Source organism: Micromys minutus (genome assembly GCF_963924665.1).
Source record: "Micromys minutus genome assembly, chromosome: X".
Classification (NCBI taxonomy): Eukaryota; Metazoa; Chordata; class Mammalia; order Rodentia; family Muridae; genus Micromys; species Micromys minutus.
In genome coordinates this window covers 12,993,007-13,137,185 of record NC_137970.1, presented here as the reverse complement: position 1 = coordinate 13,137,185, position 144,179 = coordinate 12,993,007, and the positions used below count along the sequence as shown (strand labels likewise).

General features: G+C 38.2%; 1 protein-coding gene and 1 pseudogene across 4 annotated transcripts; both read left to right on the top strand.

Annotated features, from left to right (window-relative positions):
• Positions 1–32,149: 32,149 nt before the first annotated feature.
• On the top strand, positions 32,150–95,556 carry OTC (ornithine transcarbamylase; the record flags this gene model as incomplete). Of its 3 annotated transcripts, XM_080910948.1 has the most annotated exons (10): positions 32,150–32,226; positions 45,764–45,902; positions 47,616–47,697; positions 58,042–58,129; positions 75,668–75,821; positions 78,248–78,370; positions 83,984–84,037; positions 84,124–84,273; positions 87,253–87,390; positions 95,497–95,556. In XM_080910948.1, the coding sequence occupies 10 exons, from the start codon at positions 32,150–32,152 to the stop codon at positions 95,554–95,556; spliced, it is 1,065 nt and encodes a 354-aa protein (XP_080767074.1). The 3 variants fall into 3 exon arrangements, with proteins under 3 accessions (XP_080767074.1, XP_080767075.1, XP_080767076.1); XM_080910949.1 differs by lacking the exon at positions 78,248–78,370; XM_080910950.1 differs by lacking the exon at positions 87,253–87,390.
• On the top strand, positions 32,287–33,049 carry LOC308415764 (single-stranded DNA-binding protein, mitochondrial-like; annotated as a pseudogene). Its single transcript has 2 exons — positions 32,287–32,303; positions 32,624–33,049. The product of its transcript is annotated as a single-stranded DNA-binding protein, mitochondrial-like (transcript).
• Positions 95,557–144,179: the final 48,623 nt, after the last annotated feature.

Sequence of the window (144,179 nt, the reverse complement as noted above, 5' to 3'; positions counted from 1 at the left end):
ATGGACTGTGTTTTCTTCCTGGATTTCATTTCTTCCTTGCCAGAATTGAATAAAACCTTCCAGGGTTTGCATTTTGAGTTACACTGCAATGCAGCTACCTTCACTATTTCTCAGGTTGTAGGAACATAAACAGGTATGTCCATACTTCAAAAACCCCATTGTGAGATCCCTAAACAGCCAAACTCACTGAGAACTCCTAATGATATATATGATTTCTGAAAGGTTTTAAGAATTAAATAAAATATTATAAGATACAGTACAAATGGACACACTGAATTGGACAACCAAGAGAGAAAAGGAAAAGGACCCAAGAGCAGGCACACGAAACAGAGACCCATTTGTTCACACACTCAGGATCCCAGAAAAACACTGCCCTGGAAGCCATAATCCATATGAAAAGGACCTGTTGCAGGTCCTGGACATACTTCTTCAGCCTCTGTGCACTCTTACAGGATACATCTAGCAGTTCTTTTATTATTCAGGATAGTTTTAGCTATCCTAGGTTTTCTATAGTTTTTATGAAGTTAAAAATTGTCTTTTTAAAATCTGTGAAGAACTGCATTGGAATTTTGGGCAATGAATTGAATCTCTAGGTTGCTTTTGGTAGGGTAGTCATTTTTGCTATATTGATCCTATCAATCCATGAGCTTGGGAGATCTTTCCATCTTCTGAGATCTTCTTCAATTTTTTAATGTCTTAATTTTTTATCATATAAATCTTTCACTTACTTACCTAGAGTTAACTCCAAGATAGGTTATATTATTTGAGGATATTTTTTAAAATGATGTTTCCCTGATTTCTTTCTCAGTCAGTTTGTCATCTATGTATAGGATAGCTACTAAATTTTGTGAGTTAATTTTGTTTCCAGCTACTTTGCTGAAAGTGTTGATCAGAAGTCGGAGTTTCTTTGTAGAACTTTTAGGGTCACTTATGTATACTATCGTATCACTTGCAAATAAAGATTGCTTGACCTCATCATTTCCAATTTGTATCTCCTTGATATCTTTCAGGTGCCTTATTGCACTAGGTAAGACTTCAAGTACTATATTGAGTAGGAATGAAGACATAATAAATAGGTAAGAGGACAACCTTGTCTTCTTCCTGATTTTAGTGAATTGCTTTGAGTTTCTCTTCCTTTATATTGACTATAGGCTTACTATATTAACTATATATAGACTGCCTATATTATATTGAAATATGTCCCTTGTATCCCTTGTCTCTCTGGAACTTTTATCATGAAGGGTTGTTTTGATTATTATGTGCCTTAAGGACTTTCTTTTCTTGTCCAATCTATTTGGTGTTCTGTATGCTTCTTGTACATTTAAAGGCATCTCCTTCTTTAGGTGACAAATTTTTCTTCTATGATTTTGATGAAAGTATTTTTTTTTTTGTAATTTTGTCCTGGGTTTCTTCCCCTTCCTCTATTTCTATTATTTTTAGAGTTGAGCTTTTTATGGTGTCCCAGGTTTCCTAGACATTTGGAGCCAGGGTTTGTTTGGTTTTTTTTTTTTTAATTTGTTTTTTAATTTAACATTTTATTTGATCAAGGTATTCATTTCTTCAATTATGTGTTAAATGTCTTAAATTCTCTTGTATTCTATTGGTAAGACTTGCCTCTAAGGTACCTGAGTTTCTAAAGGTTTCATTTCTATGTTTCCTTCTACTTGGGGTTTCTTTATTGGTTTTATCTCTACTTTTAGGCCCTATACTGTTTTATTAATTTTCTCCTCTGTGTTTTCATAGATTTCTTCAAAGAATTTATTTATGTCTTCTTTAAGAAACACTATAATGTTTAAAGGCTATTTTAAGGTCTTATTTTTGTGCATCAGCGATGTTGTGATACTCTAATTCTACTATGGTAAGTTTACTGAGTTCTACATGAGTCTCATTATTCTGTCACTTATTGATTTTGTTTTTACTCCAGCATCTGGGATTGGGAAGATGCTACACCAGCTTCTATCTTTCTTGGGTGAGTTTGTTTCTTGATTTCTGTTGCCCTTTCTGGTTCTTAGGGAAGTGTAGTTGCTTCAAGTTTCTCTCTGTTTAGTTTGATGTTGGCTAGTGGTTTGCTGTATATTGCTTTTACTGTGTTTAGGTATGGGCCTTGAATTCCTCAGCTTTCCATGACTATTATTACCATGAAAGAGTGTTGAATTTTGTCAAATTCTTTCTCAGCATTTAATGAGATGATCATGTGGTGTATTTTTCCTTTGAGTTTGTTTATATAGTGGATTGTATTGATGGATTTCCGTATATTGGATCATCCCTGCATCCCTTGGATGAAACCTACTTAATTATGATGGATGATTGTTTTGGTGTGTTTTTGGATTCTGTTTGTGAGAATTTTATTGAGTATTTTTGCATTGATATTCATAAGTAGAATTAATCTTATACTTCCTTTATTATTCTTTCACATTCCTGGAATTAAAACATCATTGGGTTGTAGGTGCTTTTGCATCCTTTGTAATTTTACCAGGATGGAAAGAAAAAAGAATAATCTTAGGAAGATAGGGATGCAATTTAAATGTTTATTAAGCACTTGATTCTAATTGGTTAGTGAGGCAAGTTGAACTCCAGCTGTTGTCTACCTGACTGTGTATCTTATCAAAATAGTTTTCAGTTTTTTCATGAGACTATATTTGGTTCTTGTTTCTTTAACATACTATCCCTAATGTCACCAGTTTTTCAAAAAGATCCTAGTTCTATGGCCAAGGTCTTTGTAGATCTATTTTGAGTCTCAGTCTTATTTCTGGTAGCATGGGACTGGGAGGAAGAACTAGACCTACCTTCTACCTCACCAAGGAAACTTGTCTTTGCAACAGATCAGAAAACCACAGAAAATCACAACCAATCAAAGTGTGAAGTTGTGAAACCTAGCACTTAAGGCTCAGGGAATATTGCGAAAGAGAACAGAAAGACTGTAAGAACCCAAGGATCAGGGGAGTTACTAGGAGAATGTGTCACCTAGTACTGTGAGAAAGTAATGTCAGAAGCTACACACATAGACTCTTACCAGCATGACTGACTAGCCATGCGTTGAACAAGGACAAGAATAGATAGGCCAAAGTAGATGGGGGAAAGCTCAGAATGCCTCAACCCTTGATAAAGACCTTCAGGCAATTAGAGAGTGCTTAGAGCAGAAGAAATGGTCATCTCAAAAGAAAAGCACACCAATTAATTATCCAGCACCAAATGGTCAGTCCTGAAAACATACATACAAATAACATTATACAGACTGAGCAGGTTATGCTTAGGGATATATATGTATAAATATAACACAAGTGTATGTAACAATAATTAATGAAAAGGGGGTCTATGAATGTGCCAGAAATCAAGAAGAGGTACATTGGAGGGTTTGGATAGGGAAAGGAAAAGTAACTTAATTATAATTTCAAAAATAAATGAAATAATTTTAATAAAAGAAAGATAAGGCAGCTAGGATTTAGTGAGCTACCACCCCAGACAGAAAATCTTGCACTTTTTTTTATTTGATATAATATTTATCCTTAATTTGAATATAAATAATTTGGTGATTTTTTAATGCAAATTCTGATTCCACACATCTAAATTAGGCTCAATGTACCTGGGAGTTCAAGAAGTCCCTAAGAATTGATTCTGGTTCATACACCATACTTATCATTAGCTATGAGAAGACATATGAAATAGTTTGTAGAAACCAGAAAAGAAAAGACTGTTTTGATAAATTGATTATATACATGAACAGAGGAAAGATATACTATGAAGAAGAATATGTATGGAACATCTAAGATCTATTAGAAAAGGGTAAAAAGATAAGAACTTTTAAAGTGGATAAGAGATATTGCTTTTATAGAGGTAAAAAAAAAATTCCAAGTAACAAATAAAATTTTGAAAGGAGGTTCAACTGTACTTGAAATAAGAGAAAAGCAAACACATAATAATGAGATAAAATGATAAATTCAGAAAGTTGGTATTGAGTCTAGTATTAACAATACAAATGATATTAGGTGCTTTTGAGATCTCACGTAGGTAGTAATCTTTGCAGGGGGGGGGTTATTGATGAAGTTATTATAACCACTTGGGAAAATAGTCCACAGAACTAAGGAAAATTGCAAAGATAATGTGTGTCCAAAGAGGCATAAATGAAGAGCCTCATCATGGTATTTATCCTAGTAAGGATGTGAAAATAACAGCGAGGTTGAGATAAGAGTCTTGCAAAGGTCATTGTGTTAAGGCTTAGATATCAGCTTTAACTATTATCAGGAGGTCGTGGAAACTTTATGAATGTAACTCTATGAAGCTAGTTTATTTGTTATGTGTCATTGTGTTGGGGGGGGGTCCTTGGTCTCTTTCTGATCTTTAGAGCAGTTTCCTCTGCCACATGCTCCTGCTTCTGTGGTAGGAACCACCATGCCTTGCCACAGTTCACATGTCAACTAGACATAGATCGAAGCATCTGAAACTATTAGTGAAAACGTTTCTTTCATATAAGCTTCTTATCTCGGATATTTTGACACAGTAACAGAAAACTGACTAACACATAACCATTTCTGCATCAGTAGAAGAATATGAATAGACTTTATTTACATAGCAGAATATTAAATAGTTAAAAAGATCTAACTCCTCGCTCGTGAGCAGGAAGAACTGCAAAAATGTAATGTAAATAAAAACAAATTACAAAGCAATATGCATTATAAAAATTATAATATGATATATAAAATTATCTAGATGGCTGGGGAGATAACTCAGTGCTTGAGAGCACTTGCTGCTTTCTTAGAGGACAAGAGTTCTCTTACTTACGATTACCTCTGCTGTGATGAGACACAGCCCGAGCAAGGTGGGAAGGAAAGTTTTATTTGGCTTATACTTCCATGTCACTGTTCATCACTGAAGGAAGTTAGGACAGGAACTCACACAGGGCAGGAACCTGGAGGCAGGAGCTAATGCAGAGGCCATGGAGGAATGCTGCTTACCGGCTTGCTCCCATGGCTTACTCAATCTGCTTTCTTATAGAACCCAGGACCACCAGCCCACAATGAGCTGGGCTCTCCCACATTAATCACTAATTAAGAAAATGCCTTATAGGCATATTTCTGCCTATAGACAAATCTTATGAAAGCATTTTTACAATTATGGCTTCTCCCTCTCAGAGGACTCTAGCTAGTATCAAGTTGCTTTAAAACTATTCAGCTTTAGTTTTAGAACAGAACAACGTTCAGTTTTCAGTACCCACAAAGCAACTTACAGCCATTTGTAATTCAACTTCAGGAAGTCCAGCACCCTTTTCTAGCCTCTGTGGACACCAGGCAAGCACACCGTGAATATACATACATACATACACACAGGCAAAATAGTTATATACATAAAATACATAAAAATATGCCTTTCACACACACACACACACACACACACACACACACACACACACACACACACCACCCAAAGTAATCATGTGATTCACTCTGGAAAAAGAAGGCTGAGCAGTGAAACTTCACGCATATCTATAAAATTGAAGATTAGCGAGCAATCTGAAGCAAATATGGCCAAATGTTATTAACTTTTTAATTAAAAAGAAGGTAACGTGTTATTCTCTATAGTTTAATATGCATCTGAAATGTTTTATGACTTCAGGGGGCAGAAGAGCTGGCCCTTCCTCCTCACTGGCTGTAGCAGTCTGGAGAGCAGGCCTTACACCTCAACACAGTGGCCCTGTTGGCAAAGGGGCAGCCCCCAAGGATGTGAGCACAGAAGAGTTGGCCTTGCTCCTCACAGGCTGCAGCACTTGGGAAAGTGGACCCCGCCCCTTGACTGAGTAGCACAGTGGAGCTTGATCTGGAGGTGTCAGTGTGACCCAGAGAGATTGCTCTGCCTCATGCTAATACAGGCATTGCATGGCCAGAGCAGCATTGGAGAGCTCACCCTAGTGGTGCAAAGAAGAGAGATCCCAAAGGCTGATCAGCTCCACTGCCATCCAGTCCTAGATCCAAGGATCTGAGTTGGCTCACCCTAAAATGAATATCATCTGTTAAATGTTAGAATGCTTGAAAGGGCCAGTTCTGCTGATCCAAAGCTACAGAATCTCCATGACATTGTGCAGCAACAGTGTGACTCTGAGAAATTCTAGTGAGGATCCAATTTTAATGGTGTAACAAAAGCCAGAGATCTCAAACCAGACCAATGACTCACTGCAAGTGAAGATGTGTAGAATACACACACACACACACACACACACACACATACACACACAAACACACACACTGGGACACACTGGGACATACTGTATCTTTCACAATGAGATATTTGTGCTTTGTCTTTATGTGCTTTTTATTTTGGGCAGCGGGAGGTTGCAAGGGTGAAGGGGAGATATGGAGGCACAGGGAGATGATTAACATTGGGGTACATGATGTAAAACTCACAAAGAACCGATAAAATGCTTTTAAAAAGAAATATTTTGTCTCTTTAAATAGATTTCATTGAGACATAATTACATGAAATAAATAAACTTTTATTTATTTAATAGAATAATTATAAAAATAATATATTAATTATAAATATCTAAAATACATTCACTATATTCTTGGATATTCTTGTATGGGTCTCCTCCCAGTGGATATTCACTGTGCATGGTCTTGCTATAAACAAAGACGTTCTTATCCAAGTATGTTATGAGATCATTGATCCCTGACCATTTCTTTTCTTCCCCATTTGCCTTCCAATTAACTTGCTTTTTTTCTCAAAGACAGTTTCAGTTTTACATCCAGAGAGAGAGAGAGAGAGAGAGAGAGAGAGAGAGAGAGAGAGAGAGAGAGAGAGAGAGAGAGAGAGAAAGAGAGAGAGAGAGAGCTTGTATCATACAAAAGCTAAGAATCACTAATGAGATAGGGAATTTTTGTAAAATAATGCCAAAGTTTGTTGGGTACCTTTAATCCCAGCACTTACAAAGCAGAGTTAGGTGAATCTCTGTGAGTTTGAGGTCAGCCTGGTCTACATAGTGAATTCCAGAACAACCAGGGCCATGTAGAGATAGATAGATAGATAGATAGATAGATAGATAGATAGATAGATAGATAGACAGATACATAGACAGACAGACAGGGAGATAGAGACAGGCAGAGAAAGAGACAGATGAGAAAGAAAAAAATTTCAAGTATGTGAAAACCTATTTACCATTAAAAATGTAACCCAAGTTGCACATCTGTTACATATGTACAGGGAGGCCTGGGGCCAGCCTTTATATGTTCTTTGGTTGATGGTTCAGTCTCTTAGAACCCCAAGGGTTCAGGTTGGTCTTCCTGTGGAGTTTCTATCCCCTTCAGGGACTGAAATCCTTCCTCCTATTCTTCCATAACAGTCCCCAAGGTCCATCAACTGACTGTGGGTGTCGGCATCTTTCTGAATCAACCGCTGGGTGGAATCTCTTACCATGCTAGGGTAGCCATTCTAGGCTCCTGTCTGCAAGCATAACAAAGTATCATCAATAGTGTCAGGGACTGGTGCTTGCCCATGGGATGGGTCTCAAATTGGGTTGGTTATTGATTGGCTGTTCCCTTAGTCTGTGCTCCATACCCCTTGCCTACATTTCTCGTAGACAGGATACATTTTGGGTTGGAAGTTTTGTTGGTGGTTTCATGTCTCTATCACTCCACTGGGGTTCCTGTCTAACTACAGGAGGTGGCTTTTTCAGGTTCCCTATCGTCAAAAGTATTAAGTCACAGCTAAGGTCATCCCCACTGATTCTTGGTCACCACCCTTTTCCCAGGTCTTTGTCACATCCTGGAGATGCCTCCCCACCTCCCCACCCCAGTGAGTTGCAGGTTTCCATTAATTTACATGGCCATATGGGCCTCTGTCCTGTACCTCCCCACACCTTATTCTGAACCCCATTCTCCTCCCCCCTCCTTCCTTTCTAGTTTTCTCTGTCTATCTGCCTCTTATGATCAGTTTACTCCCCCTTCCAAGTAAGATTCAAGCATTCTTGTTTGTGCCTTCCTGCTTGGTTAGATTCTTTTGGTCTGTGGAGTGTAGCCTCTCTGCACAAATGGAGCAGATGTGCAGCTTGGTCTTTGTGGGGTCCCAAACAACTGGAATGGGGCTGTCCCAAAAGCTGTTTGTTACCTGTACATGGGGTATGTTCTTCTAGCTGGAGTGCCTTGTGTGGCCTCAGTGGGAGACGAAGCACCTAACTTCACAGAGACTTGAAGTGCCAGGGTGGGGAGATACCCTGGGGCCCCTGCCTACTCAGAGGAGAAGGGGAAGGGGGATAAGGAATGTAGGAGGGGGTGACTGAGAGGGCGGCAGTGAGCAGGAAGTGAAAATAATAATAAAATAAAAATATCTATATTAAGAAAAAATTATGAAACAGTGAAAAAAGTGAAATCTGGATTATTACAGTACCTTTTAAAATTCCTTTCTTCCAGATTCATATTTTTTAAGATTTATAGAGAAGCGAGACTGATTTTTTTAAATAGAAACTAAACCGTGTCATTTCATATTTAAAATTTTCTAAACACTTTTATTTTGTACACACATACCCAGGACTTAATTCTATTTCAAATGAATTACGTCACTAGTCTGCCTCTGGATGTATATTGAGGAATCTATTTTGTTACAGATTTCCTGGGTTTGTACTTTTCGTGAATGCTTATTTGCTCGGTTTCAAATCAGCAAAGGAAGCAACAACAAAAATGTAACCCAAAGCAGCCTGGCATGGTTCACAGTCAGGTTTACCACTCGGGACGCATAAGCAGGCAGATCTACAGGGAGAGTTACAGGACAGCCAGGGCTACACAGAGAGACCTTGTCTCAAAAACAAACAAACAAACAAACCAAGGAAACAAAACCAAACAATGAAGTTGATGGTTTTTTGTTTTGGTTTTTGTTGCTCTTTGTTTTTGTTTTTGTTTGGTTTGTTTTTGCCTGTTAAGTCAGCAAACTAGGCTCGGTGCTGCAAGTCCAGCACTAGGGAGGCAAAGGCAGGTGGATCTATGTGGGTTCAAGAGCAGCCTGGTCTACATAGTGAGTTACAGGCCAGCCTGGGCTACACATTGAGATCCTATCTTAATAAACAAAAGAAAGGGAAAAAAATCTCTGCATCAGGATTAGGGCTAGTGAATCTAACTTTTTTGACCTCTCCAAAACAGAATTTGACAATCAAATCACAGTTAGTTTTGAATTTATATAATTCTTACCAAGCATAATTACTTCTTTAGAATAACTTCCTCTAAATTGTTTCACACACACACACATACACATATATCATATGATATATATTTATATATGTGAATTAAAACTAGTCTAGCTATGTAAGACAGTGAAATTTTACTCAGTTGTGAAGTAACAAAAGTAATGTATTATATTATGTGAGGTGTCCGAATATCTAAAGGACAAATGTCTCACATTTTCCCTCTAATGGAGATTCTAACTTTTAGTGCGCATGTATTTAAAATACGGAGTGCTGAGAAGGGCATAGACTATGACACTAGATGGGAGACCAAGTGGGGGCAAGAAGTGTTGAGAATGAGGGACAAGGGATCAAAAGATCACATGAGACAAGACAGTGGAAAGGACACTGTTGGACACGGGCAACACTAAGAGGACCATAGGAAAGAAGAGTGTGGAGTGGAGAAACAAGGATTTTTAACAAAGTGTCTTTGTTAGCAAATAATGTTTTTAATAATATATATTTAAAAGCATATCATTGGTAGAATAAAATTACAGATGTCTAAAACAAAACCAAAGTAGTTCAGGTTCTTTTCCTTTTTTTTTTTTTTTTTTTTTTTTTTTTTTTTTTTTTTTTTTGGTTGGTGGATGTTGTGGTCCCAGGAATGAATCCTAGAGCCTGGTACAGACTAGGAAAGCGCTCTGTCTCTGAGATTCTCCACGGCCTTCATTTTTCCTTTCATGGGGGGGGGGGTCTTACCAGGTCAGCCAAGCAAGCCTTGAATTTGCAATCTTCCTACCACAGCCTCCCAAGTAACTGAGGTGATAGGCTTGCACCACCTGGCGTGACTTAATAAATATGTCCTAGGAACTATTAAATCACGTTCTAGAGATTAGTGATCTGTAAGTGATTCCATTAGAAAATATTGGCCCATGATTCAGTCCTAGTTTTATTAGACACGGATGACTGAGCCTCTTCCATTATACCATGCTCTAATAAAACGGTGCAATTTTGCAGTACCTGGAGCATTATTTTCTTATGGGCATAACTTATGCATCCAAATGAGACATTTACTGTCATTTAGTAGGTCACACAGCCTAGCATTGCTCTGATTGCTAAGAATTTTTAACTTTATTTTTAAACAGGTGCTAGAATATTAGATATGTTCTGAAACATTACAAAAAAGTGTAGGCATATCACAGTGGTTCTCAAGCTGTGGCTTGTGACCCTCTTGGGGGGGGAGTCAATTGACCCTTTCACAGGGGTCACCTAAGACCATTAGAAAACACAGATGTTTACATTACCATTCATAACAGTAGCAAAATTACAGTTATGAAGTAGCAACATAAATGATTGGGGGTCACCACAACATGAGGAACTGTATTAAAGGGTCACAGCATTAGGAATGGTAGAAGCACTGGGCTAGGGAATACTTAGTCCTCCCATTTAAACAGTATTTTCAAAATAGATGTACTTGATTTAAAGTTTAGAGGACAAGATGACCTTGAAGAATAATTTGAAACTGAAGCCAATGGACACTTAAAACGCTGCCAAGAAGAATCGAATAAGGAATTGTCGCTGTTATATTATATATTTTATATATATATATATATATAATGTAAGGTGAGCAAGCCAGAGGAGGCAAATCAGTAAACAGTTTCTCTATGGTCTCTCCTTCAGTTCCTGCCTCCAAATTCTTGCCATGAATTTCCTCAGTGACAAAATGTTAGAAGGATTAATAAGCCAAATCAACCCTTTCCTTTCCACTCTGTTTTTGAGCATGGTATTTATAACAGAGATGGACAGAAAAGTAGTTTCATAAGCATAGCTAAATGTTTCGTTCTTTGCTCCCTTCAACCAAGGTAGACTTGAGCACGCCCAGGGGAGTCATCCTTCTGCCATGTTCATCTAAGAGAACAAGCCTGATAGAAGCCAGACTTTGCATTCATGCTTTGTTGTTATTTTCTGCCTCATTCTCCCAGGCGAGGTTGTTTCTTCCCTACCTCTTATTCTTCATCCGTTTAACCAGCATCCAAACTTGCAAGATTGTGGGCTTTCAAAATGAGAGGCTGTGAGCAAATCGTACAGTGCCTGGCTTTCAGCAAGCTCTTTCCATGTCGCTTACCTTGCTGCATGGCTTTCATTGCCATGACTTGTGTTTTCTAAAACCACACGGCTTGTACAAGCGTCCATCATTAAATGGAGGCAGCCCTGCAGTTAAACTTGGTGCATCTAGATGGAGCTAGATGAATAGCTTTCTCATGCTGCAGCATTCCAAATATAGCACAGCTTTTCTTTTTGAGAGCAAAGAACACTGGAGGGCTAGCATCTGGGAAAGAAAAAAAAAAAAAAAAAAAAAGACCCATGTGCGCTTTGAGCAGCTCCATAGAATCAGGGAGGGGGAACCTAAAGGCTGTTAGACATTTCAAAATAAATGTCCCAACTATTGACCAACTCTATGTTTGTGACCACAAACCCCCTCTTGTATCAGCTATTAGTCATTGTCGTTTGTGACTGGAAATTCAGCTTTTAAACTTTCTAAATGTCAATTGAACTCTTTTTGTCTGTGATTTTGTTTGAGTGATACTTTTATTAGCATATATTCAGTGAAATGGCCGGTTTCATCCAAGTACATGTCACACTTTGACCATATTCATGTCCCATGATTCTCTCTGGTCCCCTTCCTCTCCTACTGGTCAATGATGGCTTTTGCCCAACAGGGTCCCTCAGATATATTCAGTTTCATTTATAACGATTTACTTGAAATTTTACCTTTCATGTTAATTCTGAGGTCTTGTTTCTTCCTGCTCCTCTTCCTAGGATGCTAAGTTTGTTGTGTTTCTTTATGGCAATATTAACCAGAAAAGGATGCACTTGCATGAATAATTTTAGATAATTTTAGAAAAAAATCCTAAGAAATCATTCAGTTTGAAGGTGGTTAGAACAAACAGAAAGCAATGGTGTTAGGACTCAGAGTTAATATCAGTGGGGTTGTTACTGCTGTGTGGCCCAAAGCAATGAAGGAAGAGAGCATTTGTTAGAACCCAAATGGAGAGATCCAGGGTGGGACAACCTTGAGGAAAACAGTGCATTTGTATTAAGAATAGGACAAACCAAGGTGTCAACATAAGAGTGGAAGAATCTGTTAGAATGTATAGCTTGACTTAACTCTATCACTCCATTCTCCTTCTATGACTCCAGTGGCTAACCCCAACCAGAAGCTGGAAGACATGGCAATCCACTGATATAGGGCATGTGCATGTGTGTTATAGGCACTGTGATAGCCAGATTCAATGAGAAGGCTCAAAAAAAAAAAAAAAAAAAAAAGAAAAGAAAAAAAGAAAAAAGAAAAAGAAAGAGACAGGGATCTAGAACGGTAACGTAGCAGGACTGAACTGGATAAGACACCAGTGCCAGATGCAGAAATTGCTTTCAACATACTGCTAATGTCACTGCCCCTTTATATTTTGCCCAAGAGCAAAGTCCTGAGTGAGAACATCCATTTGGGTGAGGTCAGTACCCCTGCCTCCATCTTTGCTGAGGAATAGAGACAAAATCAAACACCATCGACTGCCCTAGTGGGAACCCATGTGCTTTCTTCTTTAAATACTCATTTTTTAATAAAAAAGCTCATATAACTGGAGATTTTTAGATATTAAAAATAAGCGCAGGGATAGGGCTACAACTTAGTTATAAAGTGATTCTTACCTATGTATGGGTGCCGGGTTCAATCCTCAGTACAAGTAAATAAATGAAATTCAGAAAGAATGTTCTGTCCCTTCTTTAAAAAGAAGCTGTCACTACTAAATGACCTCTGAAGTCTTTATTAATCTACGGCAGTAGGCTGGGGTTTGTATCTGCAGTTTCACATTGTCTCTCTCATTTCCTTCCTTCCTCCATTTCCTGTGCTCAAGAATGTCCCTTCCACCTTTATCGTTCTAGATCTTTATACAATAAGGCAGGGAGGGCTAAGTTACATATTTATGTTAAGAGTTCAAACGGTGGGCAGTTGAAAAACATATAGGAGCTTATTCAGCCCTTGGGACTGCTGATTTCTAAAGGTCAACGATCATGACTTTCAATCATGAGGCATTTATAAAATGTTTACATACTTAACATGCAGTGTGACATTTGTAAGAGTCAGAGTAGTTTATTTCAGAAATATAGAGGAGTAATAGATAAGACAATCTTAAGACTCCTCCATGTGGTGTGTCTTCCGGTGCACCTTCCCAGGACCATCAACCGTCTTAACTTAGGCAAAGTCTGTATACGTTCATCTCAAGACCTTGTTGCCACCAACTCTTAAACTGATTTCCCCCTTTCCCAGTTGTCTGGAGCCATTAGCCACTACACATGAAGGTGCACGGAGAAGTGCCTCAGCTCTCTCTCTAAGAAAAATGCCCGGTGAGAAGCTTTGTTCACTGGATTCCTTGCCTTATGCAGACCTGGACTTGGAATAGCTGCCCAACCTACAATGAATTTCAAGGTGTTAGATCCACACCGACTTCAAAATGCAGTTTTCAGCATCCTTGTACTCTTCTTGCACACTTCTCAGCATGCACACTTCTCTGCACATATACATTTTCCCACATACAGTTCCTAGGTTTTTTTTTTTTTTTCATTTTCAAAATAAAATAGAAACCTAGAAATGTGTCGGCTCCCTGGCTTTTGACTTTGTTAGTACCACTTCCCCTAAGGATCATGTCAAATCTGACAACAGATAGGGAAGTGAAGTGTATGTGTGGGGGGGGGGGGTAGAAGAAGTGAGGTGGGGGGACGGTGGAAGGGGAAAAACTAGCTTTGCAGGACAACTCCCTTAGGTAAAATACTAGCTCCAAGCAAGGTAACAACCGTTTCATTAGGCAAGGTAGGAGAGATTTCTTAATCTGGCAAGGGAGACTGAATGAGAATTAAGAATTCAGCCTTCACAGGGCCCACTAAAATCCTCTCATATATTTCCATGTCAATTTCTCAGTTTTCAAATGAAATCAGTTAATACCGCAAAATGCACCTCTAAAATCTGTTAGGGTTGTGAATGCCACCAATATTATAATTCATCAGCACACTGGATCAAAGCCTGAATTGTGTTTGACCATCTCTGTTCTACTGAGCCAGATGTCTTTTTTTATTTTATGATATAAAGCTATTTATTATAATGAGCAGCCACCCCATTAGCTGTCGTTGGATTCCTTGGGCCCTTTATACTGTTCTCTCTGAATCGGATACATGGTGGGCATTGCAGGTGACCATTGGCATCTGATCAGCTAGTTTGTTGCTGTGTTTCTGAAGAGGGCTGTTAGTGCCTGTCAACCAATTCTGATTTTTGTCAAGTTTTTCTGCAGCTTAGTTTATGATGGTAATTTCTGAATCAGTCAGAGTTCTTGGAAGGAAAAAAAAAAAAAAAAACAAGGTTTAGTAAGGAAACATAAGGTAAGGCAGAATTATCAGAAATTCTGAACAGAAGTGCCCAAGGGAGAGTAGTAAACTGGGAAGGAAGGAAGGCAACAGCAACAGAAGAGCAGGTCTGAATATAGTTGCTGCCTTTAGCATAGTCTATAGTGTTAGCATGTTACCTGGCAACAGCCAGGCGTTCCTGACTCACTATGAAAGGGGCTGCTTGCCCCCTCCTCTCTCTCTTGCCTTCTTACTCTGACCTCCTGTCCAGCTCCTCCTCTCTCCCCATTCCCCTCCCACCTCTCTCTCTACTTGCTCATCGTTGGCCTCTACTCCTCTACTCTCTCTGTCTTTCTCTCTACTACCTTCTCAACTCCCCTCCCCATGCCATGAAGAAGCTCCATTCTGTACTCTACTGTCTTGTGGTTGGTCCCACAGCAGGAAGGGATGCCTCAGCATGGACCCCGCAGAGGTGCCCCCTTCCCCCACACCTTACCACATTTCCATCAAACATATTCTTTCTCTCCTTACCATTTTATAAAACACAACAACAGGTACCATTGGTCTTGGTGGCCAAGGCAAGGCCAGGCTGAGAACATGACAAAATCAGTACCACTCTTTGTTTACAATACTACAAATCTCATCTCAACAGTACAGTTTCTTCAGTGGTCCAAGTTTCAGAGCCCTAGGTGGGAGCATCCACTGGATCCTCTGCATATAACTTGACTTGTTTCCCTTTGGGATATAGAGAAGCACTAAGATTATACAGTAAGACCTATGATGGGACCTGGATGTGAGGGTTTGCTGTTATAGATTAAAAACTCCTCCTTTTTTCCAGTCCATGGTGGAAGAACTTTTATTGGGAACTCCAAAATTATTTTTGATTTCTTACATTTTCCCCATCTTTGTTACTTTGGAGAATGTCACTGTACTTTTCTAGTGTTCCTAGAGAACAGGATTGAATTAAAATATTTAGGGTCCATCTTTATGAAACACTATAATTGCATAAATCTCCCGACTGTACTCTGCAAGGTGCTGTGCTCATATTAAGAATAGAAGAAATACACTATGTAAGATTTTCCTTTTTATACAATAGATTGTTTTAAAGGATGATGTTAAGCCAGCTCCTCTTTGAATATGAGACTTTTATATGCTAGATTTTATTCATTTATTGAATTTCGCTATAATATTAAGAAGCATTTTTCCTTACTTGCTTCTTGACACATTCTTGCTGATTTTAGTAGTTGCCTTAAATAGGCTACCTCCTCTCTATCTATATAAAATGCATGTAAAAATCAAGGTGAATCTAACCAAAGTCAACAATAAAGGAAGTTGGCATTTCAGGAGGCCTTAAGGTCTTATCAAGGTTGAGAAATCAGTTTTACTTTAAATCTCTTATCTGTCTAATGATTCCACCGCTTTGATTAACTAAAGGTAAAATTGGTATTGACGAAAAGAGAGAGCACAATCAGACAAGCAGATAAGCAAATAATTGAACACAAATAACTTTTAATTATACTTACTTAATAGAGTTAAGGAACAATGTCAGGTGCCACCTTCACTTTAGCAAAACAAAAGGCAGCAGCTGGATGAAAACAAGAAAACAGCCAAGTGTTTAGAAGATTTCTGGTTAGTTTCAAGATTGTGAATTATATCAAAAGTATATCAATTTGGTTCCTGTGTAGCCCTAAAATATGAGTGAAAGACATGTTCAACCCCTTCAGTAAAAACAGAGTTCTTTTTTCTCTTTTCATCCTTTCATGTTGTGATTGTTGGAAAAATATGAGGAGAGTGGGAGGGGGGTATGCTCCATGGAGGTGTGGCGAGGCAAGGGAGCAAGGGAGATGCCCCTGGGGGACTCATGTTGGGAATCTCTTTCTCCTGAGGGACCAGCCATACTACAGTATAGTACAGAATAAAGTTTATTCAGGTCATGGAGAGGGGAGTTAAGAAGGTGGGGAGGGGAGAGAGGGAGAGAGAGAGAGAGAGAGAGAGAGAGAGAGAGAGAGAGAGAGAGAGAGAGAGAGAGAGAGAGAGAGAAAGGAAGGGTATGGGAGGGAAGGGGACTGAAGGAGAGGAGTAGAGAAGTAGAGGGCAGCCATGAGCACTTGTAGAGAGAGGGGGAAGGGAATGGGGAGAGGAGGGGTAAGATGGAAGAGCAAGAGCAGGAGAGCAAAGAGCAGAAACACAAGAGAGAAGAGGGGACAAGCAGCCCCTTTTATAGTGCCAGGTAACTGTAGTGTGGGGTATACTTGGCTGTTGTCAGGTAACTGTGGGGTGGGGCTTACAGAATCCCAACAGTGATCATTTGTAGACTCCTGTGAAAGTCCCCAGGTTCCTTCAAACCCAGAACTAGATGGGCTTCCAGGCAGTTTCATCAGGCAAGTTAAAAGTGCTGTTATACTTTAAATAAAAGCGGGACAACTAGTAAATAGCTTTTGTTTAAGTATATCATATGGTTTCTTTTAAACTAAATGATGTACTTAAACCGAGATTGTCTGCATTAATTATCCTACCTGTCCAAGGTACATATAAGGAAAAAAACACATGGTAGTGAGATCTGTCTTAGCTTGTGATTTATCACTTTAACAATATACATTTAACAGAAAAGGAACATGCAATCTAATTTTAAAACCTTTTTTATTCTAATATCATAAGTCTGATAAGCTCCAGTGTTAGACACTAAGACCAAGCTGCAGTACCCATTCAACTGTGTGATCCCAAAGGGAAACAACTAGCCGTTTAAGTCATGCTATGTTGCTAAGCTACTTCTTTTCTATTGGATGCATGCATGTATATGGACATAATCCCATTATAGTTGAGGAACATTTGAAAGCTAACCAATACATGCAAAAGAGATGTGAACAGAACGTTTATTAATTACAGAAAGGGACTCCGGGTTAGGTGATTCAGTGACATTATCAGAAACTAAAGGTAATCTCAATAAATTACTGTCTTCTGATCTTGTTTGGGGGAAACCTACTTTAGAAAATGACTTTAGAAAATGACTGAAATGTTTTCATGTTTCTTATTGCTTTGAATAAACAGGCTTTAATTGAAAATATTAACTGGAAGAAATAGGGTTATGGGCATAGCAGTGAAACAATTTTTCGAACCATGTTTAATATACTTCTACTTTACACCCGAGGACAAGAAAACAGTGGTCTAGGCATTATAGGGTGCTTTGTAATTTTGAAGCACTTCACACATTAATTACATTACTCTTTTCCTATCTCAAATGCCATAGGTTGATTAGAATGGCAGGTCTATGTAAGAACAATAAGAGACTAGCAACTGGCGGTGTTGGGCTGTAGATGTCCTAAGTGGGAAAAACAGTCTTGCTTTTTATATTTATTATGGAAGAAAAAGAATGTTGAGATGATATCACTTCTCACTGAGAAATGTTGAATTTGTTTCTTCTTCATTTTTAATTAGTTCATAGGATGGGAATTTGATTTACAATGACCTTTTGAGGGAAGAAACTGAGACTTTAGAGAGACTGAATAATTCATGCACAGTAAAACTTTCTCTAGCCTCTAACTGGCTCCAAAACTTTTGGGTCTCTTTATAGTGATTCCCATGTAGCCTGATATGAATATTTTCTTTATGGCAGTTTACTGGGTAACAATCCAGGGTGACGAAATATCCATGAACTATTTGATTCCCTAGAAGAAAATTTCTAGCTGAACTTCACTGAAAAACTGTGAAGGATTAAAATCAATGATGGTGGATATCTAAATCCAGTAAGCAAACCTTGACCAAACTCTACACACATTTTATATTGGACACAAAAACGTTTTCATGAAGTCTATCTTCAAGATATGTCTAGGTTTCATTTGACATACAACAGAATCTTTGATAGTGGAACCACCTTAAAAAAAGATGGCTGCACCAAACCACCATCTTAAGACAAGGCAATACTACTGTTTGTTTAGCAGATATTGACCCAAGACAACCAGAGCAGAGGAAGAAGAGTTCACAAGTAGGCTTTAGTATCAACCAGAAAGGTCACTACAGGATTGTCAAGAACTAGAATTGGGAAAGATTGCATTCACCAAGCAACTGCCTTTGAGGGTATTCAAGGCCAGGTGACCTGCCTGCCCTCCAAGAGTGAATATTGTCATGGAAATTATTACCCAAACAGTGCTTTTATACTAAGCCCTTGTCAACAGAGAACAACGCCAATGTTCTCACAGGGCCTCCATTACCATGGCCCTGAAAGTGTCTGTTAGTCACTTAGCTGTTAGATGAACTTTAAACCTTCATGATTTCCTTGTTTGCTTAATGCCGGATAGCCTTTGGTGTGCTAATAAATCTCCTTTAAGCACAGCTTGATCTCTGAACTTCTAAGGGGTGGGATAGGAATCAGCCTATGAGAAAGGAGATGGCTGGAGAATTCTGAGTGGGATCATGAGCAAACAAAAGATATCCTTGGAAGAGAATTGGCCCTTTTCATCTCATCTGCCTCAGATACAAACTTGGATGCTGACCATACTTACTTGTTCCTTTTCAATCTCATTAATTGTGCTGTGCATTTCATAATCTTGTTTGCTTTACCAGATCACAAAATAAAAAGCATCCGGAAATAGTTGAGATTTTTCGGTTGCTATCTAAACGCAGAAAAATTCATAGCTCTGCTCCAAATGAAGAACTACCAGGGTAAGTGATAAGGAGAGATTCACTTCAATGGTAATGTGCTCTACAAAAATATTAGAATTCACTCCCTTGATCAAATTGTTCAGAACTTTGGTCTTCCAATGTCTCAGTTGAAAGTGTATGGTGAGAAAGGGAGGTGGAGAAAATCTTTACTGATTTCACAGTTTTCCCTAGGGCCTGCCTATTTGAACAAATATTTAGCAATGACGTAAAAAGAAAACATCCCTGAGTCAATATTTTTAGTCAAAGTCCCATTACCATCTGTTAATTGAACAGTAATTTTCAGACTTTCTATAAATCAGAAGCTCTTTGCATGACATATTTATGCTTGAAAAGAAAAATATAGCCAGATGATAGGTAATTTGGTTTTTCACTACCTTCATTCAATTTCATTTTCTATTGCCAGTTCGCATGCACATCCAAGCTATATACAGCTTATGATGTACTGCCAAGGTACGCAGAACTACTGGATTCTCCATCATGTGGTTATGACCTAGGACAAAGAATTGAACAAATTATATTTACTTACTTACTTATTCATTTATTTATGATTTATGAACTCTTCTGAGAATTAAAAAAAGATACATCCAATAAAGGTCTTGTTCCAAGAATACCCACACAAAGGTGCTAGTACATATATGCACACAAGCAGTAGGTATGTATGCTAAGAAAACAAACAAGTCAATTTTTCACAGCAGTCAAAAGATTTAACTTGTATTTCACAAAAAGGAGATATAATAGATGACAACTAATCACAGGAAAATTTTCTTGACATAATTAGTTTTTAGAGGAATGCAAAATATTACCAGTTAGAAAGAAAATCACGAAAAACTGGTACAATACCACATTCTGACAAGAATGTGTAGTGGCTATACCTTTGTTATATTCCTCATGTTGCTACAAAATTGTGAATTATCCTAGAAATCAGACAGTTTCTTCAAAAATTAAGCCTATATCTACTGTGTGGTGAAGGCACTCTTTGGTGTTTACTTTAGACAAATAATACTTATATTCTTTGCAAAATCTATATATAAATGTTTACAAAAGAGCTTTTGACAAGCTCCTTAAACAAGGGATAAATGATATGTTCCTTAACGGAAGAAACTGGAAAATAAATTGATATATCTACCCAATGAGATACTACTTAACAATAAAAAGAAACACAGTAGTGAGTGTACAATAATATAGGTAAATGATAAATCTCTAAGATGTTATGCTGAGTGAAAGCTGGTCTCAAAAAATATTTATGTGTATATGTATATATACTGTATAGTTTTGTTTGCATTATGTCATGAAAAAAAAAGCAAAACTGTAAGGAAGAGAGAAAAGAATAGAATTTTGTGGCTTAAGAAAGAAAAGAATATGATTATATTCTGTTGCATATGACTACATGTTCATTTAAAATGGTAGTTTTCTCTTTGTAGACTGTTCTATGTCCAATTGTAGTGGTGATTATCCAATCTGTACTATTCACACAATAATAGTGGAGTGTTTCAATAGTCTACTCTCAAGTTTAGATAGGTCTTAAAACAGTGAACAAAGTTAAGTTTATGATATACTAATTTACAACTTTTAAACAATAAAACACACTAAGCTGAAGAGATGGCTCAGTGGTTAAGAGTACATACTACTCTTAAAAGGGAACTAAATTTGGTTCCCAGTACCCACATTAATGCAGTGGGTTCACAGTCTTTATCTCCAGCTCCAGAGAATCTAAGGCTACCTTCTTTGAGTGTCTGCATCCCTACACACACACACACACACACACACACACACACACACACACACACACACACACACGCACACATAATTAAAAATTAAATAAGTCTTTAAAGATCAAATATATTCATTTAAAAATGTATGTGCATTGTTTTCCATTTGCAAATGAGGTAACTTTGCTCAATGAAGGCTATTTAACCAATAAATATGGATCTGAACCAGACTTCACATCTCTTGGAAAGATTTTGCTATTTCTATGTTGTTATATGAAAAATAAACTTACAAACTCTAAGATAATTTTATGTTGTTGGTATATGACTACAAGTGTAAAATTAAAAAAAAATAAATACAAGTTAAAAATCACTTTAAATAGTAAATACATTTATTAGTTTACATTGCAAGGGGGAACAGTGGTAGAAAGGATCTTGAGGTTTGCTAGTGTTGAAATTTAATAAGATCATGAACGAGTGAGATTCATGCCCTCTTCTAAGACTGCTTGCTAATCACAACCTCATTCTAAGGTTGCTTCTCCATCCTGCTCATGTGATGTGCATATATTCTTTCAGAAAGTAAAACAAGCCCTTCTTGTTTAATTCCAGCTTAAGGTATATCACCTTCAACAATTTCAGAAAACTTTTAGGATCTAGATATATATTGCATTCGAAAGCTGTTTTGTAAGACGTTTTAAAGATTTATTCTTATGTAAGTATGTGGGGAGGTGTCTGTGTTTGTGTGAGTGTGTGTGAATGTGTGTGTGCATATGTGTGTGTGTGTGTGTGTGTGTGTGTGTGTTTTCCTGCAGATGCCAGAAGAGAGTGTTGGATTTCCTGAAGCTGAACTTAGGGGCAGCTTCACCCAAAGGCAGTTCTGGGAACTGAAACTGGGTACTCTGGAAAAACAGGGACTATTCCTAGTAACTGAGCCATCTGTCTGGATTTGATTTTTTAAAACTCATGAAGGTTACAAAGAACAAGCTATAAAATTATCCTTGCAGGAACTGGACAGATGACTCAATGACTAAGAACACTGGCTGTTCTTTCAGAGGTCCGGAGTTCAATTCCCAGCAGCAACATGGTGGCTTATAACCATCTATAATGAGATCTTGTGGCCTCTTTTGGTGTGCAGGCATATATGCAGGCACAATACTGTATACATATTAGATAAAAACATTTAAAAATTATTTATGCAATAAGTAACACTGTGTAGTAAATCAAAACCTATCAATGCGGTAATGTAACTTCTTGTACAGCTAAAATTTGTAATCTTTTAAAAATTATTTATTTTATTTTATGTATATGGGTGTTTTGCCTGTACATCTCTATAGCATGTAAGTGCCTGGTGGTTTTGGATATCAGAAGAGGTCATTAGTTCCCCAGGAATTGGAGTTACAAATGGTTGTGGGCAATCATGTGGGTGATGGGATCTGAACCTGGATTCTCTCTAAGAGCAGCAAGTGAACTTAACCACTGAGGCATCTCTACAGGCATCACCTGTAACCGTGAGTTTTTGCTACATAGCTCTGGCTCTTGAAGGATCTCGTGTGTGCACTCCCTCAGGAGCTATTTTTGGACCCACAAACGAAAGACAACCCTCCCCACCCCCCCCCACACATTAGCAGCACATACTAAGCTCCACAGAAGAGAGAAGTAGGTCGAATGAATGAACAAATGCTTTAAAAATATTTAAAAAGTCTTGCTAGGGCACATTTTTGGCATTTTTGAATGTGGGCTACACAGGATTTCTGGGATTGTGAGCCTGGTATGACAAAAATGAGAGCCTAGAAATAGGTTTACACAGTAAATAGAAAGGAATTTGATTAAAGTTAGTTACGTAGATGTATAATATTCAGGCATTTGAACTTTAAAAAAAATAGATTGAAATCAGGGGCTAGGAAGCCTAACCTATATTAGACAGTAGAAGCTTAGGCCTTGAGAAATAAAGAGAAAGGGGCATACTACAAAATGTACCCACAGAGATATTAATCTCCATAGCAGGGATGATTTGAGTATAAATAGATGTATAAAATATTGAAGCTTTTGATCTTAAATTATAGATTGAAAAACAGGAGATGGTGAAGAAGTCGCAATGGCTAATATTTGTTTAGATTGCTTTAATTGCTTTGACTTGTTTTAATTATCAAAATGCATGTGGTTATGAGTTTAGTGGTTATATTAAAATTCCTCTGGGAGAGAGGTCAAGATACTCCTTTAATGATTTCTGGTTACTGGACCAAGGGCATGCTATTTTGGAAGGGATGCTCTATATTTGTGTTGACAGGAAAGGAGAAAAGGCTCTGGACCACTTCCAGAGTGATATGGACCAGATATGACAGGAGAAGACCTCCTGAGAATCTTGAAAATTTGAGAAAATCAAACAAGACAGTCAAATTGATATGCTGATTCCTCAACATGGGAATGGTCCAATAACCGGCTTAGACATAAAAATGTCTCTAGCCAAAACTTCAGCTAAAATGAGACAATAATTTTTGTTGGTTATGGAATCCTTAAGATTTGCTGTGCCCTCCTTCATATGGCATGAATGAAGACTTATTATAATTGGTTATTGATAAAATTAACTCATACAAAAGACAGTTGTCTTTCAAACAAGGAGCAAAATTTTATTCCTTAACTGATCTGTGCTCCCTGAGCAATGCATACGAATATCTTAATAGTACTAAAATTTTGGTTGTGAGATTCATGTTACAGAATGTACAGCTTCGATAAGATTCATCCTCAAAGATGCTGAACTGACCTGATGTTACAGCCCCCTGCCTCCAAAGACTTGCTTCCAGAACAGCTTCAGGAATTGCTACTGATTACAAATGATCTTGCCTCATCCAACCTTTCAGATGGATCCAGTCAGAACGTCAGTCAAGTCCTGAGCCTTCTAAGCACAGAGAGACTGGATAGCAGATGCTAACGCTAGCTTTTAGTCTCACCAATCTTCTAATTTACCCACCCCATTCAAAGCCCTTTAAATAATTTCTCATTGCCCCTATTCAGCAGGAAAAAACCATGGAGAGTCATCAGCCCAAATCCTTGGGTTGGGGTGTCTGGTTATGGTTATTTTACAAAACATAGATTGGTTGTCATTTTAAGGGGACAATTTGGGAGTGGTCATAATTTTGAACAGGGGGGAAATAGATGGGATGAATTACTAAATTTATTCTTGAACAAAGCATTGTATAGTCATAATCTTACATCAATAAAAATCTTTGTGATGGATTTAAAATTGAAGTCATGTCTCACATTGGTACAGAATTTATATATTGATATAGAATTAAGGTTTTCATTGGCATAAACCTGTATATTGATACATTATTTAAAATTATATTGTAACTTTTAGATAGGTATTGTGCCTATGCAACTCATTTAAGAACACATACACGGTATGTACTCACTAATATGTGGATATTAGCTCCTCAAAAAGTACAGAATACCCAAGATACAGTCCATGGAACTCAAAAAGGTCAGCAAGCTGAAGGTTCCAAGTGAGGATGCCTCAGTCCCACTTGGGACAGAGAAGAAAGCAACTACAAGGTGGGAGGGACAGACCTGAGAGGAAAAGGGGATGGGGTGGGGTGGGGGCGAGATGGTCTGGTATTGGGTGGGGTAAAAGGACTGAAGCCCTGAGGGCCAGCAGAAAGAATAGAAACAGGCAACCTCGGGAGATAGGATGTTAGGAGGACTCTCTAGAATGTACCAGAGACCTGGGAGGTAAGAGACCTTCAAGACTCACAGGGAAGGACCCTAGATGTAATGCCCTATAGTGGGGAGAAGGAACTTGTAGAGCTCACCTCCAGCAGAAAGACAGAGGGCATCAAGTGAGGGATGGGGTTGCTATCCCACAGTCAAAACTCTGACCCATAAATTTTCCTTTCTGAAAAAAAGAAAGAAAACAAAAACAAAAACAAACTGAAGAGATGAAAATGGAGAAGAGCCTGAGGAAAAGAAGGTCCAAGAACAGGCCCAAAGTGGGATCCAGCTCAAGGGGAGTCCCCAAGGCCTGACACCATTACTGAGGCTATGGAGCACTCACAAAAAGGGACCTATCATGGCTGCCCTCTGAAAGACCCAACAAGAAGCTGAAAGAGTCAGATGCAGATATTTGCACCCAACCAGCCAACAGAAGCTGCTGACCCCTGTGGTTGAATTAGGGAAAAGCTGGAAGAAGCTGAGGAGGAGGGCGACCCTGTAAAAGGACCAGCAGTCTCAACTCACCTGGATCCCTGAGTTCTCTCAGACACTGGACCACCACCCAGGCAGCAGACACCAGCTGATATGAGGCCCCCAACACATATACAGCAGAGGACTGCTGGTCTAGGTTTAGTCAGTGAAGATGAACTTATTCCTCAAGAGACTGGAGGCCCCATGGAGTTTAGAGGTCTGGCAGGGTGGGTGGTGGTGTGGGGACATCCTTGTGGGGATGGGGCGGGGGGGTATGGGATGTGGAACAGTAGGAGGGTAGACCGATAGGAGAATAATATCTCGAGTGTAAAAATAAAAAAAAAATAAAAAAAATGATATTTAGAAGCTTAAAACAAAACAACACCACCACCAACAAAACCACAAGATTTTGACCCAGTCCTTCTAATAGCTGTGATTGCAAACGGTTTAAGAATGATTAAGTAACACAAGCTAAGGGTCAGATAGTAAACTCATGGCTAGGTTAGATTCTAATTTAATTATATATTTTACTCTTACAAAGACTAATTGGAGCTAGCTTACAGGTTCAAAGGTTTAGTCTAATTATAATAAAGTGTTTTCAATTTACTCAAATAGAAATATCTAAGAGTAGCTAAAGTTTAACAGTTCAAATATACTTTGCATATATAGTAAATAGTAACTATATAGTCTTCAAAATATATCAGAAGTCCACAGAATCTGACATTTAATCATTTCGTTATTATTAGAAATTTTGAGTAGAGACATGTCTGCTCCTGACAGTCACAGTTCAAAGAAAATATTGAGCATCTTTACCTCCAGGCAAGGTTGCTTATTATGGCAATGTAGCCATGGGGCAGGAATTGCCTATGTCATCTGCAGACAAACTACTGTTCAAAAAGACAAACAGATGTGGGATAGCCAATTACTAATCTCTGCCAAGAAAGTATAAGCTAGTCTTTTATATTCTTACATCATTGCTGGGTCTGTCAGATGGTTCTGTGCCAAAAGGCTGAAGACAGACGCTCTAATGTTATAAGAAATTAGGGGAATGTCCAGGCAGTCATCTGTTTCTACAGTTGTTTAATTTTAGAAGCTATGTTTGGTGCTTCCTATATACTCAGATGATATTTTATTCATTCTCCGATTTCTGATGTGGTTGAAGACTATTTATAGTCCCATAAGCAAACTTAAGTTGGTTAACATTAAAAGATATGACATAGAATTAAAAACATGGTTTTCAGATTATATTATGGGTTAAAATCAAAACATAATTCAGGTATAGAACTGTAAATTCTTTAAGTTAGGAATAATGGTGGAATACTTTATCTAGATTGACAAAACTAATGGACTGGGCACTTTTAGTGTATATCATAGCTCATTTTTTACATGACTGCTATATTTATGTTCAATATATATTAGAAAGTGTCTTAGGGTTTAGTACTGTGAACAGACACCATGACCACGACAACTCTTATAAAGAACAACATTTAATTGGGGCTGGCTTACAGGTTCAGACGTTCAGTCCATTATCATAGAGGCAGGGACATGGCAGCATCCAGGCAGACATGGTGCAGGAAGAGCTGAGAGTTCTACATCTTCATATGAAGGCTGCTAATGGATGACTTCCTTCCAGGCAGCTAAGAGCAGGGTCTTAAAGCCCACACCCACAGTGACACACCTACTGCAACAAGGCCACTCCTCCAACTAGTGCCACACTCCCTGGACCAAGAATATACAAACTGTCACAGAATGAAAGGTTAATTTTAGTGAACAAAAATGGGGGGAAATGGTATTTTTGTGCTAATTGTGCTATCCAAAAAAAAAAAAAAAAAAAAAAAAAAAAACTTGCTTGCAATGTACTGCACGCAAGCTAAAGGAAACCTGCCCCCAGCTGAATTTGATTGGTAATAAAGAATTGCCATACAGCCAATGGCTGGGCAAAGAGAGATGGGTCGGGTCCCTTAGAATTTCAAGGGCTAAGACTCAGGAGGAGGAAAGGAGAGAATAGCAATGACAGAAGAGAGACAAACTGAAGAGATTTAGAGCTGCAGAAGGGGAGACAATCCAAAATGTAGGAGGAAAGGGAAAGCAGCCCTGGAAAGGATGCCCAAAATTGTTCTGGACAGCAAAGACCAATGGGCTTCACAGAAAATTACAGGGCTGTAAAGTTCAAATTAGGTTTAGTAGGTGTTGAGGCAGGAGTACTGGTAGGAAGGGCATGCTAGCAGCGGGAGACTTAGAAGTGCTCAACCACTGAGCTAGTAAGGCCTGTTAAAAATAAGCTAATGTGTTGTGTGTGTGTCTTTCATTCTCCGGTCCACATTGGTTCTCTTTTCAGTGAATGGATTTAACTAGGGAAACACAATGGCAATTTCACAGAAATATTTCAGGTTCATACCTAAGGCTCATAAATGCCAGCAAAGTGAAATACCTGGAATTAATATTTGAGTATTTGGAATTTTAGACTCAAGCATCATAGTACAAATTTGAAAACTTGGCATCTTACAAACTTCTCGATCTCCCTACCCTTAACAGCTGATAGGTTTTCCTCATAAAATGAGTTTTATTCTCTAAATCTATGTTCCACCAATCTTCTTGTTTTCTATTTTATTACAGCCTCTCCGTATGTTCAGCTCCTTCTTACCCCACAATATCCTCTTTATTTTTTGCCTCCACTTTTCTGCTTCCTGCATGTCTCAAAAGACAGTACCAGATTCAGGACACAATGAAGATGATCTATGTTCCCCTGTCTAGACAGCTTTCAAACCTTAACCGCCATTTTTAAATTACAGATTAAATTATAACCTCCCTCATCTGGTTTTCAAGGCTCTTGGCAATGTGGCTTCAATAATACCTGAGACAAAGGGAAGGAATTAGCTGTAGGCAGCAGTACGCCACTAATACCTGATCAAAGCAGCTCGTAGGAACAATTTTATTTGCTCCATTTTTCTAAACTCTGTAGTTATTGAAGAGTCATACCCATAGCTTCCAGTTGGCTGTTTTAGTAATATCCATATGACCCAAATAAGAATGCAGAATGAATTAGAACATCTTTCTGTAAGGACCTAGTTACTAAGTATTTCCAAGTGGTTTCAAGCCAGCTTGTATTAATTATGAGACCAAGTACGGTGGGTATGGGAGACTAAGATGGTGTCACCAATAATGATAGAATGGCTTATGCTCTGAACTTTAAAGGAAGACAATATGTTAAAATGTTGGAAATGTAGACTTGGGGTAAGGTTGAATTCCCCAAAAAGCTAACACCAAGAAAGAGATTTGTATTTGTTTGGGTTTCTACTCCTGAGATGAAACACTATGACCAAAAGCAAGTTGCAGAGGTGGGGATTACTTGGTTTATTCTACCACATCACCGTTCATCATTAAAGAAGTCAGGACAGGAACTTAAGCAGGGCAGGAATCTGGAGACTAGAGGTGATACAATGGGAAGGAAACAAGCGAGTAAGCAGCCAATGAGGGGTGCTGCTTACTCGCTTGTTTCCTTCCCATGGCTTGCTCAGCCTTCTTTCTTATAACATAACCACCAGCCCAGGGATAGTACCCTCCCCAATGGGCTGGGCCCTCCCCCATCACAAACTAATTAAGAATCGTTCTAACAGTGGTTCTAAACCTTCCTAATGCTGTTGTCTTTAATACAGTTCCTCATGTTGTGGTGACCCCCAACCATAACATTATTTTTATGACTATTTCACAATGATAAGTTTACTACTGTTACGAATCATAATCCACAGGTTAAGAACCACTGTTCTACAAGCTTTCCTACAACCGGATAGTATGGAGGTGATTTTTAAATTGACGTTTCTCCCTCTCAGATGGCTTCAGTTTGTGGCACGTTGCCATAAATCTAGCCAGCACGTGATCTCAGAAAGCAGGAGCAGGATAGAAAGGAAAATGAGACAGGAAAGCCACTGACACTGGATATATTGATAGACAACTTACTAGGTACTATGGAGGAAATTAGATGAATTCCAGTGAAGGCTGCTAAGAGGCAGTGTTGGGCATACTTTACAGCTATTTATACAAGGGCCAGGGAGGTAAAAACGGGAAATTGCATCTCAAGCAGAAAGTTTGAATTATAAAGTAAGGCTTATTTCTAAGTGTGCTGAATGGGACACCAGGGGAAACCCTTTCATGTGCTACCAGTTTCTTCCTTGGAGTCTGCATCAAGATCCCTTGATTTGCTGTAAGTTCTCTAGTTCTCTGCAGTCCTGGGAAGCCCCCAGTTCTTGTAACTCACCAAAGATCAATAAGAGCTCCTCTAGGAAACCCACCGAATACCACACTGTAGTCAGGCCAAGCAAGGGAAGTGGGTGTCTCAAGTGCCTTGAAGTGAAAAACTAAGTGACAAGCCACCTGGGCTCAGTTATAGTATAAGTCCAGAGACAGAGTATATGTCCTAAGCTGGTGTCCTTAGGTAATTTCAAATCATGGAAAATACACAGACAGTGATGCTTCTTCCCTGCTTATCACTATATTTCTCAGAGACCACACATAACAGGGATTTAGCATGACTGTTCTCTCTCTCTCTCTCTCTCTCTCTCTCTCTCTCTCTCTCTCTCTCTCTCTCTCACACACACACACACACACACACACACAGAGAGAGAGAGAGAGAGAGAGAGAGAGAGAGAGAGAGAGAGAGAGAGGAGTAGTAGTAGAAACACATGAGTGTCAGAAAAATAAAGGTCGGGAGCCAAAGAAGGGATCAATCAGTGCACATGGATGAGTTCTGAGGATGAACTCTGTGATGATAAATCTTGATTATCAACTTGATGGAATTCTGAACCACAATGGGAATAAATGTCTGGGTCTGTCAGATGTTCTGTCTAAATTAGGTTATTTGAAGCAGAAAACCCATCCTGCATATGAGCAATAAAAACTTCAAGGACCTGAGTCCTCGTCTAAATGAAAAGGAGATGAGCTAAGCACTGCCTTAATCTTTCTCTGCTTTCCAACTGTGGGTACAATGAAACCAGCTACTTCAGGCTCTCCTACTTGGTACATTCACCCTCTACCTCCTTTCTTGTGGCTTTCACAAACAATTGTTTCAGCCTCGAGTGCTTTTTCCAGACCATACACTATTTTTCACCATAATGAAGCTTCTTATCAATTTGTAAGAGAAAGCAATCCTTTTATTCCTTAAATTGCCCCCTTTTTTGGTGTTTCCTGGCAACAGGAAGACAAGTAACTAGTACAAACACAAAAGCTGCAAGGTAAAGAGCTCCATGAACAGTTGTATCAGCAGAGGTGGGCTACTTGAGATGTACTTCTCCATTCCACCAAAATAGCTTACCTTTTGAGATTCAGTGAAATAACCATGGGCACCCTTCAAACTGGGATGCAGCTCCTTTATCCCATCCTCTGTGCTTGCATTAGTCTCTCTTAGCACCCTCTGATGTTGGACTTCTACCTCCTTAAAATTAGAAGGGCTGGTGAGTTGTTTTTTTAAAATGCTGTTCACATTTCCTAGCATAAAACTACAAACAAACCTTGCCCTTTTGCCCAAACATTGCTTCTATGCATTGTCTGGTTAAGTACAAATTACTAACAATATGGTGGTGAACCTGAGAGCTTTCTCTTAGTGTGTGCTCTTCAGAATCTGTAAAAGCAGACACTTTTCCTCCTTGTAGTATGAGAATAGTTTCAGTCCTGAGACATGTACAGCTGGCCTGCCTTTCCACCTCACTGGAGCTTTACCGTCCTTTCCAACAAGCATCTAGCTGTTCTCCTACTCAGCACATTCATCCTATGCCTCCTTTCTGGCAGATTTTACAAACAATTGCTTCTGCCTGGAGTGCTCTCTCCAGAACATATGATTTAGCCGAGGTTTGGAAATTTGATTTTCTTTCGGTTCACCCAAACCCTTCTAAATAAGTAGAAGGCAAATATGTCAAGATTTATTTCCCTGGCAATATCAATGATGATCTCATAACCATCTCTGCTCCTGAAGCAGCCATTTCTGACTTTCAGATGACATTTACTGGTGGTATTCTATAAACATCTTAGCAAGTACATACCAGGGTTTGCTAAGACACAGGAATTGACAACAGGCAGCGCCTGCCTCTCCTTTCCCTCCTCCCCTGTCTTCCATCCTTCTTGGCTTAAAGGTTTTCCTCTTCTGTGTTGTGCAGGACAACTTTATCTGGACCTTTCATATGGGCTTGGACTAGGAATATTATTTACAAATGCAATCACCCTTGTTGAAATCTTAAGCTCTGCAAAGTTGAGATCATTTCCTCTCTTGAAATTCTAGTCTCCCCTGATGTCTAACGCAGATGAGAATTTAAATCCAGTCCATTTCAAGCTGTGTCTAAGTGAACAAATGTGAAACAGTGGCCCTTGGTGACACGAGGAGTTTCTGAGGTGCTGGGGGAGTGGGGGTCCACTGGTACTTGATGGAAACTCACATTAGAATCATTAAGTGCCTACGGACTTACCAAATGCCTATTATGTGCAAGACATAAAGAGAGCCCCTGGACTGAGATCTTTTCATTATACCTCTACACCTCTCTAACTGGCTGCCATGGAAACCCTACTTTGAGTCCATCCCTTTCTATTTGGTTGTGTGGAATGGATGGCAGTGCTAGGTAGGAGAGTGAAATCAGCAGGAATACACAGGGCTGTCAGAGCTCCATCTGGGATTTTGTACTGTCAATTTACATCTTCTGAATGAGTTATTTCAGTGTACCTTCCTAACAGCCCCAACACGGCAGTGCCTCGCATATATTACATGCTCAATGGGTACTTGTCCGCTGATTTTTAATCCAAGCAAGTGACAGCATAAATACATTATGAAAAATAAAGAAGCTGGTCTCTGAAAGAATTAGGAGTCTTTCTTTAAAAAAACAACCCCAGAGTTAGGCTTAAAGTTCAAGTGCCCCTGCACCCTGCCCTGCTCTATCTCTAACTAGGCTGATCTGATAAGGTAGTGGAAGGGTGCTCGGACCTTTGCTCCCTCTCTGCAACTGAAAGCATTCTTAGCTTGCCTGTGGCCCCCACTGCCTGCCTGCCTGTGGAGCTCTGTAGACCATAGATTCCTCCTCGACTCTAGCAAAAGAAGATGCTGTCTAATTTGAGAATCCTGCTCAACAATGCAGCTCGTATAAAGGGTCACACTTCCGTGGTTCGACATTTTCGGTAAGTGACAGAGACTGGGATCTGGTCACAGTGATACTTGGAATTATGTTCTGCAGGGGAATGCCTCTTTCAGCAAAGCAAGTGTAGCCCTGCAGTTATCAGCTGCACGAGAACGGCTGTCTCTAATTCTAGCTAGGCTTTCACCTCTCCCTCATTCTGTAGTTGAAGTTTACCATGCTACCCAGGGCAGGTGCCGCAGACTAAATGCTCTTAACATCCCCCATTTGTGTACATTCTAAATGAGCTACTGGCTGAAGCCGACCTGCAAAACAACCTCCCTGGATTACTAAGGGAAGGTTCTCACTTTTAAGAAATGTATCTGTGGCTTGTGCATCAGGAAAAGCCTAAAGATTAGATTGTAAAAAAAAAAAAAAAAAATCGAAGCCATGTTTTGAAGACCTGTGTTACTGGTCTCTCATCAGTTTGTAAGAGATGAATCTGAAGTAGCCAGTTCTTGAACAATCTCTGAATCGTGTTCAGTTACTTGGGCGAGTAGGTCAGGACCCTGTCATGAGACAGGTGGAAGGAAAAAACCCAGTCACTATATTTCCTCTAGCAACAATAAGATGTGGTGATCAGGGGACACTGAAGTATACCAAATGGGTGAAGTCAGTCAAAAGAGGACATGGCACAGAATACCAGTATTTCAACCAGGCTCAGAGATGTGGCATATCAGTATATGAAAAGGGGGGCTCATATATTTGTGGAAGGCAAAGTGGACTATGGCAAATACATGGATAGAAACAATATGAGACGGCAAGCAACAGCAATCATGGCTGATAGCATTATGTTTCTGAGTGACCAGACAGGAGAAAAGGCATAAAGCAAATGATTCTTCTCTGATCATTGTTTGGTACAGTCTCCTTTGCAAATATGCATAGTCTATAGTTTCAAGATAAAAATTAAATTTTATATATATAAAAAAATAAATGTATCTGTGATGGTGATCCTGGACTTACTTGTTCTCAACGACCTGATAGACCTAAATTCACTGAACCTAGATGGGGTCTTTAGCACCCCTTCTTTGGTGAGTATAAGGCTCTCAGATGCAAACAAAATATTGTTCATGACATTGTAAGTTGATGCCATGTTATTAGGCTTATCTGAGATCTCCAGTCATGATTATCCATTCTCTTGTTTTCTAGGCAGGATAACTAGAGCCCAGAGAGACTGTGGGATCTATCCATTAGCACCAGTCACATCATATAAATAAACTTTAAAGATCACTTAAAAAAAAAAACCCCAGGCTTTAACAAACTATAGAAATGATTCTCAAGGTATTGTCTCACCCTGAAGTTTTAGAATCTACAGACCTGGGTTCCAGACTCAGCATTACTAATTGGCTACAGAACCCTGAGCAAGTCACTAACTTTTTCTACAGTGTTTCTTCACCTACACAATGGGTAGGGGTATAATAAATGCTCCACATTATAGAGTGATTCAGTCATTCATTCATGGCATACTTATCAAGTACCTATCTTGTTTCATTTACTATGCTTTATGTTAAAATGCAATGGTAGATAAGGCACACTGGCTAGTTTTATATCAACTTGAGACAAGGTAGAGTCCTTGGAGAGGAGGGTGTCTCAATTGAGAAAATGCCTCCAAAAAACTGAGCTATAGGCAAGCCTTGAGGGCATTTTCTTAATTAGCGATTGATGGGAAGTGCCCACCCCATTGTGGGTGGTCCCACCCCAGGGCTTGTTATTCTATTTATTATAAGAAAACAGGTTGAACAAGCCATTGGGAACAAGCCAGTAAGTATCACTCTTCCATGGCCTTTACATCAGCTCCCATCTCCAGGTTCCCGCCTTGTTTGAGTTCCGGTCCTGATTTCCTTCAATGATGGATGGCAATGTAAAATTGTGATCCAAAGAAAGCCTAGCTTATCCAAGTTGCTTTGGCCAAGGTGTTTCTTACAGCATTAGGAACCCTAACTAGGACAAAAGATACTTCATTCCTCCAGCCACATGAAGTCACACTCCAGTGATAGTCAATCCAGTAATAATAATTTGTGCAAAACCTGGAATATAATAGATGAGTGCTCCCTGTTTTTCATTCCATCTCACTGAGTAACATCAGATAAAAGGGTGATTACAATTTACTCCATAGTTTTTAACTGAATTGAAGATACTATGGTGAATAAATAACCAATTTTAAAGCTTAGCCATATATCCCTTTTAGCATATATATATATACACACACATGATTTTTTGTCATTATAGCACATTAAATTTTACAAGTAAAACCTCTGTCAAATAGTTGCCATTTTTGATCACTACTAATATTTTCTTGGTGTATACCAGCCTCAGCACTGATATTCCCCCCTTGATATCTGCTAGCCAGATTGCATTTCTAAAAACCCTAGTTAGCCACTTCTAAAACTAAATAGGATCTGGAGGAAAATCCAGGGAAACCAGCCCAAATCTGTATTTAGCTTTTTGAAAATATGAGATCCAACTAGACTTTTGAGAAACTCAATAGTATGGGCCCATTTAAAACTAACATAACACAATGCAATGGTTTGTGTCTTTAACTTGAGGGAGTGGAGCAGCAGCTGGTAGAAGGTTACTAAAGCACAGCTCGAGATGTGTCAGAACTATCTCATTGGGAACTCTTGCCAGTTCGCTCTGCTTTCTGGCCACCGTGATGTGAGCTACTTCTATTTGATGCATCTTTTCCAACAGAAAGAACTGAAATTCCTGAAAGTCTGAAGAAGATGATTTTCTCTCTTAAGTTGTTTATTTTGTTTATTTCATTGCAATGACGCAGGAGCTATGGATTGACACAGAAATGGTTTGCATAGGGTATTCTCAAGTAGCGTGTGTATTCGGCATCCCTTCTGCCTTATTTAGGCATATTGTCTGCCACATAGATTTACTCCAAGCTTCTGGTCTCCGTCACGACCCTCAGACTTTGACAGGGCTCCTTCATAACAAAGAAAAGCTCCTTGTCATACTGTTAACACTTTTGCTTTACCCAAATTTGACTTTTCTCTCCTTTCCGTCTCTGGAGGAAAGTAGAGGATCCCTGTGACACAACATCCCATCTGAATTTACCATTAGAGAAATGTGTGCTTAAGATTTGGCAGTGCCACAAGAGCTGAGATTGAGAAGTTTGGAAGTGAATAGTCATGTCTCGTTACGTGTCTAATACAGTAACAGCTGAAATGAGGCTGAAGCCATCCACACAGACACTTGGATCAATCGGTTTTAGCCAATTATTATTTTTCTTTCTCCTCTTTTTCTTTTTGCACAAAATCAATACGATCAAACACCAGAGATGGTGAAAATAGCAAATCAGCAGGCACGCCTGCCATCTTAGCATGTGCTTGTGGAGGCTGGCTGAGTTGGGATAATAGCGTTCTGTGATTTGTTGCCTGTTAGGAAAACTACTTATAGCTTTTAAAGAAACCACTAAAAATCCCTTTCTTTGTCAGAGAAGACCAATTTATAAGTTCACTTCAATTTCATCTTCCAAATAGAAATTTCTTCAGAGAATATTGAGCTAAGCCAGCCAATTCTGTGGAGGTTATAGATTGGAGCCGGAGGTGACTGGTTTTCGGGTATTTCATTCCAGACCTCCATAAAGGCTCACATAACTCATTATGCTTCCTTCATCCCCCGCCCCCACAGACACTCAAGTGAAGTGATCGCAGACTGTGCCCAGAGAGACAGGAAGAGAGACAGAACTGAATGATCTTTGTGTTTTAATGTCAAAAATTAAAATGCCTAAAACGTTTTTTTTTTTTTTTTCTATTCTGACTTCAGAAAACAATACAAGGCATGGGCCAAAGGGGAATGGAGATACAGGATCTCCTTTGGCAAACTGCTTTTGGGGGGTTTTGTTGTTGTTGTTGTTGTTGTTTGTTGTTCGTTTCTAGCCTACCATTTTGCAATTTAACTAAAATAATGGAAGCCATATATTTTCAGTATTCTCGTGTTTTAGTAAAGAGATATTTTCAAGCTTTGAATAATACTTCCACACAAAGCTAGTCCTGCTCTCTACAGTCTTCAGTTCTCAAAGTCTCTCCACAATTTGGCATATTGATGTTCTAAAATGTTTCAGAAAGAGTCACTGAGTTATCAACACTGATTTTTAGTGAATATGGGTAGATAGCACCAATAGGGAAGGTTTCAAATAATTTTTGTTAAGAAGTTATTATAACTGCTAGGGCAAAAAGTTTGTGAATTCAGAGCAGGACTTGAGGATTTCTGTTCACACCAGCAGAATCCATTCAAGGGTTTTGTGAAAACAAAGTCTCTTGACTTCTTTCTAATGTGCCTTTTAAAGAAAGTGAATGGGATTTAAGTAGATAGTGCAAATTCTCATGTTCATTAACTTCATGGATGCTTTGGGGGGGGGAAGCTTAAAGAGCCATTGACTTAGTTTAGCTTTTCAGCTAAGAAAGTGAGGTCAGAGCTGACAGATGACCTTCTCAAGGTCATAGTTTATTACTGTGTCTGAGCTTAGCTAGAACTGCAGCCCAAATACTTTAAAAAAGTAGTTTTCCTACTTTGGCCCTTTGATCCCTCCAAACTAATGAGAACAGGTAACCTTTTTTTTAGAAAGCCAAAATATGTAAATATAAACAAAAATAAAGAAACACATCCTAACTTTCACATTACTGCAACATCAAGAAGCAGCAGGAGCTCAGCCATTATGACCCATTGACTCTCTTTCCGGTCTGCAGAAGCTGAAGTCTTCATGGCCAATTCTCCATAGGGACCAGGGGGTCATTTACCATTTAAGTGTTTCCTGCTCTGGAAAAGTCAGTTTCTAACTGCACACATTTTACTCAAATCATGCAGTTTCTCTTCCAATACCAGAGAACACAGCCAAGTCTTCCCCAGCTCCTAAATAACTTGTCAGGAGTGGGGAATGCGGACTGGAGTGATGAAAGGCTTTAATGTGCCAGTAGCTCGTCCGCTTCTTCTACTTAGGTATATAGGTAAAACTAACCTGTAACCTTCACTTGGCATCTTACTATTCAGTGATTTGGTGAGGCTAAGAAGCCTCTGCATTGATATTTTTTTCGAATGATATAATGTAAGGAACTAATTTTGCTTTTCTCGAAGGCTGTAGCTCTAATTAGACTGCAAATTGGCTTTTAAATCTTACTTGATTTTCGCTTTGATTTTGGCGCATACTATTTGTATATATTTACAAGGTAAAATATATTTAGATTCATGCATATATTGGGTAAATCGCAACTCCACATAATTAGTACCCACATCACCTTGATATCTGTGAAGGGAGACCTGTACATGATTCTCATTGGCTCTAGGATTGTATTTGTTCTGCTATATGTGAACAGAAGAATGTTAGTATGTGACTTGTAGAGGTAACTCACTGGTAGGGGGCTTTTCTGGCATATGAAAAGCCCCGAGGTACCCAGTGTTTCAATAAGAGAAAATAAAATAAGATAAAATGTATTTCTAAGAAAGAAAGAATAGTAAGGTAACTCAGATCTGATTTGAGAGGTGACTCTTTTTTTTAATTTTATTTTCTTCTTTATGTAATTTAGTACAGGAAAGGTAAATACTTCATGGAAAAAATAAAAAGTGGTTTGTGTGGTGCTGGAGGAGGACTCAGTGGGTGAGAGCCTGTATTGTTCTTGCAGGTCTTGCTTGAATTTGGATCCTAGCACCTATATCTGGCACAGTTTACAAACTTCTATAACTCTGTCTCCAGGGGGTTCCAGGGCCCATAGCTTGAGCAGGCACCAGCTCCTCCATGCATGTATACCTCTCTACCACTCACACAAACAAAAATAAAATTAATCTCCTTTTAAAAAAGTGATTTAAGCCTTGCTTTGGTTTCCATGAGCTAAAGTGGGCTGGGTCTGATTGGAAATGGGACTTAGTAACTTTAGGCCAGCGCCTTTAACAGGACAATGTTTTCTAAGGAACAGGAGAAAAGAGGTTTGTGTCAGAGGCATCTTCATATAGTCCAGTTGTGGAGCTCTTGTGCTTTTCTGTAAGTTTTCTGAGCTTAGGAAAGAGGTGTGGCAATTTCATTTTGTAGCCAAGGCAAGTTCTATGAGTTGATAATAAACAGGATAGGAGTTAAACTGAGGCCATTGTGTTTGCTTTCCTTCTAATGATACACTTTCCTGGTTAGTTCTTGATATCTATGAAAAACAACTTTTTCCCAAGCTAACATTTCCTGCCCCACCTCCTGGATAGAATTCAGAACCGTAATGACCACTCTAATGAATTTTGAATGGTATAAACAGTAGACTCTCTTTATCAGTTGACTACATTTACTCTTTTTTCTTCCAAGTAAGTCAAGCCCTCATATATTGGTGTCTTAAAATGTAACATACCTACTTATCTACTCTTTTTGGCACTGAGAATTATGGCAACTTATTTTGTCAAAAAGGAGCTTGTGGGTCATTATTACCATGCATAAAATTCAGCCATCTTGATGCTGTGGCCATACATGGATCCCATCTGTTTCTCCCATCATTTTTCCTAGGTCTAGGCACTTACAGAGATATGTGTAGGATGTACAATAATAGTGCTCTCATTTCTGAATGCATGCCCATTCATTGTTCTCAGCAGAACAAATGTTGTCACAGAGTAGCTGAGTGAGTCCTAGGGGGGGGGGTTTCAGCTTTAGCAATATCCTAGGCCACAATTAATTATTCTGCATGCCTCACAAGTCTTTGAATTGAATCTACTTGAAACTGTAGAACAAACAATTGGCAATAGGATTGGTGATTGAGCCTCTGTGTGAAAGACACTAATTATACAGCCGGAGAGCAACTCAGTGAGGAATAATGTATTACCATAAATGCAGAAAACAGTTGAAAGGAAAAAACGAAATTGACTATGAGGAAGTGGTCCTGACTACATACATGATACTAAGGGAATTCTGAGAAATAATAAACAACCTTGAATGTGCAAAGAACAAACCATTAGAAGTTAATCTGTTCTTAGAAAAAAAAACATGAGAATTCACCAAATAATAGAAATGATGCTTGCTCTCTTTTGAAAGATGAATGATAAGAAACCAAGCACAGTGTAAACTATTCTTTGTAGATGTTATGAAGAAAGGTATTTCAAGGTTCTATCTATCTATCTATCTATCTATCTATCTATCTATCTATCTATCTATCTAACTTTCTATCTCTCTATCTCTCTCTCTCTCTCTCTCTCTCTCTATATATATATATATATATATATATATATATTCCAGAGTATTAATTCCAGTATATTAAAGATACATCTGCTATGGTGCTTTTGGGATTCTTTGAACATCTATAGTGGAAAATAAGTGAGCTTTTAATGCTTTGGCAATGATTTTTTAGAAGTCACATCATAATAGTGATTTTCCCACTAATTATCAAGGTTAGTTTTGTCTTGTTTCAGACTTAACAGTTATTTATAATCTAACACTACCATGCAGAGGCAGAAAATGACATCTCATCTTTTATAAAGCACTAGAGGATCTTATACTGAGTTAACTCAGCCAGCCGCAGAAGGGCAGGTACTACATAATTTCACACACACACACACATCAATTCTGAAATAGTCTGTGCTTGGTGAATCAGGGACTGCTGCCATGGTTATGAGAGGCTGAAGAATGCAGAATATGGATATGAAGTTTGAGTTATTGTGATGGTTTATACATGCTTGGCCCAGGGAGTGGCACTATTAGGAGGTGTGGCTTTGTTGGAGTAGGTGTGTCACTGGGGGTGTGGGCTTAAGACCCTCACCCTAGCCACCTGTAAGTCAGTCTTCCAGTGAAGATTTAGCCTTCAGATGAAGATGTAGAACTCTCAGTTCCTCTTGCACCATGCCAGCCTGGATGCTGCCATCTTCCCACCTTGAAGACAATGGACTGAACCTCTGAACCTATAAGCCAGCCTGAGTTAAATGTTGTTCTTTATAAGACTTGCCTTGGTCATGGTGTCTGTTCACAGCAGTAAAACTCTGGGATAGTTATGCTACCCAAAAAAGTTCTGAACTTTCTGTATGGTGCAGTAGTTGTAATTATTAAGACGGTATTTTCTACTGCAACATTTATGGAGAGTAGATTTTCTTCCTGCAAAACAAAGCCAAAAAAATGACACAAGGAGCTTTCAGTGGGGAAAGTGTATCCGCTCCTGGTTGTTGCTAGTACATTCTCTGGGCAATGGGTCAGGGCAACATTATCACCTGCAGCTGTTGAGAATCTAGCATGTGTTGTAGAGAGAATATGCTGTCCTTCACACTCAGTGGGAAGAATTCATAGTTTCTGTTGTATATAAATTAAACATTAAAGGCTTTGACCAAAAGATAGTCGAACATGATGTTTATTTGCCCCTTGTACTTTTGTACTCAAATCTTCTGTCAGTGGAGAAACATCAATATCAGCATCTTACAATGAGTCTCAGTGGTAGGGCACTGACCCTAAGCCTGAACATGAGCTTTTGACTTTTGACATATTCGAGAACAAATATGAGGAGATCTGGAAGACTTTCAACCTTTTCTTTCTTTCCTTCCTTCCTTCCTTCCTTCCTTCCTTTTTTTTTCTTTCTTTCTTTCTTTCTTTCTTTCTTTCTTCCTTCCTTCCTTCCTTCCTTCCTTCCTTCCTTCCTTTCCTTTCCTTTCCTTCCTTCCTTCCTTCCTTCCTTCCTTCCTTCCTTCTCTCTCTCTCTCTCTCTCTCTCTCTCTCTCTCTCTCTCTCTCTCTCTCTCTGTGTGTGTGTGTGTCTCTTTCTCCCTTCCTCCTTCAGTCTGTCCATCTGTCTGCCTGTTTCTCTGTCCTTTTTTATCCTGTCTTTCTTAAAAAGGAGTAATAAGATCTAGAAGTTAGAAGTTTTAAATCACTAAAAGGCATTGGTCCTCAGGGTTTTGCTTTTTGTTTTGTTTTGTTTTGTTTTGTCACAGAAATTAGGAATAAAATTTAAGGTCTTTGAAAAAAATACTCTTTTCATTTCATGAAACTCAACCAGAACTATACAATACAAAGTCTATAGTTTTCATTATTATTATTATTACTATTATTACTACTACTACTATTATTATTATTATTGTAGAGGTTAAAAGAGGGTGCCAGATGCTCTGGAACTGGAGTTAGAGATGTTTGTGAAGTACCATGTTGGTGCTAGGGATTGAATCTGGGTCTCCTAGAAGATCATCCAGCTGAGCCACCACTGCATCTCTCATCTATAGCTTTGATGTTGTTTGTTTTACTGAGACTGTAAATTCAGTGAATGCTCAGAGGTTAGAGAATCCTTCAGAGGATGGTAGGAAGAACAAGGATAGTGAATCCTTTAAGGAGACAAGTTTGAAAATCCAAATTTTGTGGATTCCAAAAATAACCAGATTCCTGAGCTTGAAGACTAGGCCCAAACTGAAGCCTTAAAATGAGCCCATGGGTTTCTGTTTGTTCCTGTTGTTAATGGATGTTAATCCAGCAGCTAAAGTGATATTTCCTATATTTCCTGAAACACAGGCAGTGGAGTTTTCCAACCTAACATTTCTTCCTTTAAAAATAACATTGGAGGAAGTCTCAAACCATATAATGGTAATGTGTTATCACACATGAAGTCTAAAGAGTTTATCACCTGCCATCATACATTGTTTATATTCCAGGAGAAAATGTTTTTTTTAAAACTTCCCTAATTGTGACATGATAAAGATTAAGCTACGTCTACAGATTTAGAAAACTTATTTTACAGAACCCCAGAAGAACACTGCAGTTGGCCTTAGAAATGCACAATTAGTCAAAAACTTAATTTTCAACAGCACCAGTGCATATATATGCCAAGTGTTTCTTAATGTGACTAATAATAATTGGTATCATCAGAATCTATAAATAAACAAGGTCTCAAATGGAGGGACTGAGACACCAACACAACCACAAAACCTCTGACCTACACTTAGTCCAGTCTGCAGAGAATACTGGGACTTGAGTCTAACATAAATCATCATCATAGAGACCAGAGAGATTTATCCCACAACTGATGGGAGCAGGTGCAGAGTCCCACAGCCAAATAATAGGTAGGGCTCTTGGGGAGTCCTGCAGAGGAAAGGGAGGAAGGATTAGAGGAGCCAGAATGTTCAGGGGCATCACAAGAACATGGCCCACAGAATCAACTGACAGGACCCAAGTGGACTCACAGAGATCAGGGAGCCTGTTTGGGTCTGACCTAGGTCCTCTGCACAAGTGTTATGGTTGTATAACTTGATGTTCTTGTGGGACTCCTGACAGGGGGGAAGTGAGGTTGTCTCTGACTCTTTTGTCTGCCATTGAGACCCTTTCCTCCTATTTGGTTGCCTTGTCCAGCCTTGGTGTGAGAACGCGTGCCTGGTCTTACTGTCGTTTGTTCTGCCATATTTGGTTGATGCCCTGGGAGACCTGCTCTTTCCTAAGTAAGGGGAAGTGCAGAGAGCATGTATCTGAAGGAAAAGGGAGATGAGAAGAGAAAATGGGGGAGGGCAGGAAGGGGAAACTGCATTTGGAATGTAATATATGAGAGAAAAATAATAAAATATGAAAAATTATCTAATATTCTCCATAAATATTATGAATCAAAGTTATCTGGTGTGTGATTTACAAGCATGGAGGTATTGTACAGAGTTTTATATGCTTTTATCTAGGATTCTAGAGGAAGAAAGGAACAGTCTGTTCTAGAAATTTCGTAGCAAAATGTTTTCTATATTTATAATTATTTTAAGTATTTTGTTATTCTTAGTCTAAATATTTTACTTTTAATTTTTACTATGCTTTGTAATATACATAATATGCCACTATGCTAACTCTTGAATGCTTACAGAAAATACTAAGCCCAATTGAAGCCATGGCAAAACAGTTCTTTTGTGTAAATAAAGTGTATTTTACAGATTTATGTTTAAAAAATTTATAAATATTTCTAAAATGCCCTTGTGTCTGTATGTGTACCACACAATTTTAGAAGCCTGTGAAGGTCAGGACATCAGATTCTGTGGTACTGGAGTTACAGGTAGTATGACCTACCATATGTATCCTGGGAGCCAACCCTGAGTTCTCTACAAGAACAGTGAACACAAATGACCACTCAGTCATCTCTCGGGCCCCACACTGAAAGTTACCCAAAATTTTGGAGATGACTGCTTTAAAACAAGTGCCTCATGCAGAGTGTATTATTTATGTATTTGATAAAGTTGAAGAGTCTTACATCACTGAAATAGGAATGTTGGCCAAAATATTGTTCCACACAAAAACTGAAAAGATGAATTTCTTTCTATATGTAGTGAAATACATCATTAGTAACTCATATCAAAACAGCCAACTGATTAGAAACTCCCCCACAAACTGTCAATTCATGTGGAATTACTCTTATTAATTCAAAATTCTGAAAGGTATAGTCCTACCATGTGTTCTAAAAATATGTACACATTTATTGAACTTAGAAAAACAAGCCAGTTCTGCTAGACAGTTATTTAGTGAAATTTGTCCAAGTTATCATAGATTATAGATTGGAATTAACAACTTGAGTGAATTTGTGATTGTCATACCTATGATCACATCATGTTGCCAAAATGTATACATAAGTTTCAACAGAATATATACCCAAATTGTTTTCTTATGATTGAATTCAAGTATGATCATCTTGTAGCATTTCTGTATGCTCCTTGTAAAATCTAATGGGCAGTAGATATGCTAAATCAATTTTCCCACAGTTTCTCAGTCTTTCTAATTGATATTCATCCCACCCAGTGTGATTTGAATCAGTTGTCATTAAATACAGATAGCAGCATGACACTGGGAACAATTTAATACAAGCTGGTCATTTCATACTCTGATCCTCAAATGAACAGGATGCTAAGAAGGTCTATTCCTGTTTGTACCGAGGCTAAGCCAATACTGACATTGTTCTCAGTGAGTCAACCTAGAAGTCAGAATCCCCCACACAGACTTGCAAAGCAGTTTTATTTAAAAAAATCAGTTAAATGATATATACATTATCGCTTACATATTATAAAATGGGCTACAGAAACCAAGCCAAGAGGATGGAGATTAACAAGGAATTTTTTTTAAATATGAAACTCCAGCCATTTTGACAGACATTATACACAAAAGCCAAGATAAGGAAACAGCCTAAGTATTCATCAACAGATGGGTGGATTGTGATGTACAGCATACATACACATACACATACTATTCTTCCTGTAAATATTCAAGAAATTCTTGCATTTGAGGCAACACAGTCTAACCGTGAGTACTATATAGTAAGTGAAATAAGTCATGAAAGGAGAGACATATACTTCAGGATCTGACTTGTATATGAAATAGGAAAAAGTTGAACTTAGAGATTGAGAGTAGAACAGTGGTTATTATGCTGAGATGGAAGAATGAGAGATGTTCGTCAAAGGGTACTAAGTTACTTAGGCAGGAAGAAGAAAATAATAGTTACTAACTAGTTCACTGTTTTGATGGCAGATTCAAAGAGGAGTCTTTAGTAAAATGGACCTTAATCTTGTCAGCTAGGGGGGGTGTGCGGGTGATAAGCAAAAGAACTTGTAGAAGGGTATTGTTTCTCATCATGACAAGTGATGTCCTAGATAGGGAAGAAGATTCCATTGGGGTGGTGGTGGCTGGATAAACATAAAACCTTTAATAACCTAGGAATTGGTTTTATCTTCATCAAAAACTGTTCTGGAAGAGTCCCTCTAGAAGACGTCCATAAATACAACATAAACAGTCACCCTCAAACACCTACACCAAAATGAGAAAACTAGAAACCAATTAGATTTGCTCTCAAATTGACCTCACCTTGAGGAACTGCAGGAAAAGAAACAGAGCGAACAAGTCTTAGGCTTGTCTTCCACCAGTAAAGGAGGTCAATCTGAATCAGATATGAGCTGAAGGCAAAAGGTGTCAATTTGCAAAGAATTTGTCAAGCTAAGAAATCATTACCATTGTTATATTATTATTGTTTATTATTTTACTCTCATTCCTGGAATACAAAAAAAAAAATAGCCAGAGAACTTTAAAACCTCTTTCTGCATGACACAAGAAAATCTCCAGGGCCAGCTGTGGTTTCATCCAGTGTCGAAAGGAGTACAAGTCTTCACAAAGCTATATGACAGTAGTAGGGGTAAATGACACACTTTTCTGTTGTGCATTACAAAGCTCTTGCACCGATTTCAATAACAGCAGGTAAGCTCTACATAATGGATATTATGCTGAGCATGGGTTCACATGATGTAAATAACTACACTCTTTTTGTTGATGAGAAACAGCTAGAGAGAGGTTGGGTAACATGCTTGAGGCTGTGTGGTTTAATAAGCAGCAAAGTTGTCCAGCAAGCTAATTCAAGTGTGTCTGAATTTGATTTCTTTCCACAAAGTCCTTTTTTTCTCTCAAGCATAACAATTACTGCATATGTAAAATGGAAACCAGAGCTACATTAATTTTATTAACGTTTTGCAGAGAGACATACTGCACCATGTAATCTGCTATGCTTGGATTCCAAGGATAGGACAATGGACCACCCCACAGCATTGTTTGTTCTTTTTTAATACACACAGTCCTCTTCTGACTTCTCCCTTCTTTTGTAGGTGTGGGAAACCAGTCCAGAGTCAAGTACAGCTGAAAGGCCGTGACCTCCTCACCCTAAAGCACTTCACAGGAGAGGAGATTCAGTACATGCTATGGCTCTCTGCAGATCTGAAATTCAGGATCAAGCAGAAAGGAGAGGTATGTGATATTTGCCTTTTCTTCTCTTCCATTACAAACCAATGGCCCCTTTTGATGAAGCTTTCCTAAAGCAGAAGGAAAAGAGGGTAGATTAAAATTCCTGAATGGTAGCTAAGTAATGAAACCTCACAGGCAAAGTAGTCACTTGGCACTGAGTGTCCAGGCCTGTAAACATGCATGAAAGGCAGTTATTCTATGACAAGTCCTTGCAATTTTTCTTTTAGATGAATGCTTAAATTCATACCTAACTAGATCTGAAACTGAGATATCATTTGTCTAGAAAGATTTTATTCTTATATATACCTTTACTCTGTGTTTTTTATCAGCTAAAAGTTAAAGATAATATGTTGTTTTAGCAACACACTTCTGTTCTGGATAATTATATATATATATATATATATATATATATATATATATGCTCATCATTAGGATGATATTCATAATGATGAAATTATGTTTAAAAACATTCCAATTATAAAGAGACAAGTAAATTCTAGTCAAATAGGGGATGAAATTGAATGTGGTGCTTAACCATGGGCATTGTTCTGCATTTTGAGCAATTTATGTTTCTAAATGCTAATGCAATGATTTCATTTAGAATGCTTAATTGTGAAAGCAGATTTGTATTCCGAATGTGTTCAAATGTTGTTTGTTTCTTTGTTTGTTTGCTTATGAGACTTGGTCTCAGCAGTTTTGGGTGACCTGGAACTTGATATGTAAATCAGGGTAGCCTCAAACTCACAGAGATCCACCTGTCTCTGTCTCCCCAGTGCTCAGATGTGTCATTTTGCATGGCTCAAAGTATTTGTTAGTTACCTTTTAAGATTTGGTCTGACTTTCTTACCTAGTTGGCTAGCTCTCTAAGTTCCAAAGAGACCAAGAGACACTCCGACTTCTATGGGCTGATGTTTTCATAGAACACCTGAAATGGGGGGAAAGGCATCCTTAGGTCACAGACCATTGCCCCTTAATGCTTTGCTGATTGGAGAACAGAAGAAGAGAATGCATCCTAGGCAGAAGTCCAATAATACAAGAGGACAGAGGAACAGCTCCACCCAATGCTTAAGCTCCCAGAGTGATTTCAAATGACTTTAGGAACAGAGCCTTTATGTTCTCTCATGAGGGAGACTAAGGAACATGAAGCTAAAAACTAGGGATCATCAGTGTACTAAGTGGGACTCTTAGTGTACCATGTTGGACAGAGCAGGATCTTGCTAACTGAGAAAGTTCTTCTGAATCAAACACCTTCATCACTGAAATTTTTATGAGGATTTTTATATAGTTCAATAAGATAATAATTCCAGTGTGAATTATTATACTTTGGAACAAGCTCCCAAATTGAACCCACTAATCAGTAATACTGTATCTCAAGCATAGTGACACTCACCTGTAACTCTAGGTCTTAAGAGGTGGTGATAAAAATGATCAGGAGTTCGAAGCCTGCCTCTACTACACAGGAAGTTCAGGGCTAGCCTGGGCTACATGAGAAACCTGTATCCAAAAATCATATTTCATATTTCTAATCTATGCTAATAATTTGTGTATAGTGAATAAGACACACCTTTAAACTCAGTTTTAAACAATGTCATGACCACTTATTCAGAAGTAGTAGATACTTGATATGTGTTTTTATTAGCATGTTGAAATATAATTCTTGATGTTGGCTAATAAGTGTACTTTGCATTTTAACCATCCTTTGTATTTGGTTTTCAGTATTTGCCTTTATTACAAGGGAAATCTTTAGGCATGATTTTTGAGAAAAGAAGTACTCGAACAAGACTGTCCACAGAAACAGGTGAGTCTACTGACAAGCTAACACTTGTGTTTAAGAGCTAGCCAGAGGGTGGAGACTTGGAGGGCTGAACCTGCTGGGGAGGTTTGTGTGCCTCTGTAGCAAACACAGAGAGCAGGTGTTTCACTGGAAACAACAGTACAGAGGTGTCTTTCAATACATGTAAAAAATTATACGCAGAAAGGTCAGTTTCATCTGTAGGAACAAACTGTCTAGAAACTTCAGACACTTCTTCATATTGATGGCAAAATGTAAGAAGACACAAATCCTGAGGCCCTAAACACATGGGGGAAATATGACTACTTTTATTTACGAGCTTTTTTCCTTTGTGTCTGTACTATTATATGGTGGGAATAGAACCTCTTCTGCATTAGGCAGCCCTTATGTTTCTCAGAGTTTATGTTGTACATATTGGGTCTCATCTCTCCAGTTACACCTAAGTCCTGGTAGATATTAGAATGTCTCAATAGCTAAGGATCAGCTGTTGTGCTTGTCCATCAAGGTACTACCACTCAATGTTTACCCTGGGGCCTCCTGGGACTTCTGCATTTCTATTGGTTCTGCAGTTTGATGCAGGCTTTGTTTCACCCTGATTGCAAGACCTTGTGAAGATTCTCTTTTTTCAGCTCCTGATAGCACGCCACACTTCACTCTGCTCATCTGGAACAGAGATACCAGAAGACCATCTTTACCTAAGTGTCCCTTTCTCAAGGACAGTGCAAGGAAAATCTAGAACATTTATTGCCTATAGGAGTTCTGCCTTAAAAGCAGAAAAAAAGATGTTTTTAGCTCTAGAGTTCCTCAAACGCCTATGAGGGCTCCGTGTTCCCCATCCCTTGGAAGTTGGTCTGGGGTACACAAAGAATGCACGGTGACAATGGTTCACCTAGTTCTACGACTGTTACGTCTTTTCTTGTGCTCTCCTCATTTCCATTCCAGGTTCAAGAATTAGAGATCACGTGAGGATAAGACTAGCTGGAAGCAAGCCTGCTCTGACTTCCAAATCTATTACTATCATTTTTGCCTAGACCCCAGGCAGGCGGAACAGAAGTGGTTGTCATTTACTAAAGCAATTATCTCCACAATAAGTTTCAAAGAGCTGATTTTCAGCCACAAATTACCCATTTTCTTTTTCCCCGTACTTCTCCACCAGACCTCCAGTAAATCAGCAGTGTGACCCAAGTGTGCAGAAAGAAGTGCACAAAAACATATTAGCAGATTCTTCAGTCCTCAGACGCCTCACTCTGCCTTAAAAGCACCAGAGAGCACCGTCTCAGGCTGACATGTTAACTAGTACTCTATTACTTGTGATTTGGTCTGATAGTAACAATGAAGTTCATCAAACAGAAAGCCAAAAACAAAACAAAACAAGACAAGACAAGATAGTGAATTTTACAAGGACGAAGTGACCTCAAAGTTCACTCATAAAAACAGCACCAAGGTTTGGCGCTCAAGACCATGCTTCTTATTAAAATAGTTCCTTTGCCCCTTGAGAGGAGGAAATGGGAAGAGGGAAAATATGTAAGATATCACCTTATCTTAGAAGTTCTATGAAGGAAACAGATGGCTCTGTTTTTCTCTTTAAATCTGTCTCCTGTAAGACATCTCTTTGGCATCTGAGCAATAGTGGGGAGAAATGAAGTAACCTGTCAGTAATTCTTAAACTCTTCCGACACTGATCTTCCATGAATCTAGCAGAATTTTATCTTTTAAAAAACACAACCATTGTTATTTTAAGAAAGATAGTCTTTTTTCCAAGCTCCCAAAAGAATTAGTATATAGGAACTTTATTTTTTTAAATTTTATTGGTGATTTTGTTTATTAACATTTCAAATGTTATTCCTTTTCCCAGTTTTCCCTTGGCAAACCCCCTATCCTGCCCCAACCCCCTGCTTCTATGAGAGTGCTCCCCCACCTACCCACTCCCACCTCACCGACCTAGCATTCCCCTACACTGAAGCATCAAGCCTTCACAGGACCAAGGGCCTCCCTTCCCTTTGAGGCCAGATAAGACCATCCTCTGCTACATCTGCAGCTGGAGCCACGGGTCATCCATGTAGATTCTTTGGTTGGTGGTTTAGTCCCTGTGAGCTCTGAGGGGGTCTGGTTGTTGTTCTTCCTATGGGGTTGCAAACCCCTTCAGCTCCTTCAGTCCTTCTCCTGACTCCTCCATTGGGGACTCTGTGCTCAGTCCAATGATTGGCCAAACCTCTGAGGAGGCATCCATATCAGGCTCCTGTCACCATGCACTTCTTGGCATCAGCAATAGTGACTGGGTTTGGTGGCTGAATACAAGCTGGATCCCCAGACAGGGTGGTCTCTGGATGGCTTTTCCTTCAGTCTCTGCTCCACTCTTTGTCTCTGTATTTCCTTTAGACAGGAGAAATTATGGATTAAAAATTTTATACAGGTGGGTGGCCACATCTCTCAACCAGGGGCCATGCCTAAATGAATATGTCTTGGTTGTTCTACAGTTATCTCTGTTTAAATATTATGCTTGATATTGAAATATCCTTGAACAATTTCCTTTATAATGGTGTATTAAATCTGCCAGCAATGGCAAGAATGAGTCTCTAATGCAATTTTTGATAACGACTCTGTGACAAGTGCATATTAATTATACGGCTCTCCTCACTCCAGCCTCACTCAAATGCTATGAAAGTGAGAGGAAAGAAAGCATGTTGAACTAGGTTTAGGAAATGGTCCAAGTACAGAGAGCTAACATATGGCAGACATGTGATTGGATGCTATTATTAAGTGTATTTTTAAAAATAGCTAGTTCAGTAGAAGCATGAGATAGTCCCAGTTTATTCTAGTGAAACTGTTGCCACGAATGGCACTAAGCATTTTGTTAGATGACAATTGTTTGTAAAGAAGCACTCTAAAACAAAATTGCAAACTCTATCAGCAAATGCATGGGGACAGGACTATTTGGCCTTTAAAATTTATGCTTCACGGAGTAGTTGTCATTATCTTCTGTAAATCCCTATGGATCTAATTGGACTTGGAAAGCTGCCAGCTAAACTCAGTAACAGACCAATGAGAGGGAAAAGCTGACGACAATGCTTACAAAAATGACAAAGCCCAATGGAAGCCACGACAAAACTGTTCTGCTGTTTAAATGTGCATCACTGGGGGAATAGACATGGGGATCTTGCTTGTGCACCTTTTCACAGCACTTGCACCCCCACTTTCCTATATGCTTAGCAATGGTGGTCCTTGGGTAGACTTTGGAAACAGATACAACATATGTCCTTGGCATTTGGAAGAAAAAATACATTGTATCTAATCGTCTATTACCAGGACGGAATTGTACATCCCCTGGGATGGGCCAATTCTTATAGTTTAGTCCTTGAGGATTCCATCTGAAGCCTGAGATCCAGGGATCCAGCAATATCTCTACTTATCTCAGGAACTGGAACAAGGTTATCCACTCACACTGATTATTTATGAAACATGTATATTAAAGTCTAATAAACTTATAGGGAAGCAAACACATCCATGAGTATATGATAGTTATGTGGATTCTTATCAATAAATACATTACTGTTACAAACATCCAAGAAAGTGGATGTTAACAGCACTCAGAAGCCCTTTGCATCTATCCAGCTTTATCATCAAGCTGCTACACATCCATCCAAGGATAACCATTATTTAGGTTTCTACTACCACAGATGAGCTCTGCCTGTTTTCAACCTTTATATTGAAAGAACCATTCAGCATGGGCTCTTTTGTGTTTGTTTCTTTGCTTTGCATTATGTTGGTAAGATACTATCTCTGTCTCTGTGTGGAGTTGTAGATCATTCATTCCACATCCCTCAGTGTATGCCTCCCTGGCAAACTAGGCAATTCTCCTGTGTATCTACTGGCAATTGTACTCTTTTATTGTCAATGAATTGGGTAGATAGACAGATGATACTTTTAAAAATCTTAGTAAATGCAGTAGCTGATAGTAAAATGCACAGGGAATTAAAAGCAATGGTTCTTTTCATTATTTAATATGGACATGTTACTTTCAAGGTGAAATTGAAGATGGTACTTCAGCAGCTGCTTTAAATTCATTAATTTTACATAGACACAAATACAGAAAGTGGGATGCTATTCTGAAGCTATGATGGCAAATCATAGAGAGGTTAATGATGACCTCAGTCCCACTAGCAAGAGATATCAGATCCCTCCTCCTTACACTGAATGAATTCTTACTTACATCCATGTTCTGAAGTGCACAGAAATATGCAAAGAAAACAAGGAGCAGCCTAAGATTGATTTCATTTTCTCAAACCAAAATTGAGAAATTAACAGGAGAAAAACAGTTGAATAAAAATAGCTGGTATGAAAGCAAGAAAAAATGCAAGAGGTAGAAGGGTTCATCTGAATGAAGGGTAATGGGAGGGTAGAGAGCTATCTTTCTGTTCTTTCTGCCATGGCTGTTCATGGAGGTTTCAAATCCTTTAATACCCTTTGAATTATCATGACCCAGGCCTGAGAAACTAGCAAATAGTTGACTTAGCCTTTGGATATGGGTCTGAGTTTCTTTCTGACCAATTTTTAAAAGAGAGAGAGAGAGAAAAAAATCGCTTCTCAGAAGTGATCACTATCCAACCCTTAGCATTTCACATCAAGCTTGACACAGTTAGAGCCATTTGGGATGAAGGGATTCTCAATTAAGAAAATGCCTCTATAATATTTTCCGGTAGGCTATGCTGTAGGGCTTCTTCTTGATTAGTGATTGATGCCAAAGGGCCCAGTCCAGTGGGATTGGTACCATCCCTTGGCTGGTAGGTGGTCTTGGGTTCTATAAGAAAGCAGGCTGAGTAAGCCATAAGGAGCAAGCCAGTAAGCAGCACTCCTCCATAGCCTCTGCATTAGCTCCTGACTCCAGGTTTCTGTCCTGCTTCAGTTTTTTTCCCCTGAATTCCCTCAGCAATGGAAAATGACCTGACAGGTCCAAGATGAAATAACCCTTTTCCTTCCCTAGTTGTTTATGGTCATTGGTTTTATCACAATAGAAACCCTAAGACAGGGGCACACCTTTGGTTTTTCTCATGAACTAATACAGTCTTAAAAATGCTTTCTCCAACCTGTTCTTCCCACTTCTGTCACTCATGTTCATGCTAGATATGAATCTACTTTGTAAAACCAGGAGGGAAATGGAAGAATATCAGATTAGTCCCAAGTTGCTGCCACAGAATGACTTTCACCTGATAGTTTATAGTGTGGATCGGACATGACAAAAAGTCTTAAACTTCTTTTGTGTGTATATGTGTATATTTCCCATGTGCTCAAATGTCTGTGTATGAATGGATGCATGAATGTACATGTGCAAGGCACAAGACAACCTAGGGTGTCATTACTCATTCACTATTTACCTTTTCTTATTTGTTTATTCTTATGAGACCAACCATCTTACTGGACTGGACCTTGCAAGACAGGCTAGGCTGATTGGCCATTAAGCCTTGAGAATCTGCCTGTATCAGCTGCCCAGCACTGGCACATACTGCCAAGTCAAGATTTTTTAACATGGGTTCTGGGGATTATATTGAGGTCTTCATGCTCACTGGAAAGAAGTTTAACAAACAAGCATGTCTTCAAGAGTTGTTGGGTTTCCTTTGCCCGCATCACAGTTCCACCCTTCAGTAGTGCTCATCATTTGGCCTGGCATATGGTAGAAGTGTATAATAAATATTTTCTTGATGGGAATTCAGTATTCAACTTTGTTTATGTTAACTTTACATGTTTATATACAAATGTAGTGCTTAGGAATGGTCATCATTTGTAACCATCACTGATTTCACAGAAGTAGTTGACTTAACAGATTTGAAACTTCTGTTCTTTCCATCAACACTATGGAACTTTTTAATGAAGATGAAAAGAGCAAGAGCTATTAGGTTGGGAATGGTCCCTCTCTCCAGAGTCAATGTCCTTTGTTCATCCATCAATGCATTCAACAAATAGTCCTGATACACTTAAAATCTGACGTCTTTATATTAAATGTTGTGACTTGATTAACAGTAAACAAAGCATGGGATACCCTTTGCCCTCATGGAACTTACTTTATAGGATATAGAGAGACAACTAATAATAGACCTAATACGACAGAGTATGTTGAATAAAGACACCTACTTTCAGCACAGAGATTTAATGGGTCTAATGATGAAACAGAAAAGTTTGTACCATTAATAGAATTCAGGCTTTTACCCTGGATGAAACAGAAAAATCACCTGGGATTTCTGGGAAAAGGAGAACCACAGTTTAAGTTGCATTTCATAAGTTACCCTGACTGCTCTATTGAAAATAGACTGCGTGGGTAAGGGGCACGGAAACACGACAAGTGTGTCAGTGTGGTGAGAGCTGGAGATGGGGCAGGGGAGGCTAGAATCAGTGTGGCAGTCATGAGCAACCTAGGAGGGACAGATTCTAAATATGTTTTTGAAAGGAGATCTGAAGAGACTAAATTTGCTTGGCAAAAGATAGATGTTAAGAACGACTTCAAGATCTCTGCCTGAGCAATGATGAAAGCTGCAGGTGGAATGTGCTGAAAGGGAATAAACAAATGTTCATTATTGCTTGTATTGAGATCAAGATCTCTCTTAGACATACAGATGTTGTAAAAGAACTTGAATATGAGTCTGAAGTTTGCAAATAAGACCAAGAATACAGATGTTTAGGTGTCATCATCATAGAGATAGCTTTCAGAGCCATGGAACTTGATATAATGACTGCAGATTATGAGAAGAGGACTGAGAATTGACCCTGGAATGTTCCAATGTTTACAAGTCATGAAAAATAGTAGAAACCAGAAGTCATGGGTGTTTAAATAAGGTACTACATTCACTTTCAAGTATCAAGACCAAGGAGGAAAATTACCAATGTAAATATAAAACCAAGAAAGTGTGATATCCTGGGGGTTATAGAACTATCCAGAAGAGACTGGTGCTCTGCTTTGTTGAAGAGATTGAGAAATAAGAGGGGTAAAAAGACTGAAGAACGAGGAGGTCACAGTCATGTTGATGAAAGGAGTTATGCATCAGCGATGGCCAGCAAAGCTTTATAGAGCTGAAATGAGAAGAGAGAAAGGGGCTGATTGGAAAGGAGCGAAGAATCAAAGTTATGAAGAATTAAAGTTATTCTTGAAAGTGAATGTGGTGCCAAGGAAAAGTGTTTTTATTAACTATTGAGTATAGTTCTTAGAGATTAAGACACGAGATAAAGAATTGATAATGTCCATGAACACTCAAAAGGGGTTGACTTCAAGTGTGTGAATGGAAGCAAGCATGAGACAAAGATGACATGTAGGCTGTTAAGCATTTTGAGTAAAGTTCTAAAGAATGTGGGTGATTTGGACGTGTCAATAAGACAGTAGGAAGAGACATGGAAACAGAGATGAGACGTTTATCTATGCTTATTGATAAATAAAGCAGAGCACGTGGATACCGATGGTGGCGAGTGGAAGTTCTCTGATGGCTATAATATGCTCACTGAAGTAGAAAATAGGCCCAGTTGTTGAATATGGAGGCTACTTACAAAGTCCTTGTATATCAGTCACACAACCACTTTCTTACTACTTCAGCTGCAGTCATTCTAGTCTGAGTTCTGAACTCTCATCCAACCTTGACAAATGTCTCTCTTAACTGGTCTCCTTGATGCTGGCCCTTTATTTATATATCCCATTAAAATCAAAGCCTAATTGTGTACTCATCTATTCCAACCTTCAATAGATCTCCACTTCTCTCAGGCAAAAATCAGGTTTTGCCTTTTCTTTTCACCTTCTACTTCTCACACACTCTGTGTTTTCCACGCCCACCTTCTTTCTATATCTTATGTCAGCCAGTTGTGACCATTGCACAAAACAGGTAACTAGTCTGCCCCCATATGTTTCTCATGGTTCACACTCACATATTCCTCAACCTTCACACAAACGCTCCTCACTCAACATGGTTTCAGTGACCATGACACTCAAAATGCCAATTCCAGTCTTATATTTCCTGATACCCTTTCTTACTCAAATTGTATAATTTTTACCAGTATATAACCTGGAATATATTTAGCTTACTCACTCCCTTTATAGTCAGTCTTTCACCACTAGAATATGTTACAGAAAAGCAAGGAATTATAGTTTATGAAATTTCTACAATAGCATCTACTAGACTGTTTCCCAGGGGAAAATCAAGGGGGATAGGTGTGTAAAGTGCCAGCAAGTGCTCTGATTTGTATTGTAAGATTCAGGACACACTGACCTCTAGTACAGGACGGACATAGTGACATAAAGGATGGTTATTGTAGCTTTTAATGCTTATTTTTTATAATAGAAGTTTTCAAGTAAATACAAATGTGGAGTGACCAGTACTTCTTATGTCAATGTTAACAATTGTTAGCATATTGTTTGCCTTAGTTTCTCTACTTCCTCTCACTGCTAAAGTATTTTTAGTGAAATGAAAACAATGACATTTAATTCCCTAAAACGTCCCTTAGTATTATGCAAGCATACAGACTATTTTCCTCAGTAGCTGCAATATCATTAACAAAACGATCTCTTAATAATATTTAATAACACTCTGTCCTGATTTGGGTTTCTATTGTTGTATAAACACTATGTAAAAACATCTTTGGGAGGAAATGGCTTATTTCATATTAATTAGAACTGTCAGGTCAAAATTCATCATGAAAGGAATTCAGGGCAGACACTCAAGGCAGGAACCCAGAGGAAGGAGCAGATACAGAGAAACGGAAGTGTGCTGCTTATTTTCTTCCTCCTAGCTTACCCATCCTGCTTTCTCATAGAACTTAGGATCACTACCCCAGGGATGGCACCACCCACAGTGGGCTGAGTCCTCTTGCATCAATCACTAATAAAAGAATCCTACAGGCCTGCCTAAAACCCAATCTTATAAAGACATTTTCTCAATTGAAGTTCATTCTTCACAGATGGTGCTGGTTTGTGTCAAACCGATTGAAAAAAAAATCTAATCAGAACATATTAAATAATCAAATATTATTATTCAAATTGTGTTAATACAACAGTGAAGAGTGTCATAAAATTTTGAGTCAAACTTCCATTTTTTAGCCAAACTTCCATTTGTAGGTTCAGAATTCCTCACCCAGTTCAATGGGTGATTAATGATTTTCTTCACACAAAATAAATCCCCCAAGCAGATGGGATTAGCAAGTTATGACAGTTATATATTTCTAGAACATAAATTTGACATATTGCAACATAAAGGGTAAAGTATATTTGCAAAATACTTCAGACAAGTATTTATTTTGAAATTATGCTTCTTTTGCCTTTTATTTATATACTGGAACAATTCTGCACATGACTCTATCTCAGGTGGCATAACACAGTTCTGGTCAGCCATCACCATCTCCTACAAATTTGCCTCAGATTCTATATCAAATGCCTCTGCCAGTTGTCCTCACCGAGTTTAACTGTGGCTTGAGACAGACTCCTATGTATCTAGTTCTCTTCACCCTATCAACAGATGTGTTGTGTGTGCTCAGGCATCTGTAATGCACTAAACATGCAAAGACAGTGGGAAAGCAGGGAGGTAATGCCCTGGTTGGCACTTAGCTTTCTCTTCCTTCCTTAGAAGATGAAGAAGGCCAGTAACCTGTTATCTCTTAGTGACTTTAAGCTACTATCTTAGCACTTGCTTTATTATTATTTTTTTTAGTTTTCCCATACTTTAAAACTTAAAGTATTATTTATGAGTAGAAAAATGAAGATATGAAATATGCCCTTTAATGTTGACAAATGCACACATCTGTGTGACCTGGAAGCTCTATGAAGATGTAAAATATTTCAATTATATTCTCCCATGCTGCAGCGACAGCCATTTTAATTCGTTCTAATTTCAATACTTATTCCTAGACATTTTCCAACACTAAATATTTACTCTCTCATTTAGCATGATGTTTCTGAAGGTTCGTTCTTTTTTTATTACTGATTATACCCCAGTATAATCCAAGGTATCCCATATAGCTTCAGTTTATTTCTCTGTCCTCCTTGAAGGATATATTTCTATAATTTGAGAGTTTAAAAGTAGGTAGAGTTCCCCGGGGAGAGCAATGTCCCATTATTGCCACTTCTTGGGGGGAAAAATGAGGGAGTGATATAAGCGTGCACACAAAAGTATGTTAAGTATATTTTTGCACACAATTCTATATTCACCTATCTATTTATCATTTTGTTATGCGTGGGGAATTTTCTACCAGAGAGGTTGAAGAGATCTGAGGTGAATATTTTTCAATTGAGATGGGTGATGCTAGTGCCAATGCCTCATAACTTTGGTTTGCCTCTTAATTAGTTTTGTTTTCTCCAGAAATTGACTGTCTCTTTCTTATTTGTAGGCTTTGCTCTTCTGGGAGGACACCCTTCTTTTCTTACCACACAAGACATTCACTTGGGTGTGAATGAAAGTCTCACGGACACAGCTCGGTTTGTAGAACTTTTCTTCTTTCCAAGTTTATTTCAAACTCTGATGGGCTACTCTAAAAAAGAAGATGATGCTTCCACGTAAATAATGCTTTCCCCTCTCAATGTCTTTTGTACCTTCTCCCCTTCAGACTAATGCTCAAAATGCCTCTCTTTCATTCTGTAGCCCCTTTCTACAAGTGCCTTAGCTTGCTCCCATTGCTATGAGAAAGACCAAAGTCAAAACAATTTGTGGAGAAATTGGTTATTTTATCTTTTTTTTACCACTTTATTTTTTTTAAAGAGGGATACATATACAGATTTTTAAAGGCATTTTGGCATAACACTATATGAATATTTTTTGTCAGTACTTAATTCATTTAGAGGTTTGATAGCATGCAGTGAAATCCTACTAGTTACCATAAGCATGAAGTACATGTAGGACAGAACGTAACATGGAAACAGATTTATTGGTGAGTATAGATTAAACATAATGATCTGTGAATACCAAAAATTTCCTCAAGGCTATATTCTTAGCTCTTGGATTATTAATGATTTAAGGTCCAGGTGTACCACACTCTGAGAGGGTGCTATACACTTATTTTTTTCCCTAAGAAGGAATGAGGCTTTCATTTTTTTGTTTTGTTTTCTTTTGTTTTTGGCCTTTGTTTTTCTTGAGCTTCACACAGTCTGTGAGATGTTTCTGGGGTGTTCAGAGCTTTCTCAGGTTAGTATCCAATTATCAGTGACTGTATATTATGTGGGTTATTTTATCTTAAAGTCCATGTAAGACCATTTTAAGATGAAATTAACGTTTTTCTAACCAAGTGAAGAAAGCCAGGGGAGGAACTCAAGACAAGCCAGGATGCAGGAACTGAAGCAGAGGCTATAGAAGAATGCTGTTTCATAGCTTGCTCAACCTGCTATCTTAAACCACCCAGGACCACCTGCCTAGGAGTAACATCACTCAAACCGAGGGGGTCCTCTTCTACTGATTGGCAATCAAGAAAATTTCCCCAGAGGCAATCTGATGGAAGCATTTTCTCAGTTGAGGTTCCTCTTCCCATTAGACTCTAACTTCTATCAAGTTGATTTAAAAAAACCTAATAAGATCAATATTTAAGTTTTTATTTCTTAGCAATTTATTTTTTATTTTACGTGTATGGATGACCTTCTTCTGTTTGTATGACTGTGCAAAATTCAAATGCTTGGTGCACTCTGAGACCAGAAGTAAGCATTAGATACCCCAGGATTGGCATTTCTGAGGGTGGTGAGCTGTCGTTTGAGATGGAATTGAACCTGGAAAAACAAGCAGTGAAACGAACCACTGAACTATCAGTCCATACATTTAGCAATTTTATAGAGGATTATTATGAAATCCCTAACTTAATATAATTAAAAATGCTATCCAGATGACTCTTCCACGTGACAATCAAGGAAATGAGAGTATAAGGAAAATGCCACGTTCAATGAGTCATAGCTCCTCTGTATCAACACTATGGATAGTTAACACTTATTGGATACTAACTGTGGGCAAGTGTTCTAACTTATGAACCCTAGTAACAATACAAACAGATTGACACACGAAAATGAGACAACATAATCACGTGCACACATGATAGCTGGTAAAGCACACAGTCTCCAAGTTCGAGGTCTTAATATAGCACGGTTTGCTAAAAAATAATTACAGACCTTTAAAATACATACTCATTGAGAAGCTAGCACAGAACGGCTCTACTCCATTCAATATGTACTCTTCACCATGCACACTAGCCAGCAGCCAAAACCTAGGAGAAGTGATCACGAGAAGGCTGTATTTATTTCCAAGCCACCTTCCAGAAATGGACCACAATCAATGGCAACAACACTACATTGGCCAATACTAGTAGGTCACACTCAGCTAGAGGAAAGCTGGGGCAGCAAAATGACTTTAACTCCTATATAATGTTGAAACATTAAAACATTGGTCTTCTGACTTCCTGTGTAATAATCTTATGACTGTATCACCTTTAGCTCATAAATCCAAAAAATGTCTTTGTTAAATGTTTTATAATAGTAGAGAAGCCTAACTTTCCCTCTTAACAACTTACGACACAAAGCAACTCTTTCCAGATAAATGTCTGCCTTTTTTTTTCTTTTGATAGCTCCTTTGGTATACTAGCTAGAGACTTTGCCTTGGTTGACTTGCTAAAGAGATGTCAACAACTTATCTTCAAGCCTTTTATGTTTGAAGATGTTACATTATTTCATATAAAGCAATGAGTGTACTAAAATGCAATTTCATTGTTCTCTGGACAGTAGGGACACAGAGAATAACGGAACACATATTAGAACATATTTTCAAGTATGCTGCTACTAACTGAGATTATATTTGCCTAGTAATTCTGATTCCACAAAAGTAAAGCAGACTTAATTCATAAGCAAATAACTAAAGCAAACAAAAGGAAAATGACAAAGCTACCCTTAGGAGAACGGTTTTGATGGAGTGGCACCAGAAAGCATCATGTGAGCAGCAGTGAATAACTAGTGTATGAACTAAAGGTTGCAACAGAACCAAGCTGACTGAGTATCCAAGAGAAGGTCAAGCAGTATAGGCTGGCAGCTAGAACAAGAATAGGGTCCAGGAATGAATGGACACTTAAGGATGCTCAAAGCAAGAGTCAAATATCTAACTATAGTTGAGAGCTGGGAATGAATATTAACATGTGCTTTTCTTTGCCTACTCTCCAAGCAATGCCCACAGCTTGTGAGGATTTAGAGAAGCTCCACACATATCCTGAACAAAGCAATCTATTCACAAGCCCCCACAGAACTGTGACCTCTTGCGTTCTTATAATGATTTCTATTGTTGTGTTTGGAAGAATAAGGATAAAATTGGATCCATATAATTCTTTCTGATCACTAAATGGTTAAATAAAAATAGTAGTTACTTCCTCAATGATATGTCTTCAAGGACATTTACCACAGACCCTCTTGTGGTAAAGTTTTGTCAAACTTTGGTGAAATAAACATTATTGGCCCAGTTTTTAGACAAAGAAGCTGTGACACACAGAAGTAATGAAACTTGGTTGCTACGTTGGCATTTACACGTTTTGATTACCCACGATGCTCTTCTATCCGTGGAAAGAAATGTCACAGAAACTCCTGACTTGTTGGGGCTCCCTGAGACATTGCTGAGGTTTGGTCTTAACTGACTTGCTATATTAGCCCTCACAGGTCTTGACACAGGCATACCTATGGCTATGATTGATTTTAACAATAAAAAACCAAATACAATCAGCAATGGAACCGACGCATGCAGTAGAGTTCAGGAGAAACTGTGAGCAAATTTCCAAACCTGTTCCTGTAGAGTCATACTGGATATACTTAATTCCTTGAACGAGGTCATGTGACACCATATATGAACTGTTAACAAAAAGAGGCCCACAGTAGACTCACTTGTCAAGTTTTACTGAAGACTGGTCATATTAGCACACTCTACCTGACATGCAACCAAATTCATGCCCCATCCCCCCAAGAGAAAGCATGTGTTTACTTCAAGTCATGTTGTTAATAAAAACATTTTAGGCACAGTGTTCTCAGTTCCTGGGAATAGTGGAAACTCACCCAAATGAAGTTCCCAGATGTTCTTTCAAGAACCAGCCTTAGTTTAGATCTTTTAAAGGGTACCAGGTTGCTTTGCTTTGTTAATAAAAAGTTTTCCAACATTGTTTCCTAAGTTAAATGAAGGACTTCTAATACGTAAGATCCACTTTCGGGAGGAGGGGATGGTGTCATCTGTTTCTTCTATTTGTGTGTGTGTGTGTGTGTGTGTGTGTGTGTGTGTGTGTGTATGGTGTTCGTGTGGTTATTTCTGCTCTTGGAAAAGGAACAGGTTAGCTATTGGGAAAATTGCATTAAAAGTCTTAGCCTCAAGTACATATATTTACATAAACACCTTGGGTGACCCTGGGAGCTGGAGAAGTATGTATTTGCTCAGTGGTTTAAAAAAAGAAACTCCACAGGCTCCCTGTGAGAGAATTGTGGAAGGCCATACCTCAAGGGCAGATGCAATTAGAGGAAAAAGAGAATACATGTATTCCAAATATAAGAAGAAACTGGGCTGGGGGGGGGGGTTGCCACAAAAGAGCAGCAGTTATTGTAGAAATGTGACTTTCTTCTGTGTATCCCATGACTTCTTAATCTGCCAAACTATCTCACAAACAAGGTATTTGGAGATTCAGAAATTCAATAAACCCAAATTGAAAAAGACAAAGGAAACGCACTGCCTTCCAGAGAAGCAATTGAACAGGTGGAGGAGGGAAGTGAATCTTAATGGCATCTACTCTGCAATGTGCACTGAGCAGCCCTTAGCAGTTGGATCCTTTGCCTTTTGTAGAAGTTAACTTTGGAGGATGCAACGGCAAGAGAACAATGCGCGGCTGACACTGATTGATGGCAACTGCTTTTCCAATCTACCTGCCTGGCTGCTTTGGGGACCTGGGACAATAACATGTGCCTGTGTATTGGTGGAAGATGAAAGTGGGGTGAGGATTCAATAAGATGTAGCCACTGAAAGCAAAGCTGGCCGTTCTCTTGGTAGCTGTTAGATGCAGTTTCCAGAATATCACTTATTCTCTTAAATTATTTAATTATTCAAAAACGGTTGTTATATGCCAGTTTTTTTTAAAACTAATCATTGTTTCACCATTGAGAATCAAATGCTGATTGTGCCAAACAAGATCTTGTGTGGGGTGGGACTAAACACTATTGCTCTGTTAAAGAAGTAAATAAGTGTAGGTTGAACGCGATGTTAGGATCGAGATACATATAAGTGTACATAAATATGTGTATCCTCAATCTTACTTACTACTAAGGGGAGAAAAATTAAATGAAGCCATATGTACTGAGTGCCTATAGTCTGTCTGGGTTACCTAGAAAGACTGCTTCAGAAAATCAAATCAAAACAAAAATCAACCAGGGAATGAAAAATAAAAAACTGGATAATAACTATCTAAACACTCCAAGATATATCTTATGGAATGTCAGTGAAATGTATTCATCCATCTGGTATCTCATCAGCCTGTCTAGGCCTATTGAATAGCAACTCTGATTTTCTTCCTTGTCATTTCCTTATCTCCCTAGAACACAACTTTCTTCTCATTACTGCTGTGAGTTTGCCTCTTTCAAATATGTCATCTGAGTAGAGTTTCACCTTGTGGCCTTCTGTGACTGGCCTAGTTCATTGGGCATAATGTCTTCCAGGCATAGGTATAGCTTCTGCAAATGGTAAGACTTCCTCTCACTGAAGGAAGACTGACACTTCATTTTATTCATCTACCACATTTTCATTGTCCACCCATATGTTGGTCTGGTGGCTTCCCCATCTCAATTCTTATGACCAGTGCTGCCAGGAACGTGAAAATATGAATGTCTTTCAGTCTTAATTTCAGAATTGTCAGCATCACAGGCTAGGATATGCACCATTTTTAATATGCTGAGGACATGCCTTATTCACGCCCTGATTCCTATACCTATTTACACTCCAACCCAGGACACAAGGCTTTGTTGGGGTTACCAGCTTCACCTCCACTTATCATTTGTCTTTTTGATGCCATCCATTCTAACAGGTGTGGCATGATAGCTTAGGGTGGCTTTGGCTTGCATTTCCCTTGGGATCACTGGTGGACATGCTCATTGGACATACATGTTGAACAGCATATAGATTCTTTGCAGAAATGCTCATTCAAGTTTCCATTTTGAAATTAGGATTTGTCTCTGTATTGAGTTGTAAAACTTCCTTAAATAATTGGCATTTTGACCCCCATACTCAGGTACATGCTTTCCGAACACCTTTTCTTCTTCTTCTTCTTCTTCTTCTTCTTCTTCTTCTTCTTCTTCTTCTTCTTCTTCTTCTTCTTCTTCTTCTTCTTCTTCTTCTTCTTCTTCTTCTTCTCCTCCTCCTCCTCCTCCTCCTCCTCCTCCTCCTCCTCCTCCTCTTCCTCCTCTTCCTCCTCCTCCTCTTCCTCCTCTTCCTCCTCTTCTTCCTCCTCCTCCTCCTTCTCCTCCTCCTCCTTCTTCTTCTTCTTCTTCTTCTTCTTTTTACCCAAATTGCCTTTTTGCTCTTCTGAATGGTTTTTTCATGCAGCTTCCCTGTTACATATGTTTTCCACATTGAAAAAAAATTATATTTAGGGCCAAGCAAGATCTTAAAAATTAGTCCATAATAGGAAAGTACCCCAAGGAAGATTTTACAATTGATGAAAAATATTCTACTTCTTTTCTTCTTGATTTCTAATGATATAAACCCATTAATAGTATACAAGATAATGATGTATTATTACACAAGATGTTGAGGACAAATCTCCCTTAACTAAGCCTGAGTTGAATACTGTCTAGTCTGAAGGTGGGTCAGTGAAGACAATGGGACTAAGCTGCCCAGTGGTATTTTGAGGAAACTGGTATGCTGACGATTCTCAACCTCACATACAGGTTCAATGACTTTTTAGGAGGCAAGAACGGTTTGCAAGGTTTCTATTGGAGGCTGTAACATAAGCATACTTAATTACTTCTCCAGAAAAGTAGATCCCAGGGTGTTTATTGTGGACTTTGCAAAGCACAAACCTCCATTCCATCCTCCTAGAAGGAAGGGGGAACATGTGTGTGCTTAGCAGCTCCAGAAAACTCTCCTAGACTCCACATTTTCAGATAGCAGCCCAAGGCCACCCCTGAGAACAGGCCTCCAAAAGATATCCATTTCAAAACATAAGCTCTTTCCTGCGCAACCTAGCTTTTCTTTTTTTTTTTTTATTAGATATTTTATTATTTACACTTCAAATGTTATCCCTTTTCCCGGTTTCCCCTCTGCAAAAACCCCTCCCTCCTCCTCCTCTTCCTGCTGGGTGCTCCTCCACTCACCCAGGCACTCACTCCCACCTCACTGCCCTGGCATTCCCCTACACTGGGGAATCAAGCTTTCGCAGGACCCAGGGCTTCTCCTCCTATTGATGCCAGACAAGGTCATCCTCTGCTACATATACAGCTGGAGCCATGGGTCCCTCCATGTGTACTCTTTGGATAGTGGTTTAGTTACTGGGAACTCGGGGGGGGGGGGGGGTTGCTTGGTTGATATTACTGTTCATACTATGGGGTTGCAAAACCCTTCAATTCCTTCAGTCCTTTCTCTAACTCTTCCATTGGGGTCCCCATGCTCAGTCCCACGATTGACTGTGAGTATCCTTATCTGGATTGGCCAGGCTCTGGCAGAACCTTTCAGGGGACATCTCTGTCAGACTCCTGTCAGCAAGCACTTCTTACCATCAGTAATAGTGTCAAGCTTTTCAGCCTTGCTGCTCAGGAAACAGTAAGAGGAAGTTTGGTTGTATACAAATGACACCACTGAGAGCTTTGTAATCCTTCTAAACAAATGCTCTGTTTTCATTTCTGTTCAAAGCAGGCTGAGGCCCTAGAGTACATACAGGCTATCTCTACAGTGTTCACTGATAAAGGGGTGGATTCTCGGTGACAAAGTGAAACCCAATTTAAAAACTGGTCAGAGAACTTGAATTTATCCTATACTGCGCAAGGGCAGCCTTAAACTTTTAGTCATTTTCTTAAGGGAGCATGAACCACTGAAATACTGGGACCCCACAGAATAAGATCAGCTCTTCTGCATGCTTCTGTCTCTTTAAAATATTCCTTAGTAACTCTCTCCCAGCCCTTAATGTATCAGAAAATACAAAGCATGCCTGTCTACATCCCCTGAAATGTGCTTCAGATTTGGAGATATTTTCAGATTCTCCAGTGTCCTACTGGAGTTATGAATTGGATAGTCTATTTTTTCCCTTGCTCTGAAATTGTACTTTTAATTGTCACACCAGGAGTGACACCCCATTCGGACTCTTCGGAATTTGAAAATCAGATGGAACTGAGCAACAGTGGTAGGCATTATCTCTCCAGTTCTAGGCTTTGTTTTTCTTCTGTAATGACAGCTGCTCGTGCCTAATGTGCTAAGTGCAGGACTGAAAGGTGCTTAATGGCTTCACAGTCATTTTCACTTTAATACAGTACTTAGTAATATGGCTTCAGGAGGCATATGTACGAGAGGCTCCATATAAAACCCAAATAGTGTGACATTGTTCAACTCTAATTAGTCTCACTCCGGATGTAATTTACTTATGGTGGTGACTGTTAGAGTGGCTGGCTGTTGAGACACTAAGCCAGCAGAAACCACCGTTTTCGTTTTCTGGAGCTACCATGAGGGATTGCCATACACTCAGACAAGGACGTTCTTTAGTCTCTCACAGTTCTAGAGGACACGATACCCAGAACCATGCCACACCAGCATCCTGGTTCCCTTCCCAGTGTCTCCCAGCAGTTCTTCGAATTTCTTGACTTGTAGCTGTATTACTTGTATTACTTCAAAGTTAGCTTGCATTTCACCTTTTTTTTTTTTTGCCTCTCTGTGTGTCTATGTATCTCCTCCCTTCAACAGGAGCAGGAGCCCTTGGCTTTAATTCCCCTACTTTATCACTTCACCTTAACTAATATAGTCTCCAAAGGCCCTACTTTCTTTTCGTTTGTTTTTTTTCATTAATCAATTTATTTATTCACTTTACCCCCTCCTCCCATTCCCCCCATCAGCTCCTTCCCCCATGTTCCCTTCCCCTCTTTCTTCCGAGAATGTGACAGCTCACCCCTGAGTACCAATCCACCCTGGCATCTCAAGTCACTGCAGGAGTAGGCACATCCTCTCACACTGAGCAAAGATTCTGTTTTCAACAAGGTCACCTTCTGAGTTTCTGAGTGACCAGATGTATGGAGTGAGCACCAGCCAAGCCACTTTGACCATGTGTACACTTATCCTTGCAGCATCATGGAACTGTTTCTTAGCAATGCCATGCTGATATTTCAAACAGTGAGCTTTAGGGAGGGATTTGAGCATAGGAAACAATTAAGAGAGGAGTCAATCATCTTATTGAAAGAAATGCTGCCAAAAGATGGAATGTTACTGTAAAAGTATTTGTGCTAGTGACATTAACATCACAGAGGTAACATTTTTTAGCCTTTTTTGTAAGACATTTTAAAAAATCACACTTAACAAGAAATCTGTGCCTAACCAGATGCTAACAGATTGTAATGACTGCTATGATGTTTCTCAAGCAGCTGTATAGCCTTGGTCAAATGGTCACAAAAACTAAGTTCTTTAAGCTTGAATCCTGCAAATGTCTCCTAAAGAAAGTATAGGGTAAGGAGCAAGGCCTTTGAAGCAGGGTCAGTTTTGAGTTCAATTCACAGCTCCCCCACATAGTAGCCCTTGTGGGTTGGGTCAGTTATTTCTGATTTTCAGTTTCCTGAGTTAATAGAGGCAATATGAGTTTCACTAAAGGAAATAAGTTCATGTTGTAATGGACATGGGTACAAAAGGAGTTCATGTAAGGTTGACTGAAGCGAGTCATAGTTTAATTCAATCTCAGGTCACTTGTATGACTCAACTCCAGCCACTTCTGTGGTTCCCTAGACAGCATTCACAGACTCAAACTCTTTAATTACTAAGGGACCTTATGAGGAGGTCATTCTAAATACCATTTTATATCTTGACCTCACTGTGAGCATCATAATTTGTGGTGATCCTGATTGTCCCCTAAACTGTTCCTGTCTCTTAATAACCACACACACACACTTACACACACACACACACACACACACACACACACACACACACCAAACATGAGAACAGTATTATGAAACTTTCCAACAAAATTCTGACATCATAGGTGTTAGAATGTGGCTGATGTTCTTAAAGTCAAATTGGGTCGGCATATGATCAGGTACATTTCAGCCTGATTGCCAGCCATCTTTGCCATGGTCACACTGAAAGATAAATTCCCTGTTACTTAAGTCTTGATTCTTCACTTGGCCAACAAAAAATTCCTAATAAGTTGTATCCTGTATCTTTGATCTATACAGAGTCTCCATCAGACCTCCCAAGGATCATGTGAGACTTGATTATTTGGTTGTTTTGTTTTTTAAGGCTGTTTAATTCTCAAATCTGGAAACCAGTTTCCAGTTTTATGTGGAAGTAAAACCTATCAAAGAACAACAGAATCTATGTGCTGTTAGATCAACCACCTTTGGCAAGTTTCTCCCATACCACCCTTTGAAAATGTTCAGAGTTCTACATGGATATGCTAATCATTAAGATACTAATTTTTACATATATATTTGTGTATGTATTTTATGTGTAGAGTATTTTGTATGTATGTCTGAACATAAGAGAAAGGTATCTGCTTCCATTATAAATGGTTGTTAGACACATTGTGAGTGCCAGGGGACAAACCTAGATTCTCTGAAATAGAGTTTTTAACCACCGAGTCATCCTTCAAGCCCCAAGGCACTCTTCAGATACTGAACAACCTTCTTCCATTTTCTTAATGTCATCTGGATTTTCTGAGCAGCAACTTATACAACTTAAGAGATGTCTTTCAAACTGACTGGAAATTGGTCCTATCAATATGAATAATATTAATATTAATAATAGCCATCTTTGCCCTGGTCATATTGAAAAACACTTTTTCCTGTACTCACTTAGCCATCAGAAAATCTTAATATTCTATTTTAACATATTTATAAAACTCATGGATTTTAAAATATTTGAAAGTTTTAATACACACAGTTGTTATCTGTATGTGCACACACCCCCTCATACTTGGCAAATGTGGTATGTGTTCCAGTTGGCTCAGTTTAAAACAAATTCTGTCTGTCTTTGATGACAAGATATTACAGAATCATCTCATTTCTTTAACAGGGCCAAAATTTTGCTATTATTGTAAAAAGCTCCATGCCTCTTTTGATTAGTTTTAAAATCATATTTGAGAGATATTTTCTTAATGCCTATGGTAAGTGAGCACCGTTTCACTGGGCTATATCCTTAGCCTGCCCTGTCCCCCTCCCCTTTGAGGTAGTTTTTGTTTGTATTGCCTTGAGATCACTGTGCACACCAGATTAACACTGAACTTTCAGCCAACTTCCTGCCTCAGCATATTTTGTGCTAATATGCTGGTGTTACAGGCATGAACCACCACCGGAAGCAGAAGTGTTTCTTTTGTTGGATAATATAGTAATTTTTGGATTATTACAGTAACACTCCCTTAGATTATAACCAATGTGAAGATGTTAATGGAAATGGAAACACCACCATTAAGAAAAGAGTCAGCGTTAACATTCCTTGTCCTTTAGCATCTTCACATTGAAAGAATTCAACCATTCTTCCGTTTTACTGTGCAGAAAGGAACACATGAGGTTTGACATATCAAACATCCACACAAAATAAGATGAATAAATATTTTAAGCTGTCCATATTCTTTTGAAAAATTCCAACATTAGCTATTAAATACCTATGGCACACTGCTGTTCCCTGGACATTTGAAATAAGGAAATATAGATTGTGCCAATGTTGTTTTGCTAGAATTGTTGGCAGAAGCCTGAGAGCATCTGAGAACTTTCAGTAATCTGAAAACCAAGCCGAAAGCCATTTCTATTCAAAAGAAATGAAAAGAGACCAAAACGACAAATCATTCCAGAGCTAGGAAGTATTTTTAACTTGTCAGCCTTTCCTTTGCAACAAGTGTAATCAAGCTCTTAAGATGTTTAGAGCTCTGGTTTTAAATGATGAGCTGCAGGAAGCCTCCAGCTCTAGCTGCAAGCTTGTCATTGGTTTAAATGAGAGAGCTTGTTTATACTTTCAAATGGTCTTTATTAACCTAAAAGCATATAAAGAGTGAACTCTCTGTTTCTGGAAGCTTTAAGCTTGAAGAAACCAATGATACAGAAAATAATATGCACTAATCAAATAAGCAGTTTTAATATCTTTGTCCCTCCCCCAAGTGTTTCTAATGCAAAAAGCATTCTGAGAACTGCTTCTACCAGTTGGCCCACATCGTAGCCATGTGGCTAAAGGAGGGATGAGTGGTACTTTGGATAAAGTTTGACATGCTTCCTTTGTATGGTGCATGAATGTCTAAGGAACTATTTGTGAATACAGCAATATCCCTTACTCTGTCATTTGCTTACAGTGCAATCTATTAACTATGTTATGTTATCAAACATTTAGCATTCCTTTAAATATAATTCAGAATGCATTCTAAGTCACTTACTCTCAAAACATGGTTACCAAAGCAAAACATAAGCAACCCTTAGGTGCTTGTTAGAAATGAGAAGGTCAGTGTCCAACCAGACCTTCTGAATTAAGCATCTAGCTGACGATGCTTTGCAAGCCCTCCTAGTGACTCCTCTGTGCATTTAGAGTTTGCATTTCTTTAACAATTTGCATGTGAAGGCTGACTGTATATCTTAGTGGTAGTCCACCCATGGCATGCATGAGGTCCTAGGTTCTATCCCTAGCACCCCAGAAAGCAAAAAAGACCCATACTGCTTATCTAGTCAACAGTGTAAGAAGTGAACAAAGCCCAACTCAAACATTTCCATATTGACTGCAAACTTAATCAAATGCTCTCAATACCTAACCACAAAGGAAAATGTACCAATAACATATCATATTGACTGCAGAATCCATTGATATTTTGATGATAAAACAGGCTATAATGTTCTGACTACTTTCATTGATGTTATTTTATTTATTCTTATACCTCCTTTTTTAAAAAATTTTTTCACAATCCCGGAATTAAACCATTGTTGGGCTGTAGATGCTTTTACATCCTTTCAAGGTTTTTGTAATTTGACCAGGATGGAAAGAAAAAAGAATAATCTTAGGGAGATAGGGATACAATTTAAATGGTTGTTAAGCACTTGATTCTGATTGGTTAGTGAGGCAAGTTGAACTCCAGCTGTTGTTCACCTGGCTGTGTATCTTATCAAAATAGTTTTCAGTTTTGGCATGGGACTATATTTGGTTCTTGTCATTTCTTTAACATACTATTCAAAAGGTCATGGCTCGTGCAATTAAAAAGTGAACTTACTGTGAAATGTAGTAGAGGTACCTCCTTCTGGAGGTTCTGAGGAAATTTTGAATCCTTACCTTTCCAGCTCCCAAAGGCTGCCCACATCCTCCAGTTTGGAGGCGAACTGCATCATCTCCCATTTCTCATGTGCCTCTTTCTCTTATAAAGGTATACTGATTATATGCAATCCAACCCAGGGGAAATATCCTCTCTCCAAACTCTTATCTATGCTCTTCATTTTGTGTAGATTTTGGAGATTAGAATATGGGCATCTTTGTGAATCATTATTCTTTATTAATTACTTTATTATTTACTACAGGATCCCCATTGTTAACTTTCAGGTCCATTATAGAGTTGTTTTTTAGAAATTTTGAGGATAAAGTGTTATTTTGGTCTTTTTTTTTTTTACTTTAATTTTGACTGTACATGACTAATTACCACGGCTTTGTAATAAAAGACCTTATCCTCTCTCATTGTGTTAAAAAGTAGGGACCTTATTTCTTGGCATTGAGTTAGAATTAGTTAAATCACGAAAAGAATTTCTCTTTCAGAGAAACAAGAAAGTGAATCTGGAACATTAAATTGACAGTTAACTAAGTCTTTATTTTGGCATAACAGTTCAGTTGCATTGGAAACCACATGACAACTAGTATTAGTTAAATTCTTGTGTCTCTGCTATTTCTTTGTAGAAGGCCAGAAATGCTGATAGAGTCTGCTTTTGGAATAGTTTCTACTGGTTCAAGAATGAGTTGGCTGAATAAATTAGCTTACTTATGTATTAAGCAGATTGAAAATTATATATATATATGCTTAATATTCAAAAACATATTTAAAAATACCCATAAAATATCTATTTGAAAAAAATGTGTGTGTGTGCATGTGTGTTTGTGTGTGTGTGTGTGTGTGTGTGTGTGTGTGTGTATTCCCACTCATTTAAATAAATTTAGATGTAAAGGTAACAGTCATTTTTCAATTTCTCTTTTATATTTGTATATTCTCTTAATATTAATTCTTGAAGATAACTTCTTCCTCATTAGCAGTGTCCTTTCTTGCTTCCTGGCAACAACGTAATGTTACAGACTTATTCTGATTTTATCCTGCCAAGGAAACTCAATTGAATATTTTCTAATAGGTTCCTTTTCATATATATTTTAATAGAATACTGTTAAGGACCAAATTCTTTATCCCAAGGATGCTTTCAGGCATCTAGGGAGTTAAAAACAACAGCTTCTGTTCTGTCACTCTTAGTAATTGACTGAGATGAAAGGAAAATACTTGGTGTGTGTATGAAATCTTAATCCACCCAGTAAAACACATCAAGTTGTTATCCCTTCCTATCTCCTCTCTCCCCCCAACTCAAAAGGAACTTTGCCGGAATGCAAGGACTCTTTCAGGGATCAGTACTGAGAAGTGTTCATTCCTGAAGGATAGTGTACCATTTTATCATTACAGACTTCTAGTATGACTATTGGATCTACATGATCATAAAAAAATTATCCCAAATGATAGTTTCCTTTGTATCCTGCATAAGGAAATGGAATGTTGATTCAGTTCTACTTGGTGCACATGTGTGTGGTGTGTGGTGTGTGGGTGAGAGAGTACCTTACTATAAAACTTGCCTGCATCTGTGGAAAAGATTATTTGTATTAAGATTCTCAGAAATGCCAAGCAGATAAAAAAATATTCAAATACCATTATTGGTGCCTTAGATGGAGTCTCTGATTGTTCTAATGCAGGAGGTGTTACTGGGGAATATTGATAAGTGTATCATTCTATGACTCAATGGGTTTGAGATCTTCTTTTTTCTCTTTTTTAAGTGACCCAGAAAGTTTTCCTTGCTGTCCATTATAGACTCATATCTCAGAAGCAGGGTTTATTCTTGAAAAAATTTCCTACATTGCTAAGATTCTAGGAAAAGAATCAATGGTATTTTTTAAATAGAGCAGTTTTGATTCTCTCTTTAGTCAGAATCTCCAACTTTAATATGCAAGTTTGTCACTTGGAGATCCAGTCACAATCAAGAGTGTGGCAGTAAATCTGGGTGGAGTTTGAGATACTAAGCAACTGCTTAGATCCCAGGGGCTGTCAATATTGATCTGAAATGCAATGTGCTATTTTTGGGTTTTCAGCTTTAGCTGGAAATTGGTGTCTACTTGGAAATTAAAAACCAACACAAAGCAAAACAAAACAAAACAAATAAAAAGACCAATCCTTAAGCACTATTCCCTAGAGATTCTGATTTTTCTCATATAAAATACACTGTTTGGTGTGAACATCAAAGATTTCAAAAAACATTCTGAATGCTTTTCTTGTAGAACAAAGTTTTGAAACCCCTTGTCTTTGGTGATGCTTGACACACCACCAAAAGATTACTGACACAGTGTTTTTTAAAATATTTTATTAATTCTTGAAGAATTTAATATAATATGTAGTGATCATATTCTCCCCATTATTCCTTGTAATCCTCCCCAATCCACCCTCCCTCTCCACTAAAACATCTAACTTTTAACTTCCTTTTTGTTTTAAATAACCCACGGAATCCATTTTCTACTGCCCATATACCCAACAGTATAAGGCTATCCACTATCCTAATTTTGCTACCAGGAGCCACACTCTTAATACAAACTAACCCTTTATCTCCCAGAAACCATCAAGTGCCCATAGTTTCTCAGTTATTGGTAAGGGCTGATAACTCTTTTCATACTCCTTGCTAAAATCTTGACTGTCTTGATTATGGGTGAGTCTTATACAGGTCAATGTGAGTTCATGTCTGATGTCATCCTATCATGTCCAGAAGACACCGTTTCACTGTGGTAGTCTCCAACCTCTGACTCTTGTAATCTTTCCAACCTTTCCTTCTGTGATGTTCTCTGAGGCTTGGGGAGAAGTGATATCACTTAAACTATAAAGTGGCTTTTTTATCCACCTATCTCATGCTACAATACACAATGGACTTAAATTTGTTTATAGCTACAATTTATCTGGATTCCTCTACTGATGCCCTATTATGGAGAAGGTCTCATCAGTTACAAAATTTAAAAGAGGAACACTTCACTGCTGGTGGGGTTGTAAACTGATACAACCACTCTGGAAATCAGTCTGGCAATTCCTCAGAAAATTGGACAAAGTACTACCTGAAGACCCAGTTATTCCACTTCTGGGCATTTACCCCAGAGACGCTCCAACATACAACAAAGATACATGCACCACAATGTTCATAGCAGCTCTATTTATAATAGCCAGAAGCTGGAAAGAACCCAGATGTCCTTCAGTAGATGAATGGATACAAAAATTGTGGTACATTTACACAATGGAGTACTACTCAGCTATCAGAAACAATGACTTAACCAAATTCTTAAGAAAATGGCTGCATCTAGAGAAGATCATCCTGAGTGAGATAACCCAGTCACAAAAGAACAGACATAATATGCAGTCACTGATAGTGGGATACTAACCCCAGAAAGCTCTGAACACCCCCAGAAACAATTCACAGATTGTGTGAAGTTCAACAAAAAAAATAAATTTTAATTAAAATAGAACTGTATCACACCCCCTTTTCCTCCCTACAGCCCCTCCTAGTCTCTCTTCTATCCCCTCAAATTAATATATTATTGTTACATATATACATATGTGCATGTATATGTACCCACAAATACTTAATTACAACCTTAAAATGTATTCGAAAAATAAATAAAAAAACAAAATATAAAAGAACTGAAACAATAACTTTCAGGCAGCTGAATATACTAACTTTAAGAATCACTCTCCATATCTGCTTTTTTGTGTTAAAATGTTCTCTGGTTTATTAGAAAAGAGTAACAATATGTTGTGCCTACTTGTTTATTTTGCACACCCTTAAGTTACTAGTCAAAAACTAGAGATATTATGTAGATATACAGATGTTTTGGAGAACTTTGCTGATTCAAAAAAAAAAAATCTGGAAATCTAAGAATCATAGCCATGAGCAGTCTACCAACATTTGAAAGAATCAGAATTTTTTCAAACTTTGATCCTACAAATGATGACTCTTGGGGGAGGGCTTGAATTTTATAAGCATCAGAGTTTATTTTGAGCTGTCAGTATAAGTCTTCTATGAAGCAGACTCCTAGACAGAATTAACCATGCAAGACATCTATGGAAGACAAAAGAGGTAGAAAACATGAGGCAAGGATTGGGATGAAGCTTTCATATCAGCATGCAGGACTGACCCATGTACATAAGAAAGTAAGGAAGAAGATGGGTAGGAAAGACCTAAGTGGTACTGTTGCTTTCAAAAACAGTAGTTTCACTGGGTTATGGGGTGCTCCAAAGGAAAGACTTAATGGTCCAGCTCCATTTTCCTCTGCTGAGCCAAGTCACTGGATGAGACAGCCTATGGAGATGCCCTTAGCCTTGAAACTACAGATGCACACAGTGACGTCTGGGTTCACAACTGATTTAGCCCCACAAAATGTAGCATTGGTCACTGAATGAGATGTTTGTGGAACAAAGTCTTTCCTCCATAATAACTGTGTATTTAATGTTAGCTTTTCAATTTGTCACATTCTTAGGTATATCCCAACTAAGGAGGTTGTATTTGTTGTTGGGAACAATCGTAAGAATGTCTCTTGTTTGTTTGCCACAGTGTATTATCTAGCATGACAGACGCTGTGTTAGCTCGAGTGTATAAACAATCAGATCTGGACATCCTGGCTAAAGAAGCATCCATCCCAATTGTCAACGGACTGTCAGATTTGTATCATCCTATCCAGATCCTGGCTGATTACCTTACACTCCAGGTTGGTGTATTTCTTTGCTTTACAGAACAGAAAATAATTCCCAACTATCATCAAGTGGGACCATTTATTTAGAGGATGTTTAGCTGTTACTATAAATAACTTCTATCTTAAAACTTATGCATATGTGTGAATACGGGTTCAGAAAACAGAACATTGCTCTAAATAGGCTGTATAACCTTTTCTTCCCAATCCCATTTCCAAACCCCTTCTAGCCCCTCTGCCATCTTCTGTTCTTTTGATCGCTTTGCTTTCTGTTGCTCAATTTAACAATGAATGATTAAGGAATGAAATTGCACATAGAAAAAACATGACTTATGTGACTGTGTTGTTAGCATTGTCAATTTGTTAAGATATTGAATCACCTAAATGACAATCCTCTGAATATGTCTTTGAGTCACTGTCTACAATAGGTCAGTAGTGGTGGGAAGAGTGACTTTAACTACAGGTAGCATGAACTGGGCTCCTAAAGTGAAGGAAAAGGAGGAAGGGAGCTAACTGCTAGGACTTCCCTTTCTCTTCTTTATGACTGTGGATGCAGTGTGACCAGTTGCCTCAAGGCCTGGCTGCCCTGACTTCCTCACAGTGACAGTATTCTTGGAACTTGAGCCCTACATAGCCCATTCCTTCCTTAAGTTGCTTTTGTCAGGTTTCATCTCAGCACCATGGAAAGTAACTAGTACAGTGGTCCTACAGACACTAGGTTCTATAACATGGAAATGAGGACTACAGGGGCTTATTAGTTTAAATGTTCAAAATGGCCTGTTGCTATTTGATAATAGAAAGGGGGAATTTTCTGCTGTCTTATAAATTGATTAAAAATAGAATAAAGAACATGTAGACTTAATAGTATTAAGGGCCTATTTCAGCCATGTGTACCCAAATCAGACACTTGAATGACTTTTAAGACTTACACTATTTATTTGGGTTGACACAGCCAAACCACATAATCTTGTCACTCAGAATCTTACCAATCAGAGTTTCCGTGTCTCTGAATGATTTTGAAGAAAAAAAAAAAAAGGCAAACTGGATATAGGTCCACCTTCCTTCTAATTTGAATGAGCTGTGAACATTTAAATGAGAAGTCAAACACAAAGAAACAGTGTTCAGAGGTGAGGACAAGATCCACACAGAGAAGAAACAATGTCAGATGGAAAGTTGCTGTTTTTGAGGGAAACCTTATGTAAACATGTTTCTCTCTGGGGAAGTTCATTACTAATTCATGAACTCACTGAGGGGATATGAGCTGTTCTGTTCATCAAACGGTCTCCTGCTGGTCCTTGTGTAATGCTTGACCAAGGCAACAACCAAGATATGATTTCAGTGACAGTTTATGAAGATCACAAGGTCTAAGTGAGGCAAAACTGCCTTCACATCCTAGCTTAGCCACCTACTAGTTCCATGATCTCCAAATGACTCAGCCTCTCTCCTTCTTTGACTTTTGTGAGGATTAAACTTTAAAATTCTCAAGCCTACAGACATTTCAAAACAAATAAAAATGGGCTGCTGGGACAGCTCAGTACATACTTGTCACCAGTTCTGGGAAATCTACAGGATGGAAGGATGGAAGGATGATCCCTGGAAGTTGTCCTATGACTACCACATGCATGCTGTAACATGTTCTTGCTACTCCTCTATAAAAAATAAGTACTTTTTAAACCTAAAACTAAAACTCTTATGCATCCATTATACTGCTTTATCAATTTTTTTTTTCTTTTGTGGTGCTGGGGATGGAACCCTGGACCTCCTGCATACTTGGAAAGCTCTTTCCTAGTGAGCCCCACCTTTAGAGCAGTTTTGTCCATTTCTAAAGCAATGAAGCAATTCATTTAGATTTATTTATTGTTTTAAAATGAAATAATTGAGTTGAAATGTACTATGTCTATTCTTTTACTCTCTCCCTACAAAGAAGTTGTTACCATGATATTTGTATTCATAATCTCCAGGAGTGCCTTTATACTTTACACATAACTGTACTCATAAACACAGTAATAGTGGGCATGGTTTTTGACCACTGATGGTGGCTATGCTATACTGTTTCTTGTGCATGATAGCAGCCACTTCTTTACAATAGCAAATGTAAGTTATGTGGAAGTAGTGACTTTCTGCTCCTTTTCTTTGTTTCATCTTCAGCGCAAGGCTGGTATCTGAACATTGACATTGCTAATTCCTTAAATGATAAAAGAGAGTCAAAAATTCATGAACATGTAAGCCTCATGACCATGTTTTGGCTTAAGATATCAGAACCCTTTATCTCTACACTTTTGTGATTGTATGTTCGTGTTACTGAATATAATTCCAAATATAGTCCATTCCTTCCAATAAGGCATTGACTTTGAGATATTTTTTCCTTTACCTTAACTCTAGTAACTGTTCCATGGAAGTGGGTTTTCTCTCCATACCCAATGCCTTTACCTCTTGTTTTGTAGGAACACTATGGCTCTCTCAAAGGTCTTACCCTCAGCTGGATAGGTGATGGGAACAATATCCTGCATTCCATCATGATGAGTGCTGCAAAATTTGGGATGCACCTTCAAGCAGCTACTCCAAAGGTAGGAATACTGTCTGTGTTGGTCAGAAGCTATTACCCAGTAGAAACAAAGATTCTGATCAAGATGAGCATAGCTTAAGCCATGTAATTTAAGCTATATTATCAACTCTTCTGTTGAATAACTATCTAGCTTCTTATAAATTCAATTTCCCATTCCTATAGTGAAAACTAGTCTTGATGCCTTTTATTCCATGAGTCTGTGATAAAAGCACATCTGAATTATGCCTTTGGATGCCTAATACCAGTCATTATGATGGTTTGCATCTTTGTATGTTATCACCATGCAGCCAGAAGCATGAAGTATAAAACCAGACCATGTAAAACCTTCAGGGCATGGAAATGGTATTGTAATCTCTCCAATTTGGTTCAAAAATTTAAAAAATGTCTGTTCTATGTGAAGGACCCATTGCCAGCACCCAGCTTTAGATTTCAAACCTCATTGCCAGGGTTTCTTTGGAGTTTTAAATCTGAGTCTCATGTGTCTACAAAACAGCCTCCACATGTTTTCTTATCCTGATTATACATTTCCATAGAATGTATGGGAAGCACACCCTTTCATATATTAACTTTGGTTATTTAAGGACGTGGTAATAGTTGATGCCTCTATATAAAACTAGATAGTTCAAGGATAGAGGTAGAAGAGAGTTGTTTTCTCCTCCTCCTCCTCCTCCTCCTCCTCCTCCTTCTTCTTCTTCCTCTTCTTCCTCTTCTTCCTCCTCCTCCTTCTTCTCTCCTCCTTTTCCTCCTCTCCTCCTCCTCTTCTTTTTCTTCAAGGGATATCCTTTTATATATTTTGAATTTCTCAACACATAGATGTTCGATCTGTATAATGACATACATGAATAAATAAATTCACTATAATAAAAACATGTGCATCTCACTACAAGTTGTCTTACATTATATCCTTATTCTGTACAGAATAAACAGGACTTGGTAAAGGTAGGAGGAATTGGTCTGACAAGGAAATCAAGCACAAGCCTAAAGGATCTAAGATCCTTTTTAAACACCCCAGATCTACTGTTCCTTTCTCTCCATTATCTTTCTAATTTAGATTCTGGTGTGCTTTCAGGAGTCTGGTAAAAAGAAGGAGAGAGACAGAGACAGAGAGAGAGAGAGACAGACAGACAGAGAGAGAGAGAGAGAGAGAGAGAGACAGAGAGAGACAGAGAGACAGAGAGAGACAGAGAGACAGAGAGAGAGACAGAAAGAGAGACAGAGAGACAGAGACAGAGACAGAGACAGAGAGAAAGAAACAAAGAAACAAAGAAAGAAACAAAGAAATTTCCCTGAATAGAAACCCTTTTGGAAACTAGTGTTGATTTGTGGCCTGAGAATTGGCCTTCACACTAAGACACACCTGTTCACTATGATCACATGTCCTGTCAGTGTATCTATCATCAAGCATGTATTTGATGTTTTTCTTGTGGGTCATTCTGAGATGAATATAGGGAAACTTCAAAGATTTTCCCCATGCTTATGTTTCTTAAATTTGAGATGTTTACTTACCAGCTACCAGGAACATAGAGTGAAGATGACTCTCTGGATTTCTCCAGTAGTGATCACCCAGTCCTTGAGCATCTCGTGCCTGTTTCACCCACCCCTCCTGTGTCTAGTATCTTCAGTTGAGTTTCTTATTAACATATCTATGCCTAAGAGATGCACAGGGAAGTGGTAGGCAGAGATCAGGCAAAGGGAAAATAAGGAAGGGTCCTATTCATAGGGACAAAACATCTTGGTTTTTCTAGACCTGGGGTATTTCCAGAGATGAGAAACATTCAGTGCTAATATTTCAAGAGTATTTGGAAAACCAGGATGCTTTGGTCACCCTGATATGTTCAATCCAACAGAAAGGATCTTAACTTGATCCAACAAATGAACTCCAGGGTGTCAGGTGTGCTTCAGATTTGTCCCAACCTGGAGTCAGGAGAGCAGGTTTTCATCCTTCTGAGCAGTTACTGCTGAGAGACAACAGGCAAAGTGGAAGAAGTTCTCTGATGCTTACAATGTGAAGAGTAGCCTGGTAGCCAGAGAGTGACCTTCTGAAAAAGAAAAAAAATGTGTAATTCTGTGTTGATAACATACTTTTGTGGCCTGTTGTATTCCAGATAAGTAAATAAAAATCATTTTCTCTCATGTTCTATCTGAGTCACTTTGGGTCAATGCATTCTTCTCTCTTAGTTTCCTAGGCCAAAACAAATTAGGACAAGCTGGGTGGCTCAGAAAGCACAGTAACATGTTGCCTGAGATCTACCAACTGACACAACCTAGCCATGTTCCATGTGTTAATTGGCTTCTTCCTGAATTACTCCAAGCGTTTCTTCTACCACCTTCATTCTGTGTCCATAGATCTCTCTATATACAAATGTCTCTGTTCTTAAAAAAAATTAGCCTATTAAATTTAGGCCTACCACCACTTACCATGGCCTCAGCTTAAGTGCATATATATGCAAAGACCCTATTTCCAAATAAAGTTACATTCTGAGGTTCCCAATGGGCAGTAGGTGAGTGGGTGAGTGTGTGTGTGTGTGTGTGTGTGTGTGTGTGTGTGTGTGTGTGTGTGTGTGTTACCATGGCATCAAAGCCAGGATCTCATATATTCTACCTAAGTACTTTACCACTGAGTTATGCCCTACCTCTAGGGCATGACTTTTCTAAGGACATTATTTGCCCAGATGCTCCTGCCATGCTGTAGAAGCAACAATAGCATGCTCTGAAGGCTTGCCTATTTTAGTAACTCAGAGAGATGGCCCTTCCAACAAGTTCTCCTCCTCCTTCCATTTAGCAAGCACTGGGGAAAGAAAAAACTCTACTGTGACATGTTTGATCACACTCTCACTAGAACTCCAGTCTGCAGAAAGGCGCCATATTAAGAGAGAATGTAGTGCATTTGCTTTTGCAGAGAAAATGTGCATTGAAAATAATTGTTCCCTGCTATAAGGAGATTTTAGAATGGCTTCATTTTGTTGAAGAAATATACGATTTAAACATTGTATTACTTGTCCAAAAATGTTTTATTAAAGTGAAAAGAGAATTTCCAATAGTACAACTCTGTAATTTTAGTAATGATCATATATGAAAACTCATTTAAATGATAAAATGTAGCAAACTCCACTTAAATCTTGGTGAGAGCAAGGATTTTGTTTTTGTCTTTTAAAAAAAATACTGCTGCAAAGTCTGGTAGTGCAGACTGTTTGCCTTAGAGCTAAAGCTAGATTTATTGTAAATTTAAGAAACACTGAAAAGTTTCCAAAGTCATATGTAATCCATTTCCTCATGCCTCAACTAAGACCAACTTACATGTTCCAAAAAAATGCTATTCGGCCCATAATTTGCAACAGTGTTCCGTAAGTCGTGGACGGTGATGATTTTAACATTGTTCTAAGTGAATATTTAGACTGGTTTTTTAATCACCTTCTTCATCTGGCTTTAAGATTTATGTAAAGGCCAATGGGTGATTTAGTATTGAAAACTGAGATTTGAGTGTAGAATTTCTCTCTACCTTGTAAGTCACAATTCAGGGTGAGCAAGTTGGCTGATTTTCTAATTTCTAAGCCTCTCTCTCAGTTCTCTAAGTACTTATTGATTCCTTCTCTAAGAATGATTATTCTTAGAGAGTTCAATTCCTCCTCCCTGAAGGCATTTTCAGAGCACTAGGTGCCTGGTGTAATATCCATGGCTCTTTATGTATGTTTACCTATATGAGTGTTCACAGCATTCGTCTCCAAACTCACAAACCTTTATTAATTCTGTTCCTCCTAAATCTCATAAACCAGACTCCAAAACCTCATGGCAGTTTGAACATAAAAAAGCTTGCTTTAAAATGTCTGCCGCTGTCATAATCAATGTCCTGGCCATTTCTTCCTTCCAGAATTTGGTGAGGAGGAAAGAACTATGGTAGACAAGTATATGTAAAAAAGCCATGAACAGTCCTGGGCATGCCTATCATAAGCTGAGCTTCTCAGAGAGCGGAGCCTGAGAGTTAAGTGTGTTGGATATATAACACGTTCATGGCAGTATGTCCTTGAAATCAATGGCCGTGGGAAAGGTGGAGGGGTACGGAAGCAGCAGTGTTTAGAGGGAGAAGTTGAGCATGATGTGAGCCTAACCCACAGTCTTAGACGACCTATAGAGCGTTTTGTTTGTGGACTGATCATTTGGACCTGTCTGGGCTTGGTTGGGAAGGGTCTGGCTTCCTATTAAGTACCCTTTGAATATATGGGTCCCTAGAAAGGTGTGCTTGCTTGAGTGGGGCGACCTTCTATAAATGAGGCTGTGTCCAAAGTGGACAGACAGATGAAAGCCACCTTCTGGCACCACCATAACAACTTGAAGGAGTAAGTCCTTTTATCATGATTATTTACAGTGATGGGGGTGTGAAAGGGATATCACAACATTCAGCAGACATCCATAATTAAAATGTACAAAATTGATTCATAATAGATGCTATGAATTCAAAACATTAGAAAGATGGAAGAGGGTGAGCATTACTTGTGGGGTTTGAACTGACACAAATTCCATAAGAGCTCATGAGCTGACATGTTCTGATGAAGACACCCAGGAGGAGACATTCAAGGGTAAAAGGCTGGGATTGTAGGAAAGAATGTGTAGAGGGATGAGAAGATGGGTGGTTTTCCGGTGGTAGCATATTGAGAAGAATTGCAGGGGTTGAAAGCAAGGGATACAGGCAGAGAGGCTTGATGCTCTTAATCAGCTGCGACATAAGAAGCAGATACTAAACAATTTATACAGACAGGAGGGTAGGGAGAGACTGTTCATAGCAGCGTGGCAATAACTTTAGCTACTTTAGCTGCCTGCAGAATGTCCATTAAAGCTGGGACTACAGTGAGTAAGCAAGACTGCCAGGATGCCAAGTCATTTAATCCTAAGAATATGCACCTGTTATAGTAACCTTGCTTACCTCTCCAAACTATTCTAAACATATATATATATATATATATATATATATGTGTGTGTGTGTGTGTGTGTGTGTGTGTGTGTGTGTGTGTGTGTGTGTGTGTGTGACATTTTAAAGCAGTCCCACTCTCTGGGAAAAGAATAAGGCAGGAGTCTTATTTATTAATATTTAGCTAGAGTGGCTACAGTAGTCTTTTCTGAGGAGTCGTCATTAAAGTTGAGATTTCAAAAATTGTCCATGGAAAGAGTGAGGAAAGCATGTTAGACAAAAGAGAAAGAGAGAGAGAGAGAGAGAGAGAGAGAGAGAGAGAGAGAGAGAGAGAGAGAGAGAGAGAGCCCTGTGTACAAAGGCATAGATAAAAATGCACCAGGCTATGCAATTATGTATATAGCCTTCTCGTGCCATTCAAAGGTCAAGGCGAGGTCTGGTAGGAGGTAGAAAGTGCCATGCTCTGTTTGTCTTTATGACTGAAGAAGACAAAGCTAGTTCAAGGGACACCATGAAAGCTTCAGTGTGCTCTACTGAATGTGAATGAGCTACATCTTTTAAAAGAGAAGAGAGAGCCTATTCTTGGGCTTTATTTTGTTTTGTTTTAAGACATACTAGATATGTGTTGTTAAATATCAGAACTATTAAGTGGTGTCATGTATAATTAAACTAACTAATCACCTAGGTAACAGCTAATGTTTCTTCTTGCAGGGTTATGAGCCAGATCCTAATATAGTCAAGCAAGCAGAACAGTATGCCAAGGAGGTATGCTTTTTATTTGTAATCTTCTAATTGTCTTTCTCTGTCCCATGAAGTTTGTGTTTTTTAACCAGCCAAATTCTCTGTGCTAGAATGGTACCAAGTTGTCAATGACAAATGATCCATTGGAAGCAGCACGTGGAGGCAATGTATTAATTACAGATACTTGGATCAGCATGGGACAAGAGGATGAGAAGAAAAAGCGTCTTCAAGCTTTCCACGGTTACCAGGTTACGATGAAGGTACAAACTGATGCTTCTCTGGAGGTTCATAAATTGCATTCATAAATACTCAAACCACCCCATCATTCATTCACTTTAGGGACAGTGGACTGACTTTTCATTCCCTATTATGGACTCGCTGCAACCCAACAAGATCTCTCTCCTCCCGAAGACTTAATATCATAACTTATTTCTATATCTTATAGAAATAAGCTATGGTAGACTAATCTGAAACCTGGTCTGTAGAAGAGCAAGCTTTCCCCTCTCTAACACCAACAGAGGTTCCAAAATGATTTATTTTGCATAAGTTCAGAGACATTGGGTTACTTCAGTTGCATACAATTTCTTAAGATTTCTACCATAAGAAAAGCCCACAATGACTGCTTTCGTTATTAGCTCTTGCTTTTATTTTTATTTTCTAATGTTTCTTCAACCCATGGTAGTTTTGTCAACTGTCCCCAGAGATGCCTAAGGGACACCCTTTCATTCTAATGCCTTCATGGAAGATTAGAAAAGCTGCACATCAATCTTTCCTTCTTGCTTGCCTCCCTCTCTTCTCTTACCTCTTTTGTTTGTTGTTTGCAGTGGTGGGCATCTTCAGGGAGCCCAGGGCCTAGAGCAAGTTAGACAAAGAACTCTACAACTGAGTGGTACCTTCCTCTGCACATACTATGCTCAATCTTGAGGAATCACCAGAATGACCTATGTGTGTAGTTACCCTCATCTGAACGGCCCCAACCCCGGGAGCTCTGATTCACTGGGTCATGCACATAAGAATTTGCACTCTATCTGATTCCTACACAATACATTTCTGCTACTTGAGGGCCACGCATTAAACCTCTGTTGGAAGCATACCTTGAATGACAGGAGCACATTGGGCTAGAGACACTGATTATACAAAAATACCAAACAAAATGTGAACAAAGTAACAGAAATCATTTTCTTTTTATTGCATATCAAAGTTTGAAAAACAAAGCAAAAATGGTTCCCCCTTTTAACAAGACATATTTAAACCAACATGTTTATTTTCTTTCTTAGTCACCCTTTTATCGGTGACTATTTCCACACATAGTTACTATATAATATTATAGCATGGCTCTTTTCAGAATTATTTGCCCATTTACATACAAGTATTGGTTTGATATTTGTTACATGGTACTTTAGACATATTATTCTCACTTGCTTTTTTTCCATGTGACAAAACTGAGATTTTCTTATTAATTCATTGAGATACTTACAGTTTATAAAAATGTTTTTACTTTCATTTTTCATTCTTTGTGTATGGGTTTTTTCCTCCATATAGGTCGGTACACTGCTAGCATGCACTGCCCATAGAAGCCAGAAGACATCTGTAACTTTTAAGCTGGAGTTACTGACAGCTGTGAGCCTGTGGGTGCTGGAAACCAAACCCACCTCCACGGGCAGAACAGCCGGTGCTCTTAACTGTTGACCCATCTCTCCAGGTCCCAGATAGTTCCAAAAGAAGTCTTTACAATTTTTATTAAGGAATGGCATGCATGTAAAAAAAAAAAAAAGCATGAATCACAATGATCCCATTTCAACAAAGTGAACTTAATCTCAGCATCTAGACAGAGAAACACCACTTGTATCCCTGACAACTGCTTCCAGTCACAACTCAATTCCAGAGGTTGACTCTATTAGATAATTTATTCTTCACAGTATTGCGCCTAGATTTCCAAAGCACAAATGGATTTTCCCACCATAGCTCTTAGTGATGTATTTAAAAATCTTAATTTCAAACTGTTCTACAAAGAACAACTTTATTCATATTTCTGGGTGAAGTTTAACTAGAGAATAGGTTTCTGAAGGAAGAATTTGTCTTTGATGTCTTCTACACTTTAAAAAATACCAATGGTCTTGGTCAAAACAGGATAGTGTAAACTTCCAGTTGTAAATTCTTTCTCCACACACCCCATTCGTTGTTTTTTTACATTTTGCGTCTTGTAAATTGAAGAGAAAACGGCATCTTGTGGTTTCTAAAAGTTGCCATATTTCTCATTATGCTAAGCATCTTTCACACTGATTGGTCATTCCGATTCTATGTCTTTATATCTCTGTCATTTCTTTACTTGATTTCCATCTGCTCCCCTTTATCACTGGTTGCATAAGATTTTTTTTTCTACACCATGGTTATCCTTTTGTCATATATGTTTCAAATATTTGGTGGAGCTATTTTAACTTACCAACACTTTACTTTGTGCTTGGCTTGGGCAATTTTCTGGTGCTGGTACCGTAAGCTGGAAGAATAATAATTTTCCTGACACATGACAGGTATAAATGCCACTTCCTTTCCATCTCATTTGTCAGTACTTTAGAAGCTCAATTATTCTCAACTTAGAAGTGAAATAAAATTTCAGTACAAAGGCAGTAATTTTTAGATAAGAACGTATGAGGCAATGTAGTTTTAAATGTGTACGTGAACAACGGAAATGGATGGGAGGGTGTTACTTATGGGAATTAGCTGCGGGTGAGATTTGAGAGTGTTGGCACATTTGCATCTGGAAGAAAGTAAGCAGTGCAGAGTGCTCAGAATTCTCCTTAATGCACTCCTACCTCACTGCTTTCTTCAAAATTATTTTAATTTATGACAAGGCATACTTCAAATCCCAAAACTCACAGTTTTGGAAAACAGCTCAAATCATAATGCCATTTCATCAAAGTTACTTCTTGGTATATTAGCAACTTTTGCTATCAGCTACCTATTAGCCAGGTTCATCACTAAACTGTTCATTGCCTTGTCGGGCAGAATCTTAGAAAAGTAAATTGACTGGTTTAACATGGAGTGATGATCTCCCAAATTGAAAAGAGTGACGACAAAATGCCATAGGTCAGAGGTGTCTAAAAACTTCACTTTGCCCCTTTGCCTTGTAGCAACATAGCATGCCAGGACAAATGTGTTATTACATACCGAAGAAGCTGTATATGACTGTCACAATAAGAGTTCATAATCAAAATGTGATCTTATCCCCACCTCTTTAGACTGCTAAAGTGGCTGCATCTGACTGGACATTTTTACACTGCTTGCCTAGAAAGCCAGAAGAAGTGGATGATGAAGTGTTTTATTCTCCACGATCATTAGTGTTCCCAGAGGCAGAAAATAGAAAGTGGACAATCATGGTAAGGAAGAAGGGGGCAATGAAAGGGTAAGAAATATAAGCGTGCTTTCAACTTGGCGATCCATGCTTTGGGGTAAAGAATCAGCATCCAAGGTTATCCAACTAGACTGATTGCTCTTCTGCCATTTTTTCTTACTTCTTTTTGTTAATACATTTATTTTATTTGGTAGATACAAACTGTTGCCAATGTAAATTTACAAAGAGTATTATAGGATATTTAACATGTATTTCACTTAAATAAGACACTTAATATTCCTGAAATTTTGAAAGCTGCGTTTCTTAGGTGAGGCAATATTTTGTGTGAATATATAAAATTAATTTTATGTATATATTAAATTTATTGCTGATATAAAACTCCTTAATATAATTAAATATTAATGATATATTAAAAGTTTTTAAATAGATTTCTAGTTTTATATGTACATATAATTAAAAAATAACGCAAATCAATACACACAAATGAGGAAATACTTCCAATACAAAAGGCAAATGAAAACATATTGTTGATTTTTGAATTATTGCTAGGAATTTTGTCTTAATCTTTTGTCATCTATATTCCTTTTTTCCTTTGTTATTGGATATATTTTATTTACATTTCAACATTGACCCCTTTCCCATTTTCCCCTCCATAAACCCCCTACCCCCTACCTCTGCTTCTATGAGAGTGCTCCCCCACCCCCTACCCCCTCCCATCCCCCTCCTCGTCCTGACATTCCCCTACAGTGGGGCATCACTGAGCCTTGGCAGGACCAAAAGCTTCTCTTTCCATTGATGCCCAACAAGGCCATCCTCTGCTACATGTGCAGCTGGAGCCATGTGTCCCTCCCTGTGTACTCTCTGGATAGTGGTTTAATCCCTGGGAGCTCTGGTTGGTTGGTATTGTTGTTCTTGTGGGGTTGCAAACCCCTTCAATCCTTTCTCTAACTCCTCCATTGGGGACCCCATTCTCAGTTCAATGGTTGGCTGTGAGCATCTGCCTCTGTATTTGTCATGATCTGGCAGAGTCTCTCAGAGGATAACTATATCAGGCTTCTGTCAGCATAGATTTCCTGGCATCAGAAGTATTGTCTGGGTTTGCTGGATGTCTATGGACTGGATCCCCAGGTGGGGCAGTCTCTGGATGGCCTTTGCTTCAGTCTCTGCTTCAAACTTTGTCTTCTTATTTCCTCCTGTGGATATTTTTGTTCCCCCTTCTAAGAAGGACTGAAGCATCCACACTTTGGTCTTTCTGCTTCTTTAGCTTCATGTGGTTTGTGAATTGTATCATAGGTAATCTGAGCTTTTGAGCTAATATTCACTTATCAGTGAGTGGACACCATGTGTGGTCTTTTGTGATTGAGTCACCTTACTTAGGATGATATTTTCTACCTGAGGATCCAGCTATACCACTCCTTAGCATATATCCAAAAGATGCTCCAACATACAACAAGGACACATGCTTCACTATGTTCATAGCAGCCTTATGTATAATAGCCAGAAGCTGGGAAAAATCCAGATGTTCTTCAACCGAGGAATGGATACAGAAAATTGTGGTACATTTACACAATGGAGTGCTTCTCAGCTATTAAAAACAATGACTTCATGAAATTCTTAGGCAAATGGATGGAACTATTTTGCGTTTTGAAATTGTATTCTATTTAATTATTTTTGAGTGAGCACAGGGTGGCACACACTTAACAAAGAGTGTAATTGGAAGTTAAGAGGAGTTTATTTTCACAGGAGACTGTGCTTTGCTTTTACCTTTGGGTCCTGGGGCTCAAATACAGCTCTTCAGATTTGGCAGCAGGTTGTCTTTTCCTGCTGAACCATTTGCCAACCTGGTCTCTATTTTCTTTCAGGAAGATCATAAGCCAGTATTTCTTATTAGCATACGCAATATAGTCGAATGAAGTAAAATTGATCCCCTCCCAAATTCATCAATTTTAATCTAAATTCTTTCTGCCACTCTTATCAACCTGTCTGTGTTTGTTGAAACTGTTAGTAATGCCTAGTATTAAACAGACATTCAAACTATCTTTTCTTTCTTTGACTCTTCTCCTTTTTTAGTCTTTTCTAGATATGTTAGCCAAGGAACTGCAGTTCTCTGTTTGAGTTTGGTCATAGAGATACATTTCTTTATAAGTATGGATCATTTGTAAAACTGATGGCAAATCTTATATCAGACATTATTCATCCCTTTCAGATGAAGCCATTGATAATCTTTACTACTGGTATGCTAAGAAATATTAACATGATACGGCTTTGCAATATTCACTGGGAAATGTCTATAGAAAACTAAATATACACATGCTATAAGTTAGCTCCTCCATTTTAAAGGTATTTAGCTGATCTCAATTAATGTACTAGCAAAGTCTCTTAATTGCAAACAGCAGACTCATTCCTAGCTGGATACTGGAAAGAGGTTAATAGACATTAAAAGCCTCGTGGGAGAGGGAATACAGTGAATCATTATGGAGCACCACATAGCAAGGACATCATAGGCTGAAATTTATACACCAAATCACTTAGATGTTTTATAGACAGAAAAACTACAACTACAATCGCCCACAGCCTGGTATCTAGGGTCACTTAAATCAGACGAACTAGCTACAACAGATACTTTAACCTGCACATGGAACTGAAGATTCAGTCTTTCACACAACCGCTTCTATTGCATGCTCTTCACTTGTATATCCAAGTTTCCACTAGATGTAACTTATTATCATTCTTTTATTAAAGCTCCAAGGATGTCTAGAAAATAGAGTATTAGCATCTAATCACCATAATATGGTAAAGCAAGTTGTCAAGGACTATCTGTTTATTCTTTATCTATCAGTGAGAATAGTACCATTGTCATCATACATGAGAGTTTTAGTATAGTGCCTAATGCAGTATAAATGTTATCATAATTAGCATCATAATTATTTTCTTCAGGGGTGATCTGATGCAGGACCCAGTTTTAGATAAGGCTGAAATTCATCTGTCATCTAGGCTAGTCTCTGAATATTTAGGGTTCATTTCTATATTTTGTTAAGAGAAACTTTGGGTTTGCTAGTTCTAAGATGGGGCTTGAGAGTAGGTATTTTGAATGAGAACCTAGAAAATTCAAGTGCCATTGTTTTATGGACCACATTTTGAGTATTAAAGATCTAGACGATGTAAAATAGAAAATGGGAGTTCTCCAACATTCACCTTAGGAAAAGACAAAGTAAAATTTCCCATCAAACTCTATTTTTCCCCAGAAGACAATTGAAATTGCAAAGATTATCCAAATAAATCTGTTAAGGAAAGTTGCTTAAGTACTAGAGGAAAAGCTAAAATCTCAACTGTGGAGATAATCTGTATTTCTAAAAATTTAAAGAATATTATACAACATGTTTAAGTTAAGTTTACTTCCAAAGTTAAATCTACAATGTGTTAATGTGGTTAACATGCTTACACAAACATAATTCACACAGTGAAATTTTATAGCCCACTTTATGCACCTGGGTCTCACTGGGGTCGTCTCACTGTGCCCTTGCCTTGGACTACTCTTATTATGGAAAGATTTAGCTTAATAAAATTTCAAAGGGAGGGCTCTGCTAAAGTGAATCCAGAGAGTCTAAGAATGCTGCACCAGCTGTCCAGAAACTCCTACCAACCTGCTTCAAAACAAACCATCTTGGATAAATTGTTTCAACATTCAGTGGGCTCAGTCATAAAAATGATCCCACTGAGTCACAGATTCTAAATGAGGGATAATTTTATTTAGGTCACTAATGGCATCAAAAGGCTACTTTGAGTCCTATGTGGAGGAGAACTTGCGTCTGTGGTGTAGAGGACAAAGAGAGGCATAACTGATTAATTAACATTCTTGGCATGGATGCTGAGAAGGTGGCAGTTGTCCTTGTGCCCATGCTGGAGGATGTGTAGGTCCCTGGGAGTTCATGTTATTTCAGCCCTGTGATTTGAGCTTCTAAACTTTTTCAGATTCTCCGCCAGGCATTGTAAGTTTTAAAACGAAAATGCCAAAGAATAATATGAAGCCCTCACACAGCCTGTTACAATTTCTAAGTCCAGAACATTTTCAAGCAGGATAAGACCTTGGAGGTCATCTGGACTACACTTCTGTTTAAAAGGCAATAAAATTGTTCTCTGCTTGTTCAGAATGGCCTTTAGATTCAGCACTGCTGTGATAATTTGTTTTTGCAGGATGCTCTAAATGGACAATATTTTACAATTGTTCTATCAATCCAGGAGGCACTGGGCACACATAGCTATTTAAATTTATATTAATGTTAAAAAATTAAAGATTTAATTTCTTGGTCAATCTAACCTCAAACCCCACCTCAAGTGTTCAATATTGTCTGTTGCTAGTGGCGACCATATTAAGCAGCACAGGCAGGGGGATTTTAACAATGCTGACAGATGTAGTGAAGAGCACTCCTCTAGGGAATGATTTTCTACTACATGACTTCATTTAAACACATAATGGAAGCAAGAAGAAAAGATACTACCTGGCTTCCACATATGAGATGCATACTATGACTATTGTAAGGTACATCACTCCAAGAAGGCAGAGAAAGCCAGTTCCTAACCTCCATAAGATCATTAAAGCAAAAGTGTGCTGTTAGAGTTCCTTTATAAGGCCTCCCCACTAAGTACTTTCCAACAAATTTACTCCCAACACATTATTTGCTCCGCAGTGCACGTCTTCTTTAAAAACAGAAACAAAAATCAAACTTTCATTCCCAGAAAATTTGTTTTTGTATTTTTCTGTGATTAGCAAAAAACCAATACATATAAAACTACTGGTATATTTTCCCCCTCTGTAGACATCTTTTTAACTCATAGTACTAATGTAGCCTAAAGAGATTCTTTTTATTTATTTTTAAAGTTTTTTTGTTTAGTTATTGTAAATTGTGAGGAATTTAAGGTTTTTCTTTTCTTTTTAAAATTGGCTATATTTTATTTACATTTCAAATGTTATCCCCTTTTCTGGTTTCCCCTCCGTCAACCTCCTATCCCAGCCACCTTCCCCATGCTACACTTAAAAGCACTGTTATATGGATGGTCCTTAAGTATGTAACACCTTTGTAATACATTTATAGTACTCAGAATCATTCACTCCTCTCCAAGCTAAGACTGCCATATAAAATACAGCATGCCCAGTTACATTTCAATTTCAGATAAACAATTATTTTTTAATAGAAGTATGTTCCACAGACTATTTGCAACATGCTTAGATTGAAAAAAGAGTATTGTTTGGATATCATTTTGACTCTGTTTGGCAACACCACCCATTCCTAGGTTTTGTTTGTTTGTTTGTTTTGTTTTGTTTTGTTTCTGTGAAGATGAACTTCGCATGTTGTGTGACTCTAAGCAATAAAGAAAAATCTGAGATGCAGATCTGTAAACCCCTAAAAGAGCATGACCAGGTAACCTGTTACATGATTTTCTCCTCCTGAAATGTCCTCCTGGGGTCCTTTTTAACAGTGTCCTGCTTTACCAAGGTCTCCCTGGGCTGTCCAATCTCGCACATCCTTTTAACCACTTACAAACTTTATTGTCTGTAAGTAATACCTTGTAAGTTTGTTCCTTTGCCTATACATTTTTCTCACACTGAAATAAACTAAAAGGACCACTCCTAAGAAGAATGACCATTTCAGTGCTGGAAGAGCGCTCGCAACATAGCCTGGACATGTAGTCAATGTGTATTTTCAATCTGAAGTCATATATAAAACTGGTTTGCGAATGTAGTCTTTGAAAAACAGGGTTTAAATTTGGCTCCCTGATCTTGGGAAAAAAATACCTTAATTCCATTTAACCAAATCTACTCCCCCAGAAAAAAAAATCTAAGGCTAAAACAGAAACAAATTTAAAATGGTCTTGAGGATTTAAGGAAGTAAGGAAGAGTCAGCTGAGCACAGAGGTCAGGTTCCCTGTTTAGCATCACTCAGTCAAAAGAATGGCACCTCATCTTTACTGTTCATATTGCTCACCCCTTCGGACAATACACAATCTTTTAAAGTGGTATGATGCACAGAAACCTCTCAGCACAGACCAGCTGCTTAACTGCCTCACCTGGGGACCCACCCCATATGCAGCCACTAAACCCAAGCACTGATGCTGATGCCAAGTAGTGCTTACTGGCAGGAGCTTGATATGGATGCTTCCTCAGAGGCTCTGCCAGAGCCATACTGATACAGAGGAGGATGTTTGCAGCTAACCATCAGACTGAGCACGGGGACCCCAAAAGAGGAGCTAGAGAAAGGACTGAAGGAGCTGAAAGGGTCTGCAACCCCATGGGAAAAACAAAATTATTAACTAACCAAACCCACCACAGCTCCCAGGGACTAATCACCAACCAATGAGTTCACATGGAGAGACCCATGACCCCAGGTGCATATGCAGCAGAGGATAACATTTTCTGGCATCAATGAGAGGAGAGGCCTTTGGTCCAGCAAAGACTCCTTTTCCCAGTGTAGGGGAATGCAAATGTGCTGAGGTGGGAGAGGGTGGTTGGGAGAGGGAGCACCTTCATGGAGGCAATGGGAGGGGAAGATGGATGGGATTGGGGGAAGGGGATAACATCTGAAATGTAAATGCAGAGAATATCCAATAAAAAAAGTACATTCATGGAGCTGGAGATAGAATGGCTCAATTAGGAATGCATACACAGAGGCCATGAGAGAGGATCCAGAGCTCCCCTCTGGTCTCTGTGGGCACTGGCACATAACTACAGTCTCATGCACATACCCATACACTGATGCACATAGACAGACACAATTACAGTAAGATAACTTTTAAAGTATATTCACTGAATTTCTTTGAAATGCAACAGTGAGTTTCTGCTGTAGCCTGTGGACACTTATGTGAACTGTGTTTTACCTCACAGGCAGTAAAACTACTTCTTAAGCATAGAATCATAGAATTTGGGTTTAGACCCATCTCTGCCCTTTGATTTCTAAGTAATAATGAAGAAGGCCACCTTAACAGGTCATTTCATTAATTAAGAAAATGCATGGAAGTTCATTTTTAACTCATTCAATTATTTAGCCTAGTGGTGGGCAAATATTTTTGACTGACACATAATATGTTATTTAGTATACTGACAAGTACTTTTTTCAGTACACATATATAACATGTATATATTATAAAATACATATTATATATGTATACATATGTATTCTTCATATTTATTATATGTGTGTTATACATATATAAAACATATAAGTGTTATACACATATATAATATCATAATATCAATAGTATCATAATGCAAATGTAATATCCAGCAATATAATTCATATCATATATATTAACATATGTTGTATATTTAATATAATGTAAATACATATTATATATGCATATATTTGCTGCCATATATTATATATTGTTATATATAATATATACATTATACATTCTTTATATATTATATATTTTATGTATTATTATATAGTGGTTATATATTGACTAATTTATATATGATATATATTATTTATATTATGTAAATATATATATTACTGAATATATGTATAGTCACTGTGATTGTTTCTGGTTACATTTCTACTGTTTCTAGTATGGATATTGGAAAAATTAAAAATGACAGTAACTGTTTGCGGTTGACAGCCCAAGATCATGTTACACTCTGTCTGTAAAGCTTATCCTTTTTCTGGGAAACAAAAATTCAGAGAGGAGGCATTCATTAGCTTGGATAGTTTATATTTATTACTTACATGTGGCTTCTCTCAAACTTCTCTAGGTTTCAAATGGCAAAACCTCAGAGTAGACAAGGAGAAATGAGTTAGGGGGCATTAAATTGCTCTAAAACCAGCCAGTAGCCATGTTTCAGCTAAAAACTGGAAAACCCACTCATTTCTAGCACCATGGCATCACACTTTAAAACTCTGACCTGTACTGTGTCTTAAGTAAGCATGGGGTTGATGCAAATATTTGAGTATGGCTAATCCCTTTGGACCTTCCTTCATCTAAACAAAAATAAGTATTAGTGAAGACACGTTCCCTTATCCTTAACTTGGGAAAAGACATTTGAAATTCTAATCCTGCAAACTGAAATCTAATTCTCGGTTTAGGTCCCAAGTTGCTAATGTTTATCCTTTTGTTTGTCTTTCTTTTGTCATCCTAGGCTGTCATGGTATCCCTGCTGACAGACTACTCACCTGTGCTGCAGAAGCCAAAGTTTTGATGCCCTCCAAGAGGACAAAAGAAAAAAACCAAAACAAAAACAAAAACAAAAACCAAACTCTGCTCTTTAGCAAAAGAATAAGTCAGTTTCTGTAGAAAAGAGAAGAATCTAAAATTGTAAACACACCCCTAGTGCATGGTATAATTATGTAATTGCTTTGCTATTATGAAAATTTCTTAAAGCTTTTAGTGTAAGTGCCCTGCATTTTATTATCCAGCTGGACTTGTTTTAAGCATTCTCTTCAACTCACAACTTCTGAGTGACATTTGGGTTTCATATTAATTATACACTAAACATTAAACACTATGCTTACAATGCATAATGTCTAAGTCATTAAATGTAATCTATGCTTATTACCTTAATAAATGATCACTCATGCTCATTTACAAATAAACATTTGCCAGGCAGTCAACTGCTAGTAAGTTCATGGGCCTCAAGACCAATGAGGAAGTTGAATGACATACATCGTATAAACGAGTACAATTTTCAGGGCAACAAGAGAAGACAGACAGTCCCAAATAGATCCTGTAATTCTTTAAAAAGGACAATTTTCTTATACTGAAGTAATTTTTAATCACTTATGGAAAGATTGGAGTCTGTCAACTACTTCATGTTGCAAGTGGAAAGAAGGTTTATTAACATATGGTAGAGCTGAAGATACCCATCCCAGAACATGGGTTCAAATGCAACATAGTCCTTAATTACAACTTTTCCATTAGGAATAATTTAATTTTTTCACATCTGTGCTTATCACAAATCTATTCATACCTCACATTGACTATTTCCATAAATCAACTACTTGCCAAATTTTTGCTTGCCTTTTTCTCCCTAGGTGTAATTATCCCAGTTTGAATAGATTTCCTTTGTGGGTGACCAAATCGTCCAATGCCTATGAGATGATAGTAAAAATTTTTAGTTGATAACTTAAATAACATAAGAAGTTGTTCTTAAAATAATGCATTTTACACAGGACCAAATAATGTAATTTACTTCACCTTCCACCCCTATTTAAAAAAAAGGTTTCATTCTGGTTGACTGATGTTCTTTAACAGACATTTATGACTTAATTGAGTAAGCAAGAGGTGAATAAAAATTAGATATACAATGAAGATACAATAAAACATTACTCTGTAATATCATGAAAAATATCAAAATTTCTAGTAAATGTCAAAAGTGACCTTCACATCAATTGCAGCTTATTGGAAGCAGTAAAGAGACAAAGAGAATGAGGTTTACTGGAATCTCTTCTTTTAGCAAATACTATTGGAACAATTCAACCAGCAGGTGCTATATTGACTATGAAGGCTCACCTTCAAACTACTACTTTAAAAGTAGCGGGGCCAGAGTAATGTTAAGTTGTTAAAGTGCCTGCCACATAAACATAAAGTCCTGAATTCTGATTCCAAGATTCCATGTTTAAAAAGCTAGATGTGCTTTGTATACCTGTAACTCTAACGTGGCATGGGACATGGGAACAGGCTGATACCCAGAGTTCATGTGACAGATGGGATATCATACTTTTTCTGGACCAAATTTACAGCCTAGGTTTGTTCCTAAACCAGAAATAACTTCCAATCTATTTTTCAGTTAAAAATGTGATCAGTTTTTTTCCTCAAAAATCCTTCAAACTTTCTGTTCCACGTGATTTAATTTCTATTTTAAAAAAGAAAACAAAAACTGGAAGGAAATTGTTAGATCTGAAAACTCAAAGAAAATGTTACCTCACCAGAAAAATAAAGCAGTGAAGGAAGAAAGTCAACCTTAAATTTTATTAATTCTATTTTTATTTTTTTAAAATACTTTCCTCCCTGTCTTCACCTTTATTTAACTACTACAACTCCGAAAATTAAGAATGACTCTTGGGTCCCTGACATATATAAGAAATATTATTTAATTAATAAAGCTAGCCAAAAATTATTCTTCTAGGCTTTTTCCACTGTGACATTGAAAATAGAAAACCACAAATATTGTCCTGCAATAATTTCTACATTGAGAAAGAATTATCAGTAGGACTGTGGATTTTTTGGTGATTAATTTTTGGTAACTCCCAGAAAAACATTTTTTATTTTATTTTCTAATAGATACTCTCTGTATTTACATTTGAAATGTTATCCCCTTCCCCCTATCTCCCCTCCCCCTCCACTTGCTTCCATAAAGGTGCATCCTCTGTCAATCACTTTCTCCACCTCAGTGCCTTGGCATTCCCTTACATTGGAAAAACGTGCCCTCACTGGACCAAAGGCCTCTTCTCACATTGATGCCAGACAATGCTATCTCCAGAAAAGCAATTTAATATACATATTAAATATGCTATTTCATATATGTGTGTTATTTCATACATTACATCTTGACCACAGTTTACTCTCCCTCCCCTCCAGTATCCTCCCCTCTTCTTTTCTCCCCTTGATCCACTTATCCTCTGTTTCTTTTCAGAAAAGAACAAGCCTCCCAAGAATGAACTGAACATAACAAGTTACAATAAGATTAGGAACATATGTCAAATCTGGACAAGGCTACCCACTATAAGTAAAAGGGTCCCAAAGGCTGGCAAAAAGAGTCAGATTCTTTTGAGGACTCCCACTTTTAGGAGTACTATAAGAACACCAAGCTACACAACCATACTATATATGCAGAGGACCTAGCACAGATCTATGTAGGCTGTGTGGTTGCCACATCATCTCTTTAAGGTCCTATGAGCCCTGCCTTAGTTCATTCTGTGGGCTGTGTTCTTGTGGTATCCTCAACCCCTCTGGCTCCTACACTCCTTTATATCCTGCATGGTTTCTTGATCTCCATCCAATGTTTGACTGTGGGTCCTTGCATTTGTTCCCTTCAGTTGCTAGATGATGTCTGTCTGATGACCACTGGGCTAGGCTCCAACCTATAAGGATAGTAAAAGAGTGCGGAGGTTTTAAGATGTTTGGCCCTGGGAGTGGCACTATTATGAGGTGTGGCCTTGGAGTATATGTAATCTTGTTGGAGAAAGTGTGCCACTGTGTGGGGGTGGGCAAGGAGATCCTTCTCCTAATCACATGGGAGCCAGTCTTCTCCTGTTTTCTTTCAGAATAAGATGTAGAACTCTCAGCTCCTCCTACATCATGTCTGCTTGGACACTGACATGCTCTTACCTTGATTATAATGAACTGAACCTCTGAACCTGTAAACCAGTCCCACTTAAATGTTGTCTTCATAAGAGTTGCCTTGCTCATGGTGTCTGTTCACAGCAGTAAAACCCTAACTAAGAGAAATATCATTAGTAATCATGGACTTTTTGGCCCATTATGTTTGGTTCTTGCTGAAGTCTCTGGGCTTTCTAACCTCTGGTAATGCTAATGATTTGGCTACTATAAAATCCTAGAATAGGAAGAATTTCCCAGAAGACCAACAACTGGCACCATGCTTTACTTTATGTTCTTCTTGCATATTAGTTCCTTCCTGCATCACTATGACAAAAATATCTGACCGAAAGAGGGTTTATTTTTGGTTCACTTCCTGGAGGTACAGCTTGGGAAGGCATAACAGAGCATTAAGTCACTGTGGCAAGAATTTGAAGTTTGTTCATCTCTTGACAGTTTAGGAAGCAGGGAGCTCAGAGAGCATAGAACTAGGCTATAATTCTCAAAGACCTCCTTTTTTATCTGTGACTCCTTTATCTGTGAAACCTACAGTCCTAAAAGTTTCACAGAAACCCCAAACATTTAGGTACCAATGGTTCAAATACATGAGCTCATGGAGGGGCATTAAACATTCAAACTATAAAAATGCCACATAACTTTCGAACCTTACTTAACATGCCAGGGATTCCTTGATTCATTGCTGAAATTCCATGGCATGTCTTGTCATGGTAAATAAGAGTGGTGAATGTATATTGCAAAGCTATCCAGGCCATTTTTCTTCAGGATCTTAGAAAAGTTGTCCTTGGTTACTTCTTTAAGCCGTATCTTGAGTCATGGCCTGACTCGGCAGTTCTTTAGGACTAGTATCTTGACAAATCTGAAGGGTCATCCTGAGGAATGACAGAAAGTCCATCAAGTAACCATGATTAGGATCCTACAATCAGAAATGTCACATGGGGCTGTGCAAGCTGTACTCTTTGCAAAAATGCCAAGTAAGAAATTCAAGTCAATGATCAAATTCTTCAATGTTGTCTATCCAGTTCTTTTCTCCAGAAGTACCTGTTGTTGCTGCGGTTAGATCTTCTCCCTTAAGTGGGGATATTTTTCAGTATTCTGTGTGCCAGGATAGGTGCCTTGTTTTGAATCACACAGACATCTGGTATTCCCTGGCAAGTAGATAAACCATCAACAATTTACATCAGGATGTTTTTCAATACCACTTCTCACAAGACCCACAGATGCAGTGATCGGTTCAATGTCTTGCCTCATTTTTTTTTGTCATGCGCCCAGTTGTTTCCAGCTTACTAATACTTGATTTTTGTCAATAACACCAGATTTAGTTTCTAATCCATGCTTTTATGTAACAACTGTTTTCTGAAAAAAAATCATTAGGCAAATGAATTTTAAAAATGGAACAGGATTTAACATAATTCTGTCTCTAGCTTCACTTTACAAGGCAAAAAAAAAAAAGAAATAACAAGTGTTTCTAAAATTAATATATATCCAACCGAGAAGGGTAATTATTGGAGTGAGCACTTCTTTATAAGCTCTTTAGGATATAGCCACTTGGCTTGATTTATCCATAGATGTGGTTGAGAATAGGAAACTGGACTGTCCATAGTTATGGCTCTGTGGGGTCAGAGGCTAGATAGGAGGAGAGTCCCACATGAGGCAACAATAGTTAGGTACCAGTATCTAAAACTATGAAGAGTCACAAAAACATCCATGTAGTAGTTGCTGGTGGGGTTTCATCTCTTTGCCTGGATTTGTCCACTCACCTAGCCCAACCCCAGTTGTTAGTATGGCTTTCTGATAAAGGCTCTTTGCTGTGCATTGCTCTAAAATACTGAGTGTTCATAGAACAATCTTAGCCAGGCAGTCACATTTCATTGCCACCCTGCAACCAATTTAGCTTCTCCTGGCTGCTCTAATCTGTTTCTTTTCTCCTGAGAATGCTTTCTCCCGGACTCTGCTTCCAGGGAGTTTGCTTCCAGGAAATTGGATCAAGATATTTTGGGAGGTGGAAGGTCCCATATTACTCATCCTTCTGACATCAAAGAAGTAGACATAATCTAACTGACACAGTAGTTGTGTGGTGTCACCTTGATGATCTATGTTGCTATAGCTATGAAATCCTTACAACTGTTCAGTGGTTCTGCCCTTTGCTTTGGCCTTCTGAGTTATTACTGGCCTACTTTAGTACTTCTTCCAACTGATGATGCAGCAGAATCCTCTAAGGCTTGACAGCTTGACAGAATCCCACACCCAAACTTCTGATTCTAAAGCAAGACCTGAAAGTCTCCATTTCTTTCCTTTTTTCCTTCGTTGTGTATTTTCCTCTCGTGCAATATATCCCAAACAAAGACTCCTCTCCTCCATTCCTCCAAGTTCCTCCAATATAACTCCCCTCTCCTCAAAATTCACTCCTCCTCTGTTTCCCTTCAGAAAAAAACAGGTCCCCTAGGGACATCAACTGAACATGGCACGACAAATTACAATAAGACAGCCACAAACTCTCACATCTAGGTTGAGTGAGGCAAGTCATTATGAGGAAAGGGCTCCCAAGAGCAGGCAACAAATTCAGAGACACCGTTGAATGGCTCCTACTATCACCAGAAGAACACTAATCCTACAACCATAACATGTGTGGAGGACCCCTGCAGGTTCCATGGTTATCACTTAGGTTTCTGGAAGCTCCTGTAAGGCCTGTCTCCATTTCTGACAAATTCCTAGGGATTCTGGTGCTGCTGGTCCAGAAACAACACTTGGAAGATCACTGGACAGCTGTGATGTAGATCCGCACATTTATGAAAGCAGTTTTCATCCCCATAGCCATGAAGTACAAATGTAAAACGGTTAATACAGCAATACATCTCTAACTATTGCTCACTCAGTCTTTGACATCATTGAGGCCTGTGCTTCATCTTTCTTTTGTTATGCTCTTAATTAATATAAAGAAGTCCATCTCATCTCACAGGGTTATCGGGAAGATTGAATAAATTAATGTGTGTATTAGAATATGGTCCAGAACATATGCTAAGTAAATGTTATTCACCTTTTATTTGTCTGAAAATTTCTAATAACTAAATTTCTTTAAATAAATATAAAGTATGGATAACACACACATAAATATGCATATGCATATGCCTATACCTATAGGTATACATATATACATCCACATGCACATACACATACATATATCTTATCATGACAAAGATATTGAGTAGAAATGGGCTTACCAGGAAAAAAAAAAACCTCTTTAAGTATTGGAAGCTAACACCAATTATAGAACTTGAAATTTCTATAAAAGCTCAGGCTTTGTCTTTGACAGTAATCAGTTGGTTTCTTGGAAGTGGTAGCCTTTCCTCTTTGTTTTAACAGGAAAACGTCTTGTAAATTTCCAGATCTGAATAACCATAGTTAGTCATTGTTCCAAGAAAATGAGTATTCCAATTTTTAAACATAATAATTTGCTCAATACATAACTCAAAGAATTACAAATGTCCCTTTTAATATAATTATACCATCATAATTTATTATGCAGTACCAGGCCTAATGCTCACTCTAAATTTTAAAACAGAGAACGTAAAAAAGATGTGTATTCACAGGTTGAAATTTCGGTACTTTTTACAACTTAATCAAAGACCTTTTAAAGTGAACTTAGTTTTTTTTTTTTTTGTTTTGTTTTTGTTTTTGTTTTTTTTTTTTTTTTTTTTTTTTTTGTCAAAGTGTTTTTGTGTGACTAGAAGAAATTTAATAGCTTTTGGTTATCCAGTCTCAATTTTTGTTAAAGTATCAAGAATTTTACACACATTCCATCCGTATCATTCCAGGTCCAGAGCCTACATTATGTGAGTCATGGTCTATAGTGTGCTCAGAGATCCAAAAGAAAAAAGAAAAAAAAAAGCCAAAGGACAAAAGCTCTGGAATGTTCATTCTTGATTAAACTAGAACAACTGATTTTTGTCTTCCAAAAACATCCTTCTGGATACCAAAAACTGTGTGACTCACTCTTAACAAGGAAAATCTTTCTAGTGTAAGATTTCTTTTTGCCCCAGGTTTGTGCCAGGCATTGTGTTGAGGTCTGGGATGAAAGTAACTAGCAGGAAAGATCTGTTTCTTATTCTCATATCGCCTGACCTAGGAGCTGATACTGACACAGATGTGTAAACGGAAGTTGTGACAAGAACTGTGTGGGAAATGAATGTCGAAAAAGGAAGGGATATTAGGAAAAGTACACATTTGGATCAGTAGGTCTCAAATTTCAGTGGGCAGCAGGACCCTTAGACAGCTAAGTGAAGAGTGGAGAAGGAGGGAGAGTCTGGGCTTCTATGGCTTTACCAAATGATTTCCAAAAATTTAGAAGTACTACTTGAAGTACAAACCTCTCAAAGAAGGTGACCTTAAAAGGTAGTCTGGAGTCATTTTGTATTCAATAGGGAAGCCAGGTGCCCCTTGACTTTTAATGAGATTTGTTGCAGATGATACTATTCTGCTGAAGGCCCACATGTAGGAGTGGCAAGTTTACTGACTGAGTCACTAAGTGAGCCCATGCCATTGCCTTATTTTATGTGTATGCTCCTTTCCCATGCATGTATGTCTGCGTACAGGCCTGCTATACATGAAGGCCAAAAGATGGCATTGGATCCTCTAGAACAGGAGTTAACTGATGGTTTTGAGCTGCCGTGTGGGTACTGGAAATCAAACTAGAGTAAAAAATAAATAAAACAGTAGTCGGTTCTCTTAACCACTGAGCTCTGAATTTTATTTATTATTAAAAAAATATTTTGCTGCAGAAGTTAACAGTTTCAGGTTCCTTTAGAAAATATAAGTTTTGTGCATAGATATTCAAAAGTCTTACCATAGAATATTTATCTCTTTAAAATTGGACAGATATGCCAGTTAGATCCAATACCAAATGATCAGCCCCAAAGCATGCATACAATTAACATCATACAGATGGAGAAAGTTGTATTTAGAAAAAATAAGTATATAGATATGCATATATGCAAATATATAGGTATATTCATGTAACAATAATTAATGCAAAAGAGGCCGTGAATTTTACAAAGAGCAAGTGGGCATATGGGAGGGTTTAGGAAGAGTAAAGGGAAGAGAGAAATTATATAATTATAATATAATCTCAGAAATAATCTGAGCAGATCTCTAATATATGCAACAGATTTAAATGTGCTTACAGACTCTTAAAGCCCTATTTTTAAAGAAAGAAAGGGGACAGATTGTACATGCTTAAAAATGTTTGCCATAACAGAATATCTTTCTCACAGTATCTTTCTACTTGTTCAATAGACTACAGATGTTCTCCAAAAATCACCCCATTGTATTGTTAAGGTTAACAATCAGAGTGACACTTCAAATTAATTCTCAAAATATGTGTGCTAATAAGATTATCTCCCCTTAAGGGTTTTCATTAAATACAATTGTAAAAATTACATTTCTTTAACTAAGGTCAATAAAAGAAATTAAAGTATTCAATATCTGATTCTTATGTAATTAAGTGCAGAATGCAGAGAAAGAGAGGTCCAGCTGGAAAGACTAGTGACTCAATTGCTGTAGGGTCGAAAGGGGGGGGGGGATTGGAGTCTTCAAGGATTTGAGAGGGCCAGATAGGGAAAATACAGTGATGAAGAAAGAAATGAATATAGACACATTCTGAAAAGTTGAGCAGGGATTCCCCCATGTTGACCTTTGAGGCTATTGGAAGATGTGTGGCTTTTATTCTCAGTGCAATTAGAGGGCATTCATAGGGTCCGTCTATCAGTAATGGTCTGCAAAGGCAACCCTGAGCCAATATATCATAAAATTGCATCATTGCCTATTATAAAATTTAGTCATCATTAATTAATACATCTGCTACATATATTTATTTCTTTGCCATTTAATTGGTATAACTCCCTGTAGTTTACTCAGCTGTTGACCAGTGAAAGAGAGAGAGAGAGAGAAAGAGAGAGAGAGAGAGAGAGAGAGAGAGAGAGAGAGAGAGAGAGAGAGAGAGAGAGAAAGGTATTTTCACAGATTTAGTCTGAAACACAAATATTTTACCAAATTTGAGCCAAGAAAGAACCTTGGTGAATTTGTCCATATAGAAAGAGTATTCCTGAGATGGTCAGCATTGGTAGAACTACCATCTGGCTCTTGTTTCAGGCTACCTTATTTTTGCATTGTTAGTTCCCAGCCTGTTTTGTTTTGTCTTGTTTTCTATTATTGTAATAAAATACTCTGGCAAAATTAATTTGAGGGAGAAATATTTATTTTAATTCATAGACCATCATGATGGGACAGTAAGGCAGCAAGACCTTGAAGCAGCTGGCCCACTGTACCTATAACCAAGAGATAGAATGGCAAACTCAGGCTAGTGCTCAATTCATTTTCTTCATTGTATACATTTTTGGATCCTCTGCCAAGTGAATGATCCAGCCAAATTTAAGATGTGTCTTCCCACATCCACTAATGTGATTAGGATAATCTCCCACATACCCAGAGGCCCACATTCCAGGTACTTCCGGCCACACAATCTTCTCTATTTCTCTGAAACTTCGTATTTCTTTTTAAGTAAAAGACAGCTTAGGTGATAAGAATGTAGACTAATCAAACCTCACTTTTCCTCTTATTGGTGTGCTGACCTTTGCTAAGATCTGTAGCATTAAATCCATCACCTATTAATAGTGAGTCATTGTGCCTACTTACAGGAATAAACATGAAAGACCAAAAACAAACAAACAAGCAAAAAAACCTTAGTGCATGGCTCATATAATACATGCTAAGAAGTTACCAATGCATTTGTGCTACCTATTTAAAATGATCATGTTTACATCCTATATTTTGTCCTCTTTTAATTTAAGGAATATATCATTCATTTTCAAATCTACTATGTCACCTTGCAATATGTAAATATTTGCAGTCTTCTTGGTTCAACTTGTAAATAGCAGAACACTTGATGGGGAAGGGAAGTTACGATCTTTAAAGCCAATACAAAAATTGTTCAATGCGTTGGGGTGGTGGCGCACACCTTTAACCCTTGACCTCTGAGTTTGAGGCCATCCTGGGTCCAAGACAGTCAGGGCTACACAGCAAAAGCAAACAAGAAAGCAAGCAAATAGGAAAGAAAGTTAGAAAGAGAGAAAAAAAGGAAGAAAGGAAGGAAGGAAGGAAGGAAGGAAGGAAGGAAGGAAGAAAAACATACAAAGAAAGAAAAAATTGTTCAAGTCTGGTGAATATAAAACAATTGTGGCCAAAAATTGAATAGGTATTCAAGTTGACAGAACAGTGAGCAAATATGTGATATGAGAATATTCACTGCTTATGTGATATTGTACAAATAGAATTAGGGGATTTGTATGTGGAAGTACTTGGGGACTTTTTTTCGGTATTAAACAGGGGTGCCTTTTCATCAGCAATATCTTAAGTTTGGAGGATTGTGTTTTGTTTTGTTTCTGTGAGCTTTGACCTAAGAGAAATATGTAATCAAAGAAAAGTTGCATCAAGGTTGATCTGGCAATACTCTGTAGATTTGGGGATAGGGAAAGTCAGGATCATAACACCTGTTATATGAGATAGGCAGCAGTTGTGGAAATGGAAGACTTGAGCCAAGAAGAGAACAGCAGGACTTTGTGATTGCATCTAAAATCAGTGTAAGGACTAAACGTGTAACTTGAATTTATCATGAGGAAAAAGAAAAGCATCCCACTTTGCCTTTTTGCTGCCATACTGATGATATACTTAAAACAGCAGAGGTAAACTGTACGGTCAGACATTTGGTTCTTGCCTCACAGAAATGGAAAGAGCTTAAGCATGATTCAGGCTCCTTTATGCTACTTATCTGGTAGAAGTATAGCAATTGGTCGGAATTTACTCCTTTAATTTTTTTTTTTTTTTTTTTTTTGCCATTAGAAACAGAGCCTGATAGTCAAATCAAGACATTTTGGTAGTGCCTAAAGGAAATGATAAAGAAGACCCTAGTCTGCTCATGCTTATTGTATTTAAATGTGACTTCCACCTTAACATATCAAACATATATTGTTTGCTCCTTATTCTGACTAGTGGCTTCCCTACCCTTCTCCTTCCATTAATAAAAGCTCAATAACACTGCACTGTTTATGTGCTCATCTCTATTTCTTTGACAGGACAAAAGTCCAAATTCTTCTATAATCCAATGAATATTCCTTTAAATGCCACTAGAAAGAAATTATAGATATATGTGAACTAAGAATGGGAAGTTGTTCTCAGTAATAAAAACATGATGTATTCTCTCCTCTAATTCTGACCACTTCTTTGGCCCTTGAAATGGCTATTTTTATCCTTGTACCACTTCAGTTTTGGCCATAAAGCTAACTTTCAGTTCCCAGGGATTACTTCTAGTGGCTTTTTTCAAATCCTGTACATTTATAAAACACTAAAAATGTCTTAGTATATAGTAAATAAAATGAATCCACATTACAGCTTGAGTTCTGTTACAGGATGAAACTATCCCAAATGAGGAAGCTCTCAGAGCACCTATCTGCTAACCAATCACATAAAACTGGGCAATCTTAATCCAAAAGGCAAAAATCTAAAGAAATCAAATTTTCTGCTGTCTGTGGGGTTATATGGATCAACTAAAACTCTTATATTTCACTGATGAAACATCTGGCAGTATCAACAACGCTACATATACATCTGTGAGACAATTACAGCCCTTACTTTGGTAGACAGTGTGACCATATTGACAGAATATTATGGGACACTGTCTTTAACATATCTGTACTTAAGTATGTTTAAATTTCAGCTCAGCTAACATTATAAAAGTACACACACACTGTTGAAGTTAATATCCAACCCCAGTAAGTCATGATTATTTCTAAAATAGGACTAACTGACTTGCCACTCTTGTGTGAATGGGCATTCAACATAATTCAATTGCCTTCAACATATGTCACTGTTCCTCATATTGAATACATATCTCCTCCTTTCCTTTTAAATAAAAATGTTATTTACAGTTTGAAGACAATCATATTACATTTTCCTGCAATAGTAAACTACCAGAGTCTGGGATAATTCAGAAAATAAGCATTTTCCATAGTTTTAGAATCTATAAATTCAAGATGGAGATGCCATCATCACACTGATGTATGTTCTCTTCTTTAAAGATAGAACCTATTGCTGTGCCAAAATATAGAGGAAGACATAGATCAGTGTCTGAATCTGCATCTATAAGGGTACTGAACTCATTTATGAGAAAGGAGTCTTCATGACCCTGTCACTTTCTAAAGTCTCCCCTCTCTAATACAAGTTTCATCAGGTTGAAGGTCCAGTGTATGCATACAGAATAGCACATCCATTAAAATCACAGCAAGAATCTACAGTAATTTTTTAAAAAGACATATATCTTTCAGCCCATAGCAGTCTGTCCTTGTTCAGCAAGATCAGTAATAAACTGTGAAAATGGTTTCATAACACCCATGGTGGATTTAAATGTTCTAACAGGGATCTATGAATTCAGTGATGCTAGGCATTTTTACATATATATTAGTGTTCACCTGGGAAGGAAAAGAAAGCTTTTGTAGAAGTCATGAAAACATACCTGCAAGGTTGACTCCTAGTGTAGTATAGAACCGATAGTCCTAGCACTCTGAAATCCAGCACCAAATTAAGGAATAGACCACACTTCCCATTGCTCCTGCTAATGATATAGGACTTGCCTCTTGGTAACTCTGCCCTAAGAACTCCTTGAGAGTCTGGCTGAACTGTAAGAACTGAATTTTAGTCTTGGGCGTTTACATTTAATCTCCCTCTCTTTCCTTTCTCCTTTATCTGCTCTATTTTAGATCTGCTTTGATGCCTCCATCAAATCTTCTGGTTCCCTCTCAACTTTCCTTATAGATGCTGTTCATTTTACCCCTTTTGCATAGTTAATTCCACTGTAGTGTCAAATTCATAGAAAACATGGGTTGTAGAAATAGTATTAGGTATAGTGTGAGAATACAAGAAGAAGGATATGAAACTGGGACTCAGGCATTTACCATCCAGTATGTGGCTGATAGGTGGGGAATAACTATCCCCTGGAACAAAGCTATGTGTGGATCATTTGCTAAAGTCTTCAGGGATAGAAACTTGAGAGAATGTCCCAGTAGAGGAACTATGGGCAAAAATGAGATGGACCACTCCCTCCAATGGAAAAAAGTAAAGTAAAACAAACATATATGTGCTGTCTCTACTGAGTAAACCAGATGGTGTTACAGTTGTCAATGATAGCATGGACTTTGTGATCCAATGGGAGAAAAAGAGAGTAAGTCTTAGGAGTCTGGAGCAAAAACTTCTAGTTTACAATAATTAATGATGTCTTTTGAGAAACAGGTTCTAGTATGTTACTAGGTCAGTCAAAAAATAGTATACTTGATGCTGGGTGGCAAAGAATCATGGATCTCGAATTATCTCTTATGAGTGCGTACATCATGGTAAACCAAGTTAGAGCATCAGACAGGCCTGATGTCAATCAATCTTACCATGAAAATGGAACATCCAGGATGGAGACTGAGTGAAATTTGGGAAACAAGTTAAGTTGCATGAGCAGGTAGATAAACTCTCATGTCATCCTTGTGAACTATATTGATACTCTCTCCTATACTTTTCACCTATACACATACAATGGAGGGCTCCTATATAAGTGTATAATTGTTTGAGAAGAATAAAGTTCCTAATTTTTTCAGGGGGATCTGCTCAATATGTGAGTGAAAGCTATAAATAAATAATGGTGGCCTGAAAGATACAGGGAAAAATCTCTAACATGTGGAGCTGAAGCAGTACTTCTGATCCTCCATTGTGTGGGGGAGGAGAAGTAGGCTGCATTGAGAATACTTACATATTAATAGACAAATGACTATATTTTCTAGCCATAATGGTTGGAAGGCTGAAAGAGAAGTCTAGATAAGAATTTCGGGGGGGGGGAGGCTGGTGGAAATCAAGTTGATAGTTTCTCAGAACATTGGAAATAGTTCTACCCCAAAATCTAGCTATACCATGCCTTGACATATACCCAAAAGATGCTCCACCATCTCAAAAGGACACATGCTCAACTATGTTCATAGCTGCTTTATTCATAATAACTAGAAACTGAAAACAACCCAGATGTCCTTCTACTGAAGAATGGATACAGAAAATGCAGTTCATTTACACAATGGAATATGACTCAGCTATTATAAACAAGGACAGCATAACATTTTCAGGCAAATGGATGGAACTAGAAAATTCATCTTGAATGAGATAACTCAGATCCAAAAGGACATGCATGATGTGTACTCACTTATAAGTGAATATTAGCTATAAAGTAGGGGATAATTGTGCTACAACCCATAACACCCCCCCCAAAAAAAAAACAAAAGAAACGAGGTAGGATTTTAAATCTTTTTCAAGAGGACATAGATGGTGTAGGGAACTGGGTGGGAGAGGGCGTAGGAGAGGGAAACGGGTTGAGGATCAACCATATAGCGAGAGCTGGGGAGAGAGAATAGAAATCAGCTACAGGTATGAGGATCCTTTCTAGGACATGCCAGAGACATGGGATAGGGAGAGGCCCCAAAAAATCTATGGGGGTGATTCTAGCACTAATCTCTGACACTATTAATGACACTCTGACATGCTTGCAGACAAGAACCAAGCATGGATAAACTCTGAGAGATCCATCTCTCAGCCAATGAAAAGAGATGCAGAGACTCACAACCAAACAGACAGAGCTTGGGGAGACTTGTAGAAGAGTTGAAAGAAGGATAGAGGGACCCGAAGGGGATAAGATACCACAAAAATACCAACAGAGTCAACCAACTTGGACCCTTTGGGGGCATCCACAAACTAAACCATCAACCAAAGAGAAGCAGGGGCTAGACCTTGACCATATATATAATAGAACTGCAGCTTGGTCTTGATACAGGCCCCCCAATAACTATAGCTGTGGCTGTCCCTGAATCTATTGCCTGCCTGTGGATCCAGTTCGAACTGAGCTGCCTTGTCTGTCCTCATTGTGAGAAGATGCACCTAGTCCTGTAGTGACTTGGTGTGCTATGGTAGGGTGATACCTAGGGGGTCGGCTCCCCCTTCTCAGAGAAGGGGAAGTGAAGATGGAGGAAGAGCTGTGTGAAGGTGGGGCCAGGGAAGGGCCTGCATTCACATGTAAAGTGAATAAATAAATAAATTACTTAATGAAAAAAAATATCACCAGTAAGCACCCATCACAGAAAGTACTACTAATCACCTAAGGAGGTATAGTGATTTGGCCACTTAATCAGCCCTCTACACCATTTGCAACCAGTACAAACCCTGCTCTGTTTTCTTTACATAGTCTTACTGAATACTACAAATAAACATTGACATATCAGTGGTATGTCACCCTTCTAACAGTTCCAACAGAGTCGGCCTTATTGTCTAAATAGTTGGCACTGGCTTAGAATGTCATTGAAACAATCTGGAGAAACAGTGAGCTTTCTTTACTTATCAAAATAATACATTGAAGAACTAAAACTTCTTCCACTATCATCTAAACCTGTGATGTTGTCAGTCACTCAAATAACATAAAAGAACTAAGAATATAGCCTTGTGTCAATTTTTGGTATTCACAGATCATTATGCTTAATCTATACTCACCAAGAAATCTGTTTCCATGTTATTTTCTGCCCTACATGTACTTTATGCTTATGGTAACTACTGGGATTTCACTGCATACTATCAAACCTCTAAAAGAATTAAGTACTGACAAACAATATTCATATAGTGTTATGCCAAAATGCCTTTAAAAATTTGTATATGTACCCCCCTTTTTAAAAATAAAGTTGTAAGAGAGATAAAAAAATGTACTGCAAACACAAAGGCACATACTTTTTCCATCCTAAAAAGGCAATGACTAGGCAAGATGGTTAAAAACCATTTTTAGAGAAAATTAAATACATACATTTCAGCAGGATTTAAACAGTTGAATGTGTGTGTGTGTGTGTGTGTGTGTGTGTGTGTGTGTGTGTGTGTGTGTGGGTGTGTGTATGCACTGTTCTCTCTCCTCCAACAGTCTTGAACATTTTCTATGACATTAATTGTGTTCTTCTAGAAGAAAAGGGATGGTAGCTACCTAATAGATATGTTCTACATGGATTATGGTGATTTCCTTCTCTCATATCAGTGACAGAACTAATTCAGAGGGCTCCTATTTTACCTAATTATTCATATATATATTTTTATAAACAATCCCCAGATTTTAGAGCATAATAAAATATAAGTAGCATCAAGCAAAATCCATGTTCTCCTTATCCCATTCCACTTTTTTTCTGGGATTTTGTACCTCTAAACAATTAAGTAGAGTCTTTGGGGGGTGTCTAATGTCAAGTGTACTAGTATTAACTTGTGAACCTGGAGCTGGGGATGCAGAGACAAAGAGAATTTCTGCAATTCTGCTGGCCAGGCAGTTTACTACAATTGCTGAGTTCAAGGCAAATGCAATATGCTGTCCTGGTGATCATGGATGGTATCTCTGAGGAAGATGGCTGAGGTTGTCTTTGATCCCACACATAAAAACACCTACACATACCTGTGAATACATACAAACATTCACAGACATATTTTAATTGGATAATTTATGTATTTGCATTTCAAATGTTATCTCCTTTCCAGGTTCCCTCCTCTCCCATCCTCCCCCCCCCTGCTTCTATAAGGATATTCCCCCTCCCACCCACCACTCCCATCTCAGCACCCACACAGATGCATTTTAAAAGTGGAATAAAAATCTTTCTTTATGGTGTTTCAGTGCTCCACCCCCTCCAAATGACAACACAGTTTTTCATAGCTGACTGCATGGATTTTCAGGATCAGATGTGGGAAGAAGAGACTGGGGCTGGGATCTGGAGTCTAAGCAGAAGTTAAAACTTTTCATGAATGCACAGAAATGAGTAAATGATCTGCCATGACACATCTGTGAAGCATTTGAGTATTAGTAGCAAGATTTGGGGATAAAAAGACTTGTGGGAAAAAGCACACTGATGAAAACTTTCCTCAACTTTGTGGCCATAGCCATCTCCCCTAGTGGCCACAATTCTATGGTGGTTCTGTTTGGGACAAAAATAGATGTATTAGGAGCCCATGATAGCACTTCAACTGAACTAATCAGTAGATTCAATTCCATCAAGTGACCCTAGATCAAGGCTATATATAATCTCTAGTTCCTAAATGTAAACATTTGTAAAACTAATACTGCGTCACTGCCCAAGTTTTAATCAAGTCAATGTTACAATGGCCAAAAATTAAGTCTTAAATGTATGGCGTATCTAATCTTTCAACATTATTAAAAGATGTAGGAGCTCTGGTGTAGCAGGTACTTTGAAAAATGAATACTTTGATAGGGACAGGACAAATGTTACCAGTCTATATTCGTAGTTTAAAGAAAGTAAAAAAAAAAAAAAAAAAAAACTAATGTCAATAGAACAATTCATCCTGTGGCATTATGTTTCCAGGAACATGTTTCCTAGAACTTCAATAGGCAAATTGCATGATAAATTACAATCCACAAAAGAAAGCATGTAGTCCTAAGCAACCCTCTTTAACTTCATGGTTTTTTTTTTTTTTATTCCTCATGCATAAACCTCTATCCTATAAACAATCAAGCCCCAACAGGTGTTTCTTTCCAAAATGTCTTAATGACAACAAAGGACTTATTGCAACTCATGGTTCTGTGAGACTCTAGTCCAAATAATTTATTTCACCATCTTTTTCCTGACTCTCTAGCACTCATGTTCTCAAACCAATCTGTCTTTAAAGTCTCTTCTTGGGGGACAGAAAGAGGACATGAGTGGGAGTGGGTGGGCAGGAGGAGGAGCATCCTCACAGAAGCAGAGGGAGGGAGGGCTGGAGAGGGGGAAACCAGGAAAAGGCATAACATTTGAAATGTAAATACATAAACTATCCAATAAAATAAGAGAGAGGAGCTCTTGAGGGGAATAACCAGAAACTGTCAAATTTCAAAAGGCTAGGCTCCATCCAAATATAATCTGTCTCCTATCTACCTGTCATACGGATGCACTTAAAACTTGTTTCTAGTGTTTTGATTGCTTATTACATTGAATGATATTTTTTTTTCTTTTCAAAACAAAGTCATTTGACACGGGAGTAACAATAGCCTGTGTTTCTCCTTGGTCAACCACAACTCCAACAGAAACTGACTTGGAAGATTTCCAAAATTCATCAAAATTTGTTCATGATGATATCAATTAGAAACTTTTTTCTTTTTTTTTCTTGGTTAGTTTTGTTGAGACACCTTCTCACCATGTATCTCAGGCATTCCTTGAACTTGCCACCATCCTTTTTCTGCTGCCCAAGTACTGGGAACCACAAGCCTCTTTATCCCCCCATTTCGCTACTAATACCTGAATGTATCGCAGAGGTGTCACAGCATGCCTTTAATTAATTTCTGTGCTTTCGTATAAAGGTTTCACTTATGCTTAAAATCCAGAACAAAAAAAAGCTAAGCTTCTTGTTTTTTTTTTAATTTTACAAAACACCTTGCAAAACAAACAGTTGGAGAAAAGTTGGTGTGAGTATATATTTTCTTTATTAAAGAAAAACTATTTCTAATAGTCCACATACATTAAATAGTTCAACTGACATTGTGTGGGTTGCATATGCCATTTTAGACATGTAGGTGAGGATTGGGGGAAATCCTTTCATGTTCTTTTGGGACATCAGAAGAGGGATTGGAGAAAGCAACATCAAAATTAACATGTAAAAGAAACCAGTTTGCAGAGAAAGACTAGAAATTCCTCCCTACCAATCTGTGTGCAACAGATAGAGCATGTCCAGAAAACAAACAAACAAAACACGGTATTTAAATTGGAGTGCTAAATAAATATCGTGTAATCATGAGCTTTATGACCCAACACCTTTTGAGCACATGTCTTTTCACTGCTCACTAGTCCATTCTCATTTGCTCGAATAATTTCGTCTTTAAAAAAATATCTCTATTTTTGCTTCTAAACATGTATCCTCAATATGATATTTGTCTTAGAATACAAGGTACTGGAAATTTCAGTGGTCTCCCTCCAAACTCACATCTATCCATAACACTGTGGACTAGATATTTTATTAGTCTACATACTGTATTCTACACTATGTTAGGATTCATTAATAGGTTCATCTTCACTAATTCATGTACCTGTTGATTACCATGGCAATGGCTTCCTTGGAGTGGGTATTATCTAAAGATGTGCTACTTAAAGTGTGGCTTGTGATGAGGAGCCATTAATGAAGTTAAGCCTGAGTGTCTGAGAACAAAAAAGAGCTTGCCACAGGTTTTATCTTTCTCTGTAGTCCCTGGAGTTCAGAACACCTCTTTAATGTCACTGTAGGTACTTTAGTCTGCCTGCTGTGATTCTATACAAAAACTAGGTCACTGTAGCCTTCCTTTTGAGGATGTTGATGGACTTGATTGCAACACTAACCTGTTTCATATTGCTTCTCTTTCCTTTCCTTCTCTTATTTTGTGCTAGAAACTGAACACCAGACCTTAACCATGCCAATTACTTGTTTGATGGCTCAGCAACCACGTCCTATCCCTTCAGTCCTTCCCATTTGTCTTTAACATGCAGGAAGAATTGAGTGCTCAGCTTCCTCTTTAGTTTACGCCTTTTATACAGTCAGACTTGTGCTAAATGGGCTATAGCTGCTACTTACCCATTGGTAGATATGTACAGATGACTAAATAAAAAGATAGCAAAGAGAGCGTTTATCCCTCTAGTTGCTTTTGTTCTGTGTTAGCAATGATTATGATACAGGCAGACACACAATTCAACTCTGTGTGTTGGACTGGCCTCCACAGTATTATAAATATTTCCCTTTATCTTTAGGGGATCTCCATTCAGGCAGAACTGGGACTCACAGCCAGTTAATATTAGCATTAAAATAAGGCCATTATGCAATGTGTATAATTGATTATGTGCTTATTTGTAGTTTAGACTGTATGTCTCAAAGAATAAAAGGTAATATGGAAGGAATGCATTTCCAAGTTTCCTGAGTTTATTCCACCAACCTGACTAGAGTCAGATTTGTCATTAAAATTGCTCTAAATTTCATTGGTTGCTTTGTTTCTTTTTTATTCGATATATTTTATTTACATTTTAAATGTTATCCCCTTTCTGGGTTTCTCATCCATAAACCCCAACCCCATCCCCGCTAAACCTGCTTGAGGTTCCCTCCACCTTCCCACCCCCTCCTGTCTCCCCGTCCTGACATCCCCCTACACTGGGGCATCACTGAGCCTTGGCAGGACCAAAAGCTTCTCTTTCCATTGATGCCCAAAAAGGCCACCCTCTGCTAAATGTGCAGCTGGAGCCATGTGTCCCTCCATGTGTACTCTTTGGATAGTGGTTTAGTCCCTGGGAGCTCTGGTTGGTTGGTATTGTTGTTCTTATGGGGTTGCAACCCCTTCAGCTCCTTCAGTCCTTTTCCTAACTTCTCCATTGGGGACCCCATTCTCAGTTCAATGGTTGGCTATGAGCATCTGCCTCTGAATTTGTCATGATCTGGCAGAGCCTCTCAGAAGACAGCTATATTAGGCTTCTGTCAGTATGGATTTCCTGGCATCAGCAGTATTGTCTGGGTTTGGTAGCTGTCTATGGGCTGGATCTCTAGGTGGGGCAGTCTCTGGATGGCCTTTGCTTCAGTCTCTGCTTCAAACTTTGTCTTCTTATTTCCTCCTGTGGATATTTTTGTTCCCCCATCTGAGAAGGACTGAACTATCTGCACTTTGATCTTCCTCTTTGTTGAGCTTCATGTGCTGTGTGAATTGTATCCACTTATCAGTGAGTGCATATCATGTCTGTTTTCTTTTGTTTTTTTTTTTTTTTTTGTGAATGGGTTATCTCATACAAGATGAGAATTTTTATTTCCATCTATTTACCTAAGAATTTCATGAAGTCATTGCTTTTAAAGGCTGTGCAGTCCTCCATAGTGTATATGTACCACACTTTCTGTATCCATTCTTCTTTTGAAGGACATCTGGGTTCTTTCCAGCTCTGGCTATTATAAATAAGGCTGCTATGAACATGGTGGAACATGTGTTCTTGTTAGATGTTGAAGCTTCTTTTGGGTATATGCCCAGGAGTGGAATAGCTGGGCCCTCAGATAGTACTATGTCCAGTTTTCTGAGGAACCACCAGACTGATTTCCAAAGTGGTTGTACCAGTTTACAACTCCACCAACAATGGAGGAATGTTCCTCTTTCTCCTCATCCTTGCCAGCATCTACTGTCACCTGAGTTTTTTTTTTTTTTTTTTTTTTTTTTATCTTAGCCATTCTGACTAGTGTGAAGTGGAATCTCAGGGTTGTTTTGATTTGCATTTCCCTGATGACTAGGGCTATTGAGCATTTCTTTAGGTGCTTCTCTCCCATTCACTATTCTTTAGTTGATGATTCTTTGTTTAGTTCTGTCCCCCATTTTAAATAGGGTTCTTTGGTTCTCTGGAGTCAGATATGGAGTTGGTTACTTGGTCTTTTAACCATGCTGCTTTTAATACTATTTCTTTGTTATGTATATTTACTGCTTCTGGTCCAATCTATTTGGTGTTCTATATGATTTCTGTACCTTTATAGGCATCTTCTTTTTTAGGTTAGGAAATTTTTCTTTCATGATTTTGTCGAAAGCATTTTCTAGGCCTTTGAGCTGGGCTTCTCCTTCTTCTATACCTATTATTCTTAGGTTTGGTCATTTCGTGGTGTCACAGACTTTCTGGATGTTTTGTGTCAGGAGTTTTTTAAATTTGACATTTTCTTCTACCGAGGTATCCATTTCTTTGATTATTATCTTTAGTGCCTAAGATTTTCTCTTCTATCTCCTGTATTCTATTTGTGAAGCTTGCCTTTGTAATTCCTGTTCAAATTCCTAAAATTTTCATTTCCAAAATTACCTCAGTTTGGGTTTTCTTTATTTATGCTGTTTTCATATTCAATTATTTTATTCATTTTTCTTATACTTTGTGTTTTTCTGGATATCTTTAATGGATTTATTCATTTCCTTTTAAGGGCCTCTATCATTTTCATAAAGGAGATTTTAAGATTTTTCTATTGTGTTTCAGCTGTTGGAATTCAGGGCCTAGGCTCTTGTGGAGACATATCACTCTGGGATGATTGTAGGTCTCAATGCTGATTTCTGGATTTGTCTTTGTTGAGTGGGTATTTTGCTTCTTGTTTTCTGTTTCCTTTCTGAATTTTCAGAGATTACGATTGCTGTGTGTTGCCTCAAATGAAATTACTTGTGACCTCTTAGATAAAATGAGTTTTGGGAGATGATATTTAGGAATAAGGATGGTTGAGAGGTCTGCACAAGTTCTCAGGGGAAGTGGAACAGACTGTTCCACTGGTATCTGCTTCTTCCTTATCCTTGGAATAGGTGGAGACAGCAAAGAGAGGTCACCCCAGACCACCCCAGCTATGGCACTAGGGCTGAGACTGGGGGTGGGGGTGATTGTATCTAGAGAAACAGGAGAAGGGAAGATCTATAGTTAGCCTACCTGCTTTCTGGGCAGAAGTGGTCTGTGGGTTAGTGGGGAGTGCCTGCTGGAGTTGGAGGAACTCCCCACTAACCATAAAGCAAGTCAGGGAAGAGGGAGAGGAAAGTCTGTGGGATCCACAGGAGTTGTGGGCAGATGGGGAAGGAAGGCTGCATAAGGTGTTCTGTTGCTGAGGTAGGGATGAAAATAGAGGATAGGCATAAAAGTAGGAAGGGAGAAGGAAGTGCTGGTGGTCTTCAGTTGGCTTACTTATTTCCCCTGGCCTGCTCAGCTTCTGCATTCTCAGTGGTGGAGTTGAGGGGCTGCAAGAAAGCAATGGAAGTAGGAAATCAGAAAAAGATCTGTGGGATTCACAGGTGATGAGAACAGCCCTACCCCCCGAAGGCTACCACAGGTGTTCTGTTGCAGAGCTAGAAATGTGACTGGGGGATTGAATCTAGGGGAACAGAAAGAGAAGAGAAGATCTGCAGTCAGCCTACCTGGTTTCCTTATGTGTTTTCTTTCTTAAAAGAAAAATCCCTAAAAAAGCAAACAACAACAACAAAAAAGAAATTAACACACACATATACACACACAACTGCAGCTGCTTCCACCACCACTACCAAGAGCAACAACACTAGCAACAACAACAACAACAACAACAAAACATGGAGTTAGTTTTGTGTCAATCAACTACTCCTGAGCATGAGGATTTCCCTAGCGTGTAGTTGATTGACTTCATTTAAGAAAACTGATTTCTCTCTCCCAGCAGCTATCAATTACAAACAGTCTCTTGATTAGGGGTGGCACTTTGTTTCCACTTTCCCTTTTCCAAACTAAAATTTTGTTTGGCTTGAATTTGTGCAGGTGTCACATGATGTCACAAGCTCTATGAGTTCACATGTGCACCACTCCTTTTGTGCCCAGAAGTTTCTGTTTTCTCGGTGTGGTCCCACTATTTCTGACTTTTACTATCTTCTCACTTTCTTTCCCACATGGATCTATGTGGACTTTGGGGGATGGGTTGGATGAAGACGTTGCATGAATGACTGAGTGTGTTAAGGTCTTTCACTGAACATTGCCAAGTTGTGGGTCTCTTCATTAATTACCATCTGCTGCAAGAAGAAGCTTCTCTGGTTATGGTTGAGTGAGGCACTAGCAATATGTTATTGGAAATCATTTTATTTTTATGTTTATTTAGCAGACTAATAGTATATTTTCCCATAGTAACACATCTAGTCTCAAGTTCTAGACTACTTTAATAATGTCAGGTACAGGTTCTATCTTCATGGACTAGGTCTTAAATCCAATCAAAAAGTGATTTGTTACTCTAATATCTTTTGTGCTACCAGTACCAATGTATTTTGCAAACAGGTTGTTGTTGTAGTCACAAGATTTATAACTGGATAATATCGATGATCAACTTTATCCTCTAATAGTAAGCATAGTACCTTTCAGTAACGTAAATGCTGGTCAGTTAGGACTGAAGCTTACACTTCCAGGGAATCTCACAAGAACCCCCTTGTGAAACATTTGTAGTTTTACCTTATCAGTATGAAATTTCATCAGTCAAAGAAACCTCCTAAGCTACCCTAGAGTGTATGGAAAGTTCCTTAGCGTCCCTTTGAGATTTATCTTAAAGGCCACAAATGGGTATAGATGACTAATGCTGAGACTCTTAATTACAACTCTCTTTTGGGAAGCTAATGCTTACGCTTTGGGTGTGTAATTTTACTTTCTTTTTAAATGTGTGTGTGTGTGTGTGTGTGTGTGTGTGAGAGAGAGAGAGAGAGAGAGAGAGAGAGAGAGAGAGAGAGACAGAGAGACAGAGAGACAGAGACAGAGAGAGACAAAGACAAAAAGAAGTGTGCAAGTGCCCATAGAGGTCATGAGAGGACACCAGGTCCCTTGGATCCTCCTGGCATGAATCCTGGAAACTGAACTCACGTCCTCAGGAAGAGCAGGAAGCACTCCTGATGGCTGAGATATCTCTCTAGACTCCTTATTAATTTTTAGTAAAATTGTACTGGATAATTCTGATATTATTTATTTTCATGATGCAAGCCACACATCCTGGGTTTGCCTGAGTCAGAATCCCTAAAATATTAAGGGAACTCCTAAAGGTGTTGAAGGTGACAACATAAAGCTGTATGTCTGTGTCTTCACCATTAACAATGCAATTAAGAGATACAGATGCAGCCTATTGAGAATACAAGCATGCAGGGAACTAAGAAGTAGTAAAATGATAAAGGAATCAGAAACAGTGTGGGCAGAACACTGGTAGCGTCTACTTCTATGAGAGACCTTTTGTGTAGTGGGAGGTTAGCAATAGACACAAGGGGCATTATTAGGGATGACTTTAGAACCAATGCTCTATTCCAGATAAATAAGAAGATGTCACTGGTACTTTATTTACTTGATTTGCCTTCACTACTGTTTGCTAATCACATGCTAAAAGAAAATTACAGTGTATTATGTATACTCGGGTTTTCCCTAGTCACACGGTATTGAGTCAGATGGCTCCTGTGAGGCTGCCTTTGAAATTTCACAGACGCGCAAGGTAATCCCTCTGTGTGAAATCAACACCCAGACTTGTGTTGGAATTAAACCAGAGTTCCCCTGACAGTAGCAAGAGGAACAAACAGAGCTTTGTTTTCTTGATAATGAGAGCAAACAGCTGGATCCCTGGTGGCCTTCCTTGGAAGTTTTGCAACCGTGAGATGATCACAGACAGGCCAGAGGTATAGCTTAAAATTGCAGAATGAAAAACAAGAAAAAGAATAGAACCTGTCAGAGATAAACAAGTACTTTAACCTAGAGGTAAAAACTTATAAGCAAAACACATTTGCACTCAGGCTTTCAAGGCTGGTCTTTTGTGTTCTGATTCATAGAAGGGATGCCAGTAGACATCAGGACCAAGAAGGTCCTTCCCAAAGGATTATACGCCTTTGTGTCTAGAACAAGGAATTGGGTAGAGATATACAGTGGCAGTATAAGCAGAGACTATTTTGACAGTGTAAGCTTCAGAGTAGGGGCAAGGTAGATGGAGCAAGAGAGTTCAGTATGTCAAAGGGCCATGCTGTGCAAAGGGTGTGACATTGATGTGGGTGGACTTATGGGCTCATTTGAAGGTCAGTAGCTTTCTCATGAATTCTCTAGTATATGTACTTTTACATACAACTTCACATGTTGTCTCATTCCCTAACATCTTCAGTCTCACCTCGGGGACATACATTTTAGTGTTAAGATGAAGTATAAGTCAACTTTAGACATTCTCCAGAGCATTTTTGGGGTAGCATCTTGCCTTTCATTATTCTAACTTGCTAACTCTGCTAATTCTTTAGTTTTTACACAAGACTAAAGATTATTAGGATCTCATTCTTTGTGATACCCTCTTGATTCAGCCAGCTTCAAGGAGCTGCAAGAGTCCAACCAGATAGTAAGCTAAGAGATTTTTCTCATTCCATTTCTTCTTATTTAACGAAAAGTGTTTAGTTTATATGTATGAGCATGTTGTCTACATTTATATCTGTGAAGAACATGTGTGCCTGGTACTCATGAAGTCCAGAAAAGAGTGTCAGGTCCCTCCGAACTGACAAGAAATGGTTGTGAGTAGCCATGTGGGTCCTGGGTTAGAGGATTAATCAATTATTATCATTGTGGGAAGTAGACAGGCATGGTGCTGGAGCAATAGCTGAGAGCCTTATATCTGATGTATGAGCAGCAAGCAGAGAAAGAGGCTGGACCAGGCTCACGCTCTGTGACATACCACTTCCAACAATGGCATTCCCACTCCAACAAAGACATGCCATCTAATCATTTCAAACAGTTCGTGAATTGAGGATTAAGTTAGTGAATATACAAACTTTTGGGAGTCCATTCTCTTTCAAAGCACTTCACTTGGCTTTATTAAAAATTGTAAAAATGGGCCCTGGAGAGATGATTTGGTGGTTAAAAAAAGCCGATTGCTCTTCCAGAGGACTGGTTTCAGTTCTCAGCAACCACATGACAGCTCACACCTACCTGTAAGGCCAGTTCCAGAGCATCTAGCACCTTCTCACAGACATACATGCAGGTAAAATACCAATATCCATAAACATCAATAAATCTTTAACAAATAATATATCCAGAAGATTCTGTTTATAATGTTAACTCAGCAGTTACACTTCTATCATGTATTTATCTCTCTTGACCTATTGACCTTTTAGAAAACTATTAGTTATGATTTTATTGTACAATACTAAAAAACATTAGATATGTAAATGTTCATTGGCAGAAATAAAGGCATAGCATGGCTATTGTTTTTGGATTAAATCATCCCAGAGTAGCAGGCGGACAACAGGCTATATTAATCTCCCTCAACTAGAAAGAAAAATTCTGGAAGTGGTGATAGTTTTGACTGAGGAATGTGAGATTTAGATGTGGTTTAGAGGTGAGGTGAGATTTCAGTGTGAGATTTTTGGCCTGGGAGATGGCTCAGAATAAGAAAGTGTTTTTCTCCAAGCCTGTCAACCGGAGTTCATTCCCTAGCATTACAAGGCAGAAAAAGAAATCTCCAAACACATGCATACGCGTGCATGCACGTATGCATGCAAATATTTTAAAAATATTGTAAAACTGCAATTTCTGCTACATAATAATGACATATTTACAAGGCACTTCTTTGATCAGCCTTCACTGACATTTCATTTAGCCAGAAGAACAAAGCTGATCAATAAAGACAATTAATTAAGACTATGACTTCATGACTGTCTTATAACCCATTAACATTTAATTATTTTTGTTAATGGAAAATGGACCCAGTTTATGTGTAAAATTTATATAGAATCTCAAAACTTAATTAGAGCAAACAGTTTATAACTTATGTTTCAATAAACTTTGACTGACAGTCTGGTCCTAGAGAGTATCTAATTATTAAATTATTGTATTCTCTACATATGCAGGTTCCATTGCCCATCTACTGGAACAGAATGGTAGAAGAGCAGTGAGTTTAAAATGTTGAGGCCAAGAATTTTTAAACTCTTAAGACTAAATTTCCAAAAATGGTTGCCAAAATCTGACAGGGTAACAGCATATGCTTTTTAAAAGTGATTTAAAACTCTTCGAAATCAGGGAAGTATTAAAACATCATAGTTTAATTTTCAGCAGTTACCAAGACCAAGAGAAAAGGCAAACACAGTTCTGAATGGAGTGCCAAAGGGTAGCCTGATGGTTGCAATTAACCTTTGTCCTGTATAATTGCTAATAGCTTCATTTCACAATATAATGTGTCCTTATTTGGATGATCAACTATATAGTCATCCCAGCTGTAAGGCAACAATACTAAAGCACAAAAAACCAAGACTCCCCCAAGTCTTCCTTTCACTGCATTTCTTCTTTTCCAGAGTTTGAAGATCTACTCAACAAGACATCTTACATGTTTTAAATTATAGATTTAAATTTCAGTGAGGCTTCAGTTTTCTATTTATTTCTACCTGCAATCTGATTGTGAATGTTCATTGGAATCACTGAGAAACTTATAAATACCCAATGCCCAAAGAGCATCTTGGAACAATTAAATCAACATCTCTGGAGATGAGAGCTAGTAATTGATGCAGTTTAAAAGCTTCTCAGAAAATTCTAATGTGCAAGCAGGGTTAAGAACTATTGGTTGTGATGGCCATTAAAACAACTATTTCTATTACGAGGCATCTGATATTGTGAGTGATGTGTACAGCGTAGAATCAATCTCCTGGTAGAAGAAGAGTGCCCTCGTTACCCCAACCAACAACCGCAACTCTTTGCTTCATCCTCCACATGGCCAAGGTTTCTGTTCATTTATGTTATGTTTGGACCACACAAGGAGAAACTGTGACTTCGTTGCCTCTAATGATAATATAATGAAACCTGAACCCCAATTTTCCAAATGAAAGAGATCCTTTGCTCAGTGATAAAGGCTGATAAGGGAATATGACAGCACCTCCATCTTGACTACTCCTTATCAGACATTCTGAAAGCTTAGACAACTGAAGCTAGGTGGCAGTCCTGCTTAGCAATTAAAAGAAACACTATAAAGACAACTCTAAAGAAGAGCCATCCAGAAGAAAACCAAAGTGAACTTACCACACTGCTTTAATATTGGCATGAGTACAATAAAGTGAAATGAACACGCTAACACTATGACTTTAAATATGCTCTTTCTCATCAATATTCGTTAGGTTCCCTAAAACTATAGTTAAGTGACTTTTTTTTTTAGCTGCTTTTCAATACAATCCACAAACCTCTCTACACTGTGTTCTTGAGGATGATCAGTCCAGGTGACTATCTACAGCTGGATAGTAGCTAATATTTTTTTGTAACCTATAAAATGAAAACAAGTGAAAAAAAGATTATGAATACTGAAAAGAATTTCAAATACAAAATGTGTGGTATACTCAAAACCAGGATAAAGTGTGATTTTTTTTTAACTGCCTGACTAGGACTGGAGAAGTAGTTCAGCAGTTAAGAGGACTTGTTCTCAGAGAGAATGCAAGTTCGATTCTGAGCACCCACATGGTGGATCACAGCTGTTTATAACTGCAATTTCATGAATTTGATACCCCCTTCTACCCTCTGCAAGCACGGGGCATGCATGTGGAACACACATATCAACGCAGGCTAAACCCATGCACATAAAAACCATACAGAAGCATGGGACAATTTTTCTAGAAATATATTTATCAAAGTATTAGTAGTGTGTCTGTGTAGGTCAGGGTATTTGCTGAGATGATTATATTCTGTTGATACGTATTTATCTTTTAAATTTTCTATTATAATAAGGGTATGGTATTTTCCTTTGAAATTTCATTGTTTTTATGGGAGTCATAATGACCTTCAATTTTCAAATGTCCATTAATGATTAGGTAATTAGTAGATCTTGACTGCTTTCTGCCATGTCTATTGTCAGCCCAAGGCCTGCTTTGTATTCATTGGTGACTCTCCTAATTAGAGCTGTTAACGGATGATGGTAGTGTGTGCTCATCCCAGACAATCAATAGTTTGTGCATGTGCTCACTCTAATTTGGAAGGCTAACCAGAAGTTGACGTTTTTGTTTGCTTGCTATTGTTCTAGGGAAATGTGAGCATGAGGATAGGGTATATTGAGCTCTGTACTCTTCAAATATTGCAAAATATTTATAAAACTATAATAGATGCATTGTAGAAGATATAGAGTTCTATTTTTTAATTTTTTCTTATTGAAACTAGATTCTTTTTCACATAATGTATCATAATTATGGTTTCTGCTCCCTCTACTTTTCTTAGGTTTCTCTACCCTATGCCCCTCCCCAATCTGATCCACTTCTATATTACATCAGAAAACAATCAGGCTTATAATTGATAATTAATAAATAATAATAATAATAAGATAAAACAGAAACTAGCACATTGGAATTGGACAAAACAAACAAACAAGGAAACAAGCCCAAGAGAAGGCACAAAATTTAGGAACCTATTAGTACACACTCTCGGGGGTCCTATAAAAACACTGAACTAGAAACATTAAGATATACACAAAGGACTTGGTGCAGACCGCTGTAGGCTCTAGGCATGTGGCCTCAGTCTCTGCAAGTTCATATGAGCTTCCATCATGTTGACTTAAATGGCCTTGTTTACATGGTTTCCTCCATCCCCTCTGACTCTGTAGGCCTCCTCTTCTGTGAACTTCCCAAACCCTGAGGTGAGCAATTTGATGAAGATATCCAATTTAGGATTGAGTGAGTATTCCAGAGTTTTTCACTCTCTGCACAATGTCTGTCTGTGACTTTTTGTCTTTGTTCCCATCTCCTGGGGGAGGAAGCCTCTCTGATGATGGATTAACAAGGGACTGAACTATGAGTACAGCAGAATGTCATTATGGATCATTATTGCTAAGATATTTTTAGAGCAATGTTTTACTCTAGTTCCTTGTGCTATCTAGTCTCGGGTTTTTGGTCACCCAAGCAGTGTCCTTCTGGATAGGTTACAACTCCTGTAGTGGGCCTTAAGCTAAGTCAGATATTGGTTGGTTACTCCCTCGAGGTTTTTTTTTTTAAGTGTGTTTTTTTTTTAAGAATTATATATTCATTGTATGTGAGTACACTGTAGAGTACACTGCAGCTCTTCAGACACACCAGAAGAGGGCACTTGATCCTATTGCAGATGGTTGTGAGCCATCATGTGGTTGCTGGGAATTGAACTCAGGACCTCTGGAAGAGCAGTCAGTGCTACCAAAAAAGAAATATAAAATAGTAAAGAAAGTAGAGGTTAAGGCTCTGCTATATATAGGCACCAGGTTGATGTCTCCATATTCAATGAATTGTGTAGATATTGCCTTCAGCAATAGGCCTTGCTGTCAGTGTGTAGAGAACAGTGTATAGTCTCAACAACAGCCTGGGTTAATTGGTGATTCCCATGGCAACCCTTTCATCACCAACTCAATTAGATATCACCCAGTTCTGGTACTGGAAACTTAATTTGATAACAGTAGGTGACCAGTTGAGGCTTTGTCTTGGCCCATTGTTTTGGCAATTTCATTTAGGTCACCCTCACATAGGTACATAATTTGGAAGCTTCTGGTATCATTTTTTTATATTCACTACCTTGTCCCTCTCTTCCCTCTGTCTCCCTACTTGATCCTACCATACCAGCCCATCATATTTATCCATCCATAACTATCCTATTTCGATTTCTTAATAAGATTTGTCTCCCCTATTTGTTTCCCCTAGTCTCTTCCTCAATATCTAACCTCTCTAATTCTACATATCATTTCAAGTGTGTGTGTGTGTGTGTGTGTGTGTGTGTGTGTGTGTGTGTGTGTGTAGGTATCTTGTCAGTTTTGGAGAGAGTTCTGTCAGGTGCTGAGAAGAAGGTACATTCTTTTGTGTTTGGTTGAAATGTTCTGTACATATTTGTTAGGTCCATTTGGTTTATAACATCTGCTAGCTCCAGTATTTCTCTGTTTAGTTTATGTTTGGAGGATCTTTCTATTGGTGAGATTGGGGTATTGAAGTCTCCCACTCTCAGTGGAACAATACATAATTTGCACTGTAGTAAAGGTTTCTTAAAAAATGTAGATAGTCTGTCCAGGCCTTTCTGGCTTTTAGAGTCTCCATTGAGAAATCAAGTGTTATTCTAAGAGGTCTGCATGTGTGTTACTTGGTCTTTTTTCCCTTGCAGCTTTTAATATTCTTCATTCTGTACATTTGGTGCTTTAATTATTGTGTGACACAGGCACTTTTTTTTTCTTTTCTAGACTATTTGGTGTTCTTTATGCTTCCTGTACTTTGGTAGGCATCATTTTCTTTAGATTAGGAACATTTTTATTTTGTGACTTTGTGAAGCATACTTTCTGTGTCTTTAACCTGGATTTCTTCTCCTTCCTTTATTCTTGTTATTCTTAGATTTGGTATTTGTGTGATATCCCGTATTTCTTGGATGACTTGTGCCAAAATTTTGTTAGATTTAACATTTTCTTTGACTGAAGTATTCATTTCTTCTATCTTGTGTTCAAAGCCTGAGATTCTCTCTTTTATTTGTTTGTTCTGTTCTGTTGGTGAGGCTTGCCTCTGAGTTTCCTATTCAAATTCCTAAGATTTTTTGTTTCCGGTTTTCCCTTACCTTGGCTTTTCTTTATTAATTTCTACAATTTTCCATTTAAATGTCTATTTTCAGGTTTTGAACACTTTTTCCCACTTGTTGCTGTGTTTTCCTGGATTTCAGTCATCATGACTGCATGTACAAGTCCTGTGTAAGTTGAAACCAGACCAAATCGCAGAACAGAGATGAAAATTCTTACACCTATCTGGGAAGCAATTGTCAATTGATGGCTGCTGAGAAGGGGTGGGGAATCCGTTTTCTTTCTTCCTTCCTTTTTTTATTAATTATTTTGTTGACATCTAAAATGATATTCCTCTTCCTGGTTTCTCCTCCAAAACCCCCATCCGATCCCCTCTCTTCCCCTCCCTTTTGCCAATATGAAGGTGCCCTTTCACCCACACACCCACTCCCACCTGCCTCACTGTTATAGCACCCCCTATGCTATGGCATCAAGTCTCCACAGAACCAAGGGCCTGCCCTCCCATGGATGCCAGATAAGACCATATCTGCTACATATACAGCTGGATCTATGGATCCTTCTATGTGTACTCTTTGGTTGGTGGTCCCTGGGAGCTCTGGGGGTTTTGGTTAGTTGACATTGTTCTTCCTATGGGGGTTTGAATCCTCTTACCTCCTTCAGTCCTTTCCCTAACTGTTTCATTGGGGTCTCCAGGCTTAGTCTGATGGTCGGTTGTGAGTATCTGCATCTGTATTGGTCAGGTGATGGCAAAGCCTCTCAGGGAACACACATACGAGCCTCCTGTCAGCAAGCATGTCTTGGCAGTAGCAATAGTGTCTGGGTTTGGTGTCTGCAGATGTGATGGATCCCTAGTGGGGCAGTCTCTGGATGACCTTTCCTTCAGTCTCTATTCCATCTTTTTTCCCTGTTTTTCCTTTGGACAGGAACAATTTTGGGTTTAAAATTTTGAGATGGGTAGGAGGCCTCATTCCTCAACTGGGGGCCATGCCTATTTACTGGAGGTGGTCTCTATAGGTTCTTTCTCCCCTTTTTTTGGGTATTTCAACTAAAGGCATCCCTGTTGGTTCCTGGAAGCCTCTCATTCCCCTGGAATCTGGGACCTTCTGTGGCTACCCCCAGTTCCCCACCCCGACTGCTACATATTTGTATTCAATTTCCTGACCTTCTGTACTTTTGTCCCTTCCCGTCTGATCCTGCTCTCCCCTTTTTTTCTCCCACTCCTCTTTCCCTCCCAGGTACCTCCCTCCCTCTACATCTTGTGATTATTTTCCCACATCTACATAAGGTTGAAGCATCTACACTTTGATCTTCCTTATTCTTAAGTACCATGTGTTTTGTGGGTTGTATCGTGGGCATTCTGAGCTTATGGGCTAATATCTGCTTCTCAGTGAATACATGACATGTGTTCTTTTGTGTCTGAGCTTTTTCACTCAGGATTATATTTTCTAGTTCCATTCATTTGCTTAAGAAGTTCATGAAGCCATTGTTTTTAACAGCTGAGTAGTACTCCATTGTGTAAATGTACCACATCTTCTATATCCATTCTTCTGTTAAGAAATATATGGGTTGTTTTAGCTTCTGAATATTATAAATAAGGCTACTATAAACATAGCTGGTAGATGGCATTAGAAGAATGTAAGTCAATCCATTCTTATCTCCTTGTACGAAGCTGAGGTCCAAGTGGATTGAAGACCTTCACAGAAAACCAGAGGTGCTGAATCCAATAAAAGAGAAAGTGAGAAATAGCCAGGAACACATTGGCACAGGAGAAAATTTTCTGAAAATAATACCAATAGTTCAGGCTCTAAGATCAACAATTGACAAATGGGACCTCATAAAATTGAAAAGCTTCTGTAAGGCAAAGGACACTGTCAATAGAACAAAATGTCACCCTACAGATTGGGAAAAGATCTTTACCAACCCTACATCCAATAGAAGGCTAATATTCAATATATATGAAGAAATCAAGAACTTAAACTCCAGAGAACCAAATCACCCTATTAAAAATGGGATATAGAGCTGAAGAAAGAATTCTCAACTGAGGACTCTCAAGTGTCTGAGAAGAACCTAAAGAAATGTTCAACATCCTTAGTCATCAGTGAAATTCAAGTCAAAACATCCCTGAGATTCCACCTCACACCAATCAGAAGATTGGCTAAGATAAAAACCTCAGATGACAGCAGATGCTTGCAAGGATGTGGAGAAACAGAAACATTCCTCTATTACTGGTGGAATTACAAGCTGGTGAAACCATAATGGAAAACAATCTGGTGGTTCCTCAGAAAATTGGAAATAGATCTACTTGAAGACCCAGCTATATCATTCCTGGGCATATACTCAAAAGATAATCCAACACATAAGGGCATAAGTTTTCCCTAAGACCATAGGCCCTGATATATCAACCACAGTCTTGGAAGACTACACATTCAAAAACACATGTACAACAAAAATTGAATTTAATGGGCCAAATAAAAGGAGGACACAATGTCAGGTGGGTAAAGAATGGTGCTGGTTCTGGGAAGAGTTGAAGTGGTAAAGAACATGATTAAAACACATAGTACAGAATTCTCAAAGAACTAATGTTTTAAAAATAAAAGAAACACCTAACAACCAAACAGAGTTTATTCCATATCTATTCTAGTCAAAACAATGAGAAACCTAGACCAGGAGATTGAGAGGGAGACCCCTTGTTCTTTAGAATCTGTAAAGTGGTTTGTTTTGTCTCATCATAATTGGCATTTCCTTTCTCTTACAAAATTAATTGAAAGATGGTGCTTCAAACTTTCAAATGCAAGATGGAAGCCTCAAGAGAATTAAGGTAAGTTGAGTTTCACCTTTGCATCAGATGTCCTGTTAGCCAGATAACTTGTAGAGTGTGTTTCTGTGTTACTGAAGGAGAGAAACAGGATTTGGAAGGTGTCTTAGGAGTTTTGCTGCTATAGACAGACACCATGATGATGACAACTCTTTTAAGGATGGTATGCAGACATGCAGGCATACAGACATACAGGAAGACATGGTGCTGGAGAAATAGCTTGATAGTTCTCCCTCTAGATCTGCAGATGTGAAGGAGAGATAGATAGATAGATAGATAGATAGATAGAGAGAGAGAGAGAGAGAGAGAGAGAGAGAAAGAGAGAGAGAGAGAGAGAGAGAGAAGACTGTGGCCTGTGGCTTGGCTTGGGCTTCTGAAACCTTAAAGCCCACCCCCAGTGACACACTTTCTCCAATGAGGCCACACCTGCTCATCTCTCTCAAGTAGTGCCACTTCCTGATGACCAAGCATGCAAATATATGTGCCTATGGAGGTTGTACTTATTCAAATCAACACATCTACTAAAGTTCAGAAAACTGTCATGTCTGAAAAAAGAACAAGTAATCTCAGACCTCAGGGTGTCAGTAAAATTTAGTAGAGTGAATCAAAGAAAAAGGAAATGCTCTGATTAGTTTGCTAAGCATAGCATGACCCTAACTTAATAATTAATCAAGGATAATACAGAAAGAAAAAAAAATCATGGTTTCTTATCATTGCTGAGTATACATTAAGGAGCCTTAGACAATTTATTAACAATCTCGAAATGTATAAAAGATGACCATAAAATAGAAACAAACAGAACTAAATGATTTTTTTAACCCCAAACAAAACCAAGAGCCATAGATAGATACATAGACAGACAGATAGATCATTGCTTAGTTGACTTCAGGAATGCACATTGATTTGATATTAGAAAAATCAATACAGGTAGCTTACTGCATGGATCACTTAACATCGAAAAACCATAGTGATGCTGAGACTGAGTGTCTTCCCCAAAATTCACGTTAATTTTTATTACCATGGAGGTGGAGAGATAGCTCAGTGGTTAAGAGCATTGCCTACTCTTCCTAACACCCACATGGTGGCTCATAACCACATGTAACTTCAGTTCTAGGAGATAGGACACTCTTTACTGTCCTCTGTGGGCACCAAAAACCCATGATAATATATATACATTTAGGCAAACCATTAATAAATACAAAATAAAAATGAGTAAAATATTAAAATATTTAATTATCACTATGACAGTATTAGGGGATGAGATGACCCAAAGATATAATAGGATCCTGAGGGCTCTACCTCACAAATAGATTAATGCTGCTGTCTTTAATATGCCAGCTATAATAGGAATGGGTTTACTCTATTAATAAGCCTTCTTGTGATATATGTGTTCACTTTCTTGATTTCTTGCTTTCTCTAGAACCTCATTTCTTAAACTGTGATGGGTCATGAACTATTAGACCAAATAAAAGGTTTCTGAACACACGACAACCAAAAATCAATCTAAATCTAAACACATACTTCATCATTTTGTAATATATTCTTATGTGAAGCTATGTTCTTAGCATTGATAAATACAATATCAGAATGTGGATCAACTCTGAAAAGCATTGAAGATATATTGTGCCCTGCAGTATCAATCTCTCAGCCATGACTTAATTAATTCTTCATGAAAAAATAAACAAGCACAACCATCTCATTAATATGCAAATTTTCTTTTTTGATATCTATAGTCTACTTTCTTGTGTTATTATTAGATATATATTAAAGTCAAGTCTATTACTGGTTCATTTACCATGGTCTTCATTAATCTCTTGTTTAAGAAAACTTGCTTCAGTTTCATTAAAAAAAATTTCCTGAACCCTTGCATACCTAAAATTATCTATTGATTTTATACTTGAACAATATTTTATCTTGCTATAATATTCATGGATTATTTTTCCATTATCACTATATAAGTATTGCTAATTTTTATAGGTGATTTTTATGATTTAAGGTGCCCTCTTTATTTTGAAAATTTATCATTTTATCTGGGTTTTTTTGTTTGTTTTAATTTTTGTCTTTGTTGGATTTTTGAAAGAGGAGAAAGATTATAAAATTGTATGTATAAGGAGGTGAAGATGTTCTGGGATCAATCAGGGGAGGAGAAGACACAATCAAAATATATTTTATATTTTAGTTATTTTGAAGTGAGTATATATATTGTATTAAGGAAAAAACTTTAGGAAATGCATAAATTTTGTCCTTGAACATCTTATTAGCCAATGTGTCATCATAAAAAGAAATAGCATACTCTACATTTCGATAGAAAAAATATAGAATAGGTAATTGTTTGAATAAATGTCAAGCAGTTGACAAAACCAAGGGGAAGAACCTGAAACCTAAAGAGAGGTCCTTACTTTTGGAAAACAGCTCCCAGATCTAAGACAGAGGAAACAAAGGAAAGAAACAAACTTTGAGACTTGAGGAGGGACTCACTGGAGTCTGAGGAAGGAAGGGGCTGCCTGACTGATGTTAGCGTTTCAGGAGTTTGAACTCTGAAGAGAACATGTTCCAGGCTGGCTGCTATTCTGCTTGCTGAAGTAGCAAGAATAAGACAGTTGTGAGAATAGCAAGAGAAACTGAGATACAAAGAACCTTACCCAGGATACTGTGAATGGTCGCATGATGCTCAGAGGATGCTCAAGGATTTCTCTTCTTTATGATACATCTCTAACCAACTGGCAATAAAAGCAGGAATTTGCAGAATCCCAGGTGTGGTTTTCTCAAGTGGAATAAAGAGGTGAATCTGGACCAGAACCTGGCATAATCATTCAATGCCTGTTTTATTTTTGTTGTTGTTGGTTCGGTTTTTTTTGTGGGAGAGGGCTGTTTTGTTTGTTTGTTTTGAGGATATATTACTTCCATCTGCATGTCTGAAGCTTCTTCATCCCAGCAATATTCCATTGTTTGACCCCTAGATACCTTTTTTTGGGGTCAACTACAGATTGGGGAAAAGAAAGTATGCCATGTGTGTCCCATATGACTAAATGCTAAGTTTGTTGAGGATGGAATTTAGAAATCTAGCACCAGGAAGGTGACTGCATAAAGTCGGGGCTTTCTGTATCTCAGAGCCTTCATTTTATAGTTGCAATAAATAGAGAAAATACTAGTGCTGTCACAGACCTAGCCTTACTTACTTCATTACCAGGTATGCTTGATGCACCTAAATCCCCAGTGTCTGAAGAAAGGAATCCAAACAACAGAACCAAAACCCACATTGAAGATGAAAACAGTTTAGTAAGCAACTTGAGCATTCATACATTTTGGTTTCTCTGTGGAGCATTTGAGTAGCAAATGTGTCCCCTCATCTTTCCCTCTAAGCATCTGAGGAGAAGGCCCCGGGCACATGAAGTCCAATTGCAAGTTATTTTATCTGTGTGCGGATATAATTTTTTTAGTTCCCACGGAAACCGAAAATTATGTCTGTAAATGGCATTTTGTTTGAGGATGATTGCTCCCTTCCATACTGATGAGTACGTGGGTGGATTTGTGAGCCTTTGCTCTACTCAGGCAGCCTGATCTAGTCATCCTTTGCATATTGCTTTCTCTAATGGCAAGCGTCATGTGAAATTAAGTACTTTACTAGAGATGCTATTTAAGCCAGGGTTTGACAGTTTCGAAGCTGAAAGGGAAGGGTGGGGTGTAATAATAACTTCAACGCCAATGGCTCTGAGCTGCCACAAATGGATCTACTTACTTGATGAGAATCTACAAAGGCAAAAAAAAATTTTCAAATATTACTGTCATTTTATTCTGGTGACACTTTTGAACTGGCTTTCTCTATTTATAATTTTAATTTCTACTAGTTTGACAGCCCTTCCCTTTATATTTTTCTTGGGTCTACCTTGTATTAAAAATAACTTTCCCCTGCCTCCTACAAGCCAGAAAACTAAATGTACTTAAACTTTTTTAAAAGAAATTCCCATTGCCTTCTTACTGATCATCTCTTTAAAACGTAGACATCATTCCTGCCTGTCACCAAACTCAAGTCACTCACTGATATCCCAGATGGCTTACCCACTGTGCTTGTCCACAGACTGCCATTCCCAATGTTCCCTTTCTACCCATTCATCTCACAGACATCTTTGCATATGATCTCCACCCTTCCTAACTCGACCTTTATAACACTGCAGTCTTTTTGTTCTCTTTATTCCCATAGTTTTTCACAGAATCTGCCTTCATTTTCTTCTCCCTCCTTATCCTAAAGTTTTGCCAGGACTTTGTCTTTGGCTCTTGCATTTTCCTTCTCATCTTGATAGGGCTATGATGCCCATGGTTTGGACCACCACAGCTGCATCTCTTAATTCACCTACCATCATAACCCTCAGGCACACAAATTACTGATAGGTATGACTTACAAGCTAATACAACAGCTTCTTAAATTCAACAGGCCCAGTGGTAACTTGATGATTACCTTCCATAGGTTATCACATTTCTCAAAGCCCAAAGCTCATTTTTTGCTTGTCCATATAGCTGACACATTGCCAATTTCTAAGCTTTCTGCTTTTCTAACATCCAAATCTGTGCCTGTATCTCATCATCGCAAGTGCCCTACCTCTGAGTCTTTTAATTGTCCACCTTGTCTTTTGTAATAAGCATGCGCTTTCTCTCTTTTTCAACAGAGTTAAATTCATTTGCTAGAGTGCACAGCTCTGTGCTACACTGTCACGAAGGCTACAACATTACAAGAAATTGTATAGCTCCATCATACTCCTATAGTACCACTGTCATGGTTGAACTTTGTGACTATATTTTCCATATGGTTTAAGTAAGTGGTAAGGTATATATAATACAGGCATGTATTAGGACCCATTATGATAATCATCCACGATACAATTAGTATAGGACTTATCAAAATCTTCATTATGAAGCTACATGTGGCTGTATGTTAGACAATGCCATTGCACCATAAAGATTATTTTGCATAATCCCTCTTCATGTTCTCTCTCTTGTCCTTCCATCAATTTCAGCATATTTCAAATTGTCAGGCCAGTATCTTTGCTGAATTCTTCCAGAGAAAACTGCCCTTAGTCAACTTGAGTTTTGCTCACAGTGTCACAAGGGTCAGCTGAGCATTTCTGTCCTCTCATGCTACTCCCAGGATGACTATGCAGGAATACAGAAGCACATATACTCGCCTTTGTGCAGACAATGCCGAAAGGCTTATTCATTATGTGAGAGTCTTTGGGAGCTGAAGTGGTTTCTTTGTGTAGAATTTCTGCCAAGGTCTCACTATTGCTTATCTTGGTTCCATCCCCTACTCCCTGACTCATTCGCCTGTCTCTTAGTGTCAGCTGCTGAGCCACTGTACCGAACACGTGCCAGATAGCATGCAGAATTTTAACCTTCAAACCCATTTTGAAAGCAAAATAACATTACTATGATTTAACAGCATAGAAAGCTGGAGTTTTAATAAGTTAATACATTTGAAGTCTACATATAAACTAGTAGCTGGCAATGCTCAGAATCCAAACAAGGCTTCTAAGGTAATTTATCAACTGATTTGCTGTAAGCTTTTCAGTGGCACATTGGTTTTTTTTTTTTTTTTTTTTTTTTTAAATAGACGGGCTTCTACTATGGACACCAAAATCTCTGCCTACTCTTATAAATACAAACATGCAATCCCCACTTCATGAATGTGTGTTGAATACTGTGATTTGCTCCTCACAAATAAAATATTGTAATATTTAATTTCTTGATTAGTTATGCTAGACTTGGTAGCGAATCATCTGTCTGGCTTCCGTGAACAAGCTGCCATAGTGGAGTGACTTGGGTGATGAGAAATTTAGACTAGCCTCTAGTTAAGACCTCATGAGGCACTGAAGCTCTCAGCTCATGTGACCATACCAACACTGAGATGAGTGAGCTTGTAAGCAATCACTCTCTGGCAGATCTTTTGGATACAGTTGTACTTACTGTCTGCACCTTGCCTGCAGCCTTTAAGAGATCTTGAACCAGAAGACTCTGTGAAAGCGGAGATTCCCAATCCACTGAAGCAAGAAAATAAATGTGGGGTAGTAAGAATCCTGCCACTTAGAAACATAAAAGTCAGACTTGTTATTATACTTGAAAGCTGCTGCTCCGAGAATTATTAGCAGGAATCCTAATTCACAATCTATAAACTCTGTTGGTTTTACAGTCTAATACACTTAGCGAGGCTGTTGGCAATGAGCCCTGTCAGAGCACTGGTACTTAATGCCTTTAGAGCTAAACAAACAACAAGTAAATTCGGACTGAGGGCTGAATAAAAAGAGTATTTTTTTAAACACCTTCAAAATGAGCTTTTTGGGTTTGGGGCTTGTTTCACCCAGTGAATCGATCAATAAGGGGCAGTATGAACTTGGTAGCAGCTTCTTCACAGCCTATTTAAACAAACTGTGCTCAGTGCCTCCCAGTGGACTCCATGTCTCCTAATATGTGCCTCTCCCAGGCATACTCACCAACATTAGTCAGTGTTCTTGCAGGCGGAAACCACCCAAGGGTTCTTTCTCCAGTTCTCGGTTCCTTTCAACTGGTATGCCAGATCAGAAATCAGAGATGTTAAAAGTAAAACTGAAAAAGATGCGCCCCCCCCACCTCCTCAACTACTTCACCAGCCCTAGACAATCCTTTGAGTAGGCAAGAAAAGGTAATGAAGGGACAGATGAAACTGAAAGACAATCAATGGCTATGATGAAAAGAGTAGAAAAAGGCCAAAAGATACGTGCAAATGTTTAATGTCCTTTGAGCCACAGGGAAACAGGTACATATCCCCCCACCCATGTCAAATAATACTTGGCATCAAATGTGGCAGTTGAGCACAGAAAGCTCCACGTCCCTAGAAACAGCTCAGTCCCAGATAAATCAGACTGGGTGGTCACCCTGGTAACAACAATTATCTCCCAAAGGCCTCAGCTCTCTTGCTTTCCAATTGGGGGAGAGAATAAAAAAGAAACAATTTTCTTAAGCGTTTCTCCTTGAAAGCTATAAGTACCCTGCTGACAAAACATTTAAGGTAGTGGCATAAATTCGATTTTTTCAACTAAAAGAAAAAAGAGGTACTGGAAAGATTTACTGATTTTTTTTCCGTGGTATATTGAAATGAAACGGGGGAACTAGAGATAGGAGTGTGAGTTTGGAAGACAGGAAGTAATTAAAAACTTGCACTAAGAAAGCCTTTAAATCTGCTAGTACACTATGAACTGATGGGGTACAGAGGAACAAATTACTTACAGTCTCTTATATTTCCTTCATGTTGCTGTGACTAAAAGCCACTCTGACCAAAAGCAACTTAGGGGAGGAAATGGTTTATTCCATCTTACAATTTACAGTCCATCATGGAGGGAAGTAAATGCAGAAACTCAAACAGGAACTGAAAGCCAAAACCATGGAGGAAATCTGCTTGCTGGCTTGCTCAGGCGCATGCTTAGATAACTCTCTTCTACAGACCAGGACCAGGACCACCTGCCCAGGGAATGGTGTTACCCACCATGACATGGGAGGATCCCAGTAGGAATTGCATAAAGGGATGTCTGCACCACTTATGTTTAGGAAATAGCAGGCCAAACGATGCAAAACTAATTTCGTCGCTGCGGGAATTTGATATACAGTTAATTTGCTCACATGCAAACTGTCAAGGTGAAGAGGTCTAGGGAACAAAGGCTTGAGACACTGAGTCCTATTGTACCCATAGGTAGAGAGCAGGGAACAGTCAAGGCTTGTATCTTGACTCCCTTTCTCCTTGTTATTCAGTCTGTGATGCAGTTGCACTTCCCCAATGTGTGATTTCACTAGCATGTAGACTCTAATGCCATAGAACCCACAATAAAAGGAAAAGGCAGGGTGATTGTTGTCAGGAGCTAGGGTCAGTGTACTGGGAGGATATTGGTTAAATGATGCAAAGTTGAAGTAAAACAAGAAAACTATAGTTTCTAGTTGACTGGGTTTTTTTTTTGCATTCTGTAGTAGATACATATTTCAAAACACATATAATAAATGTATAGAACTTTTATTTACACATTTCATAATGTTATTTAATTGATTAACCACTGGCTCACATGCACTGTGAAGTTAAACAACTAAGATAATATTTTCAAATATTTTTGTACTGTAATTAACCATTTAATTTAATTTAACCATTTAATTTAACCATTGTAAGTAACCATTAACTTACTCTTTCTTCTGTTCCTTCTTTTTCCTCTCTGTCTCCCAGCTTCCCTCCTCCCTCTCTCCCTTTCCCCTTCTTTCCTTTCTGGTATCTTTCTGCTTTTGTTTTTGGATATACTGATATGGTTAGGGGTTTTCCTTGCTTGCTTGATCACTGGAAAGGAATAACAGAAGATAAACATGATAATTGTAATACTCTGTTATTTTTTAAAAAATTACACTTTCATCTTTTTGTCTTTTTAACTGGACAATTTAAAACATGAGAGAATACCCCCATGATCCATCACTTGGTTTCAGAATTTGTAAAAACCATAACCATTTGATTTCCCCCATAATCTGTCCATTTTCCCTATTCCCTACCCTTTGATTCTTTTTAAAACAAATCCCAGATAATGTTAACTTATTCATGCATTTTTCAGAATACTTCTCTTCTGAATAAAAACTTTTAGTCAGATTTTTATCACCCAATATTAACAATAATACAAATTGAGCAATTATTATGACAAACTAAATTAAAAGATTAAAAGTACCTCTTTCATGTGCAAATATCAAACAGCTTAAGAGTTGATACTTCACTGATGATGAGCCCTCCAAACTTAGAATATTGTACTAAATAAAAATTCTACAGACTGCTCTTACGGATTATCTTCTTGCATTGGGCCAGGATCAACCAGACTAAAAGTCAAAATGGAGATGGCAGGAACCTGCCCTTTAGCCAAATTTTCACAACAGGCCTGTCAGCATTAAAATGAAATGTCTTCTTCCATTCTTTAAATCTTATAAAGGGAACTTGAGGTAATTCACTGTCAATCCATAAAGATGCCCTTCTATGGTTCTATATTTCTGAATCCACTTTACAAGAGAAGTATGTTTGAAATCACCAGTCTGCCATTTCTAAACCTTACTTTCTCTAGCCTTTGTCTCTAAAGCCAGTCTTTAGCATTCAGTCCATCCAAACATTTCATCTCTTTTATGCGATGAAGTATTGTTTCCTTTTGGATTAAAAAATAAAAAATAAAGCAAGTGAAGAGCTTTAAAGCAGACTGTTGTTGAGAATAGTTTGTCTTTTTACTTGTTCATCTGCATTTGTTTTTCTCAGATGTGTTCTCATATAGCTTTTAGACATGTTGGAAATAAGTTTTCAAATGGCTATTGCTTTTCATTTGGTTTAGTTTATTGTTTGTTTAATTAAGGAGTTTTTCCTTCTGTTATATAGTCTAACATCTTATTACTTGTAAATAAGATAATTACTTCTGTCATATTCTTTAAATCATTAGTACTTGTACATATGAATGTTACTAATTTTAATCAGCTTCATTATACTATAATTTACAAAAATCAATGTTTAAAGTGTAAAGTTGGCACATATCTTTGATAATTATATAAGTTTATCCATTTAATCATTACCATCATTGTGGATTTTTAACTAAAAATTTAAGATTCTTTAATATGTGTGTGTGTGTGTGTGTGTGTGTGTGTGTGTTTGTGTGTGTGTGCTCTGTTCGCATATATGCCTGCCTGACAGAAGAGGGCATCAGATCTCATTACAGACGGTTGTTACCCACCATGTGGTTGATGGAAATAAAATCAGGAACCTCTGGAAGAGCAGCCAGTACTCTTAATGACTGATCCATTAATGATTTTACATGTTGTTTTTATAACCCATGAACTTTATAAGCTATTTTCAATATACATCCTCAAAATTATTACTAGATTTAACTAATCATTAAATCTATATACCATTCTAATTTCTTTGTTTTCTCTTTCATCTTTCTATTTAAATTTATTCTTTAAATTTTACTTTTTACCCATATTATGCTAAAAAGATTCTTTTTTCCAGTCAATGTTGTAACAGGAATAGATTCAATGTCAAATGCTGGCTGCTCCTAAAGATTTAGAGAGCTATTACAGGCACACAGTAACATGATCCTCTTTGCAACAGGTGTGACTCTAAATACAAGTTTACTGATGTAAGCAGCTAATAATTAGAATGAGTGCTGGGTCAAAAATAGATATCCGGCTCATTAATATTTGCTTTGGAAAAACAGACTTGAGTGTTTGTCTTGAGTCTCAATAGATTCATGACCTGGATGCTTACATGAATACACTTGTACGGGAGCCCAATGCTAAGGTTCTCATTCTGAAGAGAGCCTCAAATGACCGCTGGTTCTACAAATGTTTTCACCAAGCTATGTTGCATTCATATTTAGAAAGACACAGTGACTCACAATGGACCCAGTGTCACTATAGCATGATATTTTTAAATGAAAGATGAAAAGCAAGCATCTAACTAACCGAGCCTAAAGAGCAGCAACTTTGCACAAGGGTACAGTGTTTTCTTGCCAACACTTTGCTGGAATTATGTGGACTCTAAGGCTAGACTGTTACTTCCCTAAAGATAGGGTACTGACAACAGACAAGGGAGTGCTGAGGAGAAAAGAATGGGTTATTCCAGTAGTTATTAAAACTGGTTGAGACTGTGAAAAGGTAACCTTTAGTTTACTGTGACAAGCCATCTGATGTAATCAACTGGTAAGGAGGAATGTTTTTTTGTTTTTTTGTTTTTGTTTTTGTTTTTTTACTTATAATTTCAATCCCTGGCTTGTTATCCCTATTATGTTGTGATTGTGGCTGACCAGAACATCATAGCAGATGCTATGGCAGAGCAAAGCTGCTCACACCATGTCAGTCAAGAGCAGAGAGAGGGGAAGGATCAAGAACACGTACTCAATGTTTCTGTTTCCTCTAACAATGCACCACCCCTAAAGTTTCTACCACCTCCCAGGATTGCCATATGCTGCAGGACAAGTCTATAACATATAATCTTTTGGGGGACATTTTAAGATGCAAACCATAGCATTCTGCCTCTGGCCTCTAAAGGTTCATTTCCATTTGACAATGCAAAAATTCCATTTCATCTCTAAGAATCCCAAAAATCTTAATAGTTTCAGCATGACTTTAAAGTTCAAATCAAATAATGTAGTCAAAGTACACTATATACAAATAAAGTATCATAACGAACCTCCTTGTTTTATTTAATTAATACAGGCTAATATGTAAGTGACCATAGGTGTGTGGTTTCATTCCGGGTCTTCAATTCTATTCCATTGACCTAACTGCCTATCTCTGTACCAATACCGTGAAGTTTTTATTACAATTTCTTTATAATGTAGCTTGAGATCAAAGATGGTGATTCTCCGGAAAGTTCTTTTATTGTTGAGAATAGATTTAGCTATCCTGAGTTTTTTGTTATAGATGAATTTGCAAATTGCTCTTTCCAACTCTATGAAGAATTAAGTTGGAATTTTGATGGGGATTGCATTGAATCTGTAGATTGCTTTAGGCAAGATGGCCATTTTTATAATGTTGATCCTTCCAATCCATGAGCTTGGGAGACCTTTCCATCTTCTGAGATCTTCTTCAATTTCCTTCTTCAGAAATTTGAAATTCTTGTCATACAGATTTTTCACTTGCTTAATTAGAGTCACACCAACGTATTTCATATGATTTGTGACTATTGTGCAGGGTGTCTTTTCCCTAGTTTTTTTCTCAGCATGTTTATCCTTCTAGTAGAGGAAGGCTTCTGATTTGTTTGAGTTAATTTTGTATCCAGCCACTTTGCCGAAGTTGTTTATCAGCTGTAGGAGTTCTCTGTTGGAATTTTTGGGGTCACTAAAGTATACTACCATTTCATCAGCAAACAGTGATATTTTGGCTTCTTCTTTTTGGACTTGTATCTCTTCGACTTCCATTTGTTGTCTGTTTACTCTGGCTAGGACTTCCAGCACTATGTTGAATAGGTAGGGGGAGAGTAGACAGCCTTGTTTAGTCCCTGATTTTAGTGGGCTTGCTTCAAGTTTCTCTCCATTTAGTTTGATTTTGGCTACTGGTTTTCTGTATATTGTTTTTTACTATGTTTAGGTATGGCCTTGGATTTATGATCGTTCCAAGACTTTTGACATGAAGGGGTATTGAATTATGTCAAATGCTTCAGCATCTAGTGAGATGACTGCATACTTTTTTTTTGAGTATGTTTATATGGTGTATTACATTGTGGATTTCCATATATTGAAACATCTCTGCATCCCTGGAATGAAGGTTACTTGATCATGGTAGATGATTGTTTTGATGTGTTCTTGGATTCCTTTCACAAGAGTTTTATTGAGTATTTTTGCATCAATGTTCAAGAGGAAAAGTGGTCTGACGTTCTTTTTCTTTGTAGGGTGTTTATATGGTTTAGTTATGAACATAATTGTGGATTAGTTAAGTAGTGTTCCTTCTTTTTCTATTTTGTGCAGTAGTTTAGAGAGTGTTGGTATTAGGTCTTCTATGAAAGTCTGATAGAATTCTACACTGCACCCATCTGGTCCTAGCCTTTTTTTGTTTGGGAGGTTTTTGATGACTGCTTCTACTTCTTTAGGTGTTATGGGACTGTTTAGATGATTTATCTGATCCTCATTTAACTTTGGTACCTGGTATCTGTCTGGAAATTTGTCCATTTCCTCTACATTTTTCAGTTTTGTTGAATATAGACTTTTGTAGTAGGATCTGATGATTTCCTGAATTTTCTTAGTTTCTGTTGTTATGTCTCCCCTTTCATTTCTGATTTTGTTAATTTGGATACTCTCTTTGTGCCCTCTAGTTAGTCTGGCTAAGGGCTTATTGATCTTGCTGATTTTCTCAAAAAAAAAAAAAGTCTTGATTTTGTTAATTCTTTGTGTGGTTCTTTTTTGTCTCTATTTGGTTGATCCACCATGTTCACAGCAGCCTTATTTATAATAGCCAAAAACTGGAAAGAACCTAGATGTCCTTCAAGAGAGAAATGTATACAAAAAAAATGTGGTACATTTACACAATGGAATACTACTCAGCTATTAGAAACAATGACTTCATGAAATTCCTAGGAAAATGTATGGAACTAGATACTATCATCCTGAGTGAGGTAACCCAGTCACAAAAGAACACACATGGTATGCACTCACTGATAAGTGGATACTATCCCCAGAAAGCTTGGAATACCCAATACTCAAGAAACAATTCACTGATATTATGCAGCTCAAAAAGAAGGAAGACCAAAATGGGGATGCCTCAGTCCTTCTTAGAAAAGAGAACAAAACTCTCATGGAAAGAAATGCAAGGTCAAATAGAGGAACAGGGATTGAAGAAAAGATCACTCAGAAGCTGCCTCACCTGGGGATCCACCATATATGCAGTTACCAAATCCAAGCACTATAGCTGGTCCCAAAAAGTACTTACTGGCAGGAACCAGACAGAGATGCCCCCTTAGGGTCTATGCTAGAGTCATATAGATACAGCTGAACAAATTTGCAGCTAACCATTGTTCTGAACTCGGTGATCCCAATGAGGTTGCTAAACAAAGGACCTAAAGAGCTGAAAGGGGTTGCAACCTCATGGGAAGATAA